The 143,198-nt window shown below is 48.0% G+C and overlaps 1 protein-coding gene across 1 annotated transcript; it reads right to left on the reverse strand.

Moving 5' to 3' along the window:
* Positions 1 to 50,442: 50,442 nt before the first annotated feature.
* LOC119978264 (translocase of chloroplast 108, chloroplastic-like) lies at positions 50,443 to 106,487 on the reverse strand. The gene is made up of 3 exons (XM_038819755.1): positions 106,197 to 106,487; positions 51,457 to 51,999; positions 50,443 to 50,587 (listed from the first exon to the last, which is right to left on the reverse strand). The coding sequence occupies exons 2-3, from the start codon at positions 51,888 to 51,890 to the stop codon at positions 50,443 to 50,445; spliced, it is 579 nt and encodes a 192-aa protein (XP_038675683.1). The 5' UTR covers positions 51,891 to 51,999; positions 106,197 to 106,487.
* Between the last annotated feature and the right edge of the window lie 36,711 nt (positions 106,488 to 143,198).

Consider the following 143,198-nt stretch of genomic DNA (forward strand, 5'->3'; position numbering starts at 1 on the left):
TCCAATTTACGGAAACTATGAAGGCAGGTGAAATATCCTGCAGTTGTATCTGTAGACCTCCCCCCCCCCCCCCCCCCCACCCCCCACCAAAGAGCTGCAATAAGTAACTTGACATGGTATGTTAATCGCAAGATGTGCTATTGACTGATTATAAACATCTACTTGACACTAGATCAATCAGCACTCCAATCTCATTATTCTAACAATAAGCATCGGCTCTCTAATCTTCTCTAAGTTTCCGCCGAGGCTGACCGCTCTCACATATTAAAACGGGAAGCTTATCCAAATCATTTCAGTCGCTCCCATTAACACGTTCTGCTATCTCACCTTTTGCCACTATTAGCAACCTTCATCCTTCAATGGTACCAGAAAGACTTCTTACGTCCATGACAAATTGGTCAATATCTCCTATGCCGTGACCTGACCCTGGGCAGGATTCTCTGATCCTGAAGCTAAGTGTTGACGCCATCGTAAATGCCATTGCGTTTTACGATGGCGTCAACAGGCGATCCTGCGCCCTACAGGGGCCAGCGCACGGGTGGTGAATTATAAACCTAGTAACTCACACTGTGTTCCATTATATGTACTGTGTCCTTGTGGGCTCTTTATACGAGCCGTTGCGCGGCTCTGCCCATAGGGGGAGATGAGGAGTTTGTACTGGGCTCCACCCATGGCTCCTCCCACTAACCGGAAGTATAAACTCTGCAGTCGTGAGCCTACTGCCAGTTCAACTCGTCACAGGCAGGCTCTGTTGTAAGATTATTGAAACCACTGTTCACTTCCAATCACGTGTCTTGTGAATTGATGGTCACATCAATTTAATAACCTTAGGAAACTTGAAGAAAACTACTATGGAATCAGCCCTCAAACCTGATCGACTAGAACTCGACCCGCAGGCTGCAGAGGCGAAAGAAATCTTTCTACACTGGCTCAGATGTTTCAAGGCCTACCTGGCTGAATCAAGCACTTCAGAAACTACGGAGGAGCAGAAACTCAGCCTACTGCACGCAAGGGTGAGCCACCGTATCTCTACTCAACTTAACAGTACTTCCTCGTATATGGAGGCCCTAGCCATGCTCGATCAACTGTACATGGGGCTCATCAACGAGGTCTACGCACACCACATTTTTACGACCCGCTGCCAGTTCCCCGCGGAGTCGCTGGATGAATTCCTGCGCAATTTAAAAACCTTAGCGCGGGACTGTAATTATCAAGCTGTATCAACCGCCCAACATATGGAGCTCGCTGTCCGAGGTGTGTACGTGGCAGGGCTCAGGTCAAACTATGTGCGCCAAAGGTTGCTTGAAAAAGGGGCCCAGAACTTGAAGGACACTGTAGAGTTAGCTACAACCATGGAGGTCTCGTTCCGCAGCCTCACCTCGTTCCCCGCGGACCAAGCGACCCCATCCTCCGCCCCCGACCAGCGACTGCACCAGGCCTGCGCCGCGAGGCCACCCACCCACTACGCAGCCCCAGTGTGCCATTTATGTGGGCAGCCCCAACACCCACGGCAGCACTGCCCGGCCCACAACGCGACCTGCAGCAGCTGCGGTCGCAAAGGACACTATGCCCGGGTCTGCCTGGCGAATAAATCCCCCTCTCCAAACTCTCCCGCAGCCCAGAACACTCGATTCCCAAACTCACAGGCCCGCAGGCCCTGTAATGCTGCAGCCTGTATGCTGACTCCGCCCCCACCCGACACGTGCGATTCATGGGGGCCGCCATCTTGTCAACCCTCCTCACGCGGCCGGCCACATGCGACTCATGTGGTCGCCATCTTGGACGCCATCTTCCTCGCTGCCCGCCACGTGCGATCCACGGGGGGCGGCTATCTTGGGATCCAGCCTCTTCAAACACTGAAACTCACCTCGACGACTACAACCTCAGTGGACAGTCATCACGGGGCCACTCCAGCACAGCTGATCGAGCCGCCGACTACCCGCAACTCAGCGCGGTCACGTTGGACCAGTCGCGTCCGAAACACCTCCGCAACTCAATGATGACCGTTAAAATCAATGGTTACAGTACACTGTGCCTCTTTGACACCTGGAGTACCTAGAGCTTCGTACACCCAGATCTGGTAAGACGCTGTTCGCTCCCTATCTTCCCTGCACGGCAAACTATCTCCCTCGCCTCGGGCTCACACTCTGTTCACATCCAAGGGCGCACCGTCACGACTCTAACGATTCAGGGCGCCAGCTACTCGAACTTCCAGCTATACATACTCCCTGAACTCTGCGTCCCACTCTTACTGGGACTCGACTTCCAGTGCAACCTCAAAAGCCTCACACTCAGCTTCGGCGGACCTCTACCTCCACTCACTATCTGCAGTCTAGCGACACTAAAAATCGACCCCCCTCCACTCTTTGCCAATCTCACTCCGGACTGCAAACCCATAGCCACCTGGCGGTACAGCCTGCAGGACAGGGATTTTTATCAGAACCAAAGTCCATTGGCTCCTACGTGAGGGGATCATAGAGGCCAGTAATAGCCCCTGGAGAGCTCAGGTGGTGGTCGTCAAGACCGGGGAAAAATTCCGAATGGTAATGGACTATAGCCAGACCATTAATCGGTTCACGCTCCTTGATGCGTACCCCCTCACCAGGATTGCAGACATGGTGAATCAGATCGGCCAGTATTGTATTTTCTCCACGGTGGATCTAAAGTCTGCAAACCACCAGCTCCCAACCTGCCCGGAGGACCGCCACGACACGGCGTTCGAGGCCAATGGCCTCTTCCATTTCCTCCGGGTTCCCTTTGGCGTCACGAATGGGGTCTCGGTGTTCCAACGAGCAAAGGACCGAATGGTGGACCAGTATGGGCTGCGGGCCACGTTTCCGTACTTGGACAACGTCACCATCTGCGGCCATGATCAGCAGGACCACGACGCTAACCTCCATCAATTTCTCCAGACTGCCCAGAAACTCAACCTCACGTATAACACGGAGAAATGCGTTTTCCGCACGACCAGGCTAGCCATCCTCGGCTATGTCGTGGAAAACGGAGTCCTGGGCCCCGACCCGGACCGTATGCGTCCCTCTTACAACTCCCTCTCCCTCATTGTCCCAGGGCCCTCAAAAGGTGCCTGGGATTCTTTTCGTATTACGCCCAGTGGGTCCCTCAGTGTGTGGACAAACCCCACCCACTATTTAAGGCCTTCCTCTGTCAGATGAGTCTCGCCAGGCCTTCACCTGCATCAAGGAGGACATCACCAAAGCCGCCATGCGGGCGGTGGATGAATCCGTCCCCTTTCAAGTGGAGAGCGACGCCTCAGAGGTCACTCTCACCGCCACTCTGAATGAGGCAGGGAGACCAGTCGCCTTCTTCTCCTGAACCCTCTCCGCTTCGGAACTTCGACACTCCTCAGTCGAAAAGGAAGCACAAGCCATCGTGGAGCCTATACGTCACTGGAGGCACTACCTCGCAGGAGGAGGTTCACCCTCATCACCGACCAAAGATCGGTTGCCTTCATGTTTGAGAACTCACAAAGGGGCAAAATTAAAAATAATAAGATCCAACGGTGGAGGATCGAACTCTCCACCTACAAGTATGATATGATGTACCGACCGGGGAAGCTCAACGAGCCCCCAGATGCCCTGTCCCGCGCCCCTTTGAACGCCTGAGCATCGATTTCAAAGAGCCACTCCCCTCGACCAATCGGAATGTGTACTTCCTGAACGTCATCGACGAGTTCTCCCGCTTCCCCTTTGCTATCCCGTGCCCCGATATGACCTCCCACACAGTCATTAGGGCCCTGCACAGTATCTTCACCCTGTTCGGTTTCCCCAGCTACGTGCACAGCGACAGGGGTTCGTCCTTCATGAGCGACGAGCTGCGTCAGTACCTGCTCGACAAGGGCATCGTCTCGAGCAGGACTACCAGCGACAACCCCAGGGGGAACAGGCAGGTGAAGAGGGAGAATGCGACGGTCTGGAAGACCGTCCTACTGACCCTCCGGTCCAGGAATCTCCCAACCTCCCACTGGCAGGAGGTCCTCCCCGACGCGCTCCATGCTATTAGGTCCCTCCTATGTACAGCCACCAGTCAGACCCCTCACGAACGTCTATTTGTTTTTTCTAGGGGCACTACCACGGGGGTTTCGCTCCCAGCATGGTTCAAGACACCGGGCCCGGTTCTCCTCCGGAAGCACGCCCGGACACACAAAACTGACCCACTCGTAGAGAGAGTGCTCCTCCTCCAATCCAACCCTCAATACCCCTTCATCGAATACCTTGACGGCCGTCAGGACACTGTTTCCCTCCGGGATCTGGCGCCTGCAGGATCCAATCCCAACACTACTACCGCCGAGGTACCCCTCACACTACACCCCGCACAACCCTCCGCACCCTGCGCCCCCGCTCCTACAAATTCACTGCCCGTGCTCCACTCCCCCGTGCCTATGGGTTTCCGGCACTCCTCGTCGCCAGTCGAACCTGTCGGGTACGAAGCTCGGACCGAATCATCCCCGGAGTCCACCATCGTACCCTCACCGACTGCCACCACCCAGCCACCCGAAGAGGCTGCAACCCCGGTGCTTCGCCGATCGTAAAGGACGACTTGGCCACCGGACCGGCTCAATTTGTAGACCCGTCGCCCCCGCCGGGCTTGATTTTTTCACAGGGGGTGAATGTGGTGAATTATAAACCTAGTAATTCCATTATATGTTCCATTATATGTATTGTGTCCTTGTGGGCTCTGTATGTGAGCCGTTGCGCGGCTCTGCCCATAGGGGGAGATGAGGATTTTGTGCTGGGCTCCACTCTTGGCTCCGCCCATGGCTCCGCCTATGGCTCCTCCCACTAACCGGAAGTATAAAGATCTGTCGTCTCGTCGCAGGTAGGCTCTGTTGTAAGATTATTAAAACCACTGTTCACTTCCAATCACGTGCCTTGTGAATTGATGGTCACATCAGCATGGCACTGGAGTGACCTACGTAGCTCCAGCTGCCGATACCGGTGTCAAATGGGCAGCGCGGGTCAGCGCATGCGCACTGTGTCCGGCCCAAACTCATGCATACGCGCTGCGACATGGCGGAGAGCTACATGGGCCCGGCGCGGAGTAAAAGAGGCCCTCACCAGGAGAAGCCGGTCCGCCTATCGGTAGGCCCCGATCGTGGGCCAGGCCACGGTGGAGGGCTCCCCCTGGGGTCGGACCCCCCACCAGGCCGCCCCCGGAGAATGAACGCTGCGATCCCGCCGGGTAGGACCACATGTGAACGGCGCTGGCGGGACTCGGCCTATCTCAGCGGCCAGTCGGCCCATCCCGCGCCGGCGCCAGTGGCTCCATTTCTCCGGTCATGGTGGACTGGCGTCGAGTGAATCGTGCCCCCCACCCCGGGCGATTCTCCGACCCGGCCCGCGTTCAGAGAATCCCACCCCCGTTCTTCTATTCTGCTCCACCTCCTCCTCCCCCTTTCTAACCATTTAATTCTTCACATTTCCACCTTTCTTCAGTTCTGTAGAAGGGTCATTCAGACACAAAACATGGTGGGAGATTTTGCTGATGGCGGACGTGGCCGCAAGATCTTGCGAGAATCGCTAAACGAGATGCTGACCGGGGGAGATCTCCTTTCTCGATTTTCGCTGCCCTCTTCGGTGACGTGACGAGGTTCACGCCCACAGAGTTCGAGAACCTCAGTTTGATGCTTTTTCATACATTTTAATATAACTAGGTCACATGATCGTCCCACACTGAATACTGAAAAACGTGAATCAATGGAAGGGATCCCTCCCCGGGGGGCAAAGGTAAGCATATCCCCCCCCGGGGGGGGGGATGGGTTGGGGGAGGGTCATGTCCCCGGCATTGCCCATTGGCACAGATCAGCACTGCCAATGTGGTGCCGAGGAGGGCAATGTGATGTAGGCTCGGAGTAGATCCTTTGGGGAGTCCCATTGGGGGCGGGGTTCACGTTATGTTTGTTGGAGGTGTGAGCACCGATTCTGGTGGTGGTGGTGGGGGCCCTGGTGCTGATGGTGGAGGGGCGGGGGCAGGGCCAGGGGCTGTCCCAATGCTGATGCTTGACAGGGGGGTGGGGTTGGGTGGAGAGCCCCCGATGCTTGTGGAGAGGGGTCCCCACTGCCCGTGCGGGGGATGGGGTGCTGGGCAGGGGTTTCCTTCTGTGCCGATTAAGGCGGCGTTTTAAAGGTTGCCCCGTTCTCTGTGGAGCTGGCCTTGCCGACTCTACCAGGCCCCGCTCCGCCATAATGACGGCGTAAACCACGGTCACTGAATTTCTTTCAGAAAGGCTGAAGGTCTGGCCTAAAAACCCGGCTGTGCAGCCGGAGGGTTTCAGTCAGAACCTCACACTCTGAAAAGAAATGGGAAATTCCATCCATAATCTGCGCAGATAGGGGCAAAGTCCCAAGTTCTCCTCGAAATCACACACCACCCTTGACTTCGACATATACTGACCACTCCTTCAGCGTTGTTGGATCAGAATCTAGGAGCGCCTTCAACACTCAAATTGCAGGGCTTGAAGAAGGTGGCTCCCCATCACCCGCTCATTGGATAACTAGAGTCGGCAATAAATGCTGGCCTTGCTACCCACTCCCGTGAGCTACTAAATAATGCTGATTGGATAATATAATCTCTGCACGCTGAGCTAGCAGGCACAGGCGGTGACTGTCAGTCAGCCAGCTGCCCAACAGCAGATGGTAACTCATTGCTGCCGTTATACAGCTTCCAAATACAGAGATGGAAGAAGAATCTTAATGCGGCGTCTTCTCATGTCCACATGTAACAAAGCCACTTCATGTGTTAGTGGTAGCTAATAGCGCACTTGCCTCTTGGGAGAAGGTCGTGGCTACCAGACCCCTCCAAAGAATAGTTCCATGCTGACACTGCAGGGCAGTACAAAGCGTGCGAGGCACAGTCAGGGGCGCTGTCTTTTGCGTGAGCTGTCAATTCGAGGCCTTGTCTGTCCTCTCGCCTGGACGTAGAAGATTCCTTGGCTGTTTGAGGAAGGGAAGGAGAGTTATCCGTGGTGGCCTGACTGGTATTTTCCCCCTCAATAAGCATCACAAAAGAACGATTATTTGAACATTATCACATTGCTGTTTGTGGGAGCTGGCTGTGTGTACGCTCTCTGTGTCATTCTCTACATCGCAACAGTGACGGCACCTCTAAAGTACTTCGGAGTGTCCTGAGATCGTGAAATGCACTGAAGAAATGCAAATCCTTCTTCCTTTCTAACAAAACCAGGGTTCCAGGTTCGATTCCCCGCTGGGTCACTGCGTGGAGTTTCCTCTGGGTCCTGTGCAGGTGAGGTGGATTGGCCATGACAAATTGCCCTTAGTGACCAAAAAGGTTAGGTGGGGTTATTGGGTTACGGGGATAGGGTGGAAGTGAGGGCTTAAGTGGGTCGGTGCAGACTCGACGGGCCGAATGGCCTCCTTCTGCACTCTATGTTCTGTTGAAGGAGGAGTATCCATTTCCTGGACTCTGGGTAACCTCTCTACTTCATCGCCACTGGTACCATGGGGTTTTTTGGGTGCCACGTGAAAATCCATAGCCTGAGGGGGAGGTGGATGGGGTTGAATGGTAGGAAGTGTTTAATATTGGGGCAAGCTTGATTGTATTTTATTTATTTATCGTTACATGTACCGAAGTACAATGAAAAGTATTTTTCTGTGGCCAAGGAAACATACGCAATTACGTACATAGTAGACAAAAAAAGTAGATAGTTACAGTGAATGCGAGAAAGTACACAATACATTGACAGATAAATAATTAGATACAGTATGGAACAAGGGCAAAATAACAAAGCAAATACGACATAAGCAAGAGAAGCATAGAGTGTCGGGAATAGTGTCTTGTAGGGAACAGATCAGTCTGAGGGGGAGACGTTGAGGAGTTTGGTAACTGTGGGGAAGAAGCTGCTCTGATGTCTGGATGTGCGGGTCTTCAAACTTCTTTACCGTCTGCCTGACGGAAGGGTCTAGAATAGGACAAAGCCTGGGTGGGAGGGGTCTCTGATAATGCTGTCTGCCTACCTGAGGCAGTGGGAGGTGTAGACAGAATCAATGGGAGGATGGCAAGCTTGTGTGAGGTGTAGACAGAATCAATGTGGGGTTGCAAGTTTGTGTGATGCGCTGGGCTGAGTTCACCACACTCTGCAGTTTCTTGCGATCTTGGGCTGAGCAGTTGCCATACTAAGCTGTGATGCAGCCGGATAGGATGCGCCCTATGGCACATCTGTAGAAGTTAGTGAGAGTCTATGCAGATATGCATCGACTAGCCGAATCGCTTAATAGTCCAGCTATTTATTTTTGTCCCCGTGAGTTTTGTATGTTTGTCTCACCTCTGGAGTTGGATTCTCTTATAATGTGCCGTTCTTTCAAAACTGCACTGAGGTGTCTGGCTGGATCGCTGATTCAAGTCCTTGATTGGGGCATGATACAAGAATACCAACTACACCCAAGTACCCACGTATGTCAGCCCATACTGCCCAGCAGTAATCATTAGCTATGGTACAGGATCACAAAATCAGGCCGATTTTCCTCTTCTACAACTTAACAGATACCAGACCAGTGCCGCACTTCTCCCACTGTACCTACTAACCGAGGATTGTCCTGGTCTTTATAACTTAGTGCATTTACCAGATCATACAGAACCAATTCTCTTGACGAGTTAATTGAACGTATTGATGAATAATTCAATAATTGGTCCTCCTTAGCAATAACTTTATACGGTGGCATAACATGTTTTGATGTTGCATGCTTCAAAGACTAATTACATATTCGACTTAATTTTACTCCACACTGTCGAGTATTCCGGTGAGATTAAGAACGTACTTTGTGCAGTTTGGCAAATAGACCAGAGGGGAGTAGAGTAGAAACCCTTTTACGCAGAGCTAGCTGACGCTGTCTGAAATTGATGCAGATTCTTTCAAAAGCGAATTGGACGCATAGTTGAAATGGAAAGATTGACTGGGCTATGGGGAATGAGTGGAGGGTGGGATTGCTAACCTTGAAGAGTCAACACAGACATGATAGCCTGAAGGACAATTCTACGAATTTATTTGAAACCACGAACACCTCAATTTTGTATTCTGAAAGTGGATGGGCGATAATCTTTGATCTCCAGGCCTTCACTGAGGAGGACTCCACGAGTGCCCCAACATGAGTCCCTCCATCCTTTGATGAAGGAGAGCAATACGACCTCTCACCTTTTGCATCCCATTCTCCATCCTTAACAGCATCAGGTACCTTTTAGAGATGAAATGACCAACCACATAGGAGAGAAGTCATAAAATATTTATGGACGCCCTGTCAAAGTTGAGTATCTGACAAGAGTTCAATTGCAAAGAAATAGGTCGAGCTATCAATTTTCTTTGAGTTAAATAATTCTTAGGCAATGGCTTAAATTGTTCTGCTTTTAATGTGAATTTTGCAGGCTTCTGTCTTGCTTTGAACAATCAGTTCAGGTCAATGTTCATCCTTCAATAAACTTCACTGAAATAGATGATTTGGTCATTTATCTCATTGCGGTTTCTGGGACACTGACGTGTGCCAACTCTGGATTCCCTCTATTAGTACAGTGCTTACATTTCAAAATTGTTTCCTTGGCTGTAAAATGCTTTGTGTTTAGGAGAATGAGAGGAAATCTAATTGAGGTATACAACATGATAAACGGTATTGACAAAGTTGATGAAGAGTGGATGCGACCTCTTGTGGGGTAATCTGGAACGAGAGGTCCCAGTTTTAGGCTAAGGGACAGAAGATGTAAAAGAGGGATGAGGAACATAGGAACACAGGAATTAGAAGCTGAAGTAGGCAATTCAGCCCTTCGAACCTGCTCCGCCGTTCAATCAGATCATGGCTGATCTCTTCCTGGTCTCTGCCTGATCTCTTCCTGCTCCCAAATCCACCTCGCCACCTGTTCCCCGTGACCCTTTAAGTTTTAAAAAATCAGAAACATATCTATCCCCTTCTTTAAACCATTTAATGATTCTAATTCCATCACACTATGGGGCAGCGAGTTCCACAAATGCGCCAGCCCCTGCGAGAAGTAGTTCCTCTTCACCTCAGTTCTAAATTACTTCTCTCAAAAGGTGGTGAATCTGTGGAATTCACTACGCCAGAGTGGATGCCGGGACACTGAGTGAGTTTAAGGAGGAGATAGACAGATTTTTAATTAGTAAGGGGTTGAAGGGTTGTGGAGAATGGTCAGGAAAGTGGAGCTGAGGCCGAGAGATCAGCCATGATTGTATTGAATGGTGGAGCGGGCTCGAGGGGCTGAATGGCCTACTCCTGCTCTTAGTTCTTACGTTCGTTTATGTTGTGATGACCTAATGTTGTGAAAGGTGCTGTATTAATGCACAGCCTTTCTCCTGTTTGGGGTCAAACTCAGCCCAGACCAGTTAGATAAAAGTCTCCGCTGTCTGTTGGAATTCATAAGTCATGACGGTAAGTAGCCTTCATTCAGTGTGGAGATTACTACTGGGAGGACAATCTCACTAAAAGGCCTTAGACTGGCTGACACCTGAACCAGCAACTAAGCACCACTAATTCACTCGGTAGTAGGGAGAGCGTAACTCTACACCTCACTGTGTTAACCGTCCGTGGGGAGCTGATGCTGAGCTGGGCCGCTGAAGTGGAAATGTTCCGTTTCACAATATTAACATCACTCAAAACTATTATCGAAAAGCAGTTCATCCTCGTCAACAGCAAAGAATCTTCCAACATCAACTTGAGGTCCGAAGGTTGTTACCTATCGTTTTCTGAGTAGACTATGAGAAAATATGGGGGTGATAGCTGCGATGGTACAGGATGGAATCTCATCACGGCAAGCGTGAAATTACATTAATCCGATATATATTGTGAAGCTCCTCCCAGTCAGGGGGGAGGCTGTGCTCCCCCCCCTCAATCACTGGGGGGGGGGGTTCATAGCAGGGCAATCGGACCCAACGGGCGGGATTCGGTGATCCTTAGCCTAAGTGTTGACGCCGTTGGAAACGCCATTGCGTTTTTCGATGGCGTCAATACGGCCTCAGGGTCAGCATGGCATTGGAGTGGTTCACGCCGCTCCAGCTGCTGATCCTGGCGCGAACTGGGCGCTGCGGGATCCGTGCATGCTCAGTGGCACCAGTGCAAATGTGCACAAGCGCAGTGGCTTCCTTCAACGCGCTGGGCCCGATGCAACATGGCGCAGGACTACAGGGGCCGGCGCGGAAGAAACAAGGCCCCCAGCCAGAGAGGCCGGCCCACCGATAGGTGGACTCCGATCGCGGGCCAGGCCACATCGGAGGCCCCGAGGTCAGAACCCCCCCCCCCCCCCCTCCCCTTACAGGCCGCCCCCTGACCCTTCCACTCCGAGTTCCCGCCAGCTGAGAGCAGGTGTGGGCGGTGGCGGCAGGGCCCGACCGTTTTTATGACGGCCGCTCGGCCCATCCCGGCCGAGAATCGGCGGGCCGGCCGCTTAGAGCGTCCCCGCTTTGTGGAGAATCGCATGCCGGCGTTGGGGCGGCGTGGAGCGATTCGCGCCACTTGCAGGGATTCTCCGGCCCGGCCCCGGGCTGAGAGAATCCCGCCCAACATAGTGCTTGGCCGCTGAAGGGGTCGTATCAATTTCAAGCCTCAATCCTGCCGTCAGTCCGGAGTTTGATTTTTGGCCAATGGCTCGATAACAGACACTCTGTTGAAGAAGCAGCAAATCTCAGCCAAACTCTGCCTTTCAAACCCTTGCTCACACCTGTCGGGTTCCTGAGCTACGTATCCGACAAATGCACTATTGCTGCCCAAACCAGAGATCGAGGATGTAATGAACAGGAACTGTGGGCATGCGGCAAGCATACACACAGCCAGAGCCAGGCACTAATGGCCTAACCCCAACTTAAGATGCACATCTTTTCATTCCCTGCTGATCAAGCAGTTAAGCATGACATCAACTCCATTGAGCCATGTAATGGCCTTTGATTTACAATGATATTTGGTGTTGTGCATCATTATGTTTCCTTAATGCCTCACTGCAGTAGGCACATGGCATAAATAGGTACAGTGAGCTGCCTTGGAATGGAGAGCTTTCTCATTGCAGAGAGTAAGCAGGATACTTAAAGTGGCATCTGCAACTGAACATTAATTAACAAACAAAATATTATATAGGATCTAGAACTTTAAACTTAATTTGAAGTTCCTGAATGAAACAGCAGTGATGCAGCATATCTAATAATTGAATGAGTATTTGGTAACAATCTGCCACTTTTGTTCCAATTATGTTTGGTCAATGCACTGCGCTTTGCATCCAGTGCCTCACCCAGCTTGCTGGATAGCATTCATCCTGGCTCCATATTGGATGGCCACACTACCAGAAGGATGTGGAGGCTTTAGAGAGGGTGCAGAAGAGATTTACCAGGATGTTGCCTGGTATGGAGGGCATTAGCTATGAGGAGAGGTTGAATAAACTCGGTTTGTTCCCACTGGAACGACGGAGGTTGAGGGGCGACCTGATAGAGGTCTACAAAATGATGAGGGGCTTAGGCAGAGTGGATAGTCAGAGGCTTTTCCCCAGGGTAGAGGGGTCAATTACGAGGGGGCATAGGTTTAAGGTGCGAGGGGCAAGGTTTAGAGGAGACGTACGAGGCAAGTTTTTTACACAGAGGGTAGTGGGTGCCTGGAACTCGCTGCCGGAGGAGGTGGTGGAAGCAGGGACGATAGTGACATTTAACGGGCATCTGGACAAATACACGAATAGGATGGGAATAGAGGGATACGGACCCTGGAAGGGCAGAAGATTTTAATTTAGACGGGCAGCATGGTCGGCACGGGCTTGGAGGGCCGAAGGGCCTGTTCCTGTGCTGTACTTTTCTTTGTTCTTTGTTCTATTTGTTCACAGACTTCCTAACTTTAGGGTTCAGACAGCAATCAAGAAGGTGAACTTTGGATATTTTCTTTCTTCCCAACCCTGTGATGGTGAGCCTGTGTGCAGTGTTCAAACTACAATTCAGCTGCAATAAAGTAAGGGCAGAAGGTTTCTTTTTTTAGTTCGGGCATCGTGATTGGCATAGACTTGGAGGGCCGAAGGGCCTGTTCCTGTGCTGTACTTTTCTTTGTTATTTACAATCCAACAGATACTGAGGAATGTCTAGACGTCTCGGCAACCAGCCATTCCCACGCTCACTCTCAGAAAGCTATGCAATTTACCTTGCTCTTTTCCCACATTCCTGCAAGTTTTCCTTTTCAAGTATTTATCCGATTCGCCTTTGGAAGTTGCTTTTGAATCCGTTTCCAGCACTCTTTCAGGCAGCACTATCCCAGATCACGAACAAAATTCTCCTCATCTCCCTTCTGGTTTTTTTATGCCAGCCGTGTCGTCACTGGGAATCAGCGGTCCCTGATTTTTTTTTACTTAAATCCATTGACTTCGCTTTCAGCATTTCGAAATTGTGGTTGATGCCAATTGCATCAAAAGCTTGTCGTAACCTCCACGAGGACAACCCGATTAATCTCCCCATGAGCCTCGTGGGTTACGAGCTCCCCCATTGACGGGCTTATGCCCCATCAGCGGGTGAGTTAGTTCTGCACATCCAGAACCGGCCCGGGTAGGTGCTGTACTGCAGAGCGGTCCCAACTGAGGCTGGGACTGTTGCCTTGGTCATAAACCATTCTTTTTAACTCTCTGTTCCGGACTCCTCTGTGACTATTGAAAAGCCAAAAGGTACAAGTAACCTTCCCAGCAGATGGACATTTCACCTGATTTCTCCATCTGTATTCTAAATAAAGACATTAACACTTCAATTAAATGAGCTCGTGGGAGAACGCGACATAGATGTTTTCATCTTACACCCCCCTAAGATTAGTAACACTCCCACTCAAATTGAATATTGTGCTCATTATCAAAACCCTGTGGCTTATAGTTGTTTGTTAGTTTGTTACTATTCATTATTGTTGGGGGGGGGGGGGTGCACAAAGTTCCCCTTAGTGTCCAGTTTTTGTGGGTTAGATGGAGTTACAAGGTTTTAGACATAGGGCAGTGATGTGTTGGGTACTCTGGATCCATGGAGACTGCGTTTACCGCAGCAGTAACACATACAGGCTACCAACACTTCAAATACTACAACACTATTTTATTAAGCTAGAAAGTGTTGAACATACTCTCACTGTGGGCCGACACTATGTTGGATTAAACTAAAGACCTATGCCTATCCTAACCAGTCTATGCACTCAGCACATGGTGAAGATCTGTGCTGTAAGCTGTGAGCTCTGTCCTTCTGAGAGGCTGCATCCCGAATGAGCGGGAAAACTGATGCCCTCTGTCTTTATAGTGAGTGTGCTCTAACTGGTGATTGGCTGCGGTGCTGTGTGTGTTGATTGGTCTTGCTGTGTGTCCATCAGTGTGTGTGTCTGCACCATGATATACTGGTATATATTATGACAGACAGGAGCCTGATCAGGGTGGTATTTCACAAGGTGTATGCAGAGTCGATGGGCTAAGTGGTTTCCTTTCGCACCTTAAGAATTCTATGATTGAGTGTGGCAGACTGGAACATTCCAAGGACCCCGACGATGTGCTGAGGGATACTCAGAGGGTCAATGGGGAAAAGACACCGTCTAAGGATCTCCCACCATGATATACCGAGAGGCTGGAAACCATGTAAAGCCCCTCGGGCTGTAAGCACTAGAACAGTAATGGGCAACCTAGGCTGGTCAGTGGGCCGCATGAGTGGCCCTCGTTCATCTCAGTGAGCCACAAGATTGAAATCGGGCTTGTTCACTAAACATGACCCCATGAATAAGATTAAATACATTTAATACACGCCAAATATTTCATAATGAGTTATAGAAAATGCTTAATCATTTATGTCTTGTTATGCTCTAAGTTTGTCACAAGCGGCTTCCTTGTGGTGCACTTGACAAAGGAAGGTTCAGACATGGAGATAACTTCAACACGTTTATTAAACTATATATACTTCTCCTACTCGGGTTCGCCACTACTGCTAATCCTACTATAGCTACCCAGACTGACTAACCAGTTTGCTACAATCCACCTGGTAGGAGTGATATTGAATCAACCCTGTGTCTCTACTCACTGACTGTCTCCACTGGAAAGAGACAGATCATGTGTGTGGTGTCCTTTATATATGGGTTGGTGTAATGGCCTCCTGTGGTCGTGTCACCTCTGTGTGTATCGTGAATGCCCATTGGTCGTGTCCTATCTAACTAATCTATTGGTTGAGTGTGTGTGTGTGTGTGTGTGATGTCTCTGGTGCTCCTTCTAGTGTCTAGCTAGTCTACGTGTATTTACATTAACCCCTCGTGTATTTACAGTGATGCACATCACCGCAATTTGTATATTAATAGAACCGTCATCAACTTCAAATGGTGAAAACAAAATCAATATTTCCACTTGATTGGATGCAGGGGGAGCACATGGCTCTCACAGTCAATGCTGTGAGCAATCAGCATGCACCTCTTGCCCTTGTTTTGTGCGAATCAATTCAGTCATACTGGTTGGGAACAAATTAAGAAAATCAGCGGAATGTAGCAACTCTGCACATGGCAACATTTACTAAGAGGTCTCATGGGCTGCACCTACAACCCATTGGGCAGCAGGTTGTCCACCACTGCACCAGAATATAGAGAATGAAGCGTATAGTAAACGCAACCTCTCCACGTAACCTGTAATGGCAAATGTAGTGAGGAACTGTGCGATCTTGAAAAAAGATGACCTGTTACACTTTATGTATTGTCTAATTGGACTGTTGTGTATTATGCCTTCAAAAATTTTATGATTGAAGTATATACTTGAAATAAAACGATGGAGCGATAAAAATAGGGGATGTGCAAGAAGCCAGAGTTGGAGGAGTCGGGAGATCGAAGAAGGCTGTACGGCCACAGAAGGTCATAGACAGAAATTCTCAATGAGAATCTGAGTCGCACAGAACAAGAATGTGCAACGTTTGATTCTCAGCTTGTCCTGAATTAACAGTTTAGCCGAGTGGTCCCAGGTCAGAGACGGATAGAGTTTTCCAAGGACCCTGGATTTTGTTTACCCAGGATTTTTTTTATTGTCACGTGTACCGAGGTACAGTGAAAAGTCGTTTTCTGTGATCAGCTCAACAGATCATTAAGTACATGAAAAGAAAAGGAAAATAACGAAAATACATAATAGGGCAACACAAGGTACACAATGTAACTAGATAACACCGGCATCGGATGAAGCATACAGGGTGTAGTGTTAATGAGGTCAGTCCATAAGAAGGTTGTTTAGGAGTCTGGTAACAGTGGGGAAGAAGCTCTTTTTGAGTCTGTTCGTACGCGTTCTCAGACCTTCCCAGTTGCCATTCAGTGGCTACTCCTCGGGTGGTTCTCGCCTTAACAAATTTGAATAATGAAAAAAAAATTTTAGAGTACCCAGTTCAATTTTCCAATTAAGGGGCAATTTAGCGTGTTCAATCCACCTACCCTGTACATCTTTGGGTTGTGGGGGCGAAACCCACGCAAACACAGGGAGAATGTGCAATCTCCACACGGACAGTGATCCAGAGCCGGGATCGAACCTGGAACCTTGGCGCCGTGAGGCAGCAGTGCTAACCCACTGCAACAAATTTGAATAATTTTGTTTGTTCCCCAGCCATCGGCCCAATCCATGCTTTTCTTGGCAGCAATTCTCCGGGGCCGTTAGTCATAGAATTTACAGTGTAGAAGGAGGCCATTCGGCCCATCGGGTCTGCTCCGGCCCTTACAAAGACCACCCGACACAAACCCACGTCTCTACCCTATCCCCGTAACCCAGTAACCCCCACTTAACCTTTTTTTATTGGTCACTAAGAGCAATTTATCATCGCCCTCCACCTAACCTGCACATCTTTGGACTGTGGGAGGAAACCGGAGCACCCGGAGGAAACCCATGCAGACACGGGGAGAATGTGCAGACTCCACGCAGACAGTGACCCAAGCTGGGAATCAAACCTGGCACCCTGGAGCTGTGGAGCAACTGTGCGTGCTAACCACTGTGCTACCGACGATTCCTGCTGGCCTGTTGAATCGGGCTTGAGGCCCAAAACGGGATTCTCGCCGGGCGCCAAACCCATCGCGAGTCTCCCGGCCTGTCCCCTGGTGAGATCTGGTTATCGCCCAGAAGCGGAGTCTGGATCATGCCCAGGGAGGGCGACATCCAGATCTTGCTGGGCGGAACGAGGCGGGTGACTCGCGATTTGGGGCTCGGGCGTAATTCACCCGTCGCGCCCAGATCCACACTGGGCAGAATGGGGTTGCTGAATCGCGTCACTAGACATCTTCGCCTCTCCACCTCTGTTTCCTGCATGCAGATGCTCCTTGAAACCATCTCTTCAACCAAGCTTATGACCTTTTGTCCTCACATCTCATTATCTGGCTTGGTGTCGGGCGTTTGCTCTTGTGGAAACTTTGGAACATTTATTTCAAGGGAATCGAATGAACACAGAGTGGAATCATCTCCGAATTTTTCAGTTGCAGACTGAAATCCCACATGCCGAGTTTTCACTCCAGGTCCTTTGCAAGGCACTCAGTGAACAGAGAATCTGGAGGCGTGGTTAGCGCTGGTACTCTGAGGCCTGGCAGAGCCAGAAAGGCCGTCTCCACAGAGATGGTACCCCACATTGCCCAAACAATAAACTCCCATCATCTACCCCACAGACACGGAGGACCTCCCCACCTCACAAGAATCAGGGCACAAATCCTCCCATCCCACAAGCATCTGGGGGCGGGGGGGGGGGGGGGGTGGGAGTGGGGGGGGGGGGGGAATAAGGGGGGTACGTTGAGGGCAGAAGAAGCAGAACCAAACACGCTCACGAGATCATAATGTATGCAAATCAGGCTCGCACCCTTCCTGTGCATGAACTTGATCACGTCATCTGGGGATCACATAGAAATATAGAATCCCTACAGTACAGTTCAGGGGCTGGTTTAGCACTGGGCTAAATCGCTGGCTTTGAAAGCAGACCTAGGAGGCCAGCAGCACGGTTCGATTCCCGTAACAGCCTCCCCGAACAGGCGCCGGAATGTGGCGACTAGGGGCTTTTCACAGTAACTTCATTTGAAGCCTACTCGTGACAATAAGCGATTTTCATTTCATTTCATTTCATCGGAATGGACGGGGAAGATCAGAATCCTAAATCTCGCCGACGAAAATCGCGTTTGTGACCTTTCACATGATTTAGCGGCCATGAGGGACTTGCTCCCCTGGCTAACATGGCCGCGACATTGCACCCGGATTATGGTCACGTTTTTGCTTTTTCCTGTGACCAACAACTGAACCCTCAGCCACAACAATTACTTGGAGAACAATAGTTCTCTGGGCGGCACGGTAGCAAAGTGGTTAGCACTGTTGCTTCACAGTACCAGGTTTCCGGGTTCGATTCCCGGCTTGGGTCACTGTCTGTGTGGAGTTTGCACGTTCTCCCCGTGCCTGCGTGGGTTTCCTCCAGGTGCTCCGGTTTCCTCCCACAAGTCCTGAAAGACGTGCTGTTAGGTGAATTGAACATTCTGAATTCTCCCTCCATGTACCCGAACAGGCACCGGAATGTGGTGACTAGGGGATTTTCACAGTAACTTCCAAAATGTGCCAACATTGGGCGGGATTCTCCGCGGACCGGCGGGATGGCCATTCCAGTGCTGAGGAGTGGCATGAACCACTCCGGTGTCAGGCCGCCACGAAGGTACGGAATCCTCTGCATCTTCAGGGGCTAGGCTGGCGCCGGAGTGTTTGGCGGAAGGGCTTGGCGCCATGCCAACCGGCGGCGAAGGGCCTCCGCCGGCCGGCGCGAGTTGGGGTATGCACGGGAGAGCCAGCGTGTGCTGGCGTCATCCCAGAACAATGCACGGGGGGTGGGAAAGAGTGCCCTTACGGCACAGGCCCGCCCGCGGATCGGCCAGCCCCGATCGCGGGCCAGGCCACCGTGTGGGCACCCCCCGGGGCCAGATCCCTCCCGTGCCCCCCCCCCCCCCCCCGAGGACTCTGCAGGCCGCCCGAGGAGCCAGGTCCCACCGGTAAGGACCTGTTGTGATTTACACCGGCGGGATCCGCCGAAAACGGGCGGCCACTCTGCCCATCGCGGGCCAGAGAATCGCTGGGGGGGGGGCCGCTGCCAGCAGCCGCCGACCGGCGCGCCGCGATTCCCGCCCCCACCAAAACCCCGGCGCCGGAGAATTCGGCAGCCGGCGGGGGCGGGATTCATGCCGTCCCCCGGTGATTCTCCGACCTTGTGGGGGGTTGGAGAATCCCGGCCAAATTTGGGAAACCAATAAAACTCCTCTCAGGATAAGATGCAAAAGATTTGTTGCGGATTTACCTCTCTCCCACATTTCTATGTGTATTCATGGCCAACTGCAGATTTCTGAAGCAGGTCCTCATGTCCAATGATAATTATATCTGATTACTGACTGTGACAAGACAGCTTTCATAAAGATGAACAATGACTTTTTTACTGAGACGCTTTCACCAGATGTTGCATGGGCTTCCCACAAAGTCCTTTCTCTCTCCTGTCACGTCAAAAAGCAATGCACTAACATGCCATAAAATTCAGGCTCAAACTAATAGTGGGGTTGATTAGCAATATTTTAAATTATCTTGAAGCTGGGGACATACAGCACCATAATCAGCGGCATGATTGTTTAATTTATGTCGAAAAATAAAATAAACTTTCGCAAAAAGTTTCTGCAACTTTTGCAATCTTAGAAGTCTCATTAAATGGAATTTTGGACAATTATTTCTGTGCACTTCGGCCCTCTCCTAGTTCTCTCATGAGCTGAAGGGCAGAAAATAAAAGGTTGAGACAAAGGAGTGGATATTGATGGAAAGATTCTATCCTTCCTCAGGGCATTCAAGGTAAAATAAAACACACAAGTCCAAGCGGTTGGACCCCACATAGCAAGTACCCTATTACAAAATCAATTCTCTTTTTATTTTGTGAAAAGGAGTCTTCTGACTTTAACAGGTTTCTGTTTGTTTTAAACTCCCGCCCACCCCATATTGAATAATTTGGTCCTTTGAACCAATGATTCCAAGATTGATGAGAGCTTGCGAGAATGCCTATATTTAACATTTCAAGGACCTGACTAAGCGGATAATGCAATCATTTTGTAAGTAAAGCCTATCAGCCGCACAGTCGGGGTCAGACTCAGTAGATTGTTAACCCATCTCTTCCTGTGCCAAAAATGTATACGTTTTTGTAACACCTCTGCGCATTATATTCACCCACTTCCCCCTGAACAGAAAGACAAAAGAAAGATTTTCAGAAAATAGCCAGAATGACATTTCTAATTCCCAATAATTGGCCCAATTGGGCTTTATATGTAAAACAGATCAGGTGTGGATTCAACGGTTTACTGTGAAGCAGGGTACAGATTCTGTCGCAAGGCTATTTTAGAACATACAGTGCAGAAGGAGGCCGTTCGGCCCATCGAGTCTGCACCGACCCATTTAAGCCCTCACTTCCACCCTATCCCCGTAGCCCAATAACCTTTTTGTTTGGACACTAAGGGCAATTTATTGGCAATTTATTGGCAACGGGAGCAGCTCTGAGTTCACCCACCACAGCCATGGTCACAACACATACAATTCACAACTATTGAACAATTGCTGACGCAACCATTGAAGGGATTGAGCGCGAGCAAAGGGCGGCAACAATGTATATATTCCCATCACAAAACTGACAGGGGAAGGGGAAAGTGAGAGAGACTGGCAGACAGAGATATAGGGATCAGACCCATTCACTTTGATAAGCAATCAAAAGCCACCAAGTTGCCCGTTATTTTTAAGAGTCTTTTCATCCAGTTTTCGAGATACATGGCTTCCCTTCAAAGGGGATGAAATGAAATGAAATGAAATGAATGAAAAATGAATGAAAATCGCTTATTGTCACAAGTAGGCTTCAAATGAAGTTACTGTGAAAAGCCCCTAGTCACCACATTCCAGTGCCTGTTCGGGGAGGCTGGTACGGGAATTGAACTGTGCTGCGGGCCTGCCTTGGTCTGCTTTCCTGGTCTTTCCTGGTGAGATATCTCAGCAATGCCGAGGGCGTCTTGAACAATATTAAGATGGATAAGTCCCCAGGGCCTGATGGGACCTACCCCAGAATACTGAAGGAGGCTAGGGAGGAAATTGCTGAGGCCTTGACAGAAATCTTTGGATCCTCACTGTCTTCAGGTGATGTCCTGGAGGACTGGAGAATAGCCAATGTTGTTCCTTTGTTTAAGAAGGGTAGCAAGGATAATCCAGGGAACTACAGGCCGGTGAGCCTTACGTCAGTGGTAGGGAAATTACCGGAGAGAATTCTTCGAGACAGGATCTACTCCCATTTGGAAGAAAATGGACTTATTAGTGAGAGGGAGCATGGTTTTGTGAAGGGGAGGTTATGTCTCACTAACTTGATAGAGTTTTTTGAAGAGGTCACAGAGATGATTGATGCAGGTAGAGCAGTGGATGTTGTCTGTATGGACTTCAGTAAGGCCTTTGACAAGGTCCCTCATGGTAGACTGGTATAAAAGGTGAAGTCACACGGGATCAGGGGTGAGCTGGCAAGGTGGATACAGAACTGGCTAGGTCATAGAAGGCAGAGAGTAGCAATGGAAGGGTGCTTTTCTAATTGGAGGGCTGTGACTAGTGGTGTTCCGCAGGGATCAGTGCTGGGACCTTTGCTGTTCGTAGTATATATAAATGATTTGGAGGAAAATGTAACTGGTCTGATTAGTAAGTTTGCAGACGACACAAAGGTAGGTGGAATTGCGGATAGCGATGAGGACTGTCAGCAGGATTTAGATCGTTTGGAGACTTGGGCGGAGAGATGGCAGATGTAGTTTAATCCGGACAAATGTGAAGTAATGCATTTTGTACGGTCTAATGCAGGTAGGGAATATACAGTGAATGGTAGAACCCTCAAGAGTATTGAAAATCAGAGAGATCTAGGTGCACAGGTCCACAGGTCACTGAAAGGGGCAACACAGGTGGAGAAGGTAGTCAAGAAGGCATACGGCATGCTTGCCTTCATTGGCTGGGGAATTGTGTATAAGAATTGGCAAGTCATGTTGCAGCTGTATAGAACCTTAGTTAGGCCACACTTGGAGTATAGTGTTCAAAGCTGGTTGCCACACTACCAGAAGGATGGAAGTGGGTCGAAGGGCCTGTACTGCGCTGTATCGTTCTATGTTCTATGATGTGGAGGCTTTAGAGAGGGTGCAGAAGAGATTTACCAGGATGTTGCCTGGTATGAAGGGCATTAGCTATGAGGAGCGGTTGAATAAACTCGGTTTGTTCTCACTGGAAGGATGGAGGTTGAGGGGTGACCTGATAGAGGTCTACAAATTTATGAGGGGCATAGACAGAATGGATAGTCAGAGGCTTTTCCCCAGGGTAGAGGGGTCAATTACTAGGGGGCATAGGTTTAAGGTGCGAGGGGCAAGGTTTAGAGGAGATGTACGAGGTAAGTTTTTTACACAGAGGGTAGTGGGTGCCTGGAACTCGCTGCCGGAGGAGGTGGTGGAAGCAGGGACGATAGTGACATTTAAGGAGCATCTTGACAAATACATGAATAGGATGGGAATAGAGGGATACGGACCCAGGAAGTGTAGAAGAATTTAGTTTAGTCGGGCAGCATGGTCGGCGCAGGCTTGGAGGGCCGAAGGGCCTGTTCCTGTGCTGTACTTTTCTTTTATCCCCCCCTGACCCACCCCAACCTCTTCCTGAACAGCACTAACACTCCACAGTGCACCATTACTGAGAGAATCTCTGCTTGGATTTACGACAACACGTTAATAAGTAAGGCTACGCTCCAGGAATTGTACAAGAAGAAAGGGAAGCATTGAACCCGAGACAAGCGAACCTTGCGGAACACGTGTTCCGTGTGTGAGAAAGAATGTGGGAAATCATACACTGGCTTGTATTAGACAGGTCTAGTCCTAAATAATTAGCTTAATTGGTGCTTTAGCCACTCTGAGGTAATGCATTGATGCTGTGATTAACTCTGGAAAATGCAAGGTTGCTGTAATTAGTTGAAAATAACCATTCCATGGTAAGTGGTCAGTGGGTGGTAGCATTATCACAATGGGGAAGGTCCCTCCCTAGGACTCCACTGATTTAATACAGCTCTCTTCCACAATTCAACACGGTGACTATTCCAAGCCAGCCCCCTTGATAATGCCACCGAATCACAGAAGTGAAATGCTGCAGCTTAACCCTGCGTGTCATAATATACAGACAAGTATATGATGGTGCATAGACAGACACTGACTGAAACACTGAATGACCAATCAACACACAGAACACATCAGCCAATCACCAGACAGGACACGGCCACTATAAAGCCAGAGGGCACTAGTTTTCCCGCTCATTTGGGATGCAGCCTCTGAGACAGCCAGACCCCGTGATCAGCAACACGAACATCTACCATGTGCTGGCAGTATAGTCTGGTCAGGTTAGCCTCAGGTCACCAGTCAACTTAACATAGTGTTAACCCACAGTGCAAGTATGTTTAACAGTCATAGTTAAATAAAATAGAGTTGTACTTCTACAAGTGTAGGTCGCCTGTCTCTCTCACTGCTCTGGTAAACGCAGTCCTCGCAGACCCAGCTTACCCAACACATCACTGCGCTCCTCCAAATCTGGTCTTTTGAACAGCCCCAGTTTTCGCCATTCCATCAAACACAAGTGGTCTTCGGACCTGATCTCAGTATTCCTTGCACTGTCCATTTTAACATCCCACGACTTTTCACATGGTTCCAGAATTGAAACGTCAAACTGGTTTTCAGCAGTCATAAGCTGTGCCTTCACTGGTCTGGGATCGACGACCTGGAATTTCTTCCCTGATTCTCTCTCCCTCTCTCTCCATTTCTTGAGACCTACCTCATCATTTGTCTATCCCTAACAGCCCTTGGGAAGGTGGTGGTGTGCCGGCTTCTGGAACTTCAGCGTTCCCTCGGATGCAGGAATGCCCTCAGTTCTACTGGGAAGGCAGTTCCTGAACAGTGACAGCAAAGGAAAGTTCCAAGCCAGGATGTCGAGTGATTTAGAGTGGAATATCCGGAATAGGGTGCACCCATGCGCCTATTGTCCTTGTCCTTCCAGGTGGTTGAGGTTGTAGCTTTGGAAAAAACGACTGGGTATTGAGCAGGCTTTTACATGGGGATCCTCCCTCTTAGTTATGGCTGAGCTAAATACAAAGGCCTGTGGATTCAACTCTGGTTAAGACGGCTTTATTTTCCAAGCTTGGTTAACTTACGAGGGAGGGTGATTTGGACAAATGCCAAAACCACTCTCCTTTACATTAGTTCAGGTGCAACAGTTATACAATTTCCAAAAATCCGTTGCCCACCCCAGTTGGACTTGATCCAATCTTGGAAGCTGTCGATTTTACTTTGGCCAATGAATTTTACTGCAGGCAGCATGGTGACTGCGTGATCAGCTCATGATTTAACCCCATCCTGTTTCCTGGCCATCTGTTGTTTTCCAGGTCTCTTGTATTCGCTATGTCTTGTTCTCCCCTACTCCCATTTTCCTTTGTCTCAGTGGTTCCTGCCTGTATCATTGTTTGTCTGGGGGCAGGATGTTGAAGCTGGTTCCTCTTTGTAACCTGGGCCAGGATTCTCCCCTACTCGGCGGGGCAGGGGCTCCCGGCGTGATGGAGTGGCGTGAACCACTCCGGCATCGGGCCGCTCCAAAGGTGCGGACTTCTCCGCACCTTTAGGGGCCAAGCCCTCACATTGAGGGGCTAGGCCCGCGCAGGAGTGGTTCCCACTCCGCCGGCTGGCGTGAACAGCCTTTGGCGCCAAGGCAGCCGGGACCGAAAGGACTTCGCCGGCCGGCGTAAGTCTGCGCATGCGCCGGAGCGTCAGCTGCTGCTGACGTCATACCGGCACATGTGCAGGGGAGGGGGTCTCTTCCGCCTCCGCCATGGTGAAGACCATGGCGGAGGCGGAAGAAAAAGAGTGTCCCCACAGCACAGGCCCACCCGCCGATCGGTGGGCCCCGATCGCGGGCCAGGCCACTGTGGGGGCACCCCCCGGGGTCAGATCGCCCCGTGCCACCCCCCCAGGACCCCGGAGCCCGCCCGCGCCGCCTGCTCCCGCCGATCAGGTTGGTGTTTTGATTCCCGCCGGCGGGAGAGGCTTGTCAGGGGCGGAGAATTCAGGACACGGCGGGGGCGGGATTGACGCCGTCCCTGGGCGATTCTCCGACCCCCCCGGGGGGTCGGAGAATCCCGCCTATGGTTTGTCTGAGCTCAGGATGTTGAGTCCACTGATAAGAACAGTTTATTGAGCTGGATATATTATTGCTGGCCACATTATTTCTGTCTGATTCTGACTGTCTTAAGAAAACGGGCAAGTTCGCTAGCTTAAATCCCATCATACATAGTGGCCACTGCTGTTAGCAAGAGTTTAAATGCTTGTTACTGCTATGTTCTAAGAATACGTGTTTAATGTTAACAATGATTACTGGGTATATTTTCTATGATTAGTTTCAATCCTCAATAAACTAACTGATGTCGAGCTATTTTATTGTTATCCTCGCTATCTGCTTTTAAGGGGTCTCACCTCAGGACCCCCCCCCCCCCCCCCCCTCTCGGAAAAGTGCATCTTGTCGGTGTACCACTGTGCCTCAGCGACGGAGAAAATGGACCGCAGAATTGTAACGGTGCAGAAGGAAGCCATTCAGCCCATCGTGTCTGTGCCAGATGAATATTATGACTCAGCGCCGTTCTCCTGACATTTCCCCATAAACCAGCACAGGTTTGTGGATGGGGTGCTAATCAAGTGGATTGCTTTGTCCTGGATGGTGTCGAGCTTCTTGAGTGTTGTTGGAGCTGCGCTCATCCAGGCAAGCGGAGAGCGTTCCATCACACTCCTGACTTGGGCCTGGCAGATGGTGGACGGACTTTGGGGAGTCAGGAGGTGCGTTACACGCCACGCAATTCCCAGCCCATGAATTCTTGTAGCCACTGTATTTAACTGGCTGCTCCAGTTTAGTTTCTAGTTAATGATAGCCCTCATGATGGCTTCAGCAATGGTAATGCCTTTGAATGTCAAGGGGAGATGATTAGACAACTCTCTTCGTTGCTCCTCCATTATAACAGTGACTATTCTTCAAAGGTCTTCATTGGCTGTAAGAGTGCTTTGGGACATCCTCAGGTCGTGAAAGATGTTTTATATAAATGCCAATCTATCCTTCTTTGATGCGGCAAGTGAATCACTTCGCAACTTTTCATTATGGTGTTTAAAAAGGAATCTTTTTCTTTGCCTGGGGACATGACTATTCTTGAATTCTGATTTCTGCAGTAAGGAAAAGCATTGCTGCTCGCTTGGTGGAAAATTGCTGCAGTGATTTAAACGGAACAAAACAAAACAAAAAGTGTCTTTTTTTTAAAATTAATTTTTTCCAATTAAGGGGCAATTTAACGTGGCCAATCCACCTAACCTGCACATCTTTGGGTTGTGGGGGTGAAACCCACGCAGACACGGGGAGAATGTGCAAACTCCACACAGACAGAGACCCAGGGCCAGGATTCAAACCCATGTCCTCAGCGCCGTAGGCAGCAATGCTAACCACTGTGCCACCGTGCCGCCCACAAAAAGTGTCTATAACGGGTTATGTTTAAAATGTCTGCAAATCGGTTGTTAGCTGACGACTTATTTTACAAAGACTGTTAAGTGGCTTTTTACGAGTTGGCATTCTATTATTCTGCCTCTCTTTTAAGATGTCTGATTCTACATGTTGTTGAGTAAACACAGCACGTCGTCCGAATGAAACGTGTTTGCTGGTTTCGAGTCAATAATGGGCCATCTTTCTTTTCCGATTCTTTTGCATGCATCGTGTGACAATTTTCCAGGGGTGTTTACAGAGCAGCCAGGGAAAGGCAACGTGATCAATGGAAGGGGCGATTAGAAGGAGCTTGATAAAAACCGTGTGGCAAAGATGGATTTCTAAGATGGCAGAAGATGAGAGACAAAGGGGGTTTAGGTGGGGAATCCCAGAGAGCAGGACTGACACAGCAGAGGTGGCGGCACAATGGTCTACAGTCAGGAGGGAGTTGTCCTCAACATTGATTCTGGACCTCATGCAGTCTTCTGGCATCAGGTCAAACATGGGCAAGGAAACCTCGAGCTGACTACCATGTACCATCCCTCCTCAGCTGGTGAATCAGCGCACCTCCATGTTGAACACCACTTGGAGGAAACACGGAGAGTGACAAGAACACAGAATGTACTCTGGGTGAGGGACTTCAGGAGGGGCTCAGTTGTACCGCCACAGACCGAGATGAATTCTCCGCTGGCAGGATTCTCAGTTCCACCGGCAGTGCCCCCACGTCCTTGGGTTTCCCAGTACGACATCCCATTGACGGGCATGGTGAAGCCCACTGTAGGTGAATGGAGTGCTGTCATGTGAGAGTACCTTTAAGAAATGGACGTTTAAGCAATGTACCTTTAAGTAATGGAGCAGCTCATATTACTGAAGTGATGTCAGAGTGTGGGTGGAGCTCGGTTTTTAGCTCAGCCATCTTGCAGTGTTTTGGTTTCAGTTTGAGAGAGAGCAGCTGAAAAGTGCCTGGCTGGTTTGCTGTGAGCTGTTTAAAAGGAGAAAGCCGTTTTTTGAGGAAAAGAGCTTGGATGTGTCTGTGTTTGCAGTGAGCTGGATCTGCTGTGATCTCTGCCAGGAAAGATTATCTCTGAATATCTTTGGGTGATTTAAACTCATAATAGTAATGTCTTTAACCTGATGTGTTTCTGTTTAGAACATAGAACATAGAACACTACAGCGCAGTACGGGCCCTTCGGCCCTCGATGTTGCGCCGACCTGTGAAACCATCTGAAGCCTATCTGACCTACACTATTCCATTTTCATCCATATGTCTATCCAGTGACCACTTAAATGCCCTTAAAGTTGGCGAGTCTACTACTGTTGCAGGCAGGGCGTTCCACAGCCCTACTACTCTCTGAGTAAAGAAACTGCCTCTGATATCTGTCCTATATCTCTCACCCCTCAATTTAAAGCTATGTCCCCTTGTGTTGGTCATCACCATCCGAGGAAAAAGACTCTCACTGTCCACCCTATCTAACCCTCTGACTATCTTATATGTCTCTATTAAGTCACCTCTCAGCCTTCTCCTCTCTAACGAAAACAACCTCAATCCCCTGAGCCTTTCCTCGTAAGACCTTCCCTCCATACCAGGCAACATCCTAGTAAATCTCCTCTGAACCCTTTCCAAAGCTTCCACATCCTTCCTATAATGTGGTGACCAGAACTGCACGCAGTACTCCAGGTGCGGCCGCACCAGTTATGTACAGCTGCAGCATGACCTTGTGGTTCCGAAACTCAATCCCCCTGCTTATAAAGGCTAGCACACCATATGCCTTCTTAACAGCCCTATTAACCTGGGTGGCAACTTTCAGGGATTTATGTACCTGGATGCCGAGATCTCTCTGTTCATCTACACTACCAAGAATCTTGCCATTAGCCCAGTACTCTGCATTCCTGTTACTCCTTCCAAAGTGAACCACCTCACACTTTTCCGCATTAAACTCCATCTGCCACCTCCCAGCCCAACTCTGCAGCTTATCTATGTCCCTCTGTATCCTATAACATCCTTCAGCACTATCCACAACTCCACCGACCTTCGTGTCATCTGCAAATTTACTAACCCATCCTTCTACACCCTCTTCCAGGTCATTTATAAAAATGACAAACAGCAGTGGCCCCAAAACAGATCCTTGCGGTACACCACTAGTAACTGAACTCCAGGATGAACATTTGCCATCAACCACCACCCTCTGTCTTCTTTCAGCTAGCCAATTACTGATCCAAACCGCTAAATCACCTTCAATTCCATACTTCCTTATTTTCTGCAATAGCCTACCATGGGGAACCTTATCAAACGCCTTACTGAAATCCATATACACCACATCAACAGCTTTACCCTGATCCACCTGTTTGGTCACCTTCTCAAAAAACTCAATAAGGTTTGTGAGGCATGACCTACCCTTCACAAAACCGTGTTGACTATCGCTAATCAACTTGTTCTTTTCAAGATGATTATAAACCCTATCTCTTATAACCTTTTCCAACATTTTACCCACAACCGAAGTAAGGCTTACAGGTCTATAATTACCAGGGTTGTCTCTACTCCCCTTCTTGAACAAGGGGACAACATTTGCTATCCTCCAGTCTTCCGGCACTATTCCTGTCGACAAAGACGACATAAAGATCAAGGACAAAGGCTCTGCAATCTCCTCCCTGGCTTCCCAGAGAATCCTAGGATAAATCCCATCTGGCCCAGGGGACTTATCTATTTTGACATTTTCCAAAATTGCTAACACCTCCTCCTTTTGAACCTCAATTCCATCTAGCCTGGTCGACTGAACCTGAGTGTTCTCCTCGACCACATTGTCTTTCTCCAGTGTAAACACTGACGAAAAATATCCATTTAACGCTTCCCCTATCTCCTCTGATTCCACACACAACTTTCCACTACTATCCTTGATTGGCCCTAATCTTACTCTAGTCATTCTTTTGTTCCTGATATACCTATAGAAAGCCTTAGGGTTTTCCTTGATCCTATCCGCCAACGACTTTTTGTGTCCTCTCCTCGCTCTTCTTAACTCTCCCTTTAGGTCCTTCCTGGCTAACTTGTAACTCTCAAGTGCCCTAACTGAGCCTTCATGTCTCATCCTAACATAAGCCTTCTTCTTCCTCTTGACAAGTGCTTCAACTTCCTTAGTAAACCACGGTTCCCTTGCTCGACAACTTCCTCCCTGCCTGACAGGTACATACTTATCAAGGACACGCAGTAGCTGTTCCTTGAAAAAGCTCCACATTTCGATTGTACCCATCCCCTGCAGTTTCCTTCCCCATCCTATACATCCTAAATCTTGCCGAATAGCATCATAATTGCCTTTCCCCCAGCTATAATTCTTGCCTTGCGGTATATACCTATCCCTGCCCATTGCTAAAGTAAACATAACCGAGTTGTGATCACTATCACCAAAGTGCTCACCTACATCTAAATCTAACACCTGGCCGGGTTCATTACCCAGTACCAAATCCAATGTGGCCTCGCCCTTTGTTGGTCTGTCTACATACTGCGTCAGAAAACCCTCCTGCACACACTGCACAAAAACTGACCCATCTATAGTACTCGAACTATAGTATTTCCAGTGAATATTTGGAAAGTTAAAGTCCCCCATAACAACTACCCTGTTACTCTCGCTCCTGTCGAGAATCATCTTTGCAATCCTTTCCTCTACATCTCTGGAACTATTCGGAGGTCTATAGACAACTCCCAACAGGGTGACCTCTCCTCTACTGTTCCTAACCTCGGCCCATACTACCTCAGTAGACGAGTCCTCAAGCGTCCTTTCTACCGCCGTAATACTTTCCTTGATTAACAATGCCACACCCCCCCCTCTTTTACCATCTTCTCTGTTCTTACAGAAACATCTAAATCCTGGAACCTGCAACAACCATTCCTGTCCCTGCTCTACCCATGTCTCCGAAATCGCCACAACATCGAGATCCCAGGTACCAACCCATGCTGCAAGCTCCCCCACCTTATTAAAGGTGTTACGTCTTTTGGAGGTTTGAAGGAACATTTTGAGGGATTATTTAGTGTTGTATTATTTTCGGGGTTATTTAAAAAGGTTAAGTTGAATTCATTGAATAAACATTGTTTTGTGTTTAAAAACCTACGTGTCCATAATTGTAATACCACACCTGGAGAACAAGCTGTGTGCTTCAAAAGCAACAATACATTAAAGGGAGAGGTTGGTTGAACTCCATGATACATTTTGGGGTTCTGAAAACGCCGCTCCCATAACAGTGCCAAGGAACACGCGGCTGGGCAGGTGGACAATTCACCCCAAGATGTCAACCTGATCAAGCTACAACATAGGACTACTTGGGCTGGATTCTCAGTTTGGGAGACTAAGTCCCCACACCAGCGTGAAAACGGTGGTGTTTTAACCCATGAAAACTGGCGCAAAACAGCCACCGATTCCCTGCTTTGGGGGGTGGGGGGGGGGGGGGGGCAGCGTAGATCTCCCAGTTCTTTTTTAAATTTTGTTTATTCACCTCTTTTGTCACATTTTCTCCCAAATTTACACCCAACATTAAACAATGATCGTTACCGAATGTAATGTCAGTCCCCATATCAATAACAACGATCCCATCCTCCCACCAAACCCCAAACATTAACCCACATGTTAACATAAACAAATGACAAAGAGGAATCAGGAATCACCCATCGTCACCATTAACACACACCGCCCCCCTCCCCCCAACCCGACCAACCCCCAACCCCCCTAATGTTCAATGTTTTTTTTTTTAAATTTAGATTAGCCAATTATTTTTTCCAATTAAGGGGCAATTTAGCGTGGCCAATCCACCTACTCTGCACATTTTTGGGTTGTGGGGGCGAAACCCACGCAGACACGGAGAGAATGTGCAAACTCCACACGGACAGTGACCCAGAGCCGGGATCGAACCTGGGACCTCAGCGCCGTGAGGCGGTTGTGCTAACCACTAGGCCACCGTGCTGCACTTAATGTTCAATGTTATCCAGCTCTTGAAAGTGCACAATGAATAACGCCCATGAATTGTAGAACCCCTCCATCCTTCCCCTCAGTTCAAACTTAATCTTCTCAAGAGTCAAGAATTCCAGCAGGTCCCCCCGCCACGCCAGGGCACAGGGTGGAGAGGTTGCTCTCCATCCCAACAGGATCCACCTTCGGGCGATCAACGGGGCGAAGGCTATAATATCTGCCTCCGCCCTCGTTTCCAACCCTGGCTGGTCCGACACCCCAAATAGGGCCTCCTGAGGGCCCGGGTCCAGTTTCACGTGCACCACTTTAGAGATTACCTTAGAAAGCTCCTTCCAGTAATCCTCCAGCTTGGGACAGGACCAAAACATATGAACCGTGGTTTGCGGGTCTTCCCCTGCAACATTCACACACATCATCTACCCCCTCAAAGAGCCGATTCATCCTCGCCCTTGTGAGGTGCGCTCTATATACCACGTTCAGCTGTATCAGCCCAAACCTCACGCACGAGGTGGAGGCGTTCACCCTCCGGAGCACCTCACATCAGAACCCCTCCTCCATACCCAATCCCAACTCTTCCTCCCACTTTGCGTTGATCCCTTCTCGCAGCGCCTTGAGCTCCCCGTTCTAGCTGCCGATACGACCCGGAGCATTGCCGGGTCCGTGGCCCCGCACGCGCATGACCGGACCACAAAGAAAGTCCCCCCTTTGGCCTGCTCGTGCACCCCCGGCCGCTCCCCCACAGTTCCCCAGCCCCGAAAAGTGCCACCCCTGCCCACGGACCGGCCCTCCGCCAACTGTGGCAGCGCTGGACTGAGTCCGCAGCCGCCACGTGAGGCAGGGACCACACGTGTCCCACGCCATCGGGAACCCGGCCAGTCGGGGACGGAGCATCGCGGGGCGGGCTTCAGGCAATGGCCTGAGGCTGTGGATACGGTGTGCGGCGTGCTCCGAGAGTCAGAGCCGATCGTGGGTCTGAGACCCCATTCTCCGCTCCTGCGCCGGAGAATGGGGTCTCAGACCCGCGATCGGCTCTGACGCCAGGATGCGATTCTCTGGTGACCGGAGAATCGGAGGCAGCCGTGCACGCGCGGTTGATGCGACACCGGTCGGGGGCTGTTGAACAAGTCTCCCACGGCGAATCTCCGCGGTCGACCGGCTAGTTCCTGCTGAGTTCTGCCGGCGTGGTTCCTGTATGGTTTCTCCCGGCAGGAGCTCGGACTTGCGGCCGTGGTGGCCGTCCTGGTGGGGGGGTTCGGGGGATCAGACTCTGGAGGGGTCTCCCTGACAGCCAGGCACGCGGTCGGCGGGCGCGTGCGATAGGAGGAAAGCGTATCTTCCTCCGCAATGGCCCGCTGTGTGGCTCCGCCATGTTGCGCGGGGGCCGGCATGAAAGCGGCCGCCGCATGCATCTGCGGACACACGGCTGGAAGTGCGGTTTCCCAAATACGATTGGCACATTTTGGAAGTTACTGTGAAAATCCCCTAGTCTCCAAATTCCGGCGTCTGTTCGGATATTCTGAGGGAGAATTCAGAATGTCCAATTCACCTAACAGCACGTCTTTGGACTGTGGGAGGAAACCGGAGCACCCGGAGGAAACCCACGGGGACACGGGGAGAACGTGCAGACTCCGCACAGACAGTGACCCAAGCCGGGAATCGAACCTGGGACCCTGGCGCTGTGAAGCAACAGTGTTAACCACTGTGCTACCATGCTGCAATATCAACCAACACACTGGAGGAGGAGGCTCCACAAATATCCCCATCCTCAATAATGAGGGAGCTCAGCACATCAGTGTGAAAGACAAGGTCGAGCCAATTGCAACAATCATCAACCAGAAGTGCTGAGCGGATGGTCCATCGCGGTCTCCTCCGGAGGCCCCCAGCATCACAGATGTCAGCCAGTTCAATTCACTCCACGCAAATATCAAGAAACGGCTGAAGGCACTGGATACTGCAAAGTACATGGGCCCTGACAATATTCTGCCAACAGTGCTGAACATTTGTGCTCCAGAACTTGCCGCACCCCTAGCCAAGCTGTTCCAGTACACCTCCAGCACTGGCATCTACCTGGCAATGTGGATGATTGCACAGATAGGTCCCGTACACAAGAAACAGGACTAATTTGACTCAGCCAATTATCGCCCCATCAATCTACTCTCGGTCATCAATAAAATGATGGAAGGGGTTATGAACAGCCTTATCAAACGTCACTCCCACAGGAATAACCTGCTCACTCATGCTCAGTTTGGGTTCCGCCAGGCTCACTCAGCTCCTGACCTCATTAGAGCCTGGGTTCAAACATGGACAAAAGGTCTAAACTCCAGAGGTGAGGTGAGAGTGTCTGCTCTTAACACAAAGGCAACATTTGACCAAGCATAGCATCAAGGAGTCCTTGCAAAACTGGAGTAAATGAGAATCAGGGGAAAGCCCTCGGCTGTTACAGCCATACCTGGCGCAAAGGAACATAATTGCGGTGGTTGGAGATGAATCATCTCAGCCCCAGGACTTGACTGCCAGAGTTCCTCAGGGTAGTGTCCTAGGCCCAACCATCTTCAGCTGTTTCATAAATGGACCTCCCTTCCATCATAAGGTCAGAAGTGGGGATGTTCTCTGGTGACTGCACGATGTTCAGCACCATTTGTGACTCCTCAGATAATGAAGCAGTCTATGTCCAAATGTAGCAAGACCTGGACAATATCCAGGCTTGGGCTGACAAGTGGTAACTAACATTCACACCACACAAGTGCCAGGCAATGATTATCTCGAACAAGAGCGTGTCTAAACATTGCCCCTTGACATTCTGTAGCATTACCTTCACTGAGTCCCCCCTATCAACACCCTGGGGTTCACCATTGACCAGAAACTGAACTGAATTGGCCATATAAATGTGGTTCAAAGAGCAGGTCAGACGCAGGGAATCCTGCAGCGAGTAACTCACCTCCTGACACCCCAAAGCCTGTCCACCATCTACAAGGCACAAATGATGGAATACTTTCCACTTGCCTGGATGAGTGCAGCTCCAATAACACTGAAGAAGCTTGACACCATCCAGGACAAAGTAGCCTGCAAGATTGGCACCGTATCGACAAACGTTCACTCCTTCTACCATTGAAGCACAATGGCAGCCGTGTGTATGATCTACAAGATGCACTGCAGGAACTCACCAAGGCTATTAATGCAGCACCTTCCAAACCCATGACTGCCACCATCTAGAAGGGCAAGGGCAGCATGTACATTTGAGCAGCACCACATGCAAACTCCCCACCAAGCCACTCACCATCCTGAAATATATTACCGTTATTTGGCTGTTGCCAGGTCAAAATCCTGGAACTCCCATTCCTAACAGCACAGTGGGTGTATCTACACCACATGGACTGCAACGGCTCAAGAAGGTGGCTCACCACAACCTTCTCAAGGTCTATTAGGGATGCACAATATATATTGGCCTAGCCAATCCCTTGAATGAATTCAAAGAGCGGCACGGTGGCGCAGTGGTTAGCACTGCTACCTCATGGCGGCGAGGTCTCAGGTTCGATCCTGGCTCCAGGTCACTGACCATGTGGAGTTTGCACATTCTCCCTGTGACTGCGTGGGTCTCAACCCCACAACCCAAAGATGAATTGGCCACGCTAAATTGCCCCTTAATTGGAAAATATGCGGGATTCTCTGACCCCCCCCCCCCCGCCAGGTCGGAGAATCGCCGGGGGGGCGGTGTGAATCGAGCCGCGTCGGTTGGGGGCCATTGGCAGCGCCCCTCCCCCCCAGCGATTCTCCAGCCCGTGAACAGGTCCTTACCGGCGGGACCTGGCTCCATGGGCGGCCTGCAGAGTCCTCGGTTGGGCGCCGGGGGGGGATCCGTTCCCGGGGGTTCCCCCGCGGTGGCCTGGCCCACGCTCGGGGCCCACTGATCCGCAGGCGGGCCTGTGCCGGGGGGGCACTCTTTCCCTCCACAATGGCCACTGTCAACCTCCACCATGGTTGGTGCGGAGAAGAACCGCCCTGCGCGTGCGCTGGGATGACGCCAGCACACGCTGACGCTCCCATGCATGCGCCAACTCGCGCCGGCTGGTGGAGGCCATTCGGTGCTGGTTGGCGTGGCGCCAAGCCTCTTCCCCATTGGCCAGCACGGCGCCAAACACTCCGGCACCGGCCTAGCCCCTGAAGGTGCGGAGGATTCCGCACCTTTTGGGGCAGCCGAACGCCGGAGTGGTTCCCTCCACTCCTTGGCGCTGGAGTGGCCCGCCCCGCCGGTTTGCCATGAATCCAGCCCAAGAATTGGGTACTGTAAATTTATTTTCGAAACAAAAAATATTTTAAATTACCTTCTATGCTTTTCTACTGCATGTACTTCTGTAATTACCCTCTCCGCTGTTTGCCTGAACTACTCCTTGTGGTAATAGAGTTCCACGTCCTCACCACTCTTTGTGAAAGAAGTTTACTTAATGAAATTGTCAATAACCAGTATTTATGACCTGTAATTCTGGAACCCTCCACAAGGTGAAACTTTTTCTCCCCTTTCATTTTGTTCAAAGACCTCTGCCTGCTCACCTTCAATCTTCTATATTCTCCTACCTTGCTCAGTGCTAGGTTAGCTGCCACCCACCAGAAGGGTAGATTGTGGGGCATCATATTTGGTCACAGCCTCCGTGAGCTGGGCAATAAACGGTGGCCAAGACAGCGACGTCCATGTTCCGTGAAGGAATAAATTTTCGAAAAATACGCGCAAAAGCCAGCGAAGAGTTCAGCTGACGAAAATGGCTGACGACGCAGCGTACTGATGGCTCAAGTGGCATTTCATTTACTTTAGGTTTTCGAACTACCCGGTTGCTTGTGTGAACAGTTAGAAGGTTAACATTGCAGCTGGAGCACTGTCGCTGACATGGCTTCAGCTCCGTCACTGCAGCAAAAGGAAAACACAGCAGGGGGCGCCGGAAAACCAAAATAGACAGAGAAAACGCTGGGAATACTCAGCAGGTCAGGCAGCGTCTGTGGAATGAGAACTAGAGGGAGGGATTTTCCAGCCCTTCCTGTTGCCGGGATCTTCCTGTCCTGCACCCCCTACCCCCCCTCCCCGATAGTGGGTTCCCCAGCAGCAGGATGGGCGAACCATACAAGACGCAGTTGACATCGATGGGCCTGGAAGATCCGGCCAGCGGCCAATCGTGAGTCGCCTCCGCCGAAGGAAGAAATGCTGCCGGGTTGAGCGGGGGAGGGTGGGGGAGGGGTGGGGGCGTGGGTGGTGGGGTGGGTGGGGGGGGGGGGGGTTGTGGTTGAGGGGGGGGGGGGGCAGCACAAGGAGGTTGGGGGCGGTGTGGAAAATCCGGCCCCAGGTAGCATTCCCCGTCTTTGACCTTTCGTCAGAACCAGAAAAGGTTTAGATCGGGAACCGGTTTTACGCAATAAGATTAATTTACATTCACCCAGCGCCATAACATTCCAAGGCACTTCACCAGCGCTTAATGGAACCTAACACCGAGTCACATAGGCAACTCTTAGGACAGCCGACCAAATTCTTGGTCAAAGAGTTATGTTTCGAGGAGTGGCTTAAAGGAGGTTAAAGAGGGAGAGGTGGGCAGCACGGTGGCGCAGTGGTTAGCACTGCTGCCTCACGGCGCCGAGGTCCCAGGCTGGATCCCGGCTCTGGGTCACTGTCCGTGTGGCGTTTGCACATTCTCCCCGTGTTTGCGTGGGTTTCACCCCCACAACCCAAAAGATGCGCAGGGTAGGTGGGATTGGCCACGTCAAATTGCCCCTTAATTGGAAAGAAATGAATTGGGTACCCTAAATTTTTTATTAAAACAAAGAGGGAGAGGTTTCGGGGGAGAATTCCTGAGCTTAGAATCCAGACATTTGAAAAAAGCAGAGACAGGGAAAGGAGGCAGAGGGGGGGGAAAGAGGGAAAAGGGAAGATCTTTGATAGTGTGGAGGCAGGGGAGGTTAATGGCAACGAGGACGATGGTGCAAATGGGCGATTGCTCGAGAAGTAAAATAATAAAAGGTGGATCCAGGGGAGGTGGAAATGGCAACAGCAGAATCACTACCAAGAGACACAGTCGGAAAAAATGGTCAGTGGTGTTGATGACCCAAAATGGTTGATCTGAGTCCAAAGGGTGGCAGATTTTTTCATCGCTATAACATTCGTGCTTATATTCATGGAAAGAAAGACAATGCCAACCAGAAATTTCCCGAGACAGGTTAGTTTTTAAACTGTTAATACTCACAGATAAATGCAGCGTTTGACCGGTGACACTATATCTATTAATTGACATGAAACATGTGACAGTAAGGTCGTGGCTCACCCAGACACTAAATGATTGGTAAGAGAATCAGTGGCTTTGACAGGAGTCTCAGACAGGATTGCTGGCAGCACACCGAAAAGGCGCCAAATAAAGAAAAGGCCTTGCATCGTACAGGGCTAGACTCGTGAAAGAAAAGTCTTTGTGCCAGATTTAAAAGGTGATATATTTCTGTCGTTGGTTCACAGATATATTCTCTGTCGATTGTTTGAACAGCAGCCTGCTGGCAGGAGTAATCCAGTTAACATTGCACCTTGGAGGCCTCTGTTACTGCTTTTGTTCAAAAGCATCGGAGGTAATGGCCACCACTAACATTGCAGAAACAGCAGCGTTCAGAGAGAACTGGCCTCTGTGTAACTCCAGTAGGTTATCACCATTTCGGGGCCAGTGCAGGATTTTTATCTGAGCTGCACGGGGATTTTGTGTTACAGAAGATTGAAGCAAATGTGGCCACTTGGCCCATTGTACCTGCGCGAGGCAACCTTCCTAAAGCAACCCCATGAAGTTAACCCCGTAGCTACCACTCTCTATGTCTGTATGTCTGGCCCGAAAATATAAATCACCGATTCTTCCCTTTAATGCTGAAAATGACGTGTCCCTCAATTATTCCCTGCGATAAAGCACTTCTTGTATCGGCACCTGTCTGGGTTCTCTGCTTACCCTCGAGGTGTCAGTTTTAAATTGAGGAGCTTTCTTCACCTCACCCCAATTGGAGAGGCACCAATGGGAGATGATATTGGGCTGGCATGGTGGCAGAGTGGTTAGCACTGCTTTCTCACAGTGCCAGGAACCCAGGTTCGAATCTGGCCTCGCGTGACTGTCTGGGTGGAGTTTGCACGTTCTGCCGCTGTCTGCGTGGGTTTCCTCCGGGTGCTCCGGCTTCCTCCCGCCGTCCGAAGGTATGCAAGTTAGGTAAATTGGCCACGCTAAATTGCAACTTAGTGTCCAACGGTTGGGTGGGGTTGCAGGATTAGGGCGGGAGATTGGACCGAGGTAGGATGCTCTTTCGAAGGGTCGGTGCAGACTCAATGGGCCGAATGGCCTTCTTCTGCACTGTAGGGATTCTATTATTAATTCAATGATAAATAGGGTAGATAGGAAGGAACATTTCCCCTTAGTGGAGTGTCAATAACCAGGGGGCATAAATTTAGGGGAAGAGGCCGGAGATTTAGAGGGGATTTGAGGAAACTATTTTCACCCAGAGGGTGGTGGGAATCTGGAACTCGCTGCCTGAAAGGGTGGGAGAGATGGGAACCCTCACAACTTAAAAAAAATATTTGGATGAGCACTTGAAACCCCACAGCATACAAGGGCTGGAAAATGGGGTGAGAATGGATTGGTGCCTGATGGCCGGCAGAAACACGATGGGCCGAAAGGCCTCTTTCTGTGCTGTAAAACTCTACAACTCTCTGAAACACATCCCCATCGTTACTGGCTGCCCCTCAGCCATTCAGTGCTGTGAAGAGCATTAATTAGCCAGACGCACAGCTTCTGCCTCTTCACATGGGAGTAGGCCTTGCTAAAGAGCACTGCCAGCCCATTCCAATTGGCCAGCAGCTTTCTAGGCCCAGCAGCGTCGGTAGTAGCAGTGGCCAGGAAAGGAACTGCAGGCAGTCAGGGTGGAGGCTGGAGTCATCTCCCTGGCTTCCTATGGCTGAGCTAATTGTAACTTGAACTCCATTTTCCTGCTTGTCTCCATAACCCTTGACTCTCAACCTTGAATATATTCAATAATCCAATCTCCACTGGTCTGAAAATAGTACCACGAGATCCTTTACAACCACCGGACTCAGCAGATGGACATCGCATCCAAAAGGTGGTACATCTGCCAGCGCAGCATGCTCTCAGTGTTACTCTGGAGTAACAGATTTGAAGGCCTGAGGTGAGACCTGAGCCCAGAACCTTGGGCGTCAGAGACAACAGGGCGACCAATTGAACTGTAGCTGGATCTCGAACTGATCTAACTTTCTTGCTGAACACTAAGAAGTCTGACAACACCAGGTTATAGTCCAACATGTTTGTTTCAAACACTAGCTTTCGGAGCACTGCTGCTTCCTCAGGTGAACGAGCAGGGAAGGAGCAGTGCTCCGAAAGCTAGTGTTTGAAACAAACATGTTGGACTTAACCTGGTGCTGTCAGACTTCTTACTGTGCTCACCCCAGTCCAACGCCGGCATCTCCACATCATTTCTTGCTGAAGGATCAGAGATATTGGTCATCCAGTTGAAGTTTGAGATCTTGCAAGGAGTTGACAATGTGAAGGGCAGGAAAATTTAAATTACCGATGGAAACGGGTTAAATATTCGAAAATTAAGATGTAAGAGGGGAAACCTGGTGATATTTGTGATTGACTGAAGGTGAAATGTGGACCCTTTAGAAAGGGTAGCAGCTGCCAAGCGGGCTTGCTCTTAAGAAGGACATGTTGCCGGAGGGTACAGTGCAGGTCGGCGCTGTCAAGGGCAGGCATCTATGGGTGGCGCCAAGGTTTTCCGATGCTTCTATTGAGGAATCGATGGAGGTCATTGTGGCCCAGAGCACAAAGGTCTAAAATCAACTGCCCACATCGGCACTATGTCTCCTATGGCACTGGTTCTCTGTCCATTTGCAGGTAGCTGACTTGTGGGCATGCTGGGATCTCTTATGTCCCCGTACGAGCATAGACAGGGCTTCAGCTTAAGCATCTCGCCTGAAAGACATCACCTCCTACAGTGCAGCACTCTCTCCTTGCTGCACTGAGTTGTCAACCTGGTTCACTGTGCTCAGGGTTTTGTCACGGGACTTGAACATACAATGCTCCGACTCAGAAGTAAGAGCGCACCCCCCAGCAAGCCACGCTCACATCAATATTTCGGTACATTTTTGAGGAAAAAAGTGAGGATGTAGTCTGAAGATAAGCAGGGAAAGTTGGTCTTGCTAGGTTTAAAGGGACAAATGGCCTTTCTGCACCTAATCTATCCTATTTTGTGAATGAATAGTCAAAAGAAAAAACAATTCTTTAGCTAAATTGCGAGTATAGATAAAGGCAACCTTGAACAAGTTTATGGTGATGATTAAGAAAACACTTTTTACTCGGGTGCTTCTTTCAAGGTTCCGTTGACTATAACAGAATGTGAAGGCAGGAGAGAGGGTGTAAAAATGATTGACTGATTGGTTCCTGCGATGATAGGGGCTGGTTTAGCACACTTTGCTAAATCGCTGGCTTTGAAAGCAGACCAAGGCAGGCCAGCAGCACGGTTCAATTCCCGTACCAGCCTCCCCGAACAGGCGCCGAAATGTGGTGACTAGGGGCTTTTCACAGTAACTTCTTTTGAAGCCTACTTGTGACAAGAAGCGATTTGCATTTCATTTCATTTCATTTCATGCGGGACTTCAGCTGCGTGGGCAGATTTAAGGCGGTTGACTAAAGACTCAAAGGTGTCATGAGGAAAATGTCTCTTGGCGCAGCGGGCGGTTAGGATCTGGAATGCTCCGGCTGCGAGCCTGGTGGGGGCTGATTCAATCATGGCATTTAAAAAGGGCATCGGATGATTGCGTAAAGAGGAAGAAATAAATTGCAGAGCTACTGGGCGAGGCAGGGCAAGTGAGGGGCGCCAACCGAGTGACCACTCCACCGAACCAGCATGAACACGAGGGGAGGAAAGGCCTCCTTCTGCACCGTCACCACTCTAGGGTTCCGTAATGGTGTCCCTGGCGGCAGGGGAAGATACTTTACTGTGTCAGAGGCTTTTCAGTAAGTCGGAACAATTTTCCTTTCACACGAGGCTATGAAATTGTCAGAATTTTACTGTGTCCCACAAATTGTCAGACAATCTCAGGGCAGCAGAGTGGCTCGCAAGGGGGAAAAAAGCACTGCCTCATTAAACATTAATGCCAGTGAAAACCTCTGCCAATATGGATGGCCCCATAACCTTTGCAGATCAAATTTAATTTTTTGCAGCATAGAACGAGTTCTGTGCATTTGATTCCTAACATTTTGAAATATCGTTTCTCTACTCAGTCGAAAGCAGGGTAATAAATTTTGCTAAAGAGCTTTTAATGGACCCATAAACTTTCAAAGTTGCTGGGCTTGAAGGCTTTGGGTTAGGCGATGCGTTGGGTATCGGGCGTTTTAAATACAATTTATGTTGATGTGCCACCGGTCTCACTCTCAGCGATCTCTCCCATCCGCCTTCTCCCTTTAACCGAGGGCGGGATTTTCCGGGGTGTTTTCCGGAGGAATGGCCAGCTCACTATTGGCCCGCCAACGGGACCTACTGGTCCCACTGATGTTTACAGGAAGGTTCCACAAACAGCAATGGGATAGTGACCAGATTGCAGTTGTTTTCAATGCTGTTGGTTGACATATAGGCTGGTGCACCTCGCGCAGTGAAGTATCTTGCTCGCCATCAGATAGAACATAGAACAACATAGAACATACAGTGCAGAAGGAGGCTGAGATACCCTCAATTACGACACAGGAGAGAAGATTGGTAATTCAAAGACTTTAATTACCAGAGAACCGGAGAGCTGCCGAGAAGTGTGGTCACAGCATGCTGCCCAGTGAGCATCAACTTATATACCGTTTCCTGGGGGCGGAGCAAGAGGCGGAGTCCCCCAGGGTTCCAAGCCCGGTCTTAAAGGGCCAATGTATTAAAGTCAAGGTACAGTTACAGCAGTTACCGATACCATTCATCACAGAGGCCATTCGGTCCATCGAGTCTGCACCGACCCACTTAAGCCCTCACTTCCACCCTATTCACGTAACCCAATAACCACATCTAACCTTTTTGGACGCTAAAGGCAATTTATCGTGGTCAATCCACCGAACCTGCACGCCTTTGGACTGTGGGAGGAAACCGGAGCACCCGGAGGAAACCCACGCACAAATAGCCTTGTGAAATCTTCGGCGCCCACCTCACAGGCAGAAGGAGGAGGGGTTGCGGGTCGACTCGTTTCATCTCGAAAACAGTACGCCCGAGGGTGCAGCACTCCCTCAGCGCCTCACTGAGAGTGTCAGCTCTGGATGATGAGCCACAGCCCTGGGATGGATCCTCAAACCCGCAGTCACCCGATTTGAACTCTCCTCGCAAGGTCCCCAAGGGCCTGAACCTTTCCACTCTGAAATTCTGGCACATGCCCTTCAACAATCCTGAAATGGAAATGCCAGGGGAAAGAAGATCGATTGGCAATCAGGCTCGAAGTGGAATTTGGTGCTTTGTCTGGCTCGCCCATCCTGCCGAACCCAGCCACGCGAGGGGGCGGGCCTTCGGATGGACGGGACGATCCTACCAGTGGGAACGGCCGGAAAATCCCACTCCTCGCTTTTAAATTTCCCAGCACCCTCATCTCTCACAAGCAGTTGGCCGAATTCTCCTCGGTTATGGACACTCCAGGCCTCCCCACAGCCGTGTTGAAAGGGTATCTCTGCACGATAATGGACAGTTGAGGGTTGAAGCTTTGCGCCACTAGGCTCACCAATTATTCAAAGCTTTTAGTGTCCGGAGCTGCCGAATTCTCCTCTCTGCTTTTATTGTTTTCGAAAGGCGCAGTTGTTGCTCGATCACAAGCTGTGGACTTATCGTGAGAGCCGCTCACAAAGCCACAAGATTAATATGGCCCTCCATATAGTACATGTGGTTGGAAAGTCGCAGATATACAGACAAGACAAATTGCTTCATTCATCATGTCAGGAAGGGACACCAAATTCATGACTTTGTTATTTAAGACGCTTTCTATTGTCACCTTTAATTCATTCGGTTTCTTTACGGGGAGGGACAAAAGCCAGATTGTTTTCCGAAAAAAACCCCACCCTGAGAACATAACACGATGAACACGCTGCCACGCAAACAAAAACCCACAGAAACCAAAGAGCTAAGTATGCCCCCCCCCCAGCAATGTGACCGCCCGATTCGGAACCTGATCTTGCCTTGCCTTAGAATCGCGCAGCCTGCTCTCCTCCGCCGAGAGAGGTTGTTATTGCAACCTCTGGCCCAACATCACAGGAAACAACAAAGCTGCAGTTAAATAACTTCTCCTCATTTTCGGTGCATTCCAAAGTACTTCAAAGCCAGTTGAATCACATTTCTAAGCGCAGCCGCTGTTATGCAAGCAGACAGGGCAGCCATTTTGTACATAGTGTTGCTCGTTCTTGGTGAGTGTGCTTGACACTCGATTTGGCTCTGTTTCATTACTTAGCTCTGGAGTCGCCAGGTATCGTTAAGATACCGCCACAAGTTTCAAGGTCAAGTTCAAAGCAATAAACCATACACCAATTAGTAAGTTCAAACAACTGAGTTTATTATAATACAATTATAATACTACCCATGCACACGCTAAGATGATTAAACTACTCCTACCACTAAATAAACCACTACTTATCTCAAAGGGAACTGCCGGATCAGGGGACAATATCCCCTTGCTCTGCACTGGGTCCGTAGACTTCAGGTTGGTACGGGTTACAAAGGGGTCAGGGGTGTCTATCTCTGGTAGCGATCGTTGTGAGACACTTACTTGCTGGCGGCTGCTGTCCCAAACCTCTCCTCTCTCTCGGTCAAGGTCTTCTTTGGTAAAAGCTGGTCGCGAGGGCTGGTCCAGAGAGGAGGGCTGGTTACGAAGAATGAACTAAGTGTGGGACCTGTCTTTTATAGGTCCCAGGGCTTCGCGCCCTTTTGGGCGGACCCTTTACCTGCTGGGAATCGATTGGGTCTCTTCCCAATCGATTTGTTTGAATCCCCCCAATACTGAGGCTATCTCTCGGCTACTGGGCGGGCCTTCAGGTGCTTTGTTTACGAACCCCGCTGGTGTTGGGGTGTCTGGTTTCCCATACACTGTTGCAATCACTTCTCTATTTGTGTCCATTGTCCCTGGGATCGTTCCATTACTATGTTAACTATCCCGGAGATTAGTATGCGGAATGTTTGTTTCGGTGCTGTTCGCTCTCTTAGCAGACAGAATACACATTGGCTTGGTGCAGCCTGCTTGTGCTGCAAACATTGTCCATTTTAACCTGCAAGCTTTGCGTTCCTCCATTTTGTATTGAGGGAATGGCCAACTTTGGTGGCTACAATCGTCAGATACCACAAGCAGAAATTGAGTTGTGTTGTAACCCGCCCGAGACCTCTGGAGTTGGAGCAATCAGTCTCTCAGTGAGTCTCACCGAATAGGAGCTCCCTCGCCAAGGGGGCGTGGAGCCCGAGATTATTTATGATTGAGATCTGTATAAAGCCAGCCAGGTCTGGAACAGACACAGCAGACCTGGCAGGGATCTGATGTAAATGGTAAATATAATTGCTTTGCAATAAATCAAGTTTTCTTTTATTAACTCGTTTCTCACTCATTTCCGGCCTACTAAACTGGCGACGAGGAGAAGGCTGGTTACTGTCGACGCAATGAACTGTAGTGAATGTAACTCCGTAATTCACACTGTATTGTATATACATGAGACCATGCATTTGTAAGCGCAGTTGTGTTGCCCGACCACTAGGGGGAGTAACGCTGGGAATGCTTAGGAGTTTGTACAGGGCTCCACCCTTGGCTCCGCCAACGACTCCTCCCCCTGGACTGCTGTATAAATACCAATGCTCAGAGCTAGTCGTTCAGTTCATCGAGAGTTCAACGCGGAACAGGCTGGCTCTGTTGCAAGTAGATTAAAACCACTGTTCATATCTTAAAGCACATGTCTAGTGAATTGATGGTTCCAGCATGAACCAAGTTTTCTTTTTACCAAATCAGTTCAGACTCATGTGCAGCCTACTAAAAGGTGGCTGGCCACTTCATTTGTTTTCATGGCATCGTTTTAATGTGTTTTGTTTTAATGTGGCAGGGGGATGGGAACCGATGCAGGAAGTTGGAGGGAAGTAAAACGGGGCCAGAAACAAAAAGCAGTAAGGGGGAAAGTGTAAGGCAGAGAAGTCATAGTCAAAAATCAAAAAGGGCCACAGTACAGGGTACAGTAGCTGAGGAGAGCGTGAAAGAGGAGGTGGCCAATGCAGGATTGAGGGTGTTGTACCTAAATGTACGCAGTATACGGAACAAGGTAAATGAGTCTGTTGTGGGCATCACAGACATGTGGCTGCAAGGGGATCAGGGCTGGGATCTAACTATCCAAGGATAAATGTCTTATCAAAAGGACAGGCAGATGGGAAAAGGGGGCGGGGTTGCATTGTTAGTAAGGAATGAAGTTAAATCGATAGCAAGGAGCGATATAGCATCAGAAGGCATAGAATCTCTGTGGGCAGAGTTGAGGAATCGCAAAGGTAAAAAGACCCTGAAAGGAGTTATGAACAACCCCCCCCCAGCAGTAGTCAGGATGTGGGGCAGAAAATAAATCAGGAGATAGGAAAGGCATGTAAAAAAGGCAACATTACAATAACCGTGGGGGACTTCAATATGCAGGTGGACTGGGAAAATCCGGTTGGTAGTGGATCCCAAGAAAAGGAATTTGTGGAATGTCTAAGATATGTTTATTTTGAGCAGCTTGTGACACAGCCTACTAGGGAACAGGCAATTCTGGATTTGGTGATGTGTATTGAGGCAGACTTGATTTGGGAACTTAAGGTGAAGGAACCCTTCGGGAGCAGTGACCACAATATGATAGAATTTACCCTGCAGTTTGAGAGGGAGAAGCTGCAATCAGACGTAATGGTTTTACAATTAAATAAGGGTAACTACAAAGACATGAGGGAGGAGCTGGCCAGAGTTGATTGGAAAAGGAACCTAACAGGGAAGACTGTGGAACTGCAATAGCAGAGTTGTTGGGGGTTATTAGGGAGGCACAACAGAAATTGATCCCAAGGAGGAGGAAACATGCTAAGGGGAGGACAAGGCATCCTTGGCTGACGAGGGATGTCAAGGACAGCATAAAAGCTAAAGAAAAAGCATACAAAGTGGCGATGATTAGTGAGAAGCTAGAGGATTGCGAAGCCGAGCAGAGGACAACTAAAAAAGCAATAAGGGGGGAGAAGATATAGTATGAGTGCAAGCTAGCTAGTAATATAAAGGAAGATGGGAAGAATTGTTTTTTTCAATATATAAAAGATAAGAGAGGGGCAAAAATAGACTTTGGACCACTGCAAAATGTGGCTGGAGAAGTAATAATAGGAAACAAAGAAATGGCAGATGAATTGAATAGTTAATTTGCATCAGTCTTCACGGTGGAAGACACCAGTGGGATGCCAGAGCTCCAGGAGAACCAGGGGGCAGAGGTGAGCGCTGTGACCATTACTAAGGAGAAGGTTCTGGGGAAACTGAAAGGTCTGAAGGTGGATAAGTTACCTGGACCGGATGGACTACACCCCAGAATCCTAAAAGAGGTAGTTGTGGAAATTGTGGAGGCATTTGTGATGATCTTTCAGGAATCACTGGAGGTAAGAAGGGTCCCAGAAGACTGGAAAATAGCTAATGTAAAACCACTGTTTAAGAAGGGAGGTAGAAGCAGGAAATCATAGGCCGGTTAGCCTGACTTCGGTCATTGGTAAGATTTTAGATTCTGTTATTAAAGATGAAATCGTGAAGTACATGGAGTGCATGTTAAAACAGGACTGAGTCAGCACGGCTTTGTCAACTGGAAATCGTGTCTGACAAATCTGTTGGAGTTCTTTGAGGAAGTAACAATAAAGTTAGACAAAGGAGAACCAGTGAACATGATTCATTTAGATTTCCAGAAGGCCTTTGACAAGGTGCCGCACAGGAGACAGTTAAATATGTGAAAAGCCCATGGTGTTAAGGGCAAGATCCTGGCATGGATAGAGGATTGGCTGACTGGCAGAAGGCAGAGAGTGGGGATAAAGGGGTCTTTTTCAGGATGGCAGCTGGTGACTAAGGTGCGCCTCAGGAGTCTGTGCTGGGACCACAACTTTTTACAATATACATTAATGATCTGGAAGAAAGAACTGAAGGCACTGTTGCTAAGTTTGCAGATGGTACAAAGATCTGTAAAGGGACAGGTAGTATTGAGGAAGCAAGGGGGCTGCAGAAGGATTTGGACAAGCTAGGAGAGTGGGCAATAAAGTTGGAAATTAAATACAATGTGGAAAAGTGTGAGGTTATGCACTTTGGAAGGAGGAATTTAGGCATCGACTATTTTCTAAATGGGGAAATGGTGAGGAAATCAGAAGCCTAAAGGGACTTGGGAGTCCTTTTTCATGATTCTCTTAAGGTTAATGTGCAGGTTCAGTCAGCAGTTAGGAAGGCAAATGCAATGTTAGCATTCACATCAAGAGGGCGAGAGTACAAGACCAGGGATGTACTTCTGAGGCTGTATAAGGCTCTGGTCAGACCCCATTTGGAGTATTGTGAGCAGTTTTGCGCCCTATATCTAAGGAAGGATGTACTGGCCTTGGAAAGGGTCCAGAGGAGGTTCACAAGAATGATCCCTGGAATGAAGAGCTTGTCCTATGAGGAACGGTTGAGGACTCTGGGTCTGTACTGGTTGGAGTTTAGAAGGATGAGAGGGGATCTTATTGAAACTTACAGGATACTGCGAGGCCTGGATAGAGTGGACATGGAGAGGATGTTTCCACTTGTAGGGAAAACTAGAACCAGAGGACACCATCTCAGACTAAAGGGACGATCCTTTAAAACTGAGATGAGGAGGAATTTCTTCAGCCAGAGGGTGGTGAATTTGTGGAACTCTTTACCGCAGAAGACTGTGGAGGCCAAATCACTGAGTGTCTTTAAGACAGAGTTAGATAGTTCTTGATTAATGAGGGGATCAGGGGTTATGGGGAGAAGGCAGGAGAATGGGGATGAGAAAATATCAGCCATGACTGAATGGCGGAGCAGACTCGATGGGCCGAGTGGCCTAATTCTGCTCCTATGTCTTATGGTCTTATAGTCTTATCTCCAGAGGGGGGGACATTGACTTGGTAACAGGGAATGAAAACACCTTTAAATGACGGCATGGGATGTTTTTCATCTCACTGAAGAAGCAGGCGGTAGGGTGTTGTAGTTCACTCAGGCCTCCCCAGTTGCTGTGGTAACGTGCCCCTTTGTATTGTTTGGAATCGGATTGTTTTTAAACAAAGATTATACGTTCATTGTGGTCTGTCAGCACTCTGCTTTTAACAAGAAATCGCATGACTTCAGCTGAATGATCAAGTCCGAACAGATTAAAAACCACTTGTTTGTATTTGATATCTAATTGCTGGTGAAATAAAGTCTGCTGCTGTTTCCTCGCTGTGGGCCGCTGCTGATTGGCTGCAAAACAGCTGACGCGGGAGGAGATCTATCTCAACGTGTTCTTTTGAACTCAGTGTGTGTCTCGAGGAAGGATGATTACACAGCTCACTCTCTGTCTGCGCGTCTTGCCTGGAGGGCAGTGTGGGTGGCCACCTCCAGCCAGAAAATTCTCATCTCGGCGTAGCTCGTCTGTGTTTGCCAACCTGTGAAACTGCAACAAGTGAGACTTCCCAAAGATAGCGGCTGCGATTTTCCTCTCCGGATCGCAATCGCGGCAGGTAAAAATCTCACGAGAATCCCCAAATTGCATTTCACGCTGACGTAAACACGAGATTGGATTGTCCCCATCTCCCAGCAGTGAGATGGGGTGCATTTTTCAACGTTGAAAGTTGGAAACATCATTAAATTCCAATATTTATCTAAATATCAGGCCTCTACACTTGAATCACCCCCATTTCGAAAACCATCCACATTGGCGTGAAGAGAGAACGGTGTGAATCACGACTGATCTCCCAAGGGGTGCACCTGGCTGTTATGTTTTGTGTTGTGGCCGTAGTACAGATACACACAGAACTTCAAGTTCTTTGACAAGTAAGATATTTTATTAACAAGGTGAACATGTGGAAGAACATGAACTATGATACAAACGGTCACAAAATAAATGAATTCAGTTAATTCTGCTTAAGCTACATTTAGTGTGACTATCCTCTTGTACGACTTCCTACCAACTGCCCGAACCTGGTTGGAGGTCACATCGATAACTATATACATTGATAGACAACTATATACAAAACTGTGCCCAGGCACATCCCCCTTCCTTTGGAAGTCTTAACATTTACTCACAAATGTAGCTGTGTTTTACTAAACGTGGTCTGCATTATGACTTTCAACATGTACTATACACAGTTCACTACAAGTTTAGTCTCTCAGGTTCACAACATAATCTGGTTGACCTCCTGAACCTTGACCAGATACTCGATCTTCAACTTTCGAAGACCGGTTTTCTAGCTGGTCTTTTTTGCGTCACCAACCTTTTCAACCTTCTGATGCGATACATCCTACTCCATCTCCATGTGTTTTCTTGCATATTGGCCTTCTTGCCGATGCTTGTGTCTTCACTGTCGCAGGTGCTACCCGGTCGACCAACTGTGTCCTCAACTCTTCTTCTCGTCCCCTTCCTTCTCATTTGAAGGATCCTCTCATTGCGTCTCCTTTTCTTTTTGTCTCCAGCGACGTCCTTCTTGCTGCTGGACTCTGCCATGGGATTAGCCAGTTCTGGATCCCTTGTTGTAATGGCTGCTTCTGGATCTTTTGCTGTGAAAGCTGAGTCTGGCCCTTCTGGCACAATCGCTGATTCTGGGGCCTTTGCTGGATTGAGGAGTTTTGGTTGATCCATGGTGCTTGCGCTCGAACACTGTGCTGCATGCCCCTCCACTGTCGGCATACTTTAAGACATTTTCGCAGCTGCAGGCAAGTCTGCGACTTCAGGAATTATCTGCAAACCCTCGCATTCCGGTGTCTTAGCTGGATCAGTGTCCTCAACATCTGGCGCTGCTTCTTCACTTTGTGTTTTAGCCTAATTAGCGGCTCAACCACATCTGACATAACGATACATGTTTCATCATTTGTAGGAGAACTGGACGAAGATAGAACATAGAACGATACAGCACAGTACAGGCCCTTCGACCCTCGATGTTGCACCGACATGGAAAAAAAACTAAAGGCCATCTAACCTACACTATGCCCTTATCATCCATATGCTTATCCAATAAACTTTTAAATGCCCTCAATGTTGGCGAGTTCACTACTGTTGCAGGTAGGGCATTCCACGGTCTCACCACTCTTTGCGTAAAAAACCCACCTCTGACCTCTGTCCTATATCTAGTACCCCTCAATTTAAGGCTATGTCCCCTCGTGCTAGCCACCTCCATCCGCGGGAGAAGGCTCTCGCTGTCCACCCTGTCCACCCTGTCCACCCTATCTAACCCTCTGATCATTTTGTATGCCTCTATTAAGTCACCTCTTAACCTTCTTCTCTCTAACGAAAACAACCTCAAGTCCATCAGTCTTTCCTCATAAGATTTTCCCTCCATACCAGGCAACATCCTGGTAAATCTCCTCTGCACCCGCTCCAAAGCTTCCACGTCCTTCCTACAATGAGGCGACCAGAACTGTACGCAATACTCCAAATGCGGCCGTACTAGAGTTTTGTACAACTGCAACATGACCTCATGGCTCCGGAACTCAATCCCTTTACCAATAAAGGCCAACACACCATAGGCCTTCTTCACAACCCTATCAACCTGGGTGGCAACTTTCAGGGATCTATGTACATGGACACCGAGATCCCTCTGCTCATCCACACCACCAAGAATTTTACCATTAGCCAAATATTCCGCATTCCTGTTATTCTTTCCAAAATGAATCACCTCACACTTCTCCACATTAAACTCCATTTGCCACCTCTCAGCCCAGCTCTGCAGCTTATCTATGTCCCTCTGTAACCTGCAACATCCATGACAGTATCCATCTGTTCTTGCTGCAGGTTTTTTGGTGGACTGGCCTCGGGAATTGGGGTCTTGGCATGACCATTCCGTGGGCGATGATTCATCCCACGTCTCTGGAGCCAATTTCTCCAAAATGGGGAGTATTTCTTCAGTTACCAGTCTGTTTGCAGTTGATATACTCTCAGCTGATGTATCTGCTGCTGCAATCTCACTTTCACACTTATCGTTGTCCTGCGCAGACCGGGAGTCCCTTGTGATCACCTCATCTCTCCCGCCAAACCTACTGAATTGCGTTTCATAATCGTCCTCTTCTGGCTCATCATCTGAGTCTTCCCTTTCCTCATCGTAATCATGGTCATTCTTATTATCATTGTCGTAATCATCATCGTAATCATCATCATCTGCAATGGCTTCTCCTGTCAAGTATGACATTGCACGTGAAATTATCTGTTCAAGCAAGAAGTGACCAATTTCAAAGTCAGCAGCGAGTCCTGCTGCAGAACCATCATCCAACTCTCCATGCTCTGGAACTTCAGGAGGACTGAAGAAATTGAAGAAAGAGTTAATTTTCTGTCAGTCGTAACTGTTCTACCGGTGCCCCAACCCTTATGATCCTGCTACATTTTAATGGTTTTCAATGAGACATTTTTTCCTTTCTTCCAGTCGATCTAGCTAGATGGGTTCAGAATGGGCTTGGCCATAGAAGACAGAGGGTAGCAGTGGAAGGGTGTTTTCCAAATGGAGGACTAGTGGTGTTCCGCATGGATCAGTACTGGAACATCTGCTGTTTGTAATATATACAAATGACTTGGAAGAAAACGTAGCGGGTCTGATTAGCAAGTTTGCGGATGATACTAAGATTGCAGGAGTTGCGGATAGTGATGAAGATTGTCTGATGTATGCCCATCTGCGAGTAATATGGCTGGTCTATATAGGACACTTGATCTGTGGGAGGAAACCACAGCAGCTAGAGGAAACCCACGCAGACAGGGAGAACGTGCAAACTCAACACAGACAGTCACCCAAGGTTGGAATTGAACATGGGTCTCTGGCGCTGTGAGGCACAGTGCTAATCTGTGGACTGTGGGAGGAGACCAGAGCACTCGGAGGAAACCCACGCAGAGACAGGGAGGACATGCAGACTCTATGGGGCTGGTTTAGCTCACAAGGCTAAATCGCTGGCTTTTAAAGCAGACCAAGCAGGCCAGCAGCACGGTTCGATTCCCGTACCAGCCTCCCCGGACAGGCGCCGGAATGTGGCGACTAGGGGCTTTTCACAGTAACTTCATTGAAGCCTACTCGTGACAATAAGCGATTTTCATTTTCACACAGACAGTCACCCGAGGCCAGACTTGAATCCGGGTGGGTCCCTGGCGTTGTGAGGCAGCAGTGCTAACCACTGTGTTACCGTGCCGCCCCATGCACCATCGAATCGGCAGATGTTTTATTTGCTGGGTTTAAAGGCCAAGCGGATATTATCAAAAATGCTGCATTGCAAAGCGTCTGCACATCGCCGAGTCCCAATCTAAGAAAAACTGTAGAGCACAGATCCAACTACAAGTCACATCAATAGTGTAAGCATAAATATTAAGCGTCACATGGCGGCACAGTGATTAGCACTGCTGCCTCACAGCGCCAGAGACCCAGGTTCGTTTCCAAACTTGGGTGACTGTCTCTGTTGAGTTGGCAGATTCTCCCCGAGTCTTCATGGGTTTCCTCCAGGTGCTCCGGTTTCCTCCCACAGTCCAAAGATGTGCGGGATAGGTGGATTGGTCATGCTAAATTTCCCCTTAGTGTCCAAAGGTAAGGTGGGGTTATGGGTTGCAGAGATAGGGCAGGGGAGTGGGTCTAGGTAGGGTGCTCTTTCAGAGGATCAGTGTAGACTCGATGGGCTGAATGGCCTCCTTCTGCACTGTAGGGATTCCATGATTACATTTGTTTCTGCCATTCGAAGTTGATGACAATTCTATTAATAAATAAATGCTGGGGCAGCACGGTGGCCTAGTGGTTAGCACAGCTGCCTCACGGCGCTGAGGTCCCAGGTTCGATCCCGGCTCTGGGTCACTGTCCATGTGGAGTTTGCACATTCTCCCTGTGTCTGCGTGGGTTTCGCCCCCACAACCCAAAAATGTGCAGAGTAGGTGGATTGGCCACGCTAAATTGCCCCTTAATTGGAAAAAATAATTGGATAATCTAAATTTATTTTTAAAAATAAATAAATGCTTATTTAAGCATCTTCTGTCACTGATTATGAAATAATAGGGAATACCTTATTCATGGGTGCGTGATTAATGCAAATGCTGAATTTCCACATGAGGGCCGCTCACGAGCCGCGGAGGCCCATTACTGGGCTATACGCTACAATCTCACCATGAGGGATCAGCCGGCTTACTAGCTCTTTATTCAAGTATGAGTTTGATGCTGCATCTTCAAAGCTTCTCTCCTCAGTCACCAGGCTGTGTCTTGCCAATGCTAGACATTTTTGGGTTGTGGGGGCGAAACCCACGCAGACACAGGGAGAATGTGCAAACTCCACATGGACAGTGACCCAGAGCCGGGATCGAACCTGGGACCTCAGCGCCGTGAGGCCAATGCTATAACTTTCCTGTGGTCTGACCAAAATGTCTAGGGTCGTTGCATGACATGTAGCATGATCCAAGTCGGTTCACCATGTCATACCTGTACTTAATCTTGCTGCCACCTGTTTTACCACCGCGAATCACCATGTTATGATAATATTATACTTTGGGCTTATTTAATGCACTGGCCAAGTCGCCAATCACTGAGAAGGGATTGGGTGATATTACAGCCCCAGACCAGACCCCAACAGTGGCAAGGATACTGCACCAAAACCCCAGTATTTTATTTTATTCTGTAAAACTGTGAGGAAAGGCTTCTTCACCCGAGTGATTGAACAACGAAATAGGGATTTAGAATATTTAAACAAAACGTAATTAACACACTGTTTAAATCTTCCAACCTGACACCGAAAAATAGCTTTATAACAATAATCTTTCTTGCCACAAGTAGGCTTACATTAACACTGCAATGAAGTTACTCTGATCCCCTAGTCGCCACACTCCGGCCCCTGTTCGGGTACACAGAGGGAGAAGTCAGAATGTCCAATCCACCTAACAGCACGCCTTTCGGGACTTGCGGGAGGAAACCGGAGCACCCGGAGGAATCCCACGCAGACACGGGGAGAACATGCAGACTCCGCACAGACAGTGACCCAAGCCGGGCATCGAACCTGGGACCCTGGTGCTGTGAAGACCGTGTTGCTTACAATTACCCTTAACAATACTACTAAATGCAGTAAATACAATACCCTTAATTACAATATCTATTACCAATTAAACAACAAGAACAAATCAAAATACAGCTCTCAATCCATCCTACATCCGAATGGCGCAGAATAATAATTGTTTTCTAGAACAGATTTGGCTCCTGTTAGAACCTCTGCAGACTCTGGCTGGATATCTTCAAAAAGCTATTTCAACTGGTCCGTTTCAGCTTTCCTATGGTCCTCAGATAAATCTGCGCTGCTTTAAATATTGTTAATCTTTCTAACTATCCTACTGTGAGGGCAAAAGACCTTGGGCGGGATTCTCCATAGCCCGCGCCGGTGTGACACCATTCTGCCATGCTCCACTACCTCCAAGCTGGCGTCATCATGACGCGCGCCGTGTGCCATTTCAACTGCATTGGCGCAACATCGGCTGGCCCACCTGCGATGCTCTGCCGTGAAAGTCGACACATGTCGGCTGGCGCTATCACTTAGTTTCCCAAACGGGGAATCCAGACTCTTATTTGTGGTCTAAACAGTCAGCCAGATCAGAACTCAACTGAAAATCCTTCTCAAAATTTCTGAATGCCTTAGCTCCACCCAGCAATGGCACCATCTCCCCAAGCTGAAAACACATTAACTCCTCAGGCTAAAAACACATTAACTCCCCAGGGACTCCCTGTAGTCATACAACAGTGCATTAGCCCAGGCTTTTACGATGGTGAATTTCACCACTGGCTCCGAAGCGCTTTCTGGTCTTGCAAAACAAGATTCATTTCGAACCATGACCACTGCAGTCAAACACACTCCAACCCAGGCTTTTAACTCTTAAAATGCCAAATGTTTATAATCTAATGTATCGAAAATCTTGCATTCAAAGAACAACAAAGAACAAAGAAAATTACAGCACAGGAACAGGCCCTTCGGCCCTCCCAGCCTGCGTCGATCCAGATCCTTTATCTAAACCTGTCTCCAAAGAACAAAGAAAATTACAGCACAGGAACAGGCCCTATCACAGTATCACAGTGTCATCACAGTTGACACATTGTGGGTTAACCAACCCCAATTTCACCAATCTTATCCTCATCACTGGAAACATTCTTGTCAACCTTTTCGGCAACTTCTCTAATGTCTCCATATCTTTCCTAAAGCCGCCCAGAATTGGACTCGACGCTCCAGCTGAGGCCAAACAATATTTTATAAATTCCTTACTTTTAACCCTTATGCTTCTATTTAAAAGCCCAGGGTCCCACATGACTCATTACCTGCTCTTTCAACCTGCCCTGTCACCTTGTGCAATTTATCCACATATACTTCCAGGTCCCTCTGCTCCTACTCCCCTTTTAGAACTATATTGTTTTATATTACCTCTCTCTGTGCTTCCTCACAAAATACATCACTTCACACTTTTCTGGGTTAAATTTCAGCTGTCATGTGTCTGCCCATTCCACCAGCCAGTCTGCCATAGAATAGAATGACAGACTGGTTACAGCAGAGATGGAGTCCATTTGGCCAATCACGTCCCCACTGGCTCCCTGCAAGAGCAACACATCGAGTCCCACAACCCGGCCTTTTCCCCATAGCCTTGCAAATTGTTGCTTTTCAGAAAACAATCTGCTTCCCTTTCGAATGCCATGAACGGATCTGCCTCCTCCATGTCTCAGGCAGTGCATTCCAGACCCTAACCACTTGCTGCATGAAATAAATGCCTCTTGGCGTCTTTCACTATCTCCCTCACAATTTGCAACACTTTCAAATCCCGTGTCACCTGCAGGTTTTGAAATTGATCCCTGTACAGCCTAGATAAGAATCCCGAATACTCATCCTTGGAAATTCCCACCAAACACCTTCCTCGGCTCCGAAAAAGCACCGATTCACTTGTTAACTGACTGTGCGCGCAATGCCGGATGAGGGAATTGAACCCATAGCCTTCTGACTCAGAGGTAGGAGTGCTGCTACTTGAGCCAGTTAACGGCCGAAGGCAACAACAGCAACTTTGTGAGGTGTTGGCCGTGTCTCCAAGCTGATGTGGCCAGGCAGATTGTTCGAACCAGACCTCAGCCTTTTCCTGTCTGCTCTTGTAATCTCCCGTCATTCTTTTTGGGCCTTGTAGTATCTGCTCTGGAGGTCTTGCGGAGGAGCACTGGCCTTGTGGGCAGTGTCCCTGCCAATGAGCCTAAAGTGCCGGGTTCAAGTCCCATTCCTGGACTAGGCTCCCAAGCATGGTACGTTTATGATGCAGCCAAACAGGTATTAATGTATAAATGCTTTAACTCACGCCAATGGCGGCTGGTAGGCGCAGAAGAGATTCCCGTCTGGCCATGTAATGGAAATAGATTGGAGCCTGGACCATCAATACTCATTGCTCCAGGTTACAGCATGCATGCAGGTTACGTGGATTGGCCATGCTAAAAATTGCCCTTCGAGTACAAAAAGGTTAGGGTGGGGTTACTGGGTTACAGGGATATGTTAGAAATGTGAGCTTAAATGGGGTATTCTTTCCAAGAGCCGGTGCAGACTCGATGGGCCGAATGGCCTCCTTCTGCACTGTAAATTCTATGATTCTGTGTGAAAGTGCATGGGAAGAGTGGGAGGATGGGGTTGACTACAGTTGGTTGGACTGCTAGCGTGGATCCGATAGGTGCCAACATCGCGGAGTCTGTGCTACGTTCTAGCTGGGGAGGACCTGCCTAGTTGGCCCACCAGCGGCAGACATCATGGGGCTGTGTGTCAAACCTGTCCTCAGGCAGAGGATTGAAGAAGAACGTCTGCTCTCTCTATCCAATTCACGCTCTATTGAATCCCGATTACCTGCTTACCTCCCCCACCCTTAAACACTCACCCTCACCCCTAGCTCCCTGCTGTATCTCTGAATGGTTCTTTGTGATTGTCATACAAGACTTTATTTTAATCTGCATGAAATGTAAATCTACTGCTTGCTGCAATTTCCCAAACATAAAATGTAACAAGGATAATCTTAGAATATCAATCATAGTCACTGGTTAAAAATTATATAAAGTCCTTTAAATGCTTCAGTTTGTTGTATCAATATAAATTAAATCAAGATTATACAGTATGCAATTAATTAGCATAGTACATGATTAATTAGATATCCTTTCAAGCCTTTGAGAAACCCAGCACTGCTTCATCAGTTCCATTTTCATTGTGGCAACAGTATCTGTCAAGGTCTATTGAATTTACAGGCTAATATGTGGGAAGTGGCTGGAGTACTGTCACAACTGTTTCTACAACCAAGACACAGGACTTAGGAGCAGGAGTAAGCCATTCAGGCCTTCGAGCTTGCTCCATCATTTGATAAGATCACGGTTGGATTGTGGTCTTAACGCTACCTTCTTGTCCGCGCCCTCCCACCCCTCCCTCCCACCCTCGCCCGGTGCCCCCCCCCCCCCTTCCCCACCACCAATACCCCTTGATACCCTTGTCCATCAAATATCTATCTATCTCAGCATTTAGAAATTTCAGTGATATAACCCCCACTGCTTCCAGGTGAAGAGAATTCCATGGACTTATAACCCTCTGAGAGATTTTTAAAAAAATCTCCTCATCTCTGTTGTAAAAGGGAACAATTATGGTCATTATGGTCATCATTTCCACATTATAGTCCATCTGCCAAAATTTAACCCATTCACTTAACCCCATTGATACCCCTTTGTAGACTCTTTACCCCTTCCTCATAACTTACTTTCCTACATTTCTGAGTGTCGTTGGGCAAATTTAGCTGCCTGACCTTCGGTGCCTTTGTCCAAATCATGGGCTGGAGAAGTAAGCATGAATGAGCGTCCTGTGAATGGAAAGGGACAGGCTGGCACGAACACATGGAGGCAGCATGTGATGAGGGCGGGATAGAGAAGGACAGCAAGGTGTCATGTGAGAGTACTTTTTAAAAATGGATGTTTAAGCAATGTACCTTTAAGAAATGGAGCAGCTTATATTACTGAAGTGATGTCAGAGGGTGGGGGTAGCTGAGTTGAGCTCACTTCTGCTTTTTGGGGCTTTTGGTTTCAGTTTGAGAGAGCAGCTGAAAAGTGCCTGGCTGGTTTGCTGTGAGCTGTTTAAAAGGAGAAAGCCAGTTTTGAGAGAAAAGCTTGGGTATGTCTGTGTTTTGCAGTGAGCTGGATCTGCTGTGATCTCTGCCAGGAAAGACGATCTCTGAATCATTTGGGTGATTTAAACTCATAATAGTAATGTCTTTAACCTGATGTGTTTCTGTTTAAAGGTGTTAAGTCTTTTGGAGGTTTGAAGGAACAACTGAAGGATTATTTAGTGTTGTATTATTTTCGGGGTTACCTTTGAAATAAGGGCTGGTAAGGGATCCAATGTTTATTTAAAAAGGTTAAGTTGAATTCATGGAATAAACATTGTTTTGTGTTTAAAAACCCGCATGTCCATAATTGTAATACCACACCTGGAGACCAAGCCGTGTGTTTCAAAAGCAACAATACATTAAAGGGAGAGGTTGGTTGAACTCCATGATACATTTTGGGGTTCTGAAAATGCCGCTCCCATAACAAAGGGAACAACATGGGTGAAGCAGAGAGCTGGGTCTAACACTCGACAGGGCTGGTTTAGCTCAGTGGACTAGACAGCTGGTTTGTGATGCAGAACAAAGCCAGCAGCGCGGGTTCAATTCCCGTACCAGCTGCGATTTCTGAATTCTCCCTCTGTGTACCGGACCAGGCACCGGAATGTGGTGACTAGGGGCTTTTCACAGTACCTTCATTGCTGTGTTAACGTAAGCCTACTTGTGACAATAAAGATTATTTACATTTACACTCCCGGCTGAAGGAAGACGTGAAGGCGATGGGATCGATCGTGACTTTGTACGATTTTGTGATAGTGAGTCAGCCGCTGTTCCAACGTGCTTTTAAAAAAAAAATTTTTGAGAGGGGCAGCACGGTGGCGCAGTAGTTAGCACTGCTGCCTCACAGCACCGAGATCGCTGCACTGGGTCACTGTCCGTGTGGAGTTTGCACTTTCTCCCCGTGTTTGTGTGGGTTTCACTCCCACAACCCAAAGATGTGCAGGGTAGGTGGATTGGCCACACTAAACTGTCCCTTAATTGTAAATAAAAATTAATTGGTACTCTAAACTTATAATAAAAAAAATTTTTTCCAAGTACAAAGTTCATTTTTCCAATTAAGGGGCAATTTAGTGCGGCCAATCCACCTACCCAGCATAACTTTTTGGGTGCTGGGGGCAAAACCCACGCAAACAGGGGGAGAATGTACAAACTCATATGTACTGAAGGGGGAGGGTGAACAGCCAGTTGTCGTGGTGCATATCGGCACCAACGATATAGGGAAAAAAGGGATAAGGTCCTACAATCAGAACTTAGGGAGTTAGGAGATAAGTTAAAAAGTAGGACCTCAAAGGTAGTAATCTCAGGATTGCTACCAGTGCCACGAAACAGTCAGAGTAGAAATTTAAGAATAGTCAGAATGAATACGTGGCTTGAGAGATGGTGCAGGAGGGAGGGATTCAGATTTTTGGGACATTGGAACCGGTTCTGGGGGCGGTGGGACCATTACAAATTGGATGGTCTACACCTGGGCAGGACTGGAACCAATGTCCTTGGGGGTGCTTTTGCTAACACTGTTGGGGAGGTTTTAAACTAATGTGGCAGGGGGATGGGAACCAGATTAGGAAGTTAGAGGTCAGTAGAGAAGCAGCAACTAAAGCCAGTAAGGTACTGGATAATAAACTCAATGTGACTAAGGGGAAGAGTAGACAGGGAAGAGATGATGATCGCAAAGGGAGAGGTGGTCTGAGGTGCATTTGTTTTAATGCGAGAAGTGTAGCAGGTAAGGCAGATGAACTTAGGGCTTGGATTAGTACCATGGAATATGATGTTATTGGTATTATTGAGACTTGGTTGAGGGATGGGCAAGACTGGCAACTAAATATCCCAGGGTATAGATGCCTCAGGAGGGATAGAGAGGGAGGTAAAAGGGGTGGAGGAGTTGCATTACTGGTCAGAGATGATATCACAGCTGTGATTAAGGAGGGCACGATGGAGGATTCGAGCACTGAGGCAATATGGAGAGAGCTAAGAAATAGGAAGGGTGCAGTAACATTGTTGGGACTTTACTATAGGCCTCCCAAAAACGAGTGTGAACATAAGAAGAACATAAGAACATAAGAACTAGGAGCAGGAGTAGGCCATCTGGCCCCTCGAGCCTGCTCCGCCATTCAATTAGATCATGGCTGATCTTTTGTGGACTCAGCTCCACTTTCCGGCCCGAACACCATAACCCTTAATCCCTTTATTCTTCAAAAAACTATCTATCTTTACCTTAAAAACATGTAATGAAGGAGCCTCAACTGCTTCACTGGGCAAGGAATTCCATAGATTCACAACCCTTTGGGTGAAGAAGTTCCTCCTAAACTCAGTTCTAAATCTACTTCCCCTTATTTTGAGGCTATGCCCCCTAGTTCTGCTGTCACCCGCCAGTGGAAACAACCTGCCCGCATCTATCCTATCTATTCCCTTCATAATTTTAAATGTTTCTATAAGATCCCCCCTCATCCTTCTAAATTCCAACGAGTACAGTCCCAGTCTACTCAACCTCTCCTCATAATCCAACCCCTTCAGCTCTGGGATTAACCTAGTGAATCTCCTCTGCACACCCTCCAGTGCCAGTACGTCCTTTCTCAAGTAAGGAGACCAAAACTGAACACAATACTCCAGGTGTGGCCGCACTAACACCTTATACAATTGCAACATAACCTCCCTAGTCTTAAATTCCATCCCTCTAGCAATGAAGGACAAAATTCCATTTGCCTTCTTAATCACCTGTTGCACTTGTAAACCAACCTTCTGTGACTCATGCACTAGCACACCCAAGTCTCTCTGAACAGCGGCATGCTTTAATATTTTATCGTTTAAATAATAATCCCGTTTGCTGTTATTCCTACCAAAATGGATAACCTCACATTTGTCAACATTGTATTCCATCTGCCAGACCCGAGCCCATTCACTTAACCTATCCAAATCCCTCTGCAGACTTCCAGTATCCTCTGCACTTTTCGCTTTACCATCATCTTAGTGTCATCTGCAAACTTGGACACATTGCCCTTGGTCCCCAACTCCAAATCATCAATGTAAATTGTGAACAATTGTGGGCCCAACACGGATCCCTGAGGGACACCACTAGCTACTGATTGCCAACCAGAGAAACACCCATTTATCCCAACTCTTTGCTTTCTATTAATTAACCAATCCTCTATCCATGCTACTACTTTACCCTTAATGCCATGCATCTTTATCTTATGCAGCAACCTTTTGTGTGGCACCTTGTCAAAGGCTTTCTGGAAATCCAGATATACCACATCCATCGGCTCCCCGTTATCTACTGCACTGGTAATGTCCTCAAAAAATTCCACTAAATTAGTTAGGCATGACCTGCCTTTTACGAACCCATGCTGCGTCTGCCCAATGGGACAATTTCTATCCAGATGCCTCGCAATTTCTTCCTTGATGATAGATTCCAGCATCTTCCCTATTACCGAAGTTAAACTCACTGGCCTATAATTTCCTGCTTTCTGCCTATCTCCTTTTTTAAACAGTGGTGTCACGTTTGCTAATTTCCAATCCACCGGGACCACCCCAGAGTCTAGTGAATTTCGGTAAATTATCACTAGTGCATCTGCAATTTCCCTAGCCATCTCTTTTAGCACTCTGGGATGCATTCCATCAGGGCCAGGAGACTTGTCTACCTTTAGCCCCATTAGCTTGCCCATCACTCCCTCCTTAGTGATAACAATCCTCTCAAGGTCCTCACCTGTCATAGCCTCATTTCTATCAGTCGCTGGCATGTTATTTGTGTCTTCCACTGTGAAGACCGACCCAAAAAACCTGTTCAGTTCCTCAGCCATTTCCTCATTTCCCATTATTAAAACTCCCTTCTCATCCTCTAAAGGACCAATATTTACCTTAGCCACTCTTTTTTGTCTTATATATTTGTAAAAACTTTTACTGTCTGTTTTTATATTCTGAGCAAGTTTACTCTCATACTCTATCTTACTCTTCTTTATAGCTTTTTTAGTAGCTTTCTGCTGAAGTAGAGGTACAAATATGTAGACAGATTATAGAACAATGTAGGAGCAATAGGGTGGTTGTGATGGAAGATTTTAACTTCCCCAACATTGAATGGGATTCGTGTAGTGTTGGAGGCGTAGATGGAGCAAAATTTGTAAGGAGCATCCAGGAGAGTTTTTTAGAGCAGTATGTAAATAGTCCAACTGGGGAAGGGGCCATACTGGACCTGGTATTCGGGAATGATCCCGGCCAGGTGGTTGATGTTTCAGTCGGCGATTACTTTGGGAATAGCGATCACAATTCCATAAGTTTTAGAATTCTCATGGACAAAGACGAGAGTGGTCCTAAAGGAAGAGTGCTAAATTGGGGAAAGGCCAACTATAACAAAATTCGGCAGGAGCTAGGGAATGTGGATTGGGAGCAGCTGTTTAAGGGTAAATCCACATTTGAAATGTGGGAGTCTTTTAAGGAAAGGTTGATTAGTGTGCAGGACAGACATGTCCCTGTGAAAATGAGAGATAGAAATGGCAAGATTAGGGAACCATGGATGACGGGTGGAATTGTGAGACTAGCTAAGATGAAAAAGGAAGCATACATAAGATCGAGGCGACTCAAAACTGATGAAGCTTTGGAGGAATATCGGGAAAGTAGGACAAATCTCAAACGCGCAATAAAGAGGGCTAAAAGGGGTCATGAAATACCTTTGGCTAACAGGGTTAAGGAAAATCCCAAAGCCTTTTATTCATATATAAGGAGCAAGAGAGTAACTAGAGAAAGGATTGGCCCACTCAAAGACAAAAGAGCAAATTTATGCATGGAGTCAGAGGAAATGAGTGAGCTTCTTAATGAGTACTTTGCATCGGTATTCACCAAGGAGAGGGACATGATGGATGTTGAGGCTAGGAATGGATGTTTAAATACTCTAGGTCATGTCGGCGTAAGGAAGGGGGAGGTTTTGGGTATTCTAAAAGGCATTAAGGTGGACAAGTCCCCAGGACTGGATGGGATGTATGCCAGGTTACTGAGGGAAGCGAGGGACGAAATAACTGGGGCCTTAACAGATATCTTTGCAGCATCCTTGAGCACGGGTGAGGTCCCGGAGGACTGGAGAATTGCTAATGTTGTCCCTTTGTTTAAGAAGGGTAGCAGGGATAATCCAGGGAGTTGCAAATCCAAAGATGCAAGATGATACTTTGAATGCGAGTCTTTGTAGGTAATTAAGTCTTTACAGGTCCAGATGGAGCAACAGGAGAGAGGGATAATCACAGGTTAAAGAGGTATGAATTGTCTCAAGCCAGGACTGTATTGCATCTTGGACTTTCTCTATATAAACATGTCTGGAACCCACCTCTCCATTCACCTGAGGAAGGAGCAGTGCTCCGAAAGCTAGTGATTCAAAACAAACCGGTTGGACTTTAACCTGGTGTTGTAAGACTCCCTACTGTTCGAACAATTTGTACAACAGTGACGTCTTGGTATCACCTTCGCGTCAAACCAACCTTTCGGTCCGTTGTGAGGCCTGTAGTGATTGCAGTCTGTTATGTATAGTTCTTAAAGACAACTGTCCGAACTGAAGATTGTTGCGATTTTCTCATTTGCATTTATTTTGATCGTTGCAGTTTATCTGCAGCTGGAGTATAGGCTGGTTTAAATACTCTGACACAAGGAGCAAGGTGCACAATCTGGAATTCATACTTTAAGCATATTCTGTAAACTGACTGCATAAGTTTAATCACAAGTGCCTTTTCAGTGGGTCTGTGGGCAGCTCTCGTGTTGCCAAGTCTGAAGGTTTTGGGTTCAAATCACCCACAAAAGCCATGGCTGACACTCCAGTGCAACATTTCTGCCTTTCAAGTGAGACGCTGAATTGAGAACAGAGGGCTGGATTCTCAGCATCGCGATGGCAGACTTTTGGTGCTACTTAGAAACTCCAGTCTGCTCACACTGCTAAGTGCTCACTCTGTCCTATGAATGCTGAGAGAGCCTCTGGTCACCTGGGAGTCAACCCACGCTGCCCCTCTGGAAACCCTCATACCCCAGCTGTTTCAGCAAGGGGATGGGCAGGACCAGTAGCCCACCCAAGTATTGGCACTCCTCAGAGGTACTGCCTCATTGCAGAGGGAGCAGCAGAGTTCACCCCAGTCAAAAGACATCTACACCGTGACCTTTTGAACCCTCCATGATAGAGGCCTCACCAGTGAGCCCCACCCTGACGGGGGTGCCCAGAGATGAGACCTCTGACAACTAAATAGTTAGGATAATACTGGAATAGTTCAACATAAGTTAGTGTATAAAGGACTGAGATTAATCATAAAATGTATACCCAGTAATTATTATTAACCATTAAACCTGTATTTTAGGATATGGCAGTGATAATCATGTAAACTCCAGATACAAGCAGTGTCCACAATGCATGATGGGATTTAAGGTAGCTAATTTGCCCATGTTTTTGACGGGATTATGTGGTCAGCAGATTACATAGTCAATGTAGTAAACAATGTTTATCAGTGGCCCCAATATCCAGTTTCAAACAGTTCATGGAATAAAGAGAAAGCTAGCTCTGGTATGCTGCCCCTGGATGAACATTGAGTTGGGCAGGAACTGACTGCGATACAAGATTGGCAATGTCCAAAAAGCAATGTTATAATGGACACAAATTCCTGGTAAACAAGAGGTGACAGGATGGGGTTAAATCATGTGTTGACCACAAGTCATCATTTTGTTTAAAGTAATTTTACTGGATAATATCGAAATGGCAGCTCCAATGATTGGATCAAGTCCAACTGGGATGGGCTATTGATTTTTGGAAAATCGTATAATTGATGTTTTTTTATCAGTGTTTAGCAGATCGACCTTGGCGTGTATCCAGATCCATCTCTCATGTACACAAAATCAAGCTTGCAATAATAAAGCCGTCTTAACTAGGTTGGGTGTCTGCTCTGTTCATTAAGCTAAGCCATAACAATGAGGGAGGAACCCCACTTAAAGGTTGGCTCAATACTCAGGCCCTGGAAATGCTCCTACAATTTTGGAGCAGCGAGCAGGGTCATCCACAGGATTCTGGCAGAATGATGCACCTCTTATATGGGTGAGTACATTTTAATTTACCACCCAGTCGATACAGGAGTTGTGTATCAGATGCAGGATCCATAAGTTGTGCGACCCGAACAAGGGGTGAGAGTTGCAAGTTGGTAGCGGCAGACACATGCAACACTGAGAACGCGCTAATGTTGGATGGGGACAGACGGACTTTTGTACCACGTCGATGAGCAGTGCCGGATAAACCGCCGCATGTTAAAAAGACTAGAAAGGGTTGGGCCCTGCGACGATTCGATGGAGACCAAAACATAGAACATACTGTGCAGAAGGAGGCCATTCGGCCCATCGAGTCTGCACCGACCCACTTAAGCCCTCACTTCCACCCTATCCCCATAACCCCTCCGAACCTTTTTGGTCACTAAGGGCAATTTATCATGGCCAGGCCACCTAACCTGCACGTCTTTGGACCGTGGGAGGAAACCGGGGCACCCGGAGGAAACCCACGCCGACACGGGGAGAACGTGCAGACTCCACACAGACAGTGACCCAGCGGGGAATCGAACTTGGGACCCTGGAGCTGTGAAGCAGCAGTGCTAACCACTGTGCTACCGTGCTGCCCCCAGGGAACCCCCAGAGGGGACCCAATGGCAGTATCATACAAACCATTGTTATTGAGCCCAGAAGTTATTCAAAAAGATGGTTGAGAGAGGGTATGATTCAGAAGTGCCTGTGAGCGAGCCGAAGGCTTGGTGGGCAGGGCAGTTGAAAGCACTTGCAGCTGTCACACATGCTGCTATGGTGCCAGTGTCGGAACAGTAAGAAATGGAGGGAGTCTCAGATTAAGTGACAAGTCAGACAAAGCTGGTGTCATTATTCCGAATCTGTATGTACAACAAGGTTTAAAACCCCACTGCTTAGGGCAGCAGTGGAGAAAAGTGAACTGGTCAGATTTCTTTCGGACTTGGTGAAGTAACAGAATTTGAATTGGTTTGGAACAAAAAAGACAAAGGAAAATAAATTGGAGCACGAAAGTTAACTATTTCAGCATGCTATTGATTAGCTTTTAAATTGCCCTGAATTTAGGGCTGGTTTAGCACAGGGCTAAATCGCTGGCTTTTAAAGCAGACCAAGACAGGCCAACAGCACGGTTCAATTCCCGTACCAGCACCCTGAACAGGCGCCGGAATATGGCGACTAGGGGCTTTTCACAGTAACTTCATTTGAAGCCTACTTGTGACAATATGCGATATTCATGTTCTGAAAAAGAATAATAATAATCACTTATTGTCACAAGCAGGCTTCAATGACGTTACTGTGAAAAGCCCCTAGTCGCCATATTCCAGCACCTGTTCAGGGAGGCTGGTATGGGAATTGAACCCACGCTGCTGCCTTGCTCTGCATTACAAGCCAGCTGGTTTAGCCCAATGTGCTAAACCAGCCCCTGTAGGAAATCGCTTCTTGCCACAGGTAGGCTGCAAACAAAGTTACTGTGAAAAGCCCCTAGTCGCCAAATTCCGGCACCTGTTCAGGGAGACTAGTACGGGAATCTGAACCCACGCTGCTGGCCTTGGTCTGCTAGACATGCCAGCTTTTTAGCCCACTGTGCTAAACCAGCCCCAATATGTGTTGCAACCAAACATGTGTATAAATTACTTGATACAAGATGAAATTGTGGATTTATGGACATTCAGTTCAAAGTAGAGATTTTAATCATGCTCTATCGGAATTTGGGAATGTGAGAATGCTACTGTGCTATCACATCACCCCCGTTAGGGAACAAAGGTTTTGTAGCTCATCATGTGCTTGAGTGAAATGCTTTTGAGATTTGAATTTACTAAAGGATAGGTGGGTTCAATTCCCATACCAGCCTCCCTGAACAGGTGCCGGAATGTGGTGACTAGGGGCTTTTCACAGTAACATCATTGAAGCCCACTTGTGACAATAAGTGATTATTATTATTACTTTTCAGAAAATGAATGAAAACGGAAATCACTTATTGTCACAATTAGGCTTCAAATCAAGTTACTGTGAGAAAAAAAGCATAGGTTCCATTGTGGTAGCATTGTGGATAGCACAATCGCTTCACAGCTCCAGGGTCCCAGGTTCGATTCCGGCTTGGGTCACTGTCTGTGCGGAGTCTGCACATCCTCTCCGTGTGTGCGTGGGTTTCCTCCGGGTGCTCCGGTTTCCTCCCACAGTCCAAAGATGTGCAGGTTAGGTGGATTGGCCATGATAAATTGCCCTTAGTGTCCAAAATTTCCCTTGGTGTTGGGTGGGGTTACTGGGATATGGAGATAGGGTGGAGGTGTTGACCTTGGGTAGGGTGCTCTTTCCAAGAGCCGGTGCAGACTCGATGGGCTGAATGGCCTCCTTCTGCACTGTAAATTCTATGAAATCAGGTGTTGAGGTTTGGCTTAAATGAAAATAAAAAGATAAATGAATCAAATAAATAATTTAAGTCTTATAATGAAAAAGAGTCGTCAACCTTGTTTATTATTTTAGCAAAATGAGTGTCAGCTTGCAGTGCAGCTAATGATCATCTGTGAACTTTACGAGCAAAAGTATCGTGTTTCGTTTGTTTCGGGGAGATTCGTGGAGTAATTTTATCATTAAGGTTTATCTTTCTGGGGAATTAACCTTGAGTTTTTGTAAACTTGCAGATACCGGAATTGTAGAGAAGAAAACGCAAAGACTTTTATGTAATTCGAGTTGATTGTTTTCGTTTCAAAACACTTACTGTCTGAAGTTGCGATTTTTGAAGTTTAATCATTTAAGTGATTTACGTTCAAACACTTCACAAAAACCTGCAGTCATGTTTTCTGGCCAGAGGCATGATTCCAGGAGATTTTTGAAAAACATGTGGGAATTTTAATCCGGATACAATTTCACAAATGTAAGAATGAGACCATTTTACTTTAATAGGATTGATTGGCGTTTGGGATATGTAAAATGATTATGGCTGATCCTGTGTTGGATTAATTTTGTGTTAAAACTTCGGGTCAGGTTTAAAACTAATTATTTCTGACACAACTGATACAACTCAGAAGAAAGGAAACAAATTTTTAGGGGGGAAGAAAATGGTGTAAGAGATTACTGACAGTCCCTCATCGTGTTTCTGGTTAAGTCAAACAAAGAAGGGGGGTGACGTTATGATGTCCAGTTGAAAACTTTTACCCCGCCTCTTTTCAGACAGCAGAGAATGAAAACTTACCTGTTAACAGCTGAAGATGCTTTTTCTTTACAGGAATTGAAAATTTTAACTTTGAATTGTCAGGTATGTCCAGACAAATTAACACATTTTGCCCCAAGCAGAATGGATCTTTTGTGTTTTACTTTCCAGGTAACTGCTAGTGGAACAAGATTTGCAATAACTTCGAGAATTTGAGAATTTATAAGTGACTTTTAATAGTGCAGCATGATGTACCGTCAATCACCACGAGATGAGAATGGTGGAACAGCCGAGGCTTTATTGAACAAGATGTTGTGCCTCCTGTAGCTGGAACTAGAATGGCTACTGCGCAGGAGAGCACACACTTTTATACTCCGCCTGCTGGGCGGAGCCAGTAGGCAGGGATTTACTGTCGTATCTGTAATATATGGGCAGTGCCGTAATACATACAATAGAACACTAATGAAAATGAAAAATGAAATGAAAATCGCTTATTGTCACGAGTAGGCTTCAATGAAGTTACTGTGAAAAGCCCCTAGTCGCCACATTCCGGCGCCTGTCCGGGGAGGCTGGGAATCGAACCGCGCTGCTGGCCTGCTTGGTCTACTTTAAAAGCCAGCGATTTAGCTCAGTGAGTTAAACCAGCCCCTAATGCAGTGTTCTTCAAAGTCAGGGTCAAGGGTGGGTCGCGGGCTGGTGTCGGGAGGGTCGCCGGGCCATTGTCCGCGGCGCTGCCGATCGCACAAATTCCCGCGCAGCAGCTGGCTTTTCATAACGCCGGCTGCAAGCGGCCGCAAACATTTTAAAAACAAATTTTGCTGTATTACGCATGCGGGCACAATTGCGCATGCGCGCTGATAATCGGACACGCATTTGAAGTGCGGCCGCTATTTTTTAAAACGATTGCAGCTTTTTGTTTTACATGTTCTGTAGTGGTTTTTATTCATTTATTCATTTATTTTATTCATTTTATTTTTTTTACAAGTTCGGGGGGGGGGGGGGGGGAGGTTTATTTTGATAAAATGTTACAGGAAAAAAATGCCGAACTTTGGGCAGATGGAGGCTCCATACTATGCGACACCGGAAGGCTTCACCTTCATCCAACAGGTTCCATTGGAGGAGCGTGTACGAGGGCCAAAGGGAGCCAAAACCATTTCCTCCATTTTTGTCAGCAGCAAACAAGGTATGAGAAAATGGTGGATCGCGCAGGTCGGCCAGCGTCCGTCCCGAAGGTCGGCTGGCGTGGGTCGCAAAGGTCGGCCGGGTTGGGTCCCGAAGGTTGGCCAGTTGGTAAAAATGAGTTCCCGGAAAAAAACTTTGAAGAACACTGTTCTAGTGGTGTTTACCACATTCACTCCCTCTTTAAAAAAAAAGAGTCAGGTGGGGGTGACGGAAACATTACAAGTTAAGTCTGTCGGGGGCCTTGACCCTCCGCCGTGAATGCCTCAGTCCTGGTGGTGATGTGGTTGCCGACATGGTCACTTGCGACTCCGGGAGCGTGTTGCCCTCGTCTTCATCGCCCCTGAGTGGATCTAGTGGGAGGATGGATCCTGCTGGGGTGGGGACTGCGGTGAAGTTCGCTGGAGGGAGGGTGGGTGGCGCAGGTGTGAATGAGGCAACCGGGGGGGGGGGGGGGGGGGGGAAGCTGTGTCAGGTCGAGGGTCGTGGCTGGGGACCCAGCGGGTGCCAGAACCCGGAGGGAGACGGTGTCTTGCCGCCCGTCGGAGTGTGCCACGTAGGCGTACTGCGGGTTTGCATGGAGGAGGTGGACTTTCTCGACCAAGGGGTCCGATTTATGGCTCCGCACATGCTTCCGGAAAAGGACGGGTCCAGGAACTCTCAGCCATGTTGGGAGCGAGACCCCGGAGGTGGACTTCCTGGGGAAAGCAAATACATTTTCATGAGGGGTCTCATTTGTGGCGGTTCAGAGGAGCGACCGGATGGAGTGGAGCGCGTCGGGGAGGACTGCCTGCCAGCGGGAGACTGGGAGATTTTTAGACCGCAGGGCTAGCAGGAGGGCCTTCCAGACCGTCCTGTTCTCCCTCTCCACCTGCCCGTTTCCCCGGGGGTTGTAGCTGGTCGTCTTGCTCGAGGTGATACCCTTGCTGAGTAGGAAAGGGTTTGGTGGACCTCCGTGAACCACTCCACATCTTCTGCCATGAGGATAGTGGAATGTAGGCCACTGTAGTAGCCCAGAGGCATGGGGATAAATTAAGAACAGTAGGATATTACTCCGCCCAAATGGATGCGATAGCCACAGGCATGCACCGATGTGGACGAGCCTTGGCGTGTGCTTCATGGGCAATAAATGCATCAGAATCTATCACACTGATGGATAAGCTAAAACTCCATGGTCCTCATACTATTGTTCAACTCTCCGAGGTTGGAAGACTGAAGGGTATCTCAGACAGCAGACGCTCAAAGTGGGAAGCTGATATCTTACCTGGGGACATACATGTGGAAATCTGTAAAGATATAAGGGAAAATCCTACGATGGGGTTAACGGTACAAGGAACGGAGCATGAATGTGTTGCGAAAAAGGAGACAGGCACATGATCAGATATTGAGGGTGTAGTGATCTGCATATCTGTATATATATCAGGGGTTAATATATAGTCAGTACAGCTAAGTTATCACTAGATGGCAGCACTAACAAGGGTTATAAAGGGCAGCACGGTGGCGCAGTGGGTTAGCCCTGCTGCTTCACGGCGCCGAGGTCCCAGGTTCGATCCCGGCTCTGGGTCACTGTCCGTATGGAGTTTGCACATTCTCTCCGTGTTTGCGTGGGTTTCGCCCCCACAACCCAAAGACGTGCAGGATAGGTGGATTGGCCACGCTAAACTTCCCCTTAATTGGCAAAAATGAATTGGGTAATCTAAATTCATGAAAAAAAACAAGGGCTATAAAGACAGACTCAATCTGAGTTTGCGCCTCTCTTCGTGTGTGCTGTGACTAGAGACCAGAGATGTGGAGAGTTAGGTCAGAGTGCAAGTGTAGTTAATCATAGTTTATTCTTATTCCATCTTGTTTATTTAATAGCTAGTAAAAGTATTGAAGAAATCAAACTCACAAGTTTATTTGTTTAGTTCCTCAATAAATTATTGCTTTAATTGGACAGCTACGAGCGTTAATCATCATCGAGTTTAAGAGCAGCTTGGTATGAAGCAAATGAGTAACATATATTACAGTGTAGCCATCTGGGATGGTCACTTACAAAGTGAAATATGGTCACTTGCAAAGAATCACAGGAAATATGGGCAATGCAGGATCCAGACGAACTCAGAGTTTAAGTGTATATTGGCCACTAGAGAACCAGACACTATCGAAACCCCCAGCCAATTCGCAATCTAATGGCCCATTTCCCCAGAACAAAAGACTTGTACCCAGGTATCAGATACATACAGACTCATCGGCGCCAATCCCTTCACCCAGGAAGCTCAAAAAGCCAAGGTCAATGACCGCTCAGGACACACCCAGCCATCAAGGCACCCGCCCCTTTATTGGCTAAAATCGAAGGCAGTAATCGAAGCCCGCCAAATTATTGGGTCCAAAGCTAAGGACCGCCCAAAAGAGCGCGAAACCTCCAAAGGATAAAAAGAGACACTGCCTTGTGTTCAGTCTCTCTTGGCCCCGGCCTACGCCTAAAACCAAGTGTAGCATCACGCCCAGAAGACAAGTTCAAGACCAACGATCGCTACCAGACGGATGAGCCCAGCAGAAACAAAGCCACTTCCCCAGACCCAGCCACGCAAGATCCGAACAAAGGCCTTGTTCCTCTGCATCAAGCCGGGTGCCTGAAGTTAAGTACAGGTTGTTGTAGTTGTTAGGTGTAATTCAGCTTGTAGTGTTTTATGTTGCATGTCGAAGTAATTCTTGTGTGTAAATAAACTATCATTAAACATGAACTAACAGGTTGTTTGGTCTTTAATTGATATCTGGTAAAGCCTTATGGTGGTATCATTTGATACCTGGCGACTCTGAAAAGCAATATCATCATTCATAACTGACATATCAGTATCCAGTTAAAAAGAGCAGCATTATTGGCGTCTCCGGTGCGAATTGGCAACATTATTGGCGACGCCAGTGGGATAGTATTCCACTCATTAAAAAGAGCAACAACAGTATGTAATATAACAGAGGAATTCCCAACACAGAGGCTAATGTTAAATCAACATTTGCAGCTGGACCACGAAAAGTTTCAACCAACAGAAGACTGAGAGGTGCTGAGTGTTCGTGCTGCCTGATGCTAGTAATCACACTTTAAACTTAGAAATATCAGAACTGGTTATGTTTAATATTCGCCATTCTGCCTTGTACAATAGAAGATTTGGTTTAAAATCATTCTATTATACCTCCCAGTGCAGCCTTGAAGAATAGGTCCCTGAATCACTTGCAAAATAACAGTTAATGCTTTACAGCGAATACAACAATATGTAACAAGAAGTGGCTCTGTGTTGCCTGGAGCTCAAATTCTGCTTCCTCCAAATGTGAGCAAAGATGCCTTCTGAAATGCTGTTCCAATGCTGGGTTCAAATGAAAAATGAAAATCACTTATTGTCACGAGTAGGCTTCAATGAAGTTACTGTGAAAAGCCCCTAGTCGCCACATTCCAGCGCCTGTTCGGGGAAGGTGGTATGGGAATTGAACCGTGCTGCTGACTTGCCTTGGTCTGCTTTAAAAGCCAGTGATTTAGCCCAGTGGGCTAAACCAGCCCCTGGCTGCGCTAGTTCAGAGCTTGTACTGTCATTTTTTGCCAATCTTGTTGATTTCACTTGCTTCCCCATAACCTTCCCTCGTGTAATAAGCAGTGTGTAGCTTATCGTAAGCCATGTGATCTGCAACAAGGTATTTTCCATCTATCAGAGAGGTAAGGAGGGAGAAATTCATTTGCATAGCAGGCACACATCGCCATCGGCTGTTACATGTGCACGTTTCTTCAATGATATTGACAAATTTCATCCCCAGGGTCTTCTACATCCAGTGTTCTTTCCAGTTTGACCAAATGATAAAAAGTTAGGTTGAAGTAAAGTACGTTCCAACCCATTGCCCAGATATTCTTCTTCCAGGTCTTGTGTGCATTAATATGCCAATAGTGTGCAGACTATTGCCACTGCCTAATGCTGCAACCACCGAATGCATGGGGGAGTAGAATGAGCTGCAGCAGGAATCCTCCTAAATTGTTGATGTCGGGTATGGTTTCTTCCGGCTACGAAAGTCAACAAATCTGTTTGTCACCAATGGTTGCTCGTCATGCCATTGGATTCATTATTGAGCATGATGAGCAGCGGTCTCGCCATGCAACATGGCGCCGGCCGTGCGAGGCGGACCCGACCCGCAAACCCCACCGCCCACTCCCTGGCCCCCCCCCTCGCTGAAGCCCCTCCCCCCCCGGTCAGCGACATGGATCCCGGATGAGTGTGTCGGGTCTGTACGCAGGCCGCAGCCGCCACGCCGCGTTCACAATTTCTGTGAGGACATGTGTCCCGCCCCGTATGGAACTTGGCCCATCGGGGGCGCAGCACCGCAGGTGGGCCGGCCGATGAGCGACAGCTCATGGCGTGCGGCGGGATGACGCCGGTTTGGAGGTCGGAGACTGGCAAACCGGCTCGGCCCCCATTCCGAAATTGGGATCGATTCTCTGCCCGATCGCCGATGACAATATTGGCGTCGGGCAACAGAGAATCCTGCCCCTCATTTCTGGAGATGTTCTAGCAAATAAGAAGATGCGAGATAGGAACGGGAGTAGAGCAGCCAGCCCTTTGAGCCCACAATGCTATTCAGTGACTGATCGTCTCTGTTGATGCCATTGTCCTGCACTATCCCCGGGCTGAGGTCACCGACACCGAAATCGGCAACGGGCCGGAGAATCCAAATTACCGACGTGATCAGGGGCGGGATATTATTCGGGGCTCGGGGCACTTTAGTGGGGCGGTAAAGGGCGCGCGAGCCGGCCGAAGTGGGGGGGCTATTTTGCGAGCCGCATCCGCGGGCTTTGGCCGCCATGTAGCATATGCGCGGCCATGGATCTGGCAATTCTCCGGGGCATATCGGCAGCAAGAGCCAGGTGGAATAGTGGCCGGCACTGGCCAGCATTGTTTTAAAGACGGTCAGTTATGCTGGACAGTGCACTGCCTTTTTCTGAATTGAGTCACCCTGGCCCCAGTCGCAGTCAGGAAAACCCCGTACTGTAGTGTTAGCCCAAGTGATAGACCCCAATTTGAATATGAAGCAAGGCTGGTGCAGTCTCGAATTGTAATGAGCATATTCTGTTCTACCCTTCAGATTGCAGGTTTAGGACACTGCTTAGGTCCTGGGAGGTCCGTTAGCTCAGTTGGTTGGACAGCTGCTTAGCAACACCAAGCCATGCCCACAGTGCGAGTTCAATTCCCGCACCGGCTGAGGTCACCACGAAGGCTTTGCCTTCTCAACCTCACCTGAGGTCTGCTGACCCTCAAGTTAAATCAACACAGCCTATGTCCTGTGGGAGTAATGGCAACTTCCATTTCATTTTCAATACCGATAGAATTATCCCTGCATGGTTAAATATCTAGCCCTGTGTCTTCAGGAGAGGAGAAAATTAGTGGAGAAAATATTGGCAAGTTGTCTATACTTGATCTCAGGGGGGGAACCTAATTTGCATTTCTTCAGATAAGGTCATGGGAAATGGTTGAAAGAGTTTAATCACAGCCTAAGTACTTGACAGAGGAAAAAAACATGATGAAAGTGATGCGACTGCTGAACTTTCCATTTCCATTTATATTGTACATAGAATGACATAACATTTTCAAGGAGCACAGAAATAGCCCACCTAGCCTGTGCTGGTGTTTACAGGCCACACAAGTCACCTTCCGTTCCAACTACCCCATGTCATAATTGGCAAACCTGCGCCGGCCCCTCATAAGGTAAGTCCCAGAGGTCCCGGAGCGGAAAGATGGGAGATTATAACAATAAACTTTATTGTCACAAGCTTTCATTAACACAGCAATGAAGTTACTGTGAAAATCCCCTAGCCGCCACATTCCGGCACCTGTTCGGGCACACAGAGGGAGAATTCAGAATGTCCAGTTCACCTAACAAGCACGGCTTTCGGGACTTGTGGGAGGAACCCGGAGCACCCGGAGGAAACCCACGCAGACATGGGGAGAACGTGCAGACAGACAGTGACCCAAGCTGGGAATCGAACCTGGGACCCTGGCGCTGTGAAGCCATAGTGCTAACCACTGTGCCACCGTGCCGCCCAGATGCCTTGGGGAGGGGAGCGATCGTGGTGTCGGGTGGTAAACCATGTGGGGGAAGGAGGGCCGAGCTCCCTGGTCCTGGAAGGGGGCGTGCCCCAAATATGAAGAGCTTTAAGATTAGCCCCCACCGTGTCAGGCCAGTTAAAATCCAGAGGGAATCCCGGTCCATTTAATTTTACACTCCCCACACCACCTCCCCCACCCCCCAGACCTCCCCCCACCACCTCAGAAACCAACTGGGGGGAGCATAATATTCTGTCCTACGAGTAACTACCCGATATTTACAGGCTCTACTTCTAGGTTCTTCAACAAGTTACAAAGGAAATAGGAGGAATGGGCCACTCGGCCCCTCGAGCCTGCTCAATAAGGTCATGACTGATCTGATTGTGACCTCAATTTTGCTTTCCCACCTACCCCACCATAACCAAAAATCTGTCCAACCCAATCTTGAACACATTCAATGAGCCAGCTTCCAGTACTTCACTGCGGAGGAAGATTCTAGAGGTTAACAAACCTCTACGAGAATAAATTCTTTCCCATTCCCCATTTCAAAACGAGAGACCCCTTAGTTTGAAACTGTGCTCCCACATTTCTCCATGAGGGACACCATCCTTTCAGCATCCATTCTGTCCGGCCCCCTCAGGGTCTTACATGTTTCAATGAGGTCTCCTCTTGTTCTTCTGAGCTCCTCTGAGTATCGGCCCAACCTGCTGAACCATTTCTCATTGGACAAGCCCCTCAACCCAGGACTCACCTAGTGACCCTTATTGGGATTGTTTCCAATGCAAATGCACCCATCCTCAAGTAGGGAGACCAAAACTGTACACAGTACTCTAAGGTGTGGTCTCACCAATGCCCCATACAGTTGTGGCACAACTTCTCTACTTCTATATTCCACTCTTCCTTGCAATAAAGGCCAATATATTTCCACACCTAGGTTGTCTAACCCATACATAACTTTAAAAACCTCTACCTCTTCTTAATCTTCTTCCACAGTCTGGGGTGTACCCCTATTACAGGGGTCACAAGATTACAGGGGTCCCTGTGGGGGGTCTTCCTATTACAGGGTCCCAGGGGAGACCCTATTACATGTCCCTGTTGGGGGAGGGGTTTCCCCTATTACAGGGATCCCTTTCGTGTGTCTCCCTATTACAGGAGTCCCTGTGGGGGGTCTCACTATTACAGGGTCCCTGTTGGGGAGAGTGGGTGTGGGGTGTGCTTGGGAGAGGAGGTGTGGGTAAATAGTGCATTGTTGAGGGGGGAGGCCCTCAGATGGACTCTGATGGTCTCTACCAGTGTGGCCCTGGTGTGGTGGACCTCGCAGTGGGCCAAGGGGGCACCCATTGCTCCCTGGGTCCACCCCAATTCCATCACATCTGGGTCATGTTGGTAAAAACCACAAGCGATCCATGCCAGTGTGATTCCCGGCTGCGGGAACCGCAAAATCACGGAAGACCCGAGTGTTGGCCATTCAGACCTATTTGCATTTATTTACATCCCCCACTGGTGCATATTGTGGACCTTGTTCACACCGCCAGTGGGGGGGGGGGGGGGGGGGGGGAGGTTGGAGCATTGCGTTCGGACGATTTTTCTCCGACGCCCGATTATCCATCCATCGGGGGACACATTCCGGCCGTTCCGGACTAGGGCTGGGATTCTCCCCTACCCAGCGGGGCGGGGGGTCCCGGCGTAGTGGAGTGGCGCCAACCACGGGCTAGGCCCGTGCCGGAGAGGTTGGCGCCACGCCGACTGGCGCCAAAACCGGCACCAACGGCCTTTGACTCCCGCCGCACGGCATCGGGGCTGGCCGACAGGCCTTCGCCGGTTCGCGCATGTGCCGGTACGTCAGCTACCGCTGACGTCACCACCAGCGCATGCGCAGTAGCGGGGTTCTCTTCCGCCTCCGCCATGGTGGAGGCCGTGGCGGCGGCGGAATAAAAAGAGTACCCCCACGGCACTGGCCCGCCCACCGATCGGTGGGCCCTGATCGCTCGGCAGGCCACCGTGGGGGCATCCCCCGGGGTCCGATCGTCCCGCGCCCCCCAGGAGCCCGGGGACCTGCTCGCGCCGCCAATCCCGCTGCCACCAGAGGTAGTTGAATCCACATCGGCAGGATTGGCCTGTCAGCGGCGGGACTTTGGCCCATCGCGGGCCGGAGAGTTGCCACGGGGGGCACGCCAATCGGCGCGGCGTGATTCCCGCTCCCGCCGATTCCCGGGTGGCGGAGAATTCCGGCCACAACGGGGGCGGGATTTACGCCGGCCCCGGGCGATTCCCCGACCCTGCGGGGGTCGGAGAATTCCGCCCCAGATAACCGCACCCTACATGTGTTAAGAACAATATAATTTGCGTTTATGTATGTATGTTAAGAAAGGTGGAACATGGTTTTAGCTATATATAGATTTTTTTTTTGGAGCTTGGTGCTAAGGAGTTTGGAGGGCCTCTTAGCAAAAGGTCAGGTTTTGATGGGAAAAACATGCAATTTTAATGAGGGTCTCGACTCCCTGAAGTGAAGAAATGGGCTGAAAATGGGCTGGAAGTTTGCCGATTTAGGAGAAAGAATACAAAAGGTAGAAAAAAACTGTGCTGTTACCTATCACCAGGGGTCCAGTGACACACAGAGTCACAGAGAATGACAGTAAAGAAGTACAGAGTGCATATGTCAGAGAGTGAAGAGTTCAAAGATCTCTGACAAGAAGTATTGCAAGGCTGCTGGGGACTGACTTTAGGAAGCTCATGTGTTTGCTCTGTACTTGAAGTAATAGTGAGTTTGAAGAGTGGTCTTGGGTGTCGCAGGGAGTAGATACCAGCTGGGGGGAAAAGCAGCTAGTGGATGCTCAGAAATACACCAAAAGAAAATTGTTTGCAAATGGTCCAGCCTAAGCAAGAACCTTTGATGTTAAGATAGTGGTAAATCTTCACTGGGGCTTTGTGTCTGGAAGGATATTGCCGGGATAAAAGGAGCGGTATGAATCATTTTCCTGTGCTTGTCTTGAGATCTTTCCAACCTTTTTTGTCTGGTATAATATAGTTCACTTTTTTCTGTTTAATAAAAGTTTTATTCTTTATGTTAAAAGTTAAGCAGTAAATTCCTGTGAACTTATTCAGTATATTTCTGCCACGGTTTCTAAAAAGGAACAAAGTTAGGCAACGGAATTCTCCATTGGCGGGATTCTCTGGCCCACCGGTTTTCCGGGGTGATCAGAATGGGAATCCCCATTGGCCGACTGCGGGAACGGAGAATCCCGCTGCCAACGGGGATGCGCTGCGCCGGAAAGTACGGCTGGCGGATCGGAGAATCCTGCCTAGGATTTATCAAGCCAGGTTTTACTCTGGGATCTGGCTTGTGTCGTATTAACATCAGCTGGGATCATAACATGGGCATTTTGATCAAGTAATTGATGACAGCAAGCGACCTGGAGGCACTGCTTAGAACCTCATTGCCTTGTGGATCATCTTATGCAAAACTGAGGCGGCTAATTCAGCAAAAGGAAATTGCACACGCTAAGAGGAGAAACAGAACAATTCCTGCACCGTGTGTCTAGTCGTGCTGGCACAAAGTCAGAAAGGTTTCAAGACAGAAAAGGAAATTGTTTTCAGGATGACAACGTGTCGAAATGGCACGGACTTTACAAACTAGCTTCAATGTGCTGGAATTGCTTCCCTAAACCTTCTCTCCTCCTTTAAGGAACTCCTTCCAACCTCTCACATTGACCGAATATTCAGCCACCTATACTATACCGCAGTTTTATAGGGCAGCACCAATGCGTTTTAAAAGTCATCGGTGATGTTTCAAGAAAAAATAAACCCGTTTCAAGATGTATCCGCATATCGTAACCAGGAGTTTGGCATGTTAACCCGTTTCAACTGAACCACTTTCCTTCCATGGGAGGTGAGCATCACTGACAAGTCCAGCATTTGTCCCAGCATCTCCTCATTTGGTTCTTTAGTAACTCTTTTCTCATTGAGATGCCTGTGAAGCACCTTGGGATGTTTAACTATGCTAAAGGGGCTATATAAATGCCAGTTTTGTTGTCGGGGTGTAAATCCGGAGGGCAGAGATTCACGTCACAACTTTAGGCTGGTTTAGCTCAGTGGGCTAGACAACTGGTTTGTGATGCAGAACAAAGCCAGCAGCACGGGTTCAATTCCCATCCCAGCTTACCCAAACAGACGCCGGAATGTGGTGACCAGGGGCTTTTCACAGTAGCTTCATACTTGTGACAATAAAAGTTTATTATAAGATTATTCACATGAACCACGAGCTTCCCTGTTAGGATATGGTAAGGGAGGAAATTAGTGTCAAATGTTCTGTATAAAAAAAAGGATCTTAAAAATATTAGCAGCGGGCCCATTGCAGACGGAAACTCAAGGGACAGAATTGAAATCCACCCAAAGCGTGTTTATTGCAAAATAACTAAAAGTGATTTGCAAAACAGGATGCATAAATTACCGTTCTTTTTGCATTCAACTCATTAGTTCATTTTAAGGGGTTATTGAATGACTGTGGCTGTATTGCCTAGTCAATGATTTTTTTTTTTTGCTGCTGAATAATTCATTGTTTTCTTTGCAGAGCGAGCAGTAAATAACGGCAGGACTCGAACACTAAAGAAGCACTGCATCGTTGCAAAAGCAGGCTTGGCTGATTCAGCACCAACGTGTCAGAAAGTGAATTTATAATATTGCAGGACTCTTTAACACCTTCGACAATGAATGGTTGGAACACTGGGTTTTGCTCCATTGTGTTGGATAAGCTGTTTGCTCATCAAGCTGCAGAGATTTCCATACCCGCAGCGCCACAGTTTTATCGGGCAGCGTCAATGCGTTTTAAAAGTCATCGGTGATGTTTCAGGAAAAAAAACAAACCCCCTTCAAGATACATCGGCAAACCGTAACAGGGAGGTTGCCGTGTTAGCCCGTTTCTACTGATCCACTTTCGTCATCAGCTTAGTGCCTGATTTCAGGCGGCACGTCAGCACAGTGGCTAGCACAATTGCTTCACCGCGCCAGGGTCCCGGGTTCGATTCCCGGCTTGGGTCACTGTCTGTGCGGAGTCTGCACGTTCTCCCCGTGTCTGCGTGGGTTTCCTCCAGGTGCTCCGGTTTCCTCCCACAGTCCAAAGATGTGCGGGTTAGGTGGATTGGCCACGCTAAATTGTCCCTCGTGTCCAAAATTGCCCTTAGTGTTGGGTGGGGTTACTGGGTAACGGGGATAGGATGAAGGTGTGGACTTGGGTAGGGTGCTCTTTCCAAGAGCCGGTGCAGACACGATGGGCCAAATGGCCTCCTTCTGCACTGTAAATTCTATGATCTATGTAATGGACAGTGCAGACTTAATGGGCTGAATGGCCTCCTTCTGCACTGTAAATTCTATGAAAAAAGAAAATCCAGGCCATCACTGCAAGAGCTCCTGAGGGTAGTGAGGCCAAATCATCTTCATAGATAACCTTCCTTTCATCACAAGGTCAGAAGTGGGGATGCTCGGTGATGACTGCACAATATTCAGCACCGTTCACGACTCCTCAGATAATGAAGTAGTCCATGTCCAAATGCAGCAAGACCTGGACTATCCAGGCTTGGGCTGACAAGTGGCAAGTAACATTCACGCCACTCAAGAGCCAGGCAATGACCATCTCCAACAAGCGAGAATCTCGCCATCTCCCCTTGGAATTCAATGGCATTACTATCAACATCCGAGAGGGGGGTGGGGGTTACCATTGAACTGTGGCGATTAACTCAAGTCTTGACTTTCCAAAGCCTGTCCATCATCTACAAGGCACAAGTCAGGAGTCAGATGGAATACTCTCCACTTGCCTGGATGAGTGCAGCTCCAACATTCCAAAACCCTGACACCACCCAATATGAAGCAACCCGCTTGATTGGCGCCCCATGCAAAATCATTCAATCCTTCCACCACCAACACGCATGCAGTGTGGACCATCTACAAGATGCACTGCAGAAACTCACCAAGGATCCTTAGACAGAATCTTCCAAACCCATGGCCACTACCATCTAAAACACAAAGGTAACAGACAGGTGGGAACACCAACAACTGGGAGTTCCTCTCCAATTCACCTACCTTCCCAACTTAGAACAATGGTTGGGATTTTCCATTCACCATTAGAAAAGAGGAAGTGCGATCCATTAGCTGCTTTGATGTGATGAGGAGCTGTCAATCATAGCAAGTGTGTTTATAAACATTGGGTGGTTGGCATCAAAGCAGGGTAGTGGAGATGCATTCAAGCGTGAAGGGAAAGATAAATAAACAATCGGCCAAGCATCTGTGCCTGAACCGTTAATCTGTCAATCACAGGCGAGTGAAAGATACTGCTCTGTCAAATTGAATGGCTGCTTAACAATTATAGGGTGTCAGTGAATCTGACGACTTTTCGAGAGCTGTGGGCTTTCGAGGAATCCTCTGACACTTGTAAAAGCTGCTATTTGAAAGAATGTTGCCTGAGAGAGCAGATGTTAGGAAAGGGAAAGTGTTCCTGCTTTGATTCTTCACTGATATTCCTGGACTGCTCATCAGTTGTCAGGCAGAGCAGTTCAGGCTGAGGAGATCACCTCAGGGTTTAAAAACCTCAGTCTAGGAGGACGCTGTTGAACAGAGGGCTGCCTGAGATCATCATGCCAAGGGTGAACAAAGAGAACAGCGAAAAGGACAGTATAGGAACAGGCCCTTCGGCCCTCCAAGCCTGTGCCAATCACACACGGTGATCTTAAGGTTTCCCAGGATTGGAAGGGGCAGGCCAGACATAGTATCCCTATTCTCACGGGGTCCCGAGTTCAAACCCTCATCCACTGCCCGATCCCACACAACCCCAGGATACTTGGGGAAGCCCCCTCTGCAGCCTGGCAGTGGCAGAGGGGCACATTACTGATGGACTGACCTGCCTTGAACCCCCCCCCCCCCCTCAGTACCCACTGCGCAAGGCGTAGGTGTGACTGCCAGGATGTAGATGTCATGGTGCCAGGGCAGTGCACCATTGACAATGTCAGAGGGTGAGGACTGAAGGGGGTGGCTGAAGGGGGGATAGCGAGTCGGGTCACACTCATATGTGCGTGGGGTGGGGGTGACCTGTAGTGGAGGATTTTGCCCCTCCTTGATGAGGGATTGGGGGGGCCCTCCTTGTCAGCGGGAGGATCAATGTTTGCATTGCCTCTGGCTCACAATGGTGGCCCGAATCCGAGCTTTTAATGGAATCCGATCAGGTCTCTCACTATGCATAGATTTGTATGGCCAAGGACTTAGACCACCTGGCTGCCACTCCAAGCGGCAACAGAGACCAATCCGGACTCTCCGCTGGTGGGAGCTTGAGACTCGAGAACAGAGAATCCTGCCCTATATCCTTCACTCTCGATGAGTCAAAAATCCTAGAATTCCCTACCTAACGGCACTCCGGGTATACCTATACCCCATGGACTGCAGCGGTTCAAGAAGGCAGCTCACCACCAGCTTCTCTGGGGCACTTTCTCTGGGGCAAATAAGGATGAACAATCAAAGCTGGTCCAGCCAGTAAAGCCCACCTCACAAGAATGAATTTTTAAAAAAACTACAAAACTGATCTCACTGTAGGGCTGAAGGATTGATGGTGATGGACCATGATGTGGAGTCGACTTTGCCTTTTTTTTGTGATGAAGATGTTTTGGGAGGGAGGGGTGGTGCGGTCAGAAGCTCAGAACAAACTCGATCACACAGAAATAAGACACTGTGGATGCTTAAAGTCTGAAGTGAAAGTGGACAATGTTCCAAATACTCAGCAGGGCCTGGCAACATCTGTGAAGAGAGAAACAGGGTCAACTTTCACCTCTGTGAACTTTCATCAGAACTGACGATAAGCCATTGACCTGAAAGGTTTGTCTCTCCTTCCGTAGATGCTACCTGACCTGTTTCTCTTTTTGCATTTTCAGCTTTTATTTAGGCGGCAGTGATTCCCGATTTGGACTGTCTTAGCCGAGCGCAGCCAGGGTCCCTTTTGCACTCAGCATCCCACAGAGAGGTGGAATGAAAGAGCAGCCGGGGATCTTGCTCCTGCTCGCTGCCTACTGACTCTTGTCGCAATGGCTATGGGGTGAACGCTTGCACTGGCCTGATGGCTTCGATGGCCCTGGCTGCTGTCTGCTGTCGCCCAATAGCTCACCAACACTAGAGTTCAGGTCGACACATTAAGAATAACTATGTGATTGAACGTACAGATGTCAGTCAGCACTGACTGAACAAAGTTGTGCAGGAATCAGACACACTTCATCTTGTGATAGTACCCAATGCAAAAATGCAATCGATTATCGTGCAGGGATTTACTTCAGGTCAATACAATTAATGCACAGGTACCACCGCAGACCAACAATAATCTTTACTGTCACATGTAGGCTTACATTAACACTGCAACTGTGAATAGCCCCTAGTCGCCACACTCCGGTGCCTGTTCGGGTACGCAGAGGGAGAATTCAGAATGTCCAAATGACCTAACAGCACGTCTTTCGGGCCTCGTGGGAGGAAACCGGAGCACCCGGAGGAAACCCACCCAGACACGGGGAGAACATGCAGACTCCGCACAGACAGTGACCCAAACCGGGAATCAAGCCTGAGACCCTGGCGCTGTGAAGTCATAGAGCTAACCACTGTGCTATCTGGAAATACATCTTTCTCAATTTGTAAGGCCTGATAGCCTTCATAGATATATATATCAAACAACACTCTGAAGTAAAATCTGGTGCAATTCCAAATTTAAATAAGAAATTAGGGTAGCCCGAGAGTTTGATGCGTCACCAATTCTCATCAATTGAAGAAGTGTAGATTCTGATGCAACTAATTGCGCTCATCATCAAATTTAAATGATGGTGACCTACGGTAATCTTTTCTGATCACCGGTCTCATTACAACTTTGAGCCATTGCATCATTACGTGTTCTGGCTTGGAGAAAGGCAGATGTGTTTGCTTCTGCCAGCCACCCTTTGCATTGGTGTTAACTACAGCACAGAGCAGCATCAGAAACTGGCTCCACCATCGTGAGTTACATGGGGGGGGAGGGGCGAGGGGTGAGGTTATGAAGGGGCTGCAGAGCGAGGACCGAATAGTAACTCACTTGTGGAATCTTCGTCAGTCCTCTTGCTGTCACATCCTACAAGTTCCGATGCTCGTTGAATCACAGAATCCCTACGGTGCAGAAGGATGCCACTCGGCCCATTGAGTCTGCACCGACCCTCCGAAAGAGCATTCTTCATAGGTCCACTTACTCCCTTACCCCACCCTATACCTGTAACCCCCCCAATTGAACCCAAACCCCACCTAAGCTGCACATCCCTGGACACTATGGGGCAATTTAGCATGGCCGATCCTCTTAACCATTGGCTGTGGGAGGAAACTGGAGCACCCGGAGGAAACCCACGCAGACACTGGGAGAATGTGCAGACTGCACACATACAGGGCCGTAATTGAACCCGGGGCCCCTCGCGGCGCGAGGCAGCGGTGCTAACCACTGCCACCACGCTGCTTGTAGTCTTTTCATTTTCTTTTTTGGTCATTTCTGATGCAGGAATTATTGACTTTCCTCTCACCCCGAGTTCTGTCTGTGTGTAACACTCTCTCACCACTTGGTTCAGCAGGGTATGGGTTCGAGCCCTATTCCAAGGATGTAAGAACACAATCAGGCTGCCTCTTCTGGGCAGTACTGAAATAGAGCTGCACCTTCAGCTGTGTTTTGGAGGAGACAGTTGATGAGACCATCAATTCACGCGACACGTGGTTAGAAGTGAACAGTGGTTTTAATCGTCTTACAGCAGAGCCTGCCTGTGACGAGATGAACTCTAGATGAACTGGCAGGCAGACTCCGACTGTCAAGCTTTATACAACCAGTGGGGGGGGGAGGAGCCATGGGTGGAGCCAAGGGTGGAGCCCAGTACAAACTTCCGTACATTCCCAGTACACCTCCCCCTAGGGGCAGAGCCACGCAACTGCTCGTGTGCCGAGCTTATAGAGGCATGGTGCAACATGTGTGATAACAGTGTGAATTATGCTATTATGATTCACCGCAACAGTAAAACCAGAATCCTCTCTGTCCACTCAGGTGGCTGCAAGAGATCTGTGACACTTCTTGGTCAGCAGCAGGCAAGTACTCCCTGGTGACCTGGCCAATATTAATCCCACACCCAACACCACTAAAAAAATATTTGATCGTGGATGAAAGGATTTTGAGGTAATGTCACTGGCCTGGTGATCCAGAGGCCCAGACTTGTACACTGGGGAGGTGGCTTCAAATCCCACCACGGCAGCTGAAGGAGCTTAGATTCATTTAATTATTGCCTGGAATTGGAAAGCTGGTCTCGGGGATGGTGACCATGAAACCATCATTGACGTTTGTAAAAGTCCATCTGGTTCATCCATATCCGTGAGAGAAGGAAATCTGGCACCCTTACCAGTGACCTAGAAGCGGGCAGGTTGTTTCCACTGGCGGGTGAAAGCAGAACTAGGGGGCATAACCTCAAAATAAGGGGAAGTAGATTTAGGACTGAGTTTAGGAGGAACTTCTTCACCCAAAGGGTTGTGAATCTATGGAATTCCCTGCCCAGTGAAGCATTTGAGTCTCCTTCATTAAATATTTTTAAGATAACGATAGATAGTTTTTTGAAGAACAAAGGGATTAAGGGTTATGGTGTTCGGGCTGGAAAGTGGAGCTGAGTCCACAAAAGATCAGCCATGATCTCATTGAATGGCGGAGCAGGCTCGAGGGGCCAGATGGTCTACTCCTGCTCCTAGTTCTTATGTTCTTATGATCTACATGTGACCCCAGAGCCAGAATAAAATGGCTGACTTTCAACTAAATGCTCTGGCAAGGGATGAACAAACCATTCTAGCCTTGTGAGCGACGCCCGTGGAAGACTTTAAAGAAACAATGATGTGGAGATGCCGGCGTTGGACTGTCTGCTTTTCTGCATCTTTGTAGAAACTTATTTAAAGAAACAAGTCCTCGCTGTTTGAGGGAACGTGCAGCTTCAGCGTTTCCGACAACGGCACACTTTATAAAATGAAGATAAAAGCAAGTGACTGCGGACGCTGGAGTCTGAAACAAAAACAGAAAAATGCTGGACAATCGCAACAGATCTGAGAGCATCTGCGGAGAGGGAAGGGAGCTAACGTTTCGAGTCTGCATGGCTCTTTGTCAAAGCTTTGTCAAAACTTTAGAAATGTTTCATTTGGCTGAAAAGTGTTTTGTGACACCCTGAGGATTCGCCTGGGGTGGGGGGGCTGCTGTACAAATACAAATCTTCATGTTTTATTTAAAGTTGAAAATACCAGAGCTGAGCCCAATGTCTTTCTTCTTACTACTTTTGACAGACCTATATTTCTATAATCGCATCACTCAGTGTGTTATGAAAATTTCAAGGACTGTCAATTCCTTTGCACTTTTCAGCTTTATTTCTTCATTAAGTTTGGGTTTTGAGGAAAATAAAGCAATACAACGATCAAGAGAAGTTTCATATTTCTCCAGAGGCCCAACCAAAAGGATATCCATGGATTCCCTTTATTACGAGTCCCCGGTGTCCTCGTGTTACCTGGGTGCCAGATTGCACTCAGTAATCAATATTTGCAATGAATGGCTGGATCACGAGGGCAGAAAAAACCCATTAAATCCTGTTTCCTTTTATTGTGATTTATATTGTTATTAAATTGCGTATAAATCACTCTCAGACAGATATATCCTGGGGTAGGTTATTAGCAAGCGGAATCATAAATGTTACGGAATATGGATTGCAGCATGTTGTAACACAGTGGAAGAATTGAAAATGTGCTCTCCCTATTAAGGTGCAAAAATAATAATGGCTGCTCCACCACTTATGATGAATCAGAACATGTAAAATCCTGTCATATTTAATATCAGGTTCACAGTATATTAGAGGTGCAATGGCTATAACATATGAATAATTGATTTTTTTAATGAAAAGTAATCTGTTATTCCATATTGCAATCATTGCACGCTGTTATTTAAGAGAATATTCCTTTATTTTTTCCATAGTGTGCCATGTAGTGTCTACAAACTCTCTTTGTGTTTCAAATTCTAAGGTATTAATACATACATAATGCAGTTTGTATTTCCCTTTTTCTGGAGGCTTGAGCCTCAGTAAGGAAGGACTTCAACAGTTGCGTTTTTGGCCCGGGTCTCCTGCACTTTCCCGTTTCTTTGCTCCATCTTAGGTGGCCGTGTCCCCAGCATCCCTAAGCTCCAGAATTTCCTTCCAGAATCTCCCCGCCTTCTTACCCTAATCCTAACCCAAAATTGCTTCAATAGGCAATATCAGTGCTATGTGTATCCATTAATTTGAACGCCAAATTTTGCACCCCATGGAAGGGGGGTGGCACGGCGGCACAGTGGGTAGCACTGCTGCCTCACAGCGCCAGGGGCCCGGGTTCAATTCCGGCCTCGGGTGACTGTCCATGTTGAGCTTGCACTTTCTCCCCGTGTCTGCGTGGGTTTCCTCCGGGTGCTCCGGTTACCTCCCACAAAGATGTGTAGGTTGGGGGAGGGGGGAGAGGATGTAGAGCGGTCCCGGGGTTAGGGGGGTGCTCTTCCGGAGGGTCGGTGCAGACCTGATGGACCGAATGGTCTCCTTCTGGCACTGTAAGAATTTTATGGTTTTATGGTACCCTGCCTTGACTCCAAAAGGTTACAACCTATAAATCAGCCTTGTAACATGATAAAGTCAGAGGCAAGTTACATAAATCACAGTAACATTAATCACGCTGAACTACAAAGTGACTTTTTAAGTGCCTTTATTAACATATCCTTCTCGGAGGTCTCAGCCTTTTAAAAAGCCCTTTGCTTCAGTTGATGTTCTTGCAAAAAAAAACCCTGCAAAAAAATAAAGATTGGCAGGAGATGACAGTCAATAGCGACACCCGAGGTCGTGGGGTTGCCACAGCCTGGGACAATTTCTACTCGAGGTGCACAGCAGGCAGTTGGCACCAAGTTCCGCCTGGCAAAACATTAGTACAAACTGGAAAGAAGTAGGGTCAATCTTTTTCTAAATAATATTCAGTGGCACAAATAGGCTTACATTCACACTGCAATGAAGTTACTGTGAAAATCTTTCCAAGCACCACTGGTCAGGTTGCTCATTGCCACCACAAATGGGTGCTTGCTCTCACTAACGGGGAACCTTTTCCTTCTAGCAGATGGAAAATGGTCACTTGTTGGAATAAGAACTTGGAGAGAAAGATGGAATTTATTGTATCTACCCAGTCAGGAACATCTATAGGATAGTCTGTTAACGCTCACCGTGCAGTTACCTTTTTAAAAAATATTCATTTACGGGATGTGGATGACGCTGGTTAGGCCAGCATTTATTGCCCATCTCTAGTTGTCCTTCAGAAGGTGGTGGTGAGCTGCCTTCTTGAGCCTCTGCAGTCCTTCAGGTGTAGGTATACCCATTGTGCTGTTAGGGAGGGAGTTCCAGGATGTTGCCCCAGCGACAGTGAAGGAACGGCCGATGTATACAAATCAGGGTGGTGAGTGACTTGGAGGGGAACCTCCATATATGGTGGGGTTCCCAGGTATCTGCTACTCTTGTCCTTCCGGATGATAGTGGTCATGCTACCTCCTCTTTGATGTCAGGTTGGATGGAGGCAGGTGTTAAAAGCTCACCGCCTTGAATCCATGCAGCAGGGACTTGAAAGAGAAACCTCTGACTCAGAACCAAGAGTGCTTCCAAATGAGACACTTTCCACCAGTAATGCCACGGGAGACCGGCTGGTAGATTTTAAGAATTGCCACCAAACCTTTCATTGCTGTCATCAGCACATGTCTTATCTAAATTGGGCCGACTAGTAAAACGAAAGGTGCTTATTTCAAAGTATAAACAAGCAGTGGGAGAGGTGCATCTTAAAATGTTGGTTATTGTTAACAGGAGCAACTTTGGAGCTGAATCAGCAGGGTGATTGTTGGTGTGATTTAGATCTGAAGAATAACTTAGTAATAAAACAAAACTATTCAAAATAATACAAAATTCTCAACTTTAACTTTCAAGCAGTCACTGTGCAATTATCACCTCACACTTAACATGCATTGTGCTATGTCATCCATACATAGAAACATAGAAATTAGAAGCAGCAAGAGGCCATTCGGCCCTTCGAGCCTACTGCGCCATTCATTATGATCATGGTTAATCTTCAAGTTCAATACCCTGACCCCACCTTCCCCCCATATCCCTTGATCCCTTCAGCCCCAAGAGCTGTATCTAATTCCTTCTTGAAATTACACAAATGTTTTCGCCTCAACTACTTTCTATGGTAGCGAATTCTACAGATTCACTACGCTCTGAGTAAAGACATTTCTCCTCACCTCAGTCCTATAAGGTTTAAACCTTATCCTAGTTCAGGACTCCCCCACCATCGGGAATATTCTTTCTGAATCTACCCGGTCTAATCCTGTTAGAATTTTGTAAGTTTCTATGAGATTCCCCCCCCCCCCCTTACTCTTCTAAACTCCAATGAATATAATCCAAATTGACTTAGTCTCTCCTCACATGACAGTCCCGCCATCCCAGGAATCAGCCTGGTAAACCTTCACCGCACTCCCTCCCTAGCAAGAACATCCTTCCTCAGATAAGGACATCAAAACTGCACACAATGCTCCAGTGTGGCCTCACCAATGCCCGATAAAATTGCAGTAAAACATCTCTATTCCCATACTCAAATCTTTTTGCTAAGAAGGCCCACGTACCATTTGCCTCCTTTACTGCCTGCTGTACCTGCGCGCTTACTTTCAGCGACTGATGCTCGAGGACACCAAGGTCTCACTGAGTATCCGCCTCTCTCAATTCACACCCATGCAAATAATAACCTGCCTTCCTACCCAGCTTCTCAGGCACCAAGGCCTCACCTGTTGGCACAGGAGCTGCCTGTCTTTCCTCTTTGGTTGACTTTAATCTATTCGTACCATGCTGATGTTTGGCAACCATGCCATGTCTCCATCCACCACTATCGCAGCCAGTGTTACAAAACGAAAAGGCTTGCCCTTCACCACTTGAGGACCAAAGCACCTGAGAACTAGTGAAATACTTTAAGTGTGGTCACTGTTGTAAAATAGGAAATGCAGCAGCCAATGTGAGCACGCGAAAGATGGCAACGATCAGATAATCTCTTTCAGCAATATTGGGCAAGGGATAAATATTGGCCAGAACTAAGGGGGGTTGCAGTAACAGAGAGACCATATTGAAGGTGGCTGGCAAGGCCGTTTGGAGACAGAAGTTAATAAAGCATATACATCCCAGCTTTTTATAATAGGGGCACAAAGAGCAAGGTGATTATGCTGAACTTGAATAAGACACTGGACCAGCCTCTGCTGGGGCATTGCTTCCAGTTCTGGGTGCCGCGCATTAGGAAGGATGTGAAGCTGCAGGAAAGAGTGCAGAAAAGATTCATGAGAATGATTCCAGGGATGAGGGACTTCAATTGTGAGGATAGGTTTGAGAAGGATAGGTTTGCTGCATAAGATAAAGCTGCATGGCATTAAGGGTGAAGTAGTAGCATGGATAGAGGATTGGTTAATTAATAGAAAGCAAAGAGTGGGGATTAATGGGTGTTTCTCTGGTTGGCAATCAGTAGCTAGTAATGTCTCTCAGGGATCCGTGTTGGGCCCACAATTGTTCACAATTTACATTGATGATTTGGAGTTGGGGACCAATGTGTCCAAGTTTGCGGACGACACTAAGATGAGTGGTAAAGCAAAAAGTGCAGAGGATACTGGAAGTCTGCAGAGGGATTTGGATAGGTTAAGTGAATGGGCTCGGGTCTGGCGGATGGAATACAATGTTGACAAATGTGAGGTTACCCGTTTTGGTAGGAATAACAGCAAACGGGATTATTATTTAAATGATAAAATATTAAAACATGCTGCTGTGCAGAGAGACCTGGGTGTGCTAGTGCATGAGTCGCAAAAAGTTGGTTTACAGGTGCAACAGGTGATTAAGAAGGCAAATGGAATTTTGTCCTTCATTGCTAGAGGGATGGAGTTTAAGACCAGGGAGGTTATGGGTTATGCTGCAATTGTATAAGGTGTTAGTGAGGCCACGCCTGGAGTATTGTGTTCAGTTTCGGTCTCCTTGCCTGAGAAAGTTGTACTGGCGCTGGAGGGTGTGCAGAGGAGATTCACTAGGTTAATCCCAGAGCTGAAGGGGTTGGATTACGAAGAGAGGTTGAGTAGACTGGGACTGTACCCATTAGAATTTAGAAGGATGCAGGGGGGATCGTATAGAAACATATAAAATTATGAAGGGAATAGATAGGATAGATGCAGGCAGGTTGTTTCCACTGGCGGGTGAAAGCAGAACTAGGGGACATAGCCTCAAAATAAGGGGAAGTAGATTTAGGACTGAGCTTAGGAGGAACTTCTTCACCCTAAGGGTTGTGAATCTATGGAATTCCTTGCCCAGTGAAGCAGTTGAGGCTCCTTCATTAAATGTTTTTAAGATAAAGATAGATAGTTTTTTGAAGAATAAAGGGATTAAGGGTTATGGTTTTAGGGCCGAAAAGTGGAGCTGAGTCCAAAAAAGATCAGCCATGATCTAATTGAATGGCGGAGCAGGCTCGAGGGGCCAGATGGCCTACTCCTGCTCCTAGTTCTTATGTTCTAAGTTGGGACTGTTTTCTCTGAAAAAAAGATCACCGAGTGGAGATTTGATAGAGGTATTCAAAATCAGGAAGGGTCTGGACAGAGTCGATAGGGAGAAACTGTTCCCGCTCGTGGCACAGGTTCAAAGTAATTGACAAGGAAAGCAAAGGGGCACGAGGGAAAACATTGTCACCCCGTGAACAGTTAAGGTCTGATTAATTCTTCTGCTTGAGAAACTGCAGTGGAGGTAGGTTCAACTGAAGCATTCAAAAGGGAAGGTAGATGTTCAAGGTTAAGGTGGGCAGCACGGTAGCACAAGTGGATAGCACTGTGGCTTCACAGCGCCAGGGTCCCAGGTTCGATTCCCTGCTGGGTCGCTGTCTGTGCGGAATCTGCACGTTCTCCCCGTGTCTACGTGGGTTTCCTCCAGGTGCTCCCGTTTCCTCCCACAGTCCAAAGGTTAGGTGGATTGGCCATGATAAATTGCCCTTCGTGACCAAAACGGTTAGGAGGAATTATTGGGTTACGGGTATAGGGTGGAAGTGAGGGTTTCAGTGGGTCGGTGCAGACTCTATGGGCCGAATGGCCTCCTTCTGCACTGTATGTTCTATGTTAAGGGGAGACGACACTAGTTGAATTGTTCATTTGGAGAGTCAGTGCAGGCACCATGGACCAAGTGGCCTCCTTCTGCACTGTTCCAATTCTGTGATCCTGAGAACTTCCTTGTCTTCGGAAAGAGCGGCATGCAATATTGAAATCCATCTGAGAGGGAGGCCGGGGCATCGGTGTAATCTGCAAGGGGGCACCTTCGACAGGGCAGTGGCCTGCTGAAGTGTCAGCCTTGATGTTTAAGTCTCCGTGGTAGGACTACGAGCTTCTGACTCGGAGCTGAGGTCGCTACCCAGTTACCCTTGGCCCATCTTGTACATAATGAAAGGACGCAAATCTTTCCAGGCCAGGCCAAATCCAAAAGTGCACTGCATGTGAGCAGTGGGACACCGGCTTCAATCCAGAAGCTAAATATGGATGGACTAATCCATTCACCCCATCTCATTGACTTTACAATGTCCTCATCACAGCATCCAACTGATTGAGGCATTGAGGAAGCAGCATGTGACCAGCACATCTGATTCGCTGAGGCCGGATTTGAGAGAATGCTGGACGCAGTGGAAGAGAGGCGGGACACCCTCTTCCCCAGGGAGGGCAGGGGACAGGAGTCCACCATCATGAACAGGGCCTGGGAGAGGGTATCAGAGGTGGTCAGCGCTGCCAGCCTCGCCAGGAGGACTGGCACCCAGTGCCGAAACAAGATGAGCGACCTCCTTCGGGCAGCTCGGGTGAGCCAACACCTGTGCCCCTGGCATCACCGTGAGTCACCCGTCACCGCTCACCATCCCAGAATCATGATTCTACGGTTCTAACAAGCCCACTTCCCCAAAGGATATATGGGCCCGTTAGATGGCATGGTCAGCACACATGCAGGGACCACCCATGCGCACAGTGGAATGTGATCCTGAAGGCAGAAGTCAGCCTTTGTCAAATGCTGAGGAGCACCAGAGCTCATCTCACAGCGAGTCGTCGTCATCCTCCATCCCGTGGGCAAGGTTCGTTAATACTGCCAACCCAGCGCCAACACCCTGAGTGCCAGCACCTGGCAACCCAGTGATTGAGCTTGGCCATGGCCATCACGTTGGTGATGCTGCTGGGGCCTGAGGGTTTCCAGAGGGGTGGCCTGGGTGAGCTCCAAAATGATGGGAGGGTCTCTGAACATTTACAGGACGCAGTGAGCAGTCAGCAGAGCGAACAACCAAGGACCTGTAAGCAGCACCAAAGGGGCGTGTTTAAAAGCCAGACTGTAGCAACGGTCTGAGGCAGGCCTCCCCGATCCCGAAGGGGCACCTAAGCTGCTCCCTGCTACTCCCTCAAGCCCGGGCAGCAACCCCCAGCAAGCCTGGTCATTTTGGAGAGTTTTCAAGATATTTCTTAACTTCTTGCTCCCCATCAGCAACCAAGGCGCCCAGGCTGTGCTTGTAAATACTGGCACCAATTGGCGCCCACACGACTTCCGCCTGAGATGGGCGGAGCTTGGCGGAAGGGCAGAGCATACTGTCCAATCCCCTAATGATATTGAAATCCGTGCAAATGACGGTTTTGCATGGGACCACCAGTATAAATCGTATCGCCGCCAGTGATGGACCGCCGCATGGCGGGGACACTGAACCTCAATTTGTAGTTTCCCCGCGATTCTCTGAGGTTTACGTTTTCAGCATTGTGAAGCGGAGAAGCCAGGCCGCTGTTGAAGTTGTTGCCTGGATTTCGATGTTTCTTTTCTTCTCGCTGGACCTCTGGTGTAGGTCGAATGCAGACTCGCTCTTTGTTTTTCCTCATTTGCCTACCGATTTGGGATTCAATTATATATGACCTTGGTGTGTCCGGCTTCAGCAACAATTTTTGCTGAGCTCCAGGTTTTCATGATTGGATTCTGTTCATGTACACATTACCCTTTCAGCGACTCAGGGAGGGATTTAACATATTTGTTGAAGTGCTGACCTCCTCTTTCTTGTGCTTCAGAGAATTGTCTCACTTCTTCCTGGTCACTAGTGTGGCATTAAAGAAATGTACAGCATGTGAAGAGTTAATGTCATGTTACAATTAGCCACTAGATGGAGCTAAGGACAGTAGTATACCCCTCACCATCTGGCCTGGGCTTGCAAAATACTACCAACCATCCTGGTTTGAGACAATTCACACCTATTTAACCTGCTCCATCTGGACTTGTAAAGACTTAATTACCTGGATAGACTCGCATTCAAAGTGTCGTCTTGCATTTTTGACTTTGTCTATATATATGGATTGGATTGGATTGGATTTGTTTATTGTCACGTGTACCGAGGTACAGTGAAAAGTATTTTTCTGTGAGCAGCTCAATAGATCATTAAGTACATGGGAAGAAAAGGGAAGAAAAGAAAATACATAATAGGGCAACACAAGGAACACAATGTAGCTACATAAACACCGGCATCGGGTGAAGCATACAGGGGTGTAGTGTTAATGAGGTCAGTCCATATGAGGGTCATTTAGGAGTCTGGTAACAGCGGGGAAGAAGCTGTTTTTGAGTCTGTTCGTGCGTGTCCTCAGACATATGTTTCTGGAACCTACCTCTTCATTCCCCTGAGGAAGGAGCAGTGCTCCGAAAGCTAGTGATTCGAAACAAACCTGTTGGACTTTAACGTGGTGTTGTAAGACTTCTTACAATAGTATAAAAGGCACTGGCTCTTAGGCTTCGGGGAGAGATTGGACTGGAAGAGAGGAACGTGCGTAGTAGAGCTAGAGAGGATAGAATATAGTGACAGAGTATAGAGATAGGGTTGGTGAGTGTAGTTTAATATAATCTATTTGTTTACTATAGGAATAAGTATCAAATTTTATTTTAAGTCGCGCAACTAAATTTAGCTGTGTTGATGAACATCGCTTCAGGTGTCTTTGTGAACACAGCGCTTTTCATCCTGAAGTCAACCTCACAAAGATAGCCACAACTAGGCTGAGGTATTTGGCAGAGCAGTCCTATATTTCCGTCCACTCAGCAACTCCGCAGGTGATTTCAAGTCAGCTTTGAGAGGCAGAGAGCGGAGTGACCATAAGGCAGGTTTTGAGTCTTCCTCTGTATTTCAGCATTTTGCAGAGTTCCTTTGGTTCTTTGTCTGCAAGGCCGTGTTCTGCTGGGTCATGAGGTGATGATGATGTTGAACGCACGCTGCTCAATTCCCGAGCTGTTCTGTGTGTAACTGGGTACCATTGTCACATATTCATCTTTCAGGAATGCTTCGCTCAGCAAGCCGAACTCCTATTGTTGAGGCGATTGGATAGACTGCAGTTATTTTCCTTGGATCAACGGAGACTGAGGAGGGACATGATCGAGAGAAAAAGATTATGAAGGGCCGCACGGTAGCACAGTGGTTAGCACTGTTGCTTCACAGTGCCAGGGTCCCAGGTTCAATTCCCGGCTTGGGTCACTGTTTGTGCGGAGTCTGCACGGTTCTCTCCGTGTTGCGCGGGTTTCCTCCGGGTGCTCCGGTTTCCTCCCACAAGTCCCGAAAGACGTGCTGGTTAAGTGAACTGGACATTCTGAATTCTCCCTCAGTGTACCCGAACAGGCGCTGGAATGTGGCGACTAGGGGCTTTTCACAGTAACTTCTTGCAGTGTTAATGTAAGCCTGCGTGTGACACTAATAAAGACAGGAAAAAAACTTTCCCCTTGTTAAAGGGATCAATAATCAGGGGGCACAGATTTACGATCAGGGCAAGAGGTTTAGAGAGGATGAGAGAAAAGACATTTTTACCCAGAGGGTGGTGGGAGCCTGGAACCCGCTGCCTGAAATGGTGGGGGACAGAGACCCTCATAATTCAATGTGCACTTGCGATGCCAAGGCAGCCAAGGCTATGGGCCAAATACTGGAAAATGGGATTAGGATAGTTAGGTGGCTGTTTTTGACTGACGCAGATGAGATGGGCCGAAGGATCTTTTCTGTGCTCTCGACCTCCATGACTTTGCCATGATTTTGCGTCCGCATTCACCCCGAGGGCAAGCGGCAATTTGGGAGCAAAATCTCGCGGGATACTTGCTTTCCGTCTCTCCCCCAAGCGCCCACTGGTGATGTAACGAGGTTCCCGCCCAGGGAAGTTGTGCATTTAATTTCAATGCATTTTAATAGGATTAGCGGGCTTGCCCACCTTATCGCCGACCCCACGTTTGGAATTCCCGTCCTCGCCAACGTGACTTCGCGCCGGTGAGGTTTACGGCCCGTCGCTGACACACAGATAAATACAGGCTCTGGGAGAGAGGGTTATGCCTGGACGGTACCCTCACATTGCCGGGAAGGTCATCTGATGACCTCCATTGGGAGGGAGGCATTCCCCTTATCGTTTGAGGGGATTTCTCATGTCAGTGGGTGGTGCTTGGGGAGGTCCTCCACGTCCATGGAGGGTCCTTTGTTTTATATCGGAGATGGGAAGGGTGCCCCGATCTTGGGATTACTGACTGCCGGATGGTTCCTGCCCCGCCAGTGTGGTGGCATGGGCCACGTCTCCAGATGTTTTTGTGCACAGAATGCTGGATGCTTTGGAGAGAAAGCCCGACTGTGCAGCCTGCGAGTTTGAACGGCGGTTCCCCCGCCTCAGGCAGCACTTTGTGCACAGAATGGAAAGTCCTGCCCCATGGCTGGGGTCTTCCAGCCTGTACTCCCCCCTCCCCCCACCCCCCTCCGCCGGCGGCGGGCTTTCTGACAGCGGAGGCGCCCCGGCTTGAGCCAGCGGTCGGAACTTCCGGTCCTGCTGAAAATGGCATTTTCCATGGTTTCCCGGCCATGCCGCTGGCCAACCAGACAGCCAATGGCAGGTTGGCAAACCTGCCACAGTGTGCGGAGGGGGGGGGGGGGGGGGGGGGCACACACAAAACCTGGACTAATGTTTCCATAATGTTTGAATGGGCCTATCCAATAGACAGCTGGCATGGCCCTGAGCTTACACTCCCACGATGCATCCATGTATCTTTTGGATGAGTCATTCCTGCATTGTTTTGGGTATGGTTATTCTGGATCTGGCTGTCAGAAAAGCAAATTCCAATGAGGTGTCATCTCTGGTATATGACCATATTGCTGGGCGTGTTTACCATATCTAATCAGGGCGACCTCTCACTGCTGGCGGAGACAGCAACTGTAACTCCTCACCTTTGCTGGCCTCATTTCCAGTTTCCTGCTAAGATGTCTTCCAAAACCAGGTTAAAGTCCAACATGTTTGTTTCAAACACTAGCATTCGGAGCACTGCTCCTTCCTCAGGTCAGGAGGAAGGAGCAGTGCTCCGAAAGCTAGTGATTCGAAACAAACATGTTGGACTTTGACCTGGTGTTGTAAGACTTCTCACTGTGCCCACCCCAGTCCAACGCCGGCATCTCCACATCATCCAATTTCCTAGGTTTGTTGGCGCGACATTGACGAGGTTCAATACCTGGATTTTGTAACTTGTGTTTCTCCTGTGACGGCAATTGAGCGTTTCTGCCATGACCATTCCTCCCCCTGGCTTGTATTTCAGAGTGAAATCATAATCCTGGGAGCTTCACCAGTAATCTCTGCAGTTCAATCGGTGCTTTGCACAGATCCTTCTTTTAGATCTGCTCCAGTGGATGAGGGTCACTCCCCACGATCAACTTTCTCCCATAAATATATGTACTGAACATCTCACATCCATTCCCAATTGCTAAAATCTGTTTCTATGTTGGCATACCTGGCCTCAGCTGAGGTTCGAGTTTTGGATGTGAATCCTCATGGTTTTCCCTCTTTTACCGGTGCAGCTGCCAACACTTTAGTGGAAGCGTCCACTTGCAGAGTTATAGATTTGTTTCTGTCTTCATAGAACAGACTTGTCTCCTGCCAGATTACCTTTTTAAGTTTGTTGAAACTCGTGTGTGTGACTCTGACCACTGCTACTTGACACCTTCTTTCATCAGCTCCCGCACTTTTGCAGCGTGCTCTGACATATGCAGTGCGAAGGAGTTCATGGGGGCGATTCTCCAAAATGGAGACCAAGTGTTCGCCCGTCGTGAACGCCGTCGTGTTTCATGACGGCGCGAAACGGGCCTAGGTACGACCGATTTTGTCTCTCACAGGGGGCCAGCACGGCGCTGGAGCGGTTCACGCCGCTCCAGCCTCCCTTCCAGGCGCCAAATGGGCGCTGCGCCAACCTGCGCATGCCTGGGGGCCTTCCTCAGCATGCCGGCCCTAACTCAACATGGCATCGGTGTTCAGGGGCAGGCCGCGAAACAAAGTAGGCCCAAGGGGGGAGAGGCCCACCGATCAGCGGGCCAGACTCCATCGGAGGCCCCCCCCCCCCCCGGTGAAGGATCGCTTTTCCCCGCCCCACAGGCCACCCCCCCCGACCCTTTGCGCAGAGTTCTAGCCGCCAGCGACCAGGGGTGAACGGCGCCGGTGGGACTCTGTCATATCCGCGCGGCCGCTCGGCCCATCCGGGCCAGAGAATTGGCGGCCCCGCCGATTGCTGTGGCCCGCGGGCGGCGCCGTGTCAAACACGGCGGCGCAAATGCCGGCAATTCTCTGCACCTCGGAGAATCGCGGGCCAGCGCCGGGGAGTTGTGGCGCGGTTGCGGCGATTCTCCGGCCCAGAGCGGGGCTCGGGGAATCGCCCCCCCAGTGTGTTCCATCAAGTCAAGGAGGCTTCGCAACTCGTTCTTTTCATCCCTGAGATAGCCGTGATTCTTTCGGGGTTTGAATCGATTCCGTCTGGTGAATGCACCATTTCAAAGATCTGCTGCCCTGTCCCTTTTACAATACATTTGTCTGTGTTTAACTTGACCCCAGCTTTCCTGCTTCTCCCTGTGGCTTCATTTAGGTGGCAGTCATGACCATTTCCATCTCCACCAGACCTGGATCACATCTGCTCTGCCAACTGCTCCTCTACACCCCCTGTATGTCTTGTCTACTTTCTGCTGGAACGCATTCTGCCTCACTTTAAGGCCAGAGGGCAGGCGTAGAAATTTGTACCATTTAACGGGTGTGCTGAATGTTACCAATAGTAAAGCATTTTGCCCCTAGTTTCACATTCCATTTCTTACATTGAGCTTGCTGAAGATTCTTCTTAATAGCTTGATTAAGATCTTTGGGATCCAGGCAAATTATTTTCCTTCCCTTTGGAATTTACCCAATCTATAGGCTCCGTGACTCTGGTAATCTCATCTCATGGATCTCTCGTTCAAGCTTCCTTTTTAGTTAGATTGGTACTTTATGTGGGGGATGAAACATTGGTTGCATTGCTGGGTCAACAGTAATGTCACGCTAAAAATCTTCAGTGCATGCAACCGCCTCATTGAACACTCTGGGTACGTATACCAGGTCTACTTTCACATCTAGTCTTTTCACGTCGTGGTCCCCATGCCTCTAAGGCAGGAAACAGTGAGTGGCGATAAGGGGTTCTTTTTCAGGTTGGCGACCTGTAACCCCAGCGAGGTTCCACAGGGCCTGCAACAGTTCACAATTTTTATTAATGACTTGGCGAGAGGAAGCGAATGCGCCGTAGTCACATTTGCCGATGACACAAACATAGGTGGAAAGGCAAGTTGCGAGATGGATACTAACAGTTTGCAAAGAGATACTGAAAGGTTACGTAAGTGTGCATAAAGTTGGAAAAAGGAGTATAACATGGAAAAATGTGAAGTTGTTCATTTTGGAAGGGAGAACCAAAGAATAGAGTATTATTTAAATAATAATAATTGCTTATTGCCATAAGTAGGCTTCAATGAAGTTACTGTGAAAAGCCCCGAGTCGCCACATTCCTGTGCGGAGAGGCCGGTACAGGAATTGAACCCGCGCCGCTGGCCTTGTTCTGCATTACAAGCCAGCTGTTTAGCCCACTGTGCTAAACCAGCCCCAATGGCGAGCAACTGCAGAAAGCTGCAACACAAAGGGACTTGGGAGTAATTGCGCACGAAATACAGAACGTTAGCACACAGGGGCAGCACGGTAACACAGTGGCTAGCAACATTGCTTCACAACGCCGGAGCCCAGGTTCGATTCCTGGCTTGGGTCACTGTCTGCTCATTCTCTCCGTGTCTGCGTGAGTTTCCTCCGGGTGCTCTGGTTTCCTCCCACAAGTCCCGAAAGACGTGCCTTTAGATAATTTGGACATTCTGAATTCTCCCTCGGTGTATTCGAATAGGCGCCGGAATGTGGCGACTCGGGGCTTTTCACAGTAACTTCATGGCAGTGTTAATGTAAGCCTACTTGTGACAAAAAAGATTATTTTAAAAAGGTGCAGCAGGTAATCAGGAAGGCTAATGGAATGATGGCCCTTATTTCAAGGGGGTTGGAGTATAAGAGTCAGGAAGTCTTGCTGCAGCTGTACAAGGTACTGTTGAGACCACAGCTGGAGCACTGGGAGCAGTTTTGGTTCCCTTATTTCAGGAAAGATATTATCTCATTGGTGGTCGTTCGCAGAAGCTTCACGAGGATGATCCCCAGTATGGGGGCAGTGTCTTATGAACAAAGGTTAACCAGGTTGGGACTCTACTCATTAGAATTTAGAATGAGAGGTGATTTTATTGAAACATTTCGGATTCTTAAGGGGCTTGACAGGGGAAATGCTGAGAGGATATTTCCCCTCATGGGAGAATCTCGGACCAGAGGGAAATCGCTGGCTTTGAAAGCAGACCAAGGCAGGCCAGCAGCACGGTTCAATTCCCGTACCAGCCTCCCCGAACAGGCGCCGGAATGTGGTGACTAGGGGCTTTTCACAGTAACTTAATTGAAGCCTACTCGTGACAATAAGCGATTTTCATTTTTGATTTCAGAATAAAGGAGAGCCATTGAAAACTGAGATGAGGAGGAATTTTGTCTCTCAGAGAGTTGTGAGTCTTTACACCTCCTGGTCACAAATTGCTGTGGGGCTGAGTCCTTGTGTAATAATAATAATCTTCATTAGTGTCACAAGTAGGCTTTCATTAACACTGCAATGAAGTTACTGTGAAAATGCCCTAGTCACCACACTCCGACGCCTGTTATGGGTACACTGAGGGAGAATTCAGAATGTCCAATTCTCCGAACAAGCTCGTCTTTCGGGACTTATGGGAGGAAACTGGAGCACCCGGAGGAAACCCACGCAGGTGACATGGAGAACGTGCAGACTCTGCACAGACAGTGACCCAGCTGGGAATCGAACCTGGGACCCTGGCGCTGTGAAGCAACAATGCTAACCACTGTGCTCACGTGCATATCTAAGGCTGAAGTGATTGATCCCTGATCAGTAAGAGAATCAAGGGGTAGGAAAGTGGACGTGAGGAATGTCGGATCAGCCACGATCCTATTGGATGGTGGCGCATAATCGAGGGGCCGAATGGCCAACTCCTGCTCTTGTTTCTTAAGGTGTTCTCAATTTTCCTGTCCACTTGCCCTGTTGTTCTGACTCTGAGGCTTTGTCTACCTCCGCCTCCTTTCGCTTTGTTCATCTTTCCCCCATCTTTCCCCCAATGATTGGCCTTTCCACAAGCTCTGCAGATTGATCCATCTGCCGGACATGTCCATCCGCCTGTGAATTCATGCGCTCGCCTCCAGCTCCGGTACAGCTTTTCTCTGTTCGGCGTACCTCATTTATCTCTGCTTCGCTGCATCAATCCTGCAGCCTTTTTCTTGGCTGAACTGCAGGTCGGCTGTCTGGCCAGTCAGTGTCTTCATCTGGCTGCTCGTAGTTTCATCTGCTTTAGCAGCGTCTGCTGCCTGTAGCATGAGCTCATCCGTCCCGATTAGCACTTTGGTATTAGTATTTCAGGATGTGCAGGACTCCTAGTTAATTGATCTATCAGCCTTTCATCGGTGACCTTCGATTTTCTAGCAGCATTTTGTCTTTAATCGTGTGACGAAATCATCAATCGGCTCAGGCTCACCTAATTCCTATCTGAGATCAATAAAATTCACGTCCCGTCGATCCGATTTTGGAACTGTTGAACAAATTAAATTCTATATCCCCTGCCCGCAGAAGGATATAGCCGATCCTTTCTTCATTGTGCCTGCCTGTTCGGAAATAGAACATAGAACAGTACAGCACAGAACAGGCCCTTCGGCCCTCGATGTTGTGCCGAGCAATGATCACCTACTCAAACCCACGTATCCACCCTATACCCGTAACCCAACAACCCCCCCCCCCTTTAACCTTACTTTTTAGGACACTACGGGCAATTTAGCATGGCCAATCCACCTAACCCACACATCTTTGGACTGTGGGAGGAAACCGGAGCACCCGGAGGAAACCCACGCACACACGGGGAGGACGTGCAGACTCCGCACAGACAGTGACCCAGCCGGGAATCGAACCTGGGACCCTGGAGCTGTGAAGCATTTATGCTAACCACCATGCTACCGTGCTGCCCACGGAAACTACTGAATGTCGATCTGCACTAATGATCAAAATTTGCAAATGCCTCTGTGCCATTATCAGCTTCCCAATTCACCCAGGGCTGCGGCCTCCCATCAACGGCTGTGCCGTTTGACATTTTTTTTTTCGTCTTCGCACAATCCCCAAATCTTCCTTCTGACACTCATGTAGGTCAATTTTCAGAATCAGCACTAAATTGATTTTAAACGCTTCAGGTTGATTCACAGATGCTCGCTGCCACCATGCTATGTACTCTTTGGATGGATGGATGGTTATTATCATTATTTGTTTATTGTCACGTGCACCGAGGTACAATGAAAAGTATTTTTCTGCGAGCAGCTCAACAGATCATTAAGTACATGAAAAGAAAAGAAAAGAAAATACATAATAGGGCAACACAAGGTACACAATGTAACTACATAACTCCGGCATCGGGTGAAGCATATAGGGGTGCAGTGTTCATAGAATTTACAGTGCAGAAGGAGGCCATTCGGCCCATCGAGTCTGCACCGGCTCTTGGAAACAGCACTCTACCCAAGGTCCACACCTCCACCCTATCCCCATAACCCAGTAACCCCACCCAACACGGTAGGACAGCACGGTAGCATTGTGGATAGCACAATTGCTTCACAGCTCCAGGGTCCCAGGTTCGATTCCGGCTTGGGTCACTGTCTGTGCAGAGTCTGCACGTCCTCTCCGTGTGTGCATGGGTTTCTTCCCACAGTCGAAAGATGTGCAGGTTAGGTGGATTGGCCATGATAAATTGCCCTTAGTGTCCAAAATTGCCCTTAGTGTTGGGTGGGTTACTGGGTTATGGGGATAGGGTGGAGGTGTTGACCTTGGGTAGGGTGCTCTTTCCAAGAGCCGGTGCAGACTCGATGGGCCGAATGGCCTCCTTCTGCACTGTAAATCCTATGAACACTAAGAGCAATTTTGGACACTAAGGGCAATTTAGCATGGCCAATCCACCTAACCTGCACATATTTGGACTGTGGGAGGAAACCGGAGCACCCGGAGGAAACCCACGCCTGTATGGGGAGAATGATAAATTTAGAGCACCCAAATATATATTTTTTCCCCAATTAAGGGGCAATTTAGTGTGGCCAATCCACCTAACCTGCACATCTTTGGGTTGTGGGGGTGAAACCCACGCAGACATGGGGAGAATGTGCAAACTCCACATGGACAGTGACCCAGGGCCGGGATTCGAACCTGGGCCCTCAGCACTGTAGGCTGCAATGCCATCCACTACGCCACATGTCTGCATGGGTTTTTTCCGGGTGCTCCGGTTTCCTCCCACAAGTCCCGAAAGACGTGCTTGTTCGGTGAATTGGACATTCTGAATTCTCCCTCCGTGTACCCGAACAGGCGCCGGAATGTGGCGACTAGGGGCTTTTCACAGTAACTTCATTGCAGTGTTAATGTAAGCCTACTTGAGACAATAAAGGTTATTATTAAATGGTTCCCATTTATTTGCAGATAATACAACAATGTATGAAACACGTGCATAACAGCGTAACGTAATGTTAAAAAAAAATTTAGAGTACCAAATTCATTTTTTCCAATTAAGGGTCAATTTAGCATGACCAATCCATCTGCCAGCACGGTAGCATGGTGGTTAGCATAAATGCTTCACAGCTCCAGGGTCCCAGGTTCAATTCCCAGCTGGGTCACTGTCTGTGCGGAGTCTGCATGGCCTCCCCGTGTGTGCGTGGGTTTCCTCCGGGTGCTCCGGTTTCCTCCCACAGTCCAAAGATGTCCTCTCCAGTGCAGAACACCACCTCTGTCTCAGCCCACAGGGAGCTCTTTCACCTTTTCATTCTCCTCAATGACCTGAAGGGGCGCCATTGACAAAGTGCCGCTCCCTGTACTTCATTCCAATTTACAGATGTTACAGCATGGGATTGACAGACCCTGCCCTATACTCATAGGCCTCTATCAAGGGATCTGATTGATGTCTCTGCACCATTATTGGGGATTTCGGTCTCTCTGAGATGCTGGTCAGAAAAGACAAGCGTTCCCAAGTTTATGTCAGAAGCAAATTAATTTTCAACTCGCAAATCGGTGCACCAGCAGCAAATTGGATCCCTCACTGCGCAAGGCATTGAACTTGCAACAAAGCGTTAGCTGCCACGTTTAAACTGAAAGCAACATTAACCGGCTCATTAATAGGAGCCAGGCACTTCACAGTCCTCGCCACGTTTTGGTTGCAATCAGCTGCACTTTGATGAAGTTTATTTGCCGGAGTGTTTCGAAGGAGGTTGCACGCAGCTGTCACAGTTGAGCACCGCCTAAGTTCCGGGAGCGAAGCGTCTCAGGTCTCCGTCCCAATCACTTCCCTCCCATTGCTCCGAGCTGCTGACATTAATATGCAAATCAAGTCATGTTCTTTAAATAGCTATTACCTGCCAGCGGATGATTTATGGCTGCGTGGTTTGATAAAGATTTCCAAACAGTCTCCCAGTGCTGCCTGCTACTCTCTGGTTTCCGATCACTGGGCTGCTGAATGAAAATTAGCTTTGAAACCTTCGATTTATTCCCTGGGCAGCAGCGGGTGCCTGTCAAAGAGCTCCAAAAGCAAGCAGCACTGATGTGTTGGGCTCCAGACACTGTGTTCGCTGTTCACCGTTACCCTTCATGTTGACTGATGAATGCAACTAACACAGTTCCGCGATATAGATTTTTCTTTCTCTAAATCCATCACATAAACAGTTAAGTGCCTTTCATCCTTTCCTTGAGGCCTGAAGCCTCCAGGGTGCCAACAACAACAAAAAAAAAATCAACATAGCCCTTAACCAAGGCCGCCTGATCCCGAGCGAGCTGGAAACTCCAGTCACATTTCTCAACAAAGGTTTCAGTCTGGCTTCTTTCAACTTCTTTCAAATAGTTTATGCTCACACGCCATGAATTTTGCATTGAAATAATGGAGCCATCCCCTTGTGTGAGGCATGGGAAGAAATATTTATCTTCTCTGTTTGAAACAGTAAGTAACTAAATTCAGCACCGTCCCCAGATGACCTTAGGCTGCTTTCCCCTTTGAGGTGGGGGGGGGGGGGGAGCTGGCTGGTGGTGATTTAACCTGAGGATCACCACACCTCAGGCGAGGGGCAAGGTTGAGAAGGCGGAGCCTTCGTGAATAACCTCACTGCCAGTCAGCTCTGTTTCCTCCCACAGTCCAAAGATGTGCGGGTTAGGTGGATTGGCCATGCTAAATTGCCCGTAGTGTCCTAATAAAAGTAAGGTTAAGGGGGGGGGGGGGGGAAGGGGGGGTTGTTGGGTTATGGGTATAGGGTGGATACGTGGGTTTGAGTAGGGTGATCATGGCTCGGCACAACATTGAGGGCCGAAGGGTCTGTTCTGTGCTGTACTGTTCTATGTTCTAATCCCCACGGTAGAGAGGGAAGCCATTTGGTCCATCGGGTCCGCACCGACCCTCTGAAAGACCACCCCACCTAGGCCCGCTTTCCCGCCCCCATCCCTGTAACCCCACCGAACCTTTGAACACTCCACTGGGCCACACAGGAAATTAAATAATATTTTCCCGTCCTCCAAGTGGATGCCATCAAGCCCGATGAATTGGGAAAAGCGCATTTTCCAGAAATTCCGCCTGAAATATCTTCCACCACGGCTCCGAGTTCAAGTTCCACTTCTGCGCCTCGATTACAAGTATCAAGGCTGACAATGCAATGCTACACTGTCCGAGATGTTTGCCTTTCAGATAAGATGTTAAACCAATCTGCACTTTAACATGAAAGTAAAGGATTTCACTTAATTAGTGAACAAAAAGTGATTTATTTATTGATCTTCAAGAGGGTCAGCATGTTTGTAGCTGACTCTAAAATACCTCTGTCTAGGAGGACCCCTCTCCCTAGGGTGACTCCCCACCTAGGTCAGGTGCCTCTGCTGTGTTGCCCTTCAAGGGCCAATCACACAAACTATGGCATGAGTTCAAAGAAGAGTGGGGCAGCTCTCAATGGTGTCCGGCCCAATATTCATCCCTCAATCAACATCACAAAAAACATATTGTATGGCCATTATCACTGCTGTTTGTGGGATGTTGCTGTGTGAAAATTGGCAGCTGCATTTCCTACATTACAGTTATGACATGATATACCTTCAATTCACAGTGAGGCAGAGAGAGCGAGTGAACAGTAGGCTTTATTAGTCATCAACTTGCCTAGCCAGAGTCAAAAGACCGCCCTATATATGGCCCCGGTGTGGGCGGAGCCAGAGGTGGAGCCATACCAGGGTTACAGTACAGCACCTGGAAGCAGTTCAAATCACCACTTCCAGGTCATAGGTTACATGTTATGGTATCATGCATGCATTATGGTGAATACATTCACCACATGATGTTTTTTAAAATTGGCTGTAAATTAGAGTATTGGGATGCTCTAAGGTCATGAAATGTGTTATATAAATGTAAGTCTGTCTTTCTCGCCAATGTGCCTCTGCATTAGGATTGTTATATGTGCCCGACACAGATTGGGTACAAATGGAAGAGGCATCCTGTAAAGGAACAATCCTCCGGGCCATGGCCACAGCAGCACTCCCATCCTCCTCAACAAGGTACACAACGATCCCAGTGGTAGCGGCCACGCTGAGAACGTGGACCCAGTTGAGACAGCACTTTGGGATAACCAAAATGTACCCCATGGCCCCTGTGTTGTTCCTTGTCTCTGAATAAAGCGTGTAGTCTTAAAGTTGAAGTAGATGCTTTATTGTGAGTTTGTTCTCTCTCCAGCGCTTAACTTAATGTTACATCTGAGCTGCCTGTCTGTTCTGCTTCCAGCTGCCGTTCCTGTGAAGTGCCTCTAACTTCTTGTCTCTCTCTATTTATACCTCTCCCATGCTCCCTCTGGTGCTTGCTCAGTTGTATTGCATCTACATTGACCCCTTGTATATATACAGATCACTACATCCCCCTTTTTTCTTTTACATATTTTCTGTACAGTGGTAAAGAAAATTGTACAAAACAGTTAGATTACTTATGATATGCTTATGATATGTATATCTGTACAAGTGGTGATGACATAGGTTATTATACAAAGTCAATTGATATTTATGAGTCCAATCTGAATAAAAATATTTATGAGTCCAAACTTTATGAATTTGTTTGGTGAGGTTTTTTTTTCTTTTGTTGATGTGGTGATATTGATATTGCAACTCCTTTGTGAATGTCGTCAGTGTTCTTGTGTGTTAAGTAACCAACAAGTCATCCCGAGGTGTTTGAATGGTCGAACCACTGATGTTGACTGACGTGGACTTTTGTTTCTGTGCTTGTGGTATCGATTTAGTGTGTCATCTGCCTTGAAAGCTGGTGTTCTTGCTTGTTTTGGAGCAGATGTGAATCCATGAGATTCTTTGTCATGCCATGGCATGTTTGTAGTCTTGTCATTGTTTTGCAGTGTGCTGTGGCATTGTCCTTCACGTGCAGAGTTGTACCATTTTGTACAGGTCGTTGTTTCATTATTGTTTCTGTCATTTCTGTCTTTGTTGTTTTCATTGTCGTTCTTGTTACTGTTTTTGTTGTTTCTGTCTTTGTTGTTTTCATTGTCGTTCTTGTTGTTTTTGTCATTTCTGTCTTTGTTGTTTTCATTGTCATTTTTGTTGTTGTTTTTGTCATTTCTGTCTTTGTTGTTTGCGTTGTCATTCTTGTTGTTGTTTTTGTCGTGCTTGTTGTTTCTGTTTTTGTTGTTTTCGTCATTGTTCTTGTCATGCTTGTTGTTGTCTTTGTTATGCTTCTTGTTGTTTTTGTTGTTGTTTTTGTAGTTTTTGTTGTTGTACTTGTAGTTTTTGTTGTTGCTCTTGTTGTTCTTGTTTCTGCAGTGCTTGTTGCGATTTTTGTTGTTCTTGTTGTGCTTCATGTTGTTTTTGTTCTTGCTGTTGTTGTTCTTGTTTATGCTGTGGTTCTTGTGGTTTTTGTTTTTCTTGTTGCACTCAATGAGTGTTCCGTGTGGATAATTTCAGTCATTCTCACAGTTATTGGTGCGAGTGTCCTTTGTGGTATCTGTTACATTGAGCGTTCCGTATAGAGGATGGTGAGAATAATCTGATGTTGCATTGAGGTTGGTGACATCAGTCATTTGTGGTGGATTTGATTCCCCTTCTTTGCTTTCTTGGTACTCCTCTTCTGGAGTCAAAATCTTCACAATTTCATTCTCTTGTGGGTCTTGGTGCTCCTCTTCTGAAGTCAAAATCTTCATGATTTCTATTGATGTGGTCTCTCTGGACTTTTGGCGCTCCTCTTCTGGAGTCAAAATCTTCAAGATTTCTATTGACATGGTCTCTCTGGGCTCATGAGTAGCCTACTTTGTGCTTCTGTACAGACGAGCTGAGATCTGTCAGTCTCACTGTGATCCAGTACCTCCTGTATGTCGAGTGTGATCACATTGTCACTGTTTTTGCATGCAGTGGGTAGACTTACATTGTCTTTTTCTTGATTGTGTGAGCTTGGTAGACTTTCATAGTCTGCTTGTGGTTGCTCAGATACGGTGGGTTGACTTTCATGGTCTTGTTCATGCATGGTGTTCACTATGGTTCCATTTTTGAGTCTGTCACCGAGCTTTCTGTGGAGGCTTGCGTCACTCTCTTTGTGGAGGCTTGCATCACTCTCTTTGTGGAGGCTTCCGTTGCTCTCTTTGTGGAGTCTTTCATCGCTCGCTCTGTGGAGCCCTTCATCGCTCTCTCTGTGGAGTCTTTCTGTGCTCTCTGTGTGGTGTCGTCTTCGTCTTGGATATTGCTGTCATCCAATGTATTGATGATCTGCCATGGTACCATGGTATTGGATTAATCTACCATGAGAAGAGTAGTGTTGAGCTTTTCAACCTTGTTGCTGATGCTGTGATCAGCATATCCGAATAACTCAGCCATGTCTGAGCAGTATTGTGTGTATTGTTCGATAGCCATATCATCCCTTTTTCTTTCGGAGTTGTTATCGTTGTCTTCATATTCAATGTACAAATCACCTTCTTTGGTTCCGGATTTTTCATTGTGCTCTTCACTTTGGGTGGTGCAGACTGTTCCAGGGTGTTGTGAGAGTTATTTTCAACTGCTGGTATAAGTTCAGGCATTGTTCTGTCTTTTGAGGTAAGAAAATTGGGTTTCACAGCTTTACGTGTCTTGTTTTCAATTTTCGGGCCTTTCCCTTTTAAATGGGTGTGATCCGGGTACTCTGACGTCATGACGCTCGTGACATCATGCGTAGGAATCGATTGCGCAAATCAATCTTCCTTTACTATGCGGTTTTTTGTCCACTCCACATGCGCAACTTGCGCATGCGCGGAACCATCTTCAAATGGTGTGATCTTTCCTTTCAACTGGGCATGCGCAGCCGGCGCATGCGCAGAACGATCTGTGACTAAAACTTCTTTTTCTAACTGCGCATGCGCAGAACGCAAAATGGCTGATTTTAGCTGCGCACATGCGGCTTCTGCCTCCTGCGCATGTGCAGAAGGAGATTTTCATCTTTTGTTCCCTGGAGACTGTAAAATTTCGCATCAGTAATGTATATAAGCAACAACTGTTCATAAATGTGAGAAAAGCCAGTAAAAAGATTTTTTAAAAAAGGATTGTTATATGTGGTCTGTCATTCTCCATATCAGGAAACCTACAACCACACTGGATGCAAATGGTAATTTGTTGAGAGCTGGGAGGCAGGAGGAGTGGGTGCGGGGGGAGAATTTGCCAAGCAGGATCTGTGTCCAAATTGCCCAACTTCATTTTGTAACAAAGCCAGCAATTGCTACATCAATCAGCCAGGGATGGATTTTGAATTTAGATCTCCAAGCTTCAAGGCTGCGGCTGAAACTCTGGCAATTTGGGGCTGAGGTGGGGAATAAGAGCCAGATGTTTAGCACCTCGAGAAGAGAGGGAGTTTGGAGCGGTTCCCGACCAGCCACCTAATTTATAAGTTCCATCAGAAAGCAGCCTGGAGGATGATGTACTTGGTGCCTCTTCAGTGTAAACCATGTGAAAGAGCAGCTTTAGAAAAGAGTGGATCGGCTGACCACGATTCCATTGTTTCTCCCTCTGAGTTTGCTCCTTTGATGAATATCTGTATACTCGATCTTGTTGCGAAGTTTACTTGATCAGGGCTGAAACATTTCTTTAAAGCGGATATGGAGGATGCACATGTCCCTACTGAGCATCTTTCAAGCTGAACCCTTGAGACAGAAGGTCAGGGACATGAAGGGAATGCAGTAGGTTCAAGGACACAGTGGTTCGAGAGCTGTAAAGGCAGAACATCTTCTGTTAGGCTTGACGCAATGTTACAATCACCGAGATGATGCATATGCAAGCTCTGCATCTCCCACGAATCGCATCGATCATCCTATTGTTCGGCCCTTCACTGTGATGCGACCATCAATTCACACGAGACGAAGAGTTGAAGTGAACAGTGGTTTTAATCATCTAGATCTGTGCCTGCCTGAGACTGCTCTGTACTGAGTGCCGCCTCCAGGCTGCAGATCTATATACCTCCCCCGAGGGGCGGAGCCATAGGCGGAGTCCACAAGGGCATCAACATAATACGATACAATGTAATGCAATACAATGGTGAATGGTAGCAGTAATACATTCACCACACACTGGAAATGCTGGAATCAGAAACCAACTCCAAAGGTTCTTGATAAAATAAGCATTCTGTGGATGCTGGAAATCTGAAATAATTCGGAAAATGTTGGAAATACTCAGCAGGTCAGGCTGTTATTGGCCTAAAACGTTTACTCTGTTTCACTCTCCATTGATGCTGCATCTTCGCTGGTTAATCGTTAACAGTATCATTGAGCACACAAAGGAGAAAATAAAGAAAGAAAGAAAATCGCTTATTGTCACAAGTAGGCTTCAAATGAAGTTACTGTGAAAAGCCCCTAGTCGCCACATTTTGGCGCCTGTTCGGGGAGGCTGGTACGTGAATTGAACCGTGCTGCTGGCCTGCCCTGGTCTGCTTTCAAAGCCAGCGATTTAGCTGTGTGTTAAGCCTTAGCTTTGCCAACGTGCCCCGAAGCTCTCTCTCAGTCTGGGCAGAGTCTGGATCCAAACTGCCTCAATAGTTCCACTGGACTCCAACTATAACTCAATTCATGGAATCCACAGGATGAAGGCAAGTACCTGGTAATCCCAGGTCAATTCCAATTCTAGGATTGTAAGGAATGGGCATTTTCGCCACCATGTACAGGGTCAATGATGTTGGAATGGGAAGAGTCAGGAGTGGTGACTCCCAATGCTGGAAGTTTGCCCTTGCTCAGCTCTGTGGTGACACTGTTGAGGTCAGTAATGGAGGGGCATCCGAGCTGCAGGCTCACTGGCCTGATTTTAACCCAGTGTAAGTGGATGGCTTTGAATAGCTTAAAATATTGCCCTTCATCTTTCTCTGGTAACTGTCTGAGCCTTGCTGAACCAGAATGTTCACGTCCTTGGTGTCCTATTTGACTCTGAGATGAGCTTCTAATCACGTATCTGCACCATCACTAAGATAGCTTCTTTCCACCTCCAACATCACCTGCTCCAGTATCACATCATTCTCATTTATTACCTTGTTACCTCGAGCCTTGACTATTCCAATGTTCTCCTGGCTCCAACACTGTACCCCTCTGTGAACTTATCATCTTGTTCCAGCTCACACCAAATCCCGTGCAACCATCACCCTGGTGTTCCTGACCTACACTGGTTCCCGCTTAAGCAATGTCTCAACCTCATTCTTCTTTTCAAATTGCTCCATAGCCTTGCCCCTCCCGATGGGTGGGATCTACCGCCCGCATTTCACCCGAATAGCAGCGCGGCGCAGCCGGGTGATCCCACTTCCGTAATGTAACACGATCTTGTGAGATGGCGCGATGTGAATCCCACCCATTGTGGGCAGGATGACTTTCTTGCAAATCTGCGTATTACAATGCACAGCTAGTCTCACTCTAATATGTATTCCTGAGATGTAACCAAGGGATCTACCCCCATTGCCTTGGAGATCGTGGGTGAGCCCTGTTCAGGGTCAATGATGTTGGAGTGGGAAGAGTCAGGAGTGGTGACTCCCAATGCTGGAAGTTTGCCCTTGCTCAGCTCTGTGGTGACACTGTTGAGGTCAGTAATGGAGGGGCATGCGAGCTGCAGGCTCACTGGCCTGATTTTAACCCAGTGTAAGTGGATGGCTTTGAATAGCTTAAAATATTGCCCTTCATCTTTCTCTGGTAACTGTCTGAGCCTTGCTGAACCAGAATGTTCATGTCCTTGGTGTCCTATTTGACTCTGAGATGAGCTTCTAATCACGCTGTCCAGAAATGGAGACCAGGTGGAATACCACTCGTGGGGGTCTCTCAGAGGACCCTAGGTGCATGCCATCTGGTGGCATGGCACCCTGGTAGTGCTGATGCCACCTGGCACCCTGGCAGTGCCAACTAGTTGCCAGCCTGGCACTGCCAAGGTGCCCAGGTGGCACTTTCAGCTGCCAGTGACACTGCCAGGGTGCTAGGCTGGTGCTGCCAAGGTGCCCAGGTGGCACTTTCAGCTGCCAGTGACACTACCAGGGTGCTAGGCTGGTGCTGCCAAGGTGCCCAGGTGGCACTTTCAGCTGCCAGTGACAGTGCCAGGGTGCTAGGCTGGTGCTGCCAAGGTGCCCAGGTGGCACTTTCAGCTGCCAGTGACAGTGCCAGGGTGCTAGGCTGGTGCTGCCAAGGTGCCCAGGTGGCACTTTCAGCTGCCAGTGGCACTGCCAGGGTGCTAGGCTGGTCTGCCAAGGTGCCCAGGTGGCACTTTCAGCTGCCAGTGACACTGCCAGGGTGCTAGGCTGGTGCTGCTAAGATGGCCTTTGCAGTGTGTGGGGTATGGGCTGGGGAGTGCCCTGTGTGGGTGTGGGAGGTTGCGGGGGGGGGGGCCCGAGAACCCCCTTTAGTGAGTCAGGGCTTTGGGGCGGTTCAGGGATCGTGTCGGGAGATCGGGACACAATTTCACAAAGCTGAGCTCCTCAGTCCAGGGAATGGGGCTAAGTGCGGCCTCGGCCATGTGTTCCCTGCTGAGGCCTCCGATCTAGCCGGATGGGCGTTAGATAGTGGGGTGTTTCTCAGCGCCCTGAGCACCAGGAAGCAACCGGCTAATCACGGAACAAGATTCTGTCCCCATTCGGGTCGATCGCACCCAATATTTGTGATATCCTCCAGCCTTACAGGCCCCTGAGATATCCACATTATTCCATTTCTGGACTCTTGAAAATCGATGATGTTAATCATTCCCCCATTGAAATGAAATGAAAAATTAAAATGGCTTATTGTCATGAGTAGGCTTCAATGAAGTTACTGTGAAAATCCCCTAGTCGCCACATTCCGGCGCCTGTCCGGGGAGGCTGGTACGGGAATCGAACCCGCACTGCTGACCTGTGTTGGTCTGCTTTAAAAGCCAGCGATTTAGCTCAGTGAGCTAAACCAGCCCCATTGACGAGCCTGCCTTCAGTTTTCAAGGCCCTAATCTGTAGAATTCGCTCTGGAAATCTTTCTTCCTCACTTTCATCCTTTAAGACACTCCACAGTAGCACAGTGGTTAGCACTGTTGCTTCGCAACGCCAGTGTCCCAGGTTCGATTCCCGGTTTGGGTCATTGTCTGTACCGAGTCTGCATATTCTCCCCGTGTCTGCATGGATTTCCTCCGGATGCTCCGGTTTCCGCCCACAAGTCCCGAAAGACGTGCTGTTCGGTGAAATGGACATTCTGAATTCTCCCTCTGTGTACCCGAACAGGCGCCTGAGTGTGGCGACTAGGGGCTTTTCACACTAACTTCATTGCAGTGTTAATGTAAGCCTACTTGTGACAATAATAAAGATTATTGTAAACCATTACTCATTGACTAAACATTTGGTCGTTTGCCCAGATATGTCCCTGTTTGTCTCAATGTCACATATTGCTCAATAACACGGCTGTAAAGCTGTATACCAGCCCGTACCAACCTCCCCGAACAGGCGGCAGAATGTGGTGACTAGGGGCTTTTCACAGTAAGTTCATTTGAAGCCAACTTGTGACAATAAGCGATTTTCATTTCAAAGCATCTTGGGGCATTTTACAGAGTTTAAGAGGCTCATTAATGACAGGTGTTTTGAAAACACCTCTAGAAAAATGGCTTCAGTTTGAAAAACCGAGTTCAGATATCTGCACCGACTCAGGGGCGCAGGTGGGCAAGTCTTGGCAGGATGAGCTTGGCATTCTCCATGATGGCAGAGGAGCTGCAAATATCTTGGCTGCGTGGAGAGGGATGGGCAATAAATGTTGGTCTAACCAGCGACACCCACTTATCCTGGAATGAATAAAATAATAAAAAAGCACCATGGTTCAGCCAAGGGTGGGCCTCCAGGACTGGCAGTGCCAGGTTATGGTGGCGCCTCCGGAGTTCACTCAGGCCTCCCCTTCGTCCAATGGAGTAACCTAGGGGCCATCAAGCACTCCGAGGGAGGAGGAAGTGATGGGGTCCGTGCTGGTGCCTCCCGCTGGTGCCTCCCGCAAGGGAAGCGCTGAAACTCCTCAACCCTTCCGAATCCCCACAACCCGACACTGGCGCATCAGCTGGGCAGTGGGCAGAATGGGGTGACGCATCATCACCTGTGACACCTGAAGGTTGGCCAGGCCTATCCAGACCCAGACCCTCCAGAGGGCATACACCATGGGCATCACAGGGCGAAGAAGCGATAAGCCACAGAAGATAAGAAAGATGGCTGACACTTAAGTTGGCAGGTGTAGTAGAGAGTAGATAGTAAGGGGGAAGGGCACACATAGTGTAAATAGTTACACTGAAGCAGTTTTGCACCACCACTCTGACCTATCAGTAACCTGCCTGACAGGTGTGAAGGATGGGCTGGGGCTGGGTGTTGTGCAGTGGCCAGGTGGGTCATGTGGGCTGGGGGAGGGGGTGGAGCAACAGAGCGCCCATGACATATGAATGTCCCACATGCTTAGACCCTTACCAAGAAGTGGCAGTGCGTGGGAGAAGCAGTGTGAGCCCGCCTTGTATGGCAGCACCCCCAGTGAGTGAGCCCTAACCGCTCACCCTCTCACTCAACCTGCTCCCTCCCCAACCCGTTTGAGATGACGTAGTCCCCACTGATGCGTGTATTTGCTGGGGAGCCTGGGTTCTACACAAAGGTTGCGACAGGGACCATTACAACGTGTTTGGTGCCCGGAAATTAACCCAATGTTTGATCCACGCACCACTCTCTGCCCGATCGGGAAAGCCGATGCCGGCATCGATTAATGAAGAATCCAATGGGGAACCAAAGCCTTACCTGCACCCAGGCTCAATTGATTTAAATCAGTGTTTTATGACCCTGTGGAGAGAGAGAATGGACTTCATTTTAGCAAACACTACCGATGTGAACTCCCCAGCAATTCAGTTTGGGGACCATTATGTGCAGCCAATTTTCTGCACGAGCCAGAAAAAAAACCTGTAACCGCTATGGTCAGTATTCCCGGGCCTTTCTCTGGCAGAGGGATTCTCTGGTCCTGCCAGCAGCACACCCCTGCCTGCGGATTTCCTGACGGCGTGGGAATTCCCTCTTTTTCACAGCAGAAAGCACTTAGCTGCTTTTGATGTGGTGAGGAGCTGCCAATCGTAGCAAGAGTGGTTATAAACACTGTGGTTAGCAGCAAAGCAAGGTAACTGAGATGCATCCAAGTATGAAGGGAAGGATAGATCAACAGTCCATTAAGCACCTGTGTTTGGACCCATAAAACTGTCAATCACGAACGAATGCAATGTACTACTGTGTGACAAGATTTGCATTTCAAAGGCTGTCAGGGGATTTAAGGGGCTTTTAAGCATACTTGGATTTTGAAGAAGCCTCCGACACTTCTAACAACAGCTGCTTTCAAGACTTTTGCCTGAGGCAGCAGATGTTAGGGAAGGATAAACAAAAATGCAACAATTTTTCACCCTACTGCCTGGACTGTTCCTCAGCTTTCAGGCAGGATTCTCTGATTGTGGTCTCCGTTGTGGGTCTCTAATGGTGGTTTGTGCTGGGAGTTTCTGATGGGGGTCTCTGATGAGGGCTGCTGGGAGGCTTGGGCGGGAGGTGGGGTGTTGGGTCACCCTCATGCATGCGTGGTGTGGGGCGGGGGGTGAACCGTTATGCCCGTGGAGGGGTGGAGGCATGGAGCAAGCCCCTACTTGTCAGTATGGGGATGGGCATAATTTGCATTGTGGGTGGGGAGGGGCCTGCCGCCGGACATTGGTATTGGGCCCCCCCATTCTCCGTTGGCGGGAACACAAGTCTCCAGAACGGAGAATCCACGCCTATATTAATTCCCTCTTTTACCTCACCTGGGGAATTCTGAAATGGGAATGTAGCAAAAATCCCGGCGACACATCTAATTGGACTCTTACTTGGCCTGGTAATAGGGAAAAGCTCCAAGGATATTCCTGGCTCTTGTCCTCAGGCCAGTCTTTGGCAGTAATTTACACGTTAAGTTTAGAATGTTATTCCCAGTTTACTCAAATCGCGGTGCCGATCAAACTACAAGATGAAATGGGTTCTCCTTTTGGAGATGAACTGACCAGTGGATGAATGCTGTGCCAGAGGTTGCCACATACAAAGTAGGTAATGGCAAAGCAAAGCACTGATTCTTCAACCAAGCCCTTTGGTCACAGGAAGAGTTGATCAGGAAGCTAAGTCTGATTTCCTGTCCATCCATTTAAATGGATGGAAAGACAATGGGTCTACATTCTGATTCTTGCAAGTATCACTATTCGCCAGGAGATCCTGATTTGGGAGGCAGTTCCCCTCCAAGTCACTCACCACCCAGAATTGGAAATATATTGGCCTTTCCTTCACTGTCACTGTCAAAATCCTGGAACTCCCTCCCTAACAGCACAGTGGGTGTACCTATACCTCAGGGACTGCAGCGGTTCAAGAAGGTAGCTCACCACCACCTTCTGAAGGGCAACTAGGGATGGGCAATAAATGCTTGCCTAGCCAGTGATGCCCGCAACCCCATAATAATTATTTTTTTTTAAAAATTCCAATTAGGGGGCAATTTAGCGCGGCCAATCCACCTACCCTGCACATCTTTGGATCCAGACACGGGGAGAATGTGCAAACTCCACACGGACAGTGAACCAGGGCCGGGATTGAATGCGGTTCCTCTGCACTGTGAGGCAGCAGTGCTAACCACTGCGCCACCGTGCCGCCCCGTCGTAAATGAATTTTTAAAAAGTTCTGTCGAGACTACGTAATGCATTGTATATTCTACTGGGAAATAAAAATGGGTTAATGCATTCCGATGAAATATATGAGTTCTTCTCAAATAGCTTAAATGGGTTTGAATGAAATCATTAGCTTCACATTTTGACAAAGCTATTAATCTTTTATCTGTCACACAGGTTGTTTTCACCTCATAGAAGATATTTAAAATTCAAAATTTTTCTTTATTAATTAATTTGATTCTGATCGGGTCTGCACAAGTAATTGCCCAATTATAGGATCAGAATTGCTGGGTGAGAAAAGTTAAATTCCACCTGGTCCACCTTTGTTCATCCCAGTACTTGCAGGTGTTGACTAATGGTAGCTATTAATCTCTACCAATTCATCTACAGCAGAAAACCCAGACAGGCGAGCTAAACCCCAGTGGTGGAAAGCTTTGAGACCAATATTTCCAAAGTCACCTGTTGCTATAGCTGCCATATAATGGGAGTCCACACATACAACAAAGAGTGAATATCACTTTCTAGAGAGTGGGCTGTTGAGTTTCACACCAGAATGGAGTCAATCAGAAGCCATTAAGCTGTCAAACATTTCAACTGTTACCCTGTGGATTGAGCAGTAGCTGGGTTTATAACAGCGTACTAAGTTCACTATTAATGCTAAACAGCCTCTCTGGCCCTGAAGCAGTAATTTTATATTTGTTGAAAGTCTGATTTCTGTATTATGATAATAACCCCGCGCATATATATATTTATTCAAAAAATAATTGACATTTTTAGCTTCTGCCCTGATCCCATGTATGTGCTCCAATCATGATAGGGGCTGGTTTAGCACAGGGCTAAATCGCTGGCTTTGAAAGCAGACCAAGGCAGGCCAGCAGCACGGTTCAATTCCTGTACCAGCCTCCCCAAACAGGGGCCGGAATGTGGCGACTAGGGGCTTTTCACAGTAACGTCATTTGAAGCCTACTTGTGACAATAAGTGAATTTAATTTCATTAGTTTCACTAATAATGTAATAATCTTTATTATTGTCACAAGTAGGCTTACATTAACACCGCAATGAAGTTACTGTGAAAATCCCCCAGTCGCCAAATTCCGGCGCCTGTTCGGGCACACGGAGGGAGAATTCAGAATGTCCAATTCACCACGTTTTTCGGGACTTGTGGGAGGAAACTGAAGCACCGGGAGGAATCCCACGCAGACGCGGGGAGAACGTGCAGACTCCGCACAGATAGTGACCCAAGTGGGAATCGAACCTGGGACCCTGGCGCTGTGAAACAACAGTGCTAACCACTGTGCTACTGTGCCACCCCACTACTTTTAGAATTTAAGATTGGAAGTGAGGGGATTCTGCTTCTTTTGCTTCTGCTTTCACTGAGCCTGCATTTTGTAAATCGTTGCTCATTCACGGGGTGTGGGCGTTGCTGGCTAGGCCTGCATTTATTATCCACTTCTAATTGCCCTTGTGAAGGTGACTTCATTCATCACTGCAGTCCATGTGGTGTAGGTGCACCCACAGTGCTGTTAGGGAGGAAGTTCCAGGATTTTGGCCCAGCAGCAGGAAAGGAACGGTATATATTTCCACATCAGGATGGTGAGTGGCTCGGAGCGGAGCTTGCCGGTGGTAATGTTCCCCTGTGGCTGCTGCCCTTGTTCTTCTAAAGGAACAATCATGGGGTTGGAAAGTGCTACCTAAGAATGAAATGAAAATGAAAATGACTTATTGTCACAAGTAGGCTTCAATGAAGTTACTGTGAAAAGCCCCTAGTCGCCACATTCCGGCGCCTGTCCTGGGAGGTTGGTACGGGAATCGAACCGTGCTGCTGGCCTGCTTGGTCTGCTTTAAAAGCCAGCGATTTAGCCTGGTGAGCTAAACCAGCCCCTGCTTGGTGAGTTTCTGCAATGCATTTTGTCGAAGGTACACACGTCTGCCACTGTACGTTGGTTGAGGAGAGAGTGAATATTGAAGGTGGTGAATGGGGTGCCGGCCATGTGGGCTGCGTTGTCCTGGATGGTGCTGAGCTCCTCGAATATTGTTGGAGCTGCACTCATCCAGGCAAGTGGAGAGTATTCCATCACACACCTGACCTGTGCCTTGTAGATGGTGGATAGGCTTTGGGGAGTTTGGAGGTTGCTATATTGCCTTTGGTGGTAATAAATTGTCTTCTGTATCCTTTCTTCCAGAATGGTCTGTTGTGTTGATGACAAAGAATCCAGCAGTCATTAAATTAAAACAAAACTAATTTATTGTATAATGATTAATTAAATGAAGTTCGCAAATGCTACTGAGCTATAGTTGCATCTGTCTAGCAGTAATCAATAATCTAAATAGTCTCTAATAATATTCTGATCTAACCTCGTGGTAACTCTATCTAACCTCATCTCCTTCTAGTGTTCTCTTGCTTTCTCCTTCACGAACACTGCCCAGCACTCCCTGTGGTCTGATATATATACAGAGAAGTGGTGGTGCCCTCTAGTGTTTGAATTACACAGAGTTGTAATAATTAACCCTTCATTAACTTGACTATATACATATCATTACAGAGGTCCCGCTGCAGGATTCCTAGCTTCTTGAAGCCACAGTGCTTATGTGGCTAGTCCAGTTCATAGAATTTACAGTGCAGAAGGAGGCCATTCGGCCCATCGAGTCTGCACCGGCTCCTGGAAAGAGCACCCTACCCAAGGTTAACACCTTCACCCTATCCCCATAACCCAGTAACCCCACCCAACACTAAGGGACACTAAGGGCAATTTATCATGGCCAATCCACCTAACCTGCACATCTTTGGACTGTGGGAGGAAACCGGAGCACCCGGAGGAAACCCACGCAGACACGGGGAGGATGTGCAGACTCCGCACAGACAGTGACCCAAACCGGAATCGAACCTGGGACCCTGGAGCTGTGAAGCGATTGTGCTATCCACAATGCTAGTTCAATTTCTTATCAATGGCAACCCCCAGGATGCTGATATTATAGACTAAAATTTGTTTAGCCCTGGTATTTATTAGCGCGTGTTAAACCTGGCATGACCTGCTGAAGTGACGATCCTGATAATGAAAAGCTTAAAAAGAAACAGATGGATCTTGAAGATTGAAGTGATGGGGCTGTGACTATTTCCATTGGCATCTTATCAAATGTGGGATTGCCATAGAATTATAGAATCTCGACAGCGCAGAAGGTGGTAATTTGGCCTATTGAGTCTATACCAATCCTCTGAAAGGGCACCCTATCTCCGTAAACCCACCTCACCTGCATATTCCCCTCCCCCCCACATCTACACCTCTCACATCTTACCTTCTGATGTTAGTTTCTCTGCTGTTTGGCCTTTCACACCTTTTATTCTCTGTGGGGACTGCCATTGGCACTCTTTCCCCTTGGTTTATCTGGGTATTAGCACTCTGTTCCCTTGGTTTCTGTGGCTATGACTCATCTTCCATTCTCTCACCACACAGTATAAATATCTCCCATTTTCTAAGTCTTTTATCCTTGACAAAGGGTCATCTGGACTCAAAACCCAGTAACCCAAACTAACCTTTTGGACACTAAGTGGCAATTTAGCCTGGCTAAGCTACCTACTCTGCACATCTTTGGCATTTGGGAAGAAACAGGAGCACCCGGAGGAAACCCACGGGGAGAACGTGCAAACTCTACACAGACAGCCGCCTGAGGCTGGAATTGAACCCGGGTCCCAGGAGCTGTGAACGACTGTGCCAACGTGCCGCCCCTGGAGTTGGCAGAAACAAGTATTTGGTGCACTACAGCAATGACAAGACACAAGATAGTCATCCACACAAACTAGTCTTTTCTGTCCCTACAGACGCTGCCAGACCTGCTGAGAATTTCCAGCATTTTCTCTTTGGTTTCAGATTCCAGCACCGCAGTAATTTGCTTTTAACCTGCATATCCCTGGACACTAAGGGGCAATTTTATCATGGCCAATCCAGCTAACCCGCACATCTTTGGACTGTGGGACGAAACAGGTGCACCCGGAGGAAACCCGAGCAGACACGGGGAGGAAGTGCAAGCAGATAATTACTCGAGGCCGGAACAGAACCCGGGTCCCTGGTGCTGTAGCCATGCTTAACCACTGTGCTGCCCCATCCTTGGAAAGAAAGATTGTCGAAACACTGACTTGGAAACAAATGGCCTTTCTAGTTTGTGTGGATGACTACTGCAGAGTAGGTAGATTAGCCAGGCTAAATTGCCGCTTAGTGTCCAAAAGGTTAGGTTGGATTACTGGGTTACGGGGATAGGGCTTAAATCGGGTGCCCTTTCCAAGTGCCGGTGCAGACTCGATGGGCCAAATGGCCTCCTTCTGCACTGTAAATTCTATGAAATCCCACCAGTCCGGTCCACATATTTTAGAAGATGGTCCATCTACTTTGTTCCCTTTCTGCTGTGGTGATTCCCATTCCGAATTTCCGATCAAGGATGTGACTGATAACTGAATTAGCGGGTATGAGTGTCTGTGAGAATACTTCAAAGTGATTGGCTGCTCGTTGAGAGCACTGTCACTTGGAGAGCCCCTTAATTTGGTACCAGATTAAATCTGGCATCAGGAAAGGAGAAAGCCACTGAGACCGCTAGATCTTCACCAGTAGCTTCCTTTGTGGCAAAGGAGGGACCTGTTGTTCTACTGCTGACTTCAAAATCCATCCTATCATGTTTCAAGTTACTCATCGATTACTTCAACAAGTGTTGATCTCATTGCTTAAAAGGATCCAATGAGAGTTGGTAAAACTAGATTCGGCTGTCGAAAGAAACCCAAGAAACCATTGGACCCTGGAAGAGCATAGGAAAGTGCTGATATGATTCATCGACAACAGTTTCTTTGTCCTTTATTTTGGCCTAAACTTTAGCCATTGATTTTAACCGACCACAGCCTGCATCAAGATGTCAGAGACACAAGTTAGAATTTCACGCATGAGCGGATAATGGGCCTTTAAGGCCTATTTTCCATTTGACTGACCTGTGAATGTTCTAGCCTTTCACTATTTCAATCTAAGGAAGGATGTTGAAGATTTGTTCCCTTTTCAGAATAACTGTGAGGCAAAGATACCTTGGAGCTTGGACATGGAAGAATCTGGAGAAACTGGGCTGGTTCTCACCCAAGCAGAGGTGACGAAGATCAGATACAAAGGAGGTGCTTAAAAGCATGAAGCCAGGCAGCACGGCGGCGCAGTGGTTAGCACTTCTGCCTCACGGCGCCGAGGTCTCAGGTTCGATCCCGGCCCTGGATCACTGTCCATGTGGAGTTTGCACATTCTCCCGTGTTTGCGTGGGTTTCGCCCCCACAACCCAAAGATGTGCAGGCTAGGTGGATTGGCCTCGCTAAATTGCCCCTTAATTGGAAAAAAAGAATCAGGTACTCTAAATTTATAAACAAAGGAAAAGCATGAAGCCGTCAACAGAATTTGGAATGCACTGCTTGATAATACTGGGATCATATACAACTGTAGCCTTCAAAAGAGAATTGGATGAAGACTTGAGAAGAAAATAATTGCAAGGATATAGAGAAAGGGTGAGGAGTGGGAATAACTGAACTACTGTTGATCAGGACCAGTGCAGACTTAGTGGGTTTAATGATCTCCTTCTGTGTCTATGATTCTATGATAGAAAGGCTGCAAACTGGTAAACTGACAACCATTGAAAACCCAGTCGTTGGTGTCTTTCGATGTGGCAATGTCAGGATTTAGAGGTTGGAAGAGGGGGAACCTTTTCACACAAGGAGTGGTTTGGGGCTGGAATGCACTGCCTGGAAGTGTGGTGGAGGCCGGTTCGATTGAGGCATTCCAGGGGGCACTGGGTGATTATTTGAATAGAAACAATGCGCAGGTGTGTGGGGAAAAGGCAGGGGAATGTCACTAAATCACAATGCTCGTTTGGAGAACAGGTGCAGACACGATGGGCCGAATGGCCTTCTTCTGCGCTGTAACAATTGTGTGATTCTGTAAAGGAGAGTGACCTTCTGAGATCGCTGTGAGAGAGGTGCTCACTCAGAATTCAGACTGAATGTACAGTATCTTCACATTAATTTATCCCAGATTTCAAAAAGGCTTGTGGAAATCATTCCTTGGTGTTAAACATGTTTACTGGAGATAGTGTGTGTGTGTGCGTGTGTGTGTGTGTGCGCACTTTCATGTTCCACCCAATAATAAAAGCCAGCATTGAGAGGTCAACTCAATAAATAGATAGCTTCTTCTACATTAACTAAACAATAAGCCTTCACTTCAGGAGTTCACTTACTGCATCAATATAACTCTGCTTGCTACCAAGCGGATACTATGGGCATTGTCAAGGAGACAGGCAAATTAGTAACAATTGAGCGAAAATTGAAATCATTTTGGTGGTGTCAGTTCGTCAGAAAGGCAGCCCCTTGAGTAAGTACAAAATCATGGCCATCACAGCAAAGTAGAACTAACATTCAGCCCCTTATACATGAAAATAAAAAAAATGAAAATCGCTTATTGTCACGAGTAGGCTTCAATGAAGTTACTGTGAAAAGCCCCTAGTCGCCACATTCCGGCGCCTGTCCGGGGAGGATGGTACGGGAATCGAACCGTGCTGCTGGCCTGCTTGGTCTGCTTTAAAAGCCAGCGATTTAACTCAGTGAGCTAAACCAGCCCCTACATGCACCAGTGCTGGCTCTGCAACAACATGGAACGACAATAGCAACTTATTTATATATTTTCGTGTAATGAAATGACCTAAGACACGGTAACACAGTGGTTAGCACTGTTGCTTCACAGCGCCAGGCTGCCGGGTTCGATTCCCGGCTTGGGTCACTGTCGGTGCGGAGTCTATGTGTTCTCCCTGTGTCTGCATGGGTTTCCTCCGGACGCTCCGGTTTCCTCCCACAGTCCCAAAAGACGTGTTGTGAGGTAAATTGGACATTCTGAATTCTCCCTCTGTGTACCCAAATAGGCAACAGAGTGTGGCGACTGGGGGATTTCCACAATAACTTCATTGCTTAATGTAGGACTTCTTGTGACACTAATAATGATTCTTATGAGACACTTCACAGGCGCATTATAAATCAAATATGTCACCGACCCACATAAAGGGATCTGAGATCAAATGGCTGAAAGCTGGATCAGACAGGTAGGTTTCAAGGAGTGTCTTAAAGATAAAAGAAAAGTACAAAGGAGTGTCTGAAAGAACAAAGGAAAGGAGGACAGATGGAGAGGCGGAGAGATATAGGGACCTAGGCAATGGAAAGCATGGCTTTACAATTGCATAAGTTCCACACTATGCAATTTTTGGACCGAACACCCCGAACACCTTCAGGGTGCTTCAGCCCCTCGAGCCTGCTCTGCCATTCAATACGATCATGGTTGATCTCCTCTCGGCCTCAACTCCACTTTCTTGCCCATTCTCCATAACCCTTCAACCCATTACTAATTAAAAATCTGTCTACCTCCTCCATAAATTTACTCAATGTCCTGCATCCACCGTACTCTGGGTAGCGAATTCCACAGATACACAGGCCTTTGGGAGAAGTAATCTCTCCTCATCAATTTTTTTAATCTGCTGCCCCTTATCTGAAAACTATGACCTCTCCTTCTATATTTCTCCACAAGACAAAACATCCACTCTACGTCAACTTTGTCAATACCTTTTATCACCTTATACACCTCAATTAGATCTCGCCTCATTCTTCTAAACTTGAGAGAGTATAGGCCTAAACTGCTCAATAGCTGGGCTGGTTTAGCACAGGGCTAAATCGCTGGCTTTTAAAGCAGACCAAAGCAGGCCAGCAGCACGGTTCAATTCTCGTACCAGCCTCCCCGAACAGGCGCCGGAATGTGGCGACTAGGGGCTTTTCACAGTAACTTCATTTGAAGCCTACTTGTGACAATGAGCCTCATTTCATCTCTCTTCATAAGTCAAACACCCTCATCGCTGGACTCAATCCAGTGAACCTCCTCTGAACTGCTTTCAACGCAACTGCATCTCCCCTCAAGAAAGGGGACCAAAACTGAACACTGTATTCCAGGCACGGTCTCACCGATGCATGATACATTTGCCGTAACACTTTGCTAATTTTATACACTGTTCCTTTAACTATAAATGCCTAAATTCCATTTGCCATCCTTATTATCCGCTGTACTTGCGTACTAGTTTTTTTGCAATTCATGCATGAGGAAGCCCAGATCCATCTGCACTGAAGCACTCTGAGGTGTCTCTCCATTTAGATAAAAGTTGTCTTTCCATTTTTTTCAACCAAAACGGATAACCTCAAAATTGTCCACGTTAAACTCCATCTGCCAAATTTTGGCCCACTCACTTAAACTATCCATATCCATTTGTAAATTTTTTATTTCTTCCTGGAACTTACTACAAGTCGCGACAGACGTGCTGTTAGGTAATTTGGACATTGTGAATTCTCCCTCTGTGTACCTGAACAGGCGCCGGAATGTGGCGACAAGGGGCTTTTCACAGTAACTTCATTGCAGTGTCAATGTAAGCCTACTTGTGACAATAAAGATGATTATTATTATTATCCCACCTATTTTAGTGCCATCTTCAAATTTGGCTAATGTACCTTCTATCCCTACATCCAAGTCAGTAATATAGATTGTAAATAGTTGGTGCCTGAGGGCCGAACTCTTTGGCACCCCATTAGTTACATCATGCCAACCAGAAAAAGATCCATTTAATAGATTCACTGAACTTACAGGGCATAAGGAGGTCATTCGGCCCATCGAGTCTGCACCGGTCCTAGGAAAGAGCACCCTACTTAAGCCAACGCCTTCACCCTATCCTCATAACTCAGTAACCCCGCCTAACCATTTTAGACACTAAAGGGCAATGCAGCATGGCCAATCCACCTAACCTGAACTTCCTTCGACTGTGGGAGGAAAGCTGAGCACCCGGAGGAAACCCACGCAGACACAGGGAGGAAGTGCAAACTTCACACAGCCAGTCACCAGAGGCTGGAATTGAAACTGGGTCCCTGGAGCTGTGAGGCAGCAATGCTAACCACTGTGCCACTATCCCGACTGCCTTCTGCTGGTTAGCTAGTCTTCTATTCAAGCTAATAAATGACCCTTAATCCCATGTGATCTTACCGTGTGTTTTAATCTATTGTATGGCACCTTATCAAATGCCTTCTGGAAGTGTGGGCCAAATGTCATGTTATTATTTCCTTAACAATGCATTGCAACAATTTCTCAATGACAGATGTTAAACTAACTGGTCTATAGTTTCCTACTTTCTGCCTCCCTTCTTTGTTGAATAAAGGCATTATATTAGCATTTTTTCAATCCACTAAAATCTTTCTCGCATCCCGGGAACTATGGAACATTGTATTCAATGGATCCACTATCTCCGCTGCCACTTCCTTTAAGACCCTAGAATATAGGCCAACTGGCCCTGGGGACGTGTCTGCCTTCAATCCCAATAGTTTGCTCGGTGCTCTGTTCCTATTGTTGATGATTGTTCTAAGTTCCTCCCTTTCTATAACCTCTGCATTATGTGTTACTACTGAGATGGTTCTAGTGTCCTTCACCATGGAAACTGAGGCAAAATACTGATTTAGTGTCTGCACCATTTCTGTGTTTCCCACTATTAACTCTCAAGTCTCATGCTTCAAGGGACCAACACTCACTTGAGCCACTCTCTTCCCTTTTATATACTTGCAGAAGCTTTTGCTTCCTTGTTTATATTTTGTGCTAGTTTTCTTTCTTAATTTACCTTTGCTCTTATTATTACTTTTTTAGTAGGCCTTTGTTTATCTTTAAAAGTTTCCCAATCTTCCAGTCTGCCAATGGCCTTTGCAATATGGTCCTTAGTTTTTGTCTTTATTTTATCTTTGAGGCGGCACGGTGGCACAGTGGTTAGCACTGCTGCATCATGGCACCAAGAACCCATGTTCAATCCTGGCCATGGGTCTCTGCCTGTGTGGAGTTTGCACATTCTCCCCCTGTCTGCGTGGGTATCACCCCCACAAACCCAAAGATGTGCAGGGTAGGTGGATTGGACACGCTAAATTGCCATTGGAAAAAAATGTTGGGTACTCTTTAATTTTTAATCATTAATTTCCTTGCTTAGTCATGGATCTTTCTCCCCCTCTTACAATCTTTCTTGCTCTCTGGAATATATTTTTGTTGCGAGGAATTGAATATCTCCTCAAACATCTGCCACTGGTCATCAACTGTCCTACCTTTCAGTCTTCCTGCCCAGTCCATTATGGGCGAATCCATCATCACGCCTGCGTAATTATCTTTGTTTAACTCCAGAGCGCTAGTGTGGACCTCCAGTTTCCTACCGTCAAACTGAGTATGAAAATTTAGCATGCTGTGATCACTCTTTTCCAGAGGATCCTTAACTATGAGATCATTCACTAACTCTCCTCATTGCACAGCATCAAATCGAGAATGGTCTGCTCCCCAGTTGATTCCACAACATATTCTGTAACAGGGTCCCTGGTGCTGTGAGGCAGCAGTGCTAACCACTTTGCCACCCTTTGTTTCTATTAAGCTGTTATGGCATTAATTTTATTCTGAATGCTTCATGCTTCATGCATTCAGATACAAAGTTTGCCCGATTATCAAATTTCCTTACTCTTGTATAATTCCTTGGTGCAATATGACATTCATATGTTCTGGCCCTGCTTTTTGTTTTCTGGTGACAATCAACCTCATCACTGCCCAGCACTCCTACCTCTCCTTCAACTGTGATGTTCTAATTTTCCATGTAACTGAACCCACCACCTAACTATTTAGTTTCAAGCCCTATCTACAGCCTTACTTACGTGATTTGCCAGGACTCGGTTCCCAGCATGATTCAGGTGGAGCCCGCTCCATCAGAACAGCCTTCCCTTCCCCCAGTACTGCTGCCAATATGACATGAACTTCAACCCATTTCTCCCACACCAATCTTGAACCACCCGTTTTCTCTTTTATCTTATTGGCCCTGTGCCAACAAGCTCCTGGCTCAGATACTAATCCAGAGATTATTACTTTTTGAATGAAAATCGTTATTGTCACGAGTAGGCTTCAATGAAGTTACTGTGAAAAGCCCCTAGTCGCCACATTCCGGCGCGGCTGGTACGGGAATCGAACCGTGCTGCTGGCCTACTTGGTCTGCTTTAAAAGCCAGCGATCTAGCCAAGTGAACTAAACCAGCCCCTAGTTGCTCATATTCCCTCAGTAGAACCTCTATCCTCGTTCTACCTACATCGTTGGTACTTACTTGGAACACGGCAACTGGATCTTTCCCCTACCCCTTCAAGTTCCTCTGCAGCCTAGATGGAATATCCCGAACCCTTGCACCAGGTGGGCAACACAACCTTTGGTACTCATGATCCTGGCCACAGGAGAAAAGTGTCTATGCTTCTGAATATATTATCCCTGATTACCACTACCCCCACATGAATGGATCCTTGTATCAAGTGTCAACTAATTTAGCTATCAGTCATTGGGAACCTTTTAAGCAATGAAATCTACATTTCTTGAACTATTTTAAGGCCCGCATGTCTTGAAGCTACCAAAGGACAGCACGGTAGCACAGTGGTTCGCACTGTGCTTCAAGGTCCCAGGTTTAATTCCCGGCTTGGGTCACTGTCTGTGCGGAGTCTGCACATTCTCCCCGTGCGTGTATGGGTTTCCTCCGGGTGCTCAGGTTTCCTCCCACAGTCCAGAAGGGGCTGTTTAGCACAGGGCTAAATCGCTGGCTTTTAAAGCAGACCAAGCAGGCCAGCAGCACGGTTTGATTCCCGTAACAGCCTCCCCGAACAGGCTCCGGAATGTGGCGACTAGGGGCTTTTCACAGTAACTTCATTTGAAGCCTACTCGTGACAATAAGCGATTTTCATTTCATTTCAAAGGTGTGCAGGTTCGGTAAATTGGCCATGCTAAATTGCCCTTAATGTCCAGAAAGGTTAGGTGGGGTTACTGGGATAACAGGGATAGGGTGGAGGCTTGGGGCTTAAATAGGGCGCTCTTTCCAAGTGCCGGGGCAGACTCGATAGGCCGAATGGCCTCCTTCTGCATTGTAAACTCTATGATTCTATGAAATGTGGAACAATTAAAGCAGCGAATGTGTAGGAGGCCAGAGTTAGAGGAATGCAGATATCTCAGGGTGTTGTGGATTGGAGGAGATGACAGAGATGGGGTGGGGTGAGGACATGAAGAGATTTGAAAACAAGGATGAGAGTTTTAAAATCAAGATGTTATGTGGCTGGGACCCAATAGAGGTCACTGATCAAATAAATTACAAGGAAACATGTTGTTTGGCCCAACTATTCCATGGTAGTATTTCTCCTCGACTTAAATATTAGTCCCAATTCTAGCTAGCTGCTCTCTTTCTATATCTCTTAATTCATTTTCCTGAATCACATATTTAACAAATTCTTAAATGCTAACATTGCCTCTGCTTCAATCCCTAACCCCACCATTGTATTCCCATACCTCTCAACCCTCTGTGCGCAACTGTTTCTCCAGCTGTTTTCAATTTCTTACTTTTAATGCTATGTTTTGAATCTTTGGAGCGATCCATGTTAATCGCTTTTACTTGGTCTTTTCCATTAGAATCGTCCATGTTTGGGTTGACTGGTCTCAGTGGGTGCACCTCTTTGCTAGACCGACTCATAGATCATAGAATTTACAGTGCAGAAGGAGGCCATTTGGCCTATCGAGTCTGCACCGGCACTCTCCACCCTATCCCCGTAACCCAGTAACCCCACCTAACCTTCTTGGACACTAAGGGCAATTTAGCATGGCCAATCCAGTCCTAACCTGCATGTCTTTGGGCTGTGGGAGGAAACCGGAGCACCCGGAGGAAACCCACGCAGACATGGAGAGAACGTGCAGACTCCACAGTGACCCAAGCGGGAATCGAACCTGGGACCCTGGAGCTGTGAGGCAACTGTGCTAACCACTTTGCTACTGTGCTGCCCTATGGCATGCATTATAGACCCCCTGTTTCAAAGGGGACATATGTACCCTGTTTCAAAGGGGACTGGGTACAAAAATGAACAATAAAGATATGATTGTAGAAGGAGGTGGGGATAGAAAAAGTTGGAGCATATAAAGTATTGACATTTATTGACAATACAGCTTTGAAATAAGACTATCCAGTAGAATGAGAAGACTGGTTTGGCAAATAACTAAAACATTTTGAAAATGGTTCCTGCATTGAAATTAAATCCATCAAGCTGAAATATTTGGAATGCTCCACCAAGAAAGTTAAAAAGACATTGCGGATGTTCCAGATGCAGTTGGGTGTTATGCTGAATGAGTTAAAGTATCGAAGGGGCAAACTTCAATGGGCCAAATGGCCATTCGCCCCTCAAATCTTTCTCACATTAATATGCTACAGCACTTTAATGTATTTGTGCAGTTTCTTTCCAAGATTGGGAAAGCAGAAAATTATTTGGATAACTAAAAGGATGAAAGATTGAAAACTAATCCCATTACTGTGCTCTCAGTCTGCACTACCTTGTATCTTCACCTGCAAGTGTTTTTTTAAATGCGGGTATCCGCTTCAACCTCTCGCTCTGGAAAACCATCCCATGGTGCAATGGTGCTCTACTGTAGCTAAAGAAACTTTCTCCTGAACTCTTACCTAACTCGCTTCGGGAGAATTTTAAATTAAAGACGCTTTGATTTTTCAACCAAAGGAGTTTGTGCTTCCCTAATCAAAACACTTCATAATTGTAAACAACCTTAATTCAACCCAGCCTTAATCTTCAATGCGATAACGACCGGATAATCTACTTGTGTGGTGTTGCCTGAGGGATAAATTGCAACTGCAACGAGGGAGAAATTCCCTCTTCAGAATAGGTGCCATGGGATCTTTTGTGTCCACGTGTGAGGCCAGTTAAGGCCTCAGTTTAACACCTTTTCTACATGACAGCACCTCGGACAGTGCAACTCTCCCTCAGTGCTGCACCTACATCTTTAGACTGAAGTCCAGGAGTAGAATTTGAACGCACAACTCACTGATTCAGAGGCAAGAACGCTACCTGCCACTCGATACTGGACATCATGGGCATCCCCTTTCCTAAGTGTTGGGCCTGGGAGAAAGATTTTGTGGTCACATTAATGTTGTTTGGGGAAGTTGTATGAATTCCTCTCATGTTCTTCTTTATATTATGCTTAGACGTGAAGGAAGAGTGTAAGCCCCAAGAGAATGGCTCGGACAGCTGAGAATCTTGCAACCCCGATGCAACTGATGCCAAGAAAGGAGATGGCCGTTGCGCTATCCTCATGCGAAGAAGTCGAAGTTATCACCGAGGCTGAGGGTGGGAGCTGCGTAGAATGTAAAGCCCTGGAAAAGTTCCATTTAGCCGAGTTAGTCTGTGGTGATGCCACGTGTGGCTCTCCTTCCATTCCATGTACTTCGCCTTAGCCGTTCGGCACATCTCTCTATTCACTTTCCCCTCATGTACTCATCTAGTTTCTTTTTGAAAGCATTTAAGCTATTCCTCTTGCCCATTTTCAGTGGATGTCTTGAGAAAGTAATGGAAAGCCTTTGTGGTGATGTGGTGTTAGGTAGGGGAACCCCAATGATAGAACATAGAACAGTACAGCACAGAACAGGCCCTTCGGCCCTCAATGTTGTGCCGAGCCATGATCACCCTACTCAAACCCACGTATCCACCCTATACCCGTAACCCAACAACCCCCCCCTTAACCTTACTTTTATTAGGACACTACGGGCAATTTAGCATGGCCAATCCACCTAACCCGCACATCTTTGGACTGTGGGAGGAAACCGGAGCACCCGGAGGAAACCCACGCACACAGGGGGAGGACGTGCAGACTCCACACAGACAGTGACCCAGCCGGGAATCGAACCTGGGACCCTGGAGCTGTGAAGCATTTATGCTAACCACCATGCTACCCTGCTGCCAATGATAATAAAGAAGCAACAGGTGGATGTTTCCCAAGTCAGGATGGCCTGTGACATGGAGGTGACAGAACTCTCATGACCTTGCTGCCCTGGTTGAAGCGATGGTTGGGGTGCTATCATTTTTCTCAGGCTCAGAAAGAGGAAAAGCAGCCTGCTTCCCATTGCTGACCATTATGTACTGACACCTGTAGGCAAATGAGTGTGGCTTGACATAAATTACTGTGCAAAGACAAACTGAGGCTCCTTTAAGTCTTTCCACACAAATATCCTGCCAACCACCACAACGCACAAGAATGGCCACTTAGTCCAGGTACAGCCAGCAGGAACACACCAGGGAAAACAGAAGCTAGAAGTGCTGGTTTGAGTCGACAAGTTCAATTTTTCTATTTTTTCTGCAGCTGCACTGACGGTTCCAATTGATTGCCTTGTCCCATGCAGAGCACTGAACACATGTTTTATTAATCAAGATTGCCTGGGGTTGAAAGGTCAGGCTATTGCTCCATCATTACCTCGTTCTGTAACTATTGGTGATTGATTTTGCCTTAACAACACTGCTCCTCACACAACCATTGCTTTCCCTGGTTTGAGTACCGACTATGCCAACTGACTTTTACAATTAGTTTTAACCCTCTTCAGATCTCCATCTAAATCAGCTGGGGCTGGTTTAGCACACTGGGTTAAATTGCTGGCTTTGAAAGCAGACCAAGGCAGGCCAGCAGCATGGTTCGATTCCCGTACCAGCCTCCCTGAACAGGTGCTGGACTGGGGTGACTAGGGGCATTTCACAGTAACTTCATTGACGCCTACTCGTGACAATAAACAAATTTCATTTCATTTGCATTATGACAGGTCCGACTTTTATCAGTTGAGAGCCCATTGAATTTTACAATACAGAAATAGGCCATTCAGCCCAATAGTTCTATGCCAGTGATAATGCTTCACTCTACTTCATTTGGATTTGGATTTATTATCACTTGTACCGAGGTACAGTGAAAAGTATTGTTCTGCATACAGTCCAGACATATCATTCCATACATGAAAAACATAGCTCATGTGATAAATACACAAAGTACATAGACGTAGACATTGGGTGAAGCATACGGCGTGCAGTGCTACTCAATAGGGAATGTGCGTGGCGAGATCAATTCAGTTCCCAAGAGGGTGATTCAGGAGTTTGGTAATGGGGAAGAAGCTGTTTTTGAACCTGTTAGTGCGTGTTCTCAGACTTTTGTATCTCCTGCCCAATGGAAGAGTTTGGAAGAAAGAATAACCTGGGTGGGAGGGGTCTTTGATTTTGCTGCCTGCTTTCCCAAGCCAGCAGGAGGTGTAGACAGAGTCAATGGATGGGAGGCGGATTTGTGTGATGTACTAGGCTGCGTTTATGACTCTCTGTAGTTTCTTAGGCCGAGCAGTTAATCCCCAAGCTGTGATGCAGCCATATATGCTTTCTATGGTGCATCTGTAAAAATTTGTAAGAATCAATGTGGACATGCCGAATTTCCTTAGTTTCCTGAGGAAGTATAGGTGCTGTTTTGAATTATCAGCATAACCTATTCGTTTGCCCCTTGTGTATTTATCAAGATTCCCCTTAAATAAACCTATCTGGTTCACCTCAGTTGCAAATTCTGACTATTTTCTAAATCCCTGAATTCTCTACTGGATTCATTCGTGACTGTTAGTGGCTGACTCACAGGTGGAAATGTATTCCTTCTGTTCACGCTATCAAGCCTTTTCACAATTTTAACGACCTCTAGATAGACAAATGGCACAATGATTCTCTTCCAGTGCCGTCGTTAGGGTGGTTGCTGGGAAGATTTTCTTTGTTAAGCAGTACAACCTTCCCTCTAATATCTTTCCTTTCCAATTTGAGGAAGAACTCTGCTTCTACTGTGTTGTCTTACTGACAACCAGGAAATTAACAAGATTAGCAGCTCCAAGACTCCATTCTACTGGCTTGTTGAATATGCATTAGTGCAACAGAAAGTCACACTAATGGCTTTTTAAGAATGACTGTTAGATCAACCATCTGACTGAGTGGTAGAACAGGCTTAAAGGACGGAATAGCCCATACCTCTTCCTACATTTTATTCTTTTTAAGTAATTATGAACTGAGTGCATTATTTTTTCAATAATCTTTATTGTCACAAGTAGGCTTACATTAACACTGCAATGAAGTTACAGTGAAAAGCCCCTAGTTGCCACACTCCGGCTCCTGTTCGGGTACACAGGGGGAGTATTCACGTCTTTCGGGATTTGTGGGAGGAAACCGGAGTACCCGGAGGAAACCCACGCAGACACGGGGAGAACGTGCAGACTCCACACAGACAGTGACCCAAGCTGGAAATGAAGCAACAGCGCTGTGAAGCAACAGTGCTAACCGCTATGCTACCTTGTCACCCGTCCTAGACGTCGAGATGGTTTCCGAAGCTTAATTGTTTAAGTATGGAGTTGGAAGAAAAGGAACTGTTTCAGTTGCCTATTTTCGGTAAATCAGTAGGGGTGACATTGAGTTGGCCCAAGAGGCAACTGAGACTAGGGTGCCCTCAAACTGAGGAGGCACCACTGATAGAATTAGAACATAGAACATAGAACATTACAGCACAGTACGGGCCCTTCGGCCCTCGATGTTGCGCCGACCTGTGAAACCATCTGAAGCCTATCTGACCTACACTATTCCATTTTCATCCATATGTCTATCCAGTGACCACTTAAATGCCCTTAAATTTGGCGAGTCTACTACTGTTGCAGGCAGGGCGTTCCACACCCCTACTACTCTCTGAGTAAAGAAACTGCCTCTGACACCTGTCCTATATCTACCACCCCTCAATTTAAAGCTATGTCCCCTCGTGTTGGTCATCACCATCCGAGGAAATTGAACAACAGTTTTAGCCAGTCAGTGTGGCAGAGAGCAGCACTACTGCCTGACAGCGCCAGGGTCCCAGGTTCGATTCCGGCTTGGGTCACTGTCTGTGCAGAGTCTGCACGTTCTCCCACGTGTGTGCGTGGGTTTCCTCCGGGTGCTCCGGTTTCCTCCCACAGTCCAAAGATGTGTGGGTTAGGGGGATTGGCTATGCTAAATTGTCCCTCAGTGTCCAGGGACCTGCAGGTTAGGTTATGAGGATGGGATATCGTGGGAGGGCGAGCGGGCCTTGCTAGAGTGCTCTTTCTGAGGGTTGGTGCAGACTCGATGGGCCGATTGACTTCCTTCTGTACAGTAGGGATTCTACGAAGAACAACTTAGAAACAAAAAGGACACCTCTCTCTGTGTCACTCCATCTCTCTGTGTCATCCCCTCCTGTTCTCGCTCACTGAAAACAAGTGTCTTTAAGAAAAACAGAGCGAGGCAAGAAATAAGAACACTGCTGGAAAAGCAGCATCTATATCTCTCTCACTTGCTGGAGGGAGGTTACTTAGTACAACCAGACAACAAGTAGGAAGAGACAGGGCAGCTCCGCAGTCGCCCCTACAGAGACAAGCAGGTCATTCCTCCCTCTAGGGACAAGCTAACAATGTCTCCCACAGAGTGCGTAACTGGCAGAGGCAGCTCCGGGAATCTACTGAAATCGCCTAACCAAGGGCTGGTTTAGCACACTGGGCTAAATCGCTGGCTTTGAAAGCAGGCCAAGGCAGGCCAGCAGCACGGTTCAATTCCTGTAGCAGCCTCCCCGAACAGGTGCTGAAATGTGGCAACTAGGGGCTTTTCACAGTAACTTCATTTGAAGCCTGCTTGTGACAATAGGTGATTTTCATTTTAAAGGGCAGCACGGTAGCATTGTGGATAGCACAATCGCTTCACAGCTCCAGGGTCCCAGGTTCGATTCCGGCTTGGGTCACTGTCTGTGCGGAGTCTGCATGTTCTCCCCGTGTCTGCGTGGGTTTCCTCCGGGTGCTCCGGTTTCCTCCGACAGTCCAAAGATGTGCAGGTTAGGTGGATTGGACATGATAAATTTCCCTTAGTGTCCAAAATGGCCCTTAGTGTTGGGTGGGGTTACTGGGTTATGGGGATAGGGTGGAGGTGTTAACCTTGGGTAGGGTGCTCTTTCCAGGAGCCGGTGCAGACTCGATGGGCCGAATGGCCTCCTTCTGCACTGTAAAATCTATGAATGGCTGCCACAAACCACCATCATGTTCAGGGCCAGGACTTATTTATATATTCTTTCTTCAACTGTTAATTGGGGTCTTAACTTTCTTTTCTGATCTGTGTGAATGTCTGTTGCGCCTTTTATTAATTTCCCTTGGGTCACAGTGGCTATAATATGCTCGCTCTGTCTGTGCCTCAGGGAAAACTGGATTGAGTGGCTCCTTGTTAAAAAGTAAATACGTTTGGACTGGGAAAGATATCTGTGGGGACAAAAAAATTAAACAAATCTTTGTTGCGACCGACCGAAGGGATTGAAAAAAGGGGAGCCAATTCATTCCTCCTTGTAACAATTAAATAAATTCATATAATTAACAGCACCGTGGCACAGTGGTTGGCACGGCTGCCTCACAGCGCAAGGGACCCGGTTTTGATTACGGCCTTGGGTGACTGTGTGGAGTTTGCACATTCGCCCTGTGTCTGCGTGGGTTTCCTCCGGGTGCTCCGCTTTCCTCCCACAGTCCCCTAGTGTCGAAAAGATTAGGTGAGGTCACGGGGGGATTGAGCCTAGGTTGGGTGCTCTTTTTTAGAATTATAGAATTATAGAGTTTACAGTGTAGAAGGAGACCATTCGGCCCATCGAGTCTGCATCGGCTCCTGGAAAGAGCGCCCTACCCAAGGTTAACACCTCCACCCTATCCCCATAACCCAGTAACCCCACCCAACACTAAGGGCAATTTTGGGCACTAAGGGCAATTTATCATGTCCAATCCACCTAACTTGCACATCTTTGGACTGTGGGAGGAAACCGGAGCACCCGGAGGAAACCCACGCAGACACGGGGAGGATGTGCAGACTCCGCACAGACAGTGACCCAAGACCCAAGCCGGAATCGAACCTGGAACCCTGGAGCTGTGAAGCGATTGTGCTATCCACAATGCTACCGTGCTGCCCATACACGGTTGGTGGAGGGTTGGTGCAGATTCAATGGGCCGAATGGCACCTTCCTGCACTGCAGGATATCCGACATACACGGTAACTTTTTGAAGGTATATTTTTTCTTTCATGTTCCGTGATGTGCCAGTCACATTAGCGTTGACTTCATCCTCATTGCCCACTCTGCCACACTCATTGTCGCAGGTCCTGGGTGGCTGCCACATCTTTCTCTAACCATTTGTTCCTTGCGAACTGCATCTGAAACTAGCAAGTAATGGTAAGGATTGTCTGAAATAATGAGGCTTCATCATTGAGAAGCTGATGATTTTTGACACTGATACGCATGAAACGTCGCATGATATTTTCAGCCATCGTTTGGTGAAGCAATTTTGTCACTGACGTCTTACTTCCATTCTCCTGGACTCTGACCTTCATTGCCTGACAACGTGTGTCTGCAGCTGAATAAAAATAATTTTTTTTCTAGGATTCATGTCTCTGAATATCGTGGCATTAATGCTTACAGAACTCTCTGCGTTTGCCATGATTACCCCACTGATACTGACAGCAGGTTTTTTCTAAATCCTATTTTTTAATTCATGTTTTCTGTCTTGTAGCATAGGCTGTCTTCTAGGCGTAGCATAAGAGGCTTCCTTGTGGTGCACTTGCATGAGGGTCCCTGGTCACTGTGTACGTAGGCGGGGAAACCGAACAGAGCGAAGATGGTGTTGAGGGCTTTGATGACGGTGGCAGACGTCAAGTGGGGGCATGGGACGGCAAAGGGTAATCGGGAATATTCATCGACCACACTGAGAAAGTACGTGTTGCGGTCGGTGGAGGGGAGGGGCCCTTTGAAGTCCACGCTGAGGCGTTCAAAGGGGCGGGAGGCCTTCACCAGGCGCGCACGGCCTGGCCAGTAGAAGTGCGGTTTACACTCCGCGCAGACCTGGCAGTCTCTGGTGCTAGCCCTGATGTCCTCGATGGAATAGGGCAGGTTGCGGGCCTTGATGAAATGGTAAACACATGTGACCCCTGGGTGACAGAGGTTGTCGTGCAGGGTCCGGAGTCGGTCCACTTGTTCGCTGGCACATGTACCTCGAGATAGGGCATCGGGGGGCTCGTTGACCTTACTGGGGCGATACAAAATCCAGTCACTAGAATCGCGCTTTGTACAACACAAACAGTTGTATAAAGATTTGTCCTGCTTGGACCCAGCAAAGTTTAAAACTATTGCAGAGAAGGGCCTTAAAGATGAAGCATTGGAAGGTATTATTAAGTTGTTTCCACAGATCAGCAAAGATCATGTAATATTGGAATTGTTCTCTTTTGCTTCAAACTTTCATGTATTAAAGCTGGGGCAGCACGGTAGCATGGTGGTTAGCATAAATGCTTCACAGCTCCAGGGTCCCAGGTTCGATTCCCAGCTGGGTCACTGTCTGTGCGGAGTCTGAACGTCCTCCCCGTGTGTGCGTGGGTTTCCTCCGGGTGCTCCGGTTTCCTCCCACAGTCCAAAGATGTGCGGGTTAGGTGGATTGGCCATGCTAAATTGCCCGTAGTGTCCTAAAAAGTAAGGTTAAGGGGGGGGTTGTTGGGTTACGGGTATAGGGTGGATACGTGGGTTTGAGTAGGGTGATCATTGCTCGGCACAACATCGAGGGCCGAAGGGCCTGTTCTGTGCTGTACTGTTCTGTGTTCTATGTGCTATTGCTTAATGATGGTGAGAATATGGATTCCAGTTGCAACAATTGTAAAATTTGCAGCACTTGCTCATCGTGTGTACTAAAAATTCTGGCATCCAACAGACTTCATGACAAGGCATATGATAACCTTAATGAACTTTATAAAGTCATCTGCACACTATCAGTTACTCAAGTCCAATGTGAGAGGACATTATCAAAGCTAAAGATCATAAAGACAAGGTTAAGAAATTTGCTGTCTGAGGAGAATTTGGAATCATACATGTTGCTATCCATTGAAAAGGAATTGTTAGATGAATTGGATGCAGAAGCAATTATTGGCAGATTCGCACAATCATCTAGCGAACACAAACGATTGCTCTTAATATAGTGGACTGCATGCAATGCTCTATTGTGCTTTTGAACTATCTGTTAATGTGTAAATTGTGCAGTAAACTATTTAAAAATATCAACCAATTACTTATAATTTTAAAAAAATAAAAACATTCAATTATAACATTCTGTATTTACATTTGGTATCTACTGCCAGTAATATGTACAGTATATGTACACTGTAATTACTAAGAAATACACATTTTTTCCACAAAAATTTTAATTGTACCCTTTATTCCATATGTATTTTTTGAAAATTTTATTTATTAGTTATGAAAATTAAATGATAGCATTGTAGTTGTGGGTGGGCCCCCTTTGTCTCCTGGCAACCAATATTTTTAGACCCAGTCCGCCACTGCAATCCAGTACCCGCGGGTCGCAATGGAGTGGGATCCCGAGGCCAGGGAGATTCTCTGGTTAGCGGGCTGTGCCGCGAGGGAGCAGCACCTTACCGTATCGGGGTGAATGAAGCTCTCAGTGCTCCCGGAGTCCAGCAGGCAGGAGATCTCCTGCCCGTTGACCTTCACTTTAGTTGAAGCAGTCGCGAGGTTGTGTGGTCGAGACTGGTCAATCGTTACCGAGTCGAGACGCGGCTGGTCGTCGGCGGTTGCAGGCGATGAACGGCCGGATGAGGTGCCCGACGGGCATGGGTCCTGAGTCGGGTAAGATGGCGGCGCCCAAGGGCTGCACATGTTGCGAGTCGAGCAAGATGGCGGCGTCCACTGGCCGCACGTGGTCCGAGGAGGGGAAGATGGCGGCCCACTGGCTGCACGTGAGGGGTGCCGGGACAATGGCGGCAATTGAGCGGGCCTGGTACACTGCAGCAAAATGTCCCTTCTTGCAGAGGGTGCTCCGTGCCGGGCAGCGCTGTCGGGGATGTTTTGACCGCCGACAGAAATAGCATTTGGGGCCCCCGGGGTTGGTTGTCTGCCGCGCTGCACAGGCGTGGGATTGGCTGAGGGCGGTCGCTGATGGGGTCCACGATGGGGTGGCCGTCTGCGTAGTCCATGAGGCACAGGGGGGGTGGGCCGCGTGGTCGGGGCAGTGGCCTGAATGTTGCGCGATGCGACCATAAGTGAGAGTGCTAATTGTTTGGTCACCGCGAGGCGCTGGTGGATGTAGTCAGAATGTCCAATTCACCTAACAGCACGTCTTTCGGGACTTGTGGGAGGAAACCGGAGCACCCGGAGGAAACCCACGCAGACACGGGGAGAACATGCAGGCTCCGCACAGACAGTGATCCAAACCGGGACTCAGACCTGGGACCTTGGCGCTGTGAAGCAACAGTGCTAACCACTGTGCTACCGTGCTGCTTACGGTAAAGGAGGGGCATTAAACAGCAGGATAATACAGAAATCCGGAAGTTTCTGTCTGCGTGCCTACTCTCTTTCATATGAGGCTGTCAAACTCCCCCAAGTCCGCCGGAAATTATAGATCCACGGACTGCTGAGAATTTCCACTCTTATGCTTATGGTCAACTGTAAAAATATTTGTAAAAGTGGCACCTTGTGAAATGAAGAGTATGTGACGCCGGAATTCTCCGACCGTTCGCTGAAGGCGGTATCCTCTTGTCCAGCCGGCAGTGTACCCCCGCCAGTGGGTTTCCCGGCGGCGTGGGGTGTCCTCAATGGGAAATCCCATAGACAGCGGCGGGAACAGAGACTCCCGCCATCAGAGAACAGCGCGCCGCCTCCCACAGCCGAGAAACACGCGGCTGGGAGGCTAGCGAATCCAGCCCCAGGTGCACCAAGTTTAATAATTACTGCGAAGCGTGCTGACTGGCCTTGAAACATTCTACCAAATTTCCACAATGTTTGGAAATACATGTATTTATTATTATTATTATTATTCAAAAACCTGGTGACAGTATTGTACGCCTGGGGATTTCCTGGCGATTTCCCATTGGCCAGCTGGCGGGATGGAGAATCCCACTTCCGGCGGAGCGGAGAATCCTACCCCACGTGTCAGCCTCACTACTTGCCTTCCCACCTATTTTTGTGCCATTTGCAAACTTGCCAATAGTGCATTCACTTCCCTCGCCCAAGTCATTAATACACATTGTACATAATTGACTGCTGTGTTTCCTACATTATACCAGTGGCTGCCATTCCAACCTACTCTTTAGGTGGAAGTTGCTTTGGGATATTCTGAGGTTGGGAAAGGTGCTACATAGATAGAGGTAGAGAATAGATAGATAGAGAAATACAGCACAGAACAGGCCCTTCGGCCCACGATGTTGTGCCGAACATTTGTCCTAGGTTAATCATAGAATTTTGGACACTAAGGGCAATTTATCA

The sequence above is a fragment of the Scyliorhinus canicula genome, chromosome 1 (genome assembly GCF_902713615.1).
Source record: "Scyliorhinus canicula chromosome 1, sScyCan1.1, whole genome shotgun sequence".
In the NCBI taxonomy this organism is placed as follows: Eukaryota; Metazoa; Chordata; class Chondrichthyes; order Carcharhiniformes; family Scyliorhinidae; genus Scyliorhinus; species Scyliorhinus canicula.

What these genes read in the sequence shown, in the direction of transcription:
- LOC119978264 (XM_038819755.1), bottom strand. Translation starts at nt 51,890, where the DNA reads ATGTCATACTTGACAGGAGAAGCCATTGCAGATGATGATGATTACGAT. An exon ending in TACTGTCATGGATGTTGCAG is followed by an intron (nt 50,588 to 51,456) that starts GTTACAGAGGGA and finishes ATCTTCGTCCAG; the next exon opens with TTCTCCTACAAATGATGAAA.